Below are 114,782 nucleotides of genomic sequence, written 5' to 3'. Positions count from 1 at the left end.
AGAGCCGTTGTCGGGCAGAATGCAGGAGAAACTCGGTAAAGATTTATGCGTGTTGTTTGCCATTATTATTTTGGGAGAAACGAGGAAAACCAAAGAAGCTGCGGTCACTGTGGTTAGTTAAAGTTCACTGAACTGCTGCGAGTCTGACTGCAGCAAAGAACGTGGAACAGATCCTCACGCATGTGACTGTGGGATGGAGTCTATTTATGTCTCTGTAAGCATGAAATTATGAAATACATGCCATGGAGATGGTGCTGGTGAAGTCCTCGTCTGACCTGGTCAGCTATCGTTGGACTCTGTCTGGGAGTACAAAGTGAATTTGAACTTACTGCGGAACGTCGTGCTGCGGGGAGATGTGTATTGAAGGGGAAGTAGGTCACGCAATAAAGCAAAGAAACCACCCAGTATGTTACCAGGTAAGAGGGAAGGTGCTGTGAGCTTCTGTAATAATAGCTTACACACCTGGTAGGCGTAAGAGCACTTCACAAAGCATCTAGAAAAAAAATCACAAAAAAACCCACCCTGTTTTCTTTTGTACAGTCCAGATTTGAAATAAATTCTTATTAAGACTTTGATCCTTTCTGCAAAATTAAAAAAAAGTGTGTTTTGAGATTGTGAAAGAAGGGGAAAAAAAGATGCAGGAGAAATGGGCCATGTATAGTTTGCTTTTGCACTCATTAGGTGGTACCGACAGTGACCCGCATGGTACGAGGCTGCGGTGGGGAAGCAGCTGGTGCTGCCCTGAGTCTTCTGCTGGATCCTGCCTCGGCCGTGCCCTGCCCTGCTGCTGCTCCTTCCCAGGAGATGTGTCCCACCCGCCCTCGCTGGGACCATCCCTGGCACCAACTCTGCATCAGCTCCAGCGCCAAGCCTCCATCCCAGCCGCAAAGGTCCGTGATGTTCCCCACTCCAGCTGCTTAATTCCTCCTCCAGTACTCAAGGGTGGCTGTAGGTCTGTCCTAGGGCAGTGTCTCCATGTCCAGCACCTGTGTTTGGTGTAGCTGGCTGCTGTAGGGAGGCTCAGGCAGCTTCCTTGGCATCCAGAGCCAGTTGCCGGAGGGGAATGGGTGGGCTGTGCCCTGGGTTGCACTGGGTGGGTGCTGGTTGGGACACGCAGCAGCCTGTCTGCCTGCCTGTGCAGGCAGGTGGGAGGGGAACCAGAGCCTGTCCTGGGGACTGGGTGAAAAAGTCATTCAAGGAAGGAAGGCAAAAACATGGAGAGGAAAAAAAAGACCAGTGGAATCCTGAGTTTACTTCATAAACCATTTCGCGGAAGGGGCAATCAAACTCCCACCTTATTGCAGCGAGTGCCTGAGCAGACAGTCCTTCCAAAGGCAGGTGGTGGCCCTCTGTTTGTATGTAACGTCCCCAAAACTCCTGGAGCAGCCTGTGCCTTCGTCTCCTTCTATGTTCCTGTGTAATGTAACCTATAGAACATGGGTCACAACCCCGTGCCTGCTCCCTTTAGCCTATGTTTCTGTATCTCCCTAAGGATTAATCTGCTCCCAATCCTGATCTTTGGCAAGTTTGTGGGTTTTTTGTGCTAAGACTAAAAAAAATCAGGTGAAGTGGAAGGTGCAGCATCCCGCCGCAAGCCTTCTCTGGTACAGGAAGGGTTCGCGGTGGTAAGCTATGCCTGACGAGGTTTCAATCAGGAGCCCAGGCTGGCATGTTCCTGCTGCTCAAGAGCCAAAGAAATCCCCCAAGCCCCAAATTCAGCTCATTCCCCGGTGAAAATACGGTTGTGCCCTGTGCTGCACGGCTGGGCAGCTCTGTCAGCAGTGAAGTGTTGGTGACTGCTGTGGAAATTTTGGCTAGAGATGACTTTCACGTGGTTTTCCTATCAGCCTTGTGACGGTAAACAAAGAAAGGACTGGCACAGGAGAGTAGGAAGGCAAGAAAAACTAAACTATGTAAAGTTTCATTGATAGGATATTTGCTGTTGGAGAAAACCAGGAATTTATGCCCCACGTTAAGCTCATCGTGGTGTGCAACCCATTTTTGGGGTACTTAACAGAAATCAACATAGTCATAGGTCTGGACGTTCATTTTATTCTTCCCACTGGTTTTCAAGTGATGTTCTTACACTTTTCTCTGCCTCAGACAGGACTGAGAGGTTAAGGCTGCTCAGTGCCTTGTGCAACCCTCCTGCCCTTGAGACAAATCTCAACCCAGCTGAACCAGGGCGAGAGTTTGCCCGAGCTCGCAGCGAGCTCTCCGCAGGCACCGCTCCGTCTGCCTCCAGTCGGCGTTACGGCTGTGGGAGACTCGAGCCATGATTTATGTCCCACAAGGAAGTGCTGCATCATATATTCAGGGTAAGGTGCTGAGTATCGTTCAGTCTTGACAGCTGTGGGATTTAGAAGAAGTAATGCATCCAAGCTCCTTGGTTTCTTTTGGTTTATTGGTACTTACTCAGTAGCAGAAGTACACAAGGAAAATTACTGAGGCTTAGGTACGTATCTCTGGGTGGCCAACAGAAGTCCAGCTCCAAAAGAGCTCCTGTTGACTTGGATTTCAAAAAGATACAGTTAGGATCTATGTAAGAGCTTCAATGAGAAAAAAAAAAAAAAAAAACCACAAAAACCCACAAAAAAACCACTATAAACACCATGTAGATGTAGCACTTCAGGACATGGTTTAGTGGACATGGTGGTATTGGGTTGACGGTTGGACTTCATGATCTCAGAAGTCCTTTCCAACCTTACTGATTCTGTGATCCTAGGGAATGGATAATTTGGATGGTGACCTTTATCCCTTGAATTCTAGCACATGAGGTCTGTCTCAGTTGTGTTTTCTGCCTCATGGCAGGCTGGTTTCTGGAAACGTGATATTTCCAGGTATTTCAGCACTAACATTTAGATACTTGTCTCTCCTTACAAGTTTTCCTATTTGTGTTTGAACAGCAAACAGACTGTCAGTAAGACGTGGTTCGGGTGAACGCTCTCCATAAAAGACGATTACAAAAGCAAACAGAACACTCACTCCGGGTTCACAGTTGGGAAGTAGGAACAAAATGAGGCTTAAAGAGCGATGAGTCAATGCAGCGATGAAGTGCCTATTTATTGATAAATAAAGGCTGGCTGCCATCGCCTGCTTCGAAGCCCGCGTGCCCCCGAGGGGTTTGGAAAGTGATGATGCAAAGTGATGAGTCACAGTTTAGAACAATAGTTTCTTCATGCGAAATGACTCAGGATAAAAGAAAAACAGGTTTTTCGAGAAGTCGAAGCTTATGAAATTGCAAAAAGGAATAAAATAATAGGATGTCTTTAACTCTGCGTTGGAAGTACTCGGTCTTTTTCTGAAGAGTAAGGCAGTGGTGGTGGTGGATGTCTGAGACCAGTGGATTAGACCATGCCTGCTTTCGGTTAGCTTTCCACTTTCAGAGCATGCATGTAGGTAACTAGAGCAAAAAAAAAAAAGATGAATACTCTGTGCATGAGCATTAAATATGATGTATATGCCAGCGTGTCATATGACATTGAATTGTGGTCATATGTCTGCCTCATCCGCCCTATCCTCTCCTCTTTGTCCAATTTAAGGTAAAGGTTGGTCCTGTTGAGTGAAGAGCTCCCCATGAGGGCTGGCCCATGGGAGGGATGCTCGGGGTGGGACATGTCATGCTGCCATGGACCAAAGAGCCTCTCCCACCCACGACTAGAAGCTCTGCTAGGCACGGTGCTACACACATAACGTCTTCTCTGTTAAAGGTAGCCCCGTTTTCTCCAGCCAGGGTGGAATACGCTGCTCTGTAGTTTCTGTGGCCCCACAAATAGCCTTTTTAGGTATTCTGTCAAGTATTATTGCAGAAATTACCACCTTAGCAATCTGAATGCAAATATGTACAGGGTTTTTTTAAGGATTTAATTGCATCAGAACAGTTAGGTAAAGGCAAGGACGAGCTACGGTCTGTCAATAAAACTCCTGAAATCAGATTAATCCAGCAAGCCAAAAAACAAAGATTTATTTCCTTTCTTGTCCTACATGTATTCACACGATGGGTAGCGAATTTCTCCATACCTTCCCTCAACTCTTGAGGTGTCCTGCACCTCGTTGAGTTTATCTGAAGAAGGAGAAAGCTCCAGTCCTGCCCAGGGCTGCTGGCATCTCCCCACTACCAGTGGTTTTTATTCAGAGTTCAAATCCTCATTTCAGCCGGCTGTGCCCCCCCGGGAGGTTTCCTGCTCTCGCTGCTTTCCATCCATAGGTGGCAGCAGCCTTTAAAATCTTTAACCTCTCAGCATTGATGTTTTTTAGGTGCTCAGGGAGTTGTGCAACCATGGCCAGAACTTCGGTGCATGGAGCTGGTGTAAGAGGAGCGACTTATTTTCAAGGAAGAAAAGATCCTTTACAGCTGTTCGCTGAGTCACTCTATGGAAACAAATAGAAAGTCAAACTTGGGTGAGAAAGGGCACCTATTTTGGGCCAACACACCCTTGCAAAGAGCGGGGAATTTGCCTCATGAATTACCCAGGGAAAATAAGGTGGTTAACAGCTTTCCCTTGCAAAAGCACGGGGATGCAAGAAGTCGTGTTTGCGATGCAGATTTAAGTCACTTTGCTCAAATTTGCTTTTGTGTGTCTCTGCCTGCATCCAGGATCTATCCTCTCGGGACAGGGCTGGCTGCTCGTGCTCCAGCAGCACGTGGAGCAGGATCTGCTCCATGGTGATGATAACTCAGGGTCTCCATCTTGCTGCCCCCACCTCTGGTGGCATCGCAGCCACCACGGCTGCCGCGGGCTTGGCAGGGCCGTGAGCCAGTTCCCCCCCATCCCATCCCAAAGCCCCTTCTGAGGATGGAGCAGGTAAAGGATGGAGGTCAGAGTTTTCGGGTTTTGGTTGTGGGTACCCCCTGGCACCACTCGGCACATCCTGGGGACGCGGTGCCATGCACTGAGCGTGCTGCAGTGACGCTCTCTCTCCGGTTTGCCTTTTATTTTCCTGTGCACTGTGCCAGGCTCACCCAAACAAACGGGATCATGTTGACTAGGAACGGCCAAAAGCCGTGTCGGCTGCAGGCAGGAATGGGAAGTCAGCGGGCTCCGTGCGAGGTGGGGGGAGGATGGCACTTGTTTGGAGGAGGCAACGAGTCGCAGCTGCCTCCCGGGCTGATTTATCAGGAGTTCATTAAAGCGTGGCTGGGCCATGGGTGAGAACGCAAAGCTCGGTTACGGGTGCACGCCGCTGTGCGGGAGCAGCATCAGCCAAGGGTGGGGGAAACCCTCCATATAAATCATTATACTTCTGCAAAAATTAATAATTGCTTTAATTGAACGAGATATTCTCTGCCTGCTTGTTGGCTCACGGAGTGTTGCTGGAGGTACTCGCTCCGAAACCAGAAATGTGGCAGGATTTTTGACAGGCAGCAGAACAATCCTCAAGGAAACCTTGCAAGCTGTACGCAGCGCTTGTGAAAATTAAATCATAATAATAAAGTGGTCTTGAGAGCAGCATGTCTGTGCACGGAGAGCTCGGTGACTTGGCTGGAGGGGAGGCAGCGGTGATTTCACTCCACGGGGGTGCCACGCCAGTGCCACTGCTGGGACGTGGGGACCCGACGTCGGGACTCGAGGCTGCCCCGGGGTGTTATCCCGTGCTGCTGGGGAGCGGGATCTCTCCATCCCCACGGCCCCTGCTCCGTGGCAGAGCTCTGCGGTGAAGCACAGTCACTTGTTTACAGCCATCAGCTGGCATGGCAGGCAAAATTACCCCTATTTTGACACCTCTCAGAAGCTGGCAGAGATGAGTGACGGCTCTTCCAGGGGAGCAGCAGCTCAGGCTGCCGTTGACAGTTGCAGATGACAGGGATACGAGGGCTTAATTATTATATAATTAAGTGGAAGCGATCGTCTTATGTCTGTTTAGTGTCTGACATGAAATGAGCCGGTGATCTCGGTCTAGTTTGCAGTGGCCTTTGGTTGGAAAGCGCTGGCATGCGGGATGTGGATGGATGCTGGCATCCCGGGGTGGGGGAAAGGGGATCAGGGAGAGGGGTCCTGCCTGGGCAAGGGACTGTGCAGACACTGGGCTTCTGCAGTGTTCTGCACGGATTTGGGTGGCTTTTTCCCTTCCTCACTCCAGAAAATTCCCAAGGGATAATTTTTCATGTCAGATGGCTGCGAGAATAGCAGTTCTTCATCCATTGTAGCAGAAAAATGTGGATTTGTGCAGGACGCAGGGGTGTTGCTCTGCAGGCAGTGGCTGTCCTCAGAGCCAGGATCACTGCCGTCCTGCCTGGTCTGAGGTGGGAAGGTGGGGAAACCCTCATCCTCCATCCCATTCACTGGTCCCAAGAACCCAGCAGAAGGGCTCCCAGTACTCAGGAATAGCAGGAAAAAGCAAAAATATTTGGAAAAATCCACTATTCATACCACCGGTGTATACCCCAGCTTCTTGGTAGCCCTCCGAAATCATATTGCCTTGGAAGCAGAGTTCAGAGGATGGTCCCTGTCCAGGATGAGCAGCTGCCACGGGGGTGGACCCAACTGAGCCTTGGAGATGGCTCATGCCAGTTCATGACTGTAAAGGACATGAGTCAAGTCCTCTTTCTCTTCCCATGTGGAATAGGATTTTTAAATGTTAAATTCTAGTAATACAGTTTTTTCTATAAGATATTCAATAGATAGAAGGATATAGATGTAAGGAAGGATATAGATCTAAGGAAAAAATTCTTCCCTCTGAGGGTGGTGAGGCACTGGAACAGGTTGCCCAGAGAAGCTGTGGCTGCCCCATCCCTGGCAGTGTTCAAGGCCAGGTTGGGTGGGGCTTTGGGCAACCTGGTGTAGTGGAGGGTGTCCCTGCTTATGACAGGGGGGTTGGAACTGGATGATCTTTAAGGTCCCTTCCAACCCAAACCGTTCTGTGATATTCAGTGTAGTTGTGCCTGTAAGATACTCTTACAAGGCTAAAAATCCCTCTCAGGTAAATGCAGACGTTGGCACTCGTGGGACGCTCAGCTGTAATGTCCGAAAAGCTTCTGTGCCCGCAGGTGGGAGCTGGGTAAGGAAATGCTCTTTAATCTGGAGCTTCACCGCAGCTTTACTTTTTGGTGGTGGTTGATGCCATCCGGCCTCGTTCTGCTGTTTTTCTCTCAGCAAGAGCGGCGTAGGAAACGTTAGAACAGGTGTTGGGCCGTGTTTGTGTTCTGAAGGCATTTCACACTGCGGTTCACATCTGCGCTGGGAAAGCCAGAGAGAGGGATTGCGGGTTATTGGGGGAAATTTACAGTTTAAGCATCACATTTAACAGAAACCCCTTCTGCTCAGGCTTGGGCTATTACTGTGTTATTCCCAGCCTCCATCTGCGCCTGCTGCTCCGACGCGCCGAGTGCTGCGATTACTTCCAGAAGAAGTTCAGCCTCTTTTCGGAAGCACCCGTTTCCCTCTGGCTCCAGCCATCCGTCACTTTCATCCCAAAAAGATCTCCAAGTGCTTTTCGAGCTGTGTGACTCTGAGCTGGGGGATGTGGCAGCTCCCGGGGGGGCACCAGCTGCCGGGCAGCCAAAATGGGACGGATGCTCTTTCTCCCGTCAGGTGGGTTACGCTCAGTCTCTACAGCAGGTGCTGCTTTATGTTTATTTGCACAATTTCTCCGCATAAACCACCCGGGAGAGTGAGTGCCACGCAGCTGAGCAGCGTTTGTCTGTAAGGAGAGTTACTGCAAATATCAGTGCCTCCCCACCCTTCCCCTGCGGTTTGCTGCACCGTTTGCTGAAATAATGGTTAACGTGATGCTCGGGAAAGGTGCCGAAGGTGGGAGCTGCGGCCAAGCCCCTCGACGTGCCCAGCGGGCACCGCAGCGGGTGGTGTGACGGATTCTTCAGCTGCTCCTAGGCTATCCCAGGGGAGTGAAGCCGCTCCGCAGATGCTCAGCGGGATCCCCACGGCAGCTTCAAAGCAGCCCAGTGGCACTGCGCTTCCCAAAAATGCTTTTCCCAGTGCTGGGATGTCTGCCCGGAGGTGGCAGTGCCCGGGCTGGAGCAAGCACCGATTGGGTGTATGTACACCAGGAGCTTTGCCAGTGACCTTGCTGGGACCTCGTATTCCTGCAGAAAAGAGCAATTCCCAAAGGTCGCTCCTCCATGCACAGCCCTGTGTCCCTCTGGGTTGTTCCTGCTCCCGTTCATCCCAAAGGTGGCTGGGCTGGGCAAGCTGGACTGAGCTGGGCAAGTGCTACCTGCAGCAGGCTCAGTGTTTCTTTTTCTGAGGGTTTTATTTATTTATGGATTTATTTTGCCAGGTCCAACCCAGGTCCAGGTCCAACCCAGGTCCCACCCACCAGCTTGCTGGGTGATGATCCACCAGGACGGACTCATGGAGGAGCAGCGACGGCTCCGGTGTGCTCTGCAGTGTGATCGCCTGGCTGGAGTGCCACTTCGCCATCAGATGAGACTTGAGAAGTCATAAAATCATCGTGGTGACATCTTCACACTGTTTTTATCATAAAGCACAGAGCACTGTGTGCACAGAGCACGGGGAAGTTGGTGGTCCTCAGGCTGTGGCGATGCTGAGCATCCTGGTGTGCCTTAGGGATCCCTGTCCTCATCCCTGCCCCCATCCCTGCTGCTGGGGTGAGAAGGTGCCCAGCAGGACTGTGCTGCCAGCACAGAGCATGCGTGCAGCAGCGAGGGGAGACTTTTGAAGCAAAGCCCCTCTCCACCACATCAGACCCAACACAAACTGCCTGGGGAGCTGCACAGAGCTCGGGCAGGGGGGGAGATAAGCCCTGGTTTTTCTTTCTGAAGCCAGTTGGCCCAAATTGACTGCAGGGGGAAAAAAAAAGATTAAAAAAAGAAAAGCAGCCTTCTGAAGAGCAGCATCCTTTTGAGCAGAGCTGGTGGCTGTCGAAAGTGGCGGCGGGAGGAAGGAAGGAGGGGGCCGGATGCTGCTGGGAAGCCAAACAGGCTCATTTTGGCTGGTTCTCGAGCAGCATGTGGGCAGAGCACTGGGATCCCGGGGCTGGGGCTGACACCGGCTGTGCCATCCGGATGTGACTCACGCGTTTTGCGAGGAAGATGATGTTCTGGGCTCCACCGAGCGATGCCTTCCCCTCCCTCCCCTTCCCCAGGTGAAGGTGCCAAAACTGTTCCCAGGGGAGACGACAGCCCCAGGGAATGAAAAGGCAGAGGCTGAGCCCTCGCTGGGACAGGCAGCACCGCCGGCTCCTTGTCTCGGTTAGGAAGGAGATATTGTTTTCCCTGCCTTGATAATTTGGGGTCGTAATTGCACATGCTGGAGTGGGAGCCGGGCATCGCCCCGTGCTGCTGAGCTGCACTGAGCTGTGTCGGGACTCAGCCATGTGGTGCAGGCTGAGGAATTTGGGACAGTCGTTAGAGGAGCAGAGCTGGGGCTGGGTTGGCCACAGTGTTGTTTCAGTCCAGGGCTTTTCCTTTAGGTTTACATTTGATGGTGTCACAGGATGAAAAAGCAAATTCCTCTGTGGAGGAGCTGAGCCGGTCAGTCCTCTTGCTCCGATGGGGTCCAAGAGCATCCTAAAAGGAGCTGCAGCAGCCGCGGGAGGCCAGGCTGGGGAGCAGAGGGGTCTGATGGTCAGAGGTCTCGGATGGTGGGACAATGTCAGCCCACTGCAGCCCCCCTCCAACCTTCTGCTCCTGGGCACGGGTGCGAGCCTCCCCCGGGTTTCAGGGTTTCAGGTCCCCCCCTACCCTCCCACCATGAGTTTCGTTCTGACTTTCAGGTTGGGATGAGTCAAAATCTCAGAGCGATATATAGACAAAACTGCTGCCTGCAGATGGGTACCAACTTGAGGGAGCATCCTTGGGAGGAACAGCCCTGCACCGAGCACCACATCCCATGGTGGGGACACAGCCCCGGCCCCATGTGCCTTCCCAGGAAAGGCGAAGAGGCACAAAGTGAAGTGAAGGAGGTGGAGATGTTTTACCAAAAGATGTCTGCTCCTGCCACTATCTTCAGGGAGCTGCAAAAGCTCATTCAAGATGGGTTTAGTCAATGGCTGAGTCCGGGAGATGTTTCAGTCGCTGCTGGGAACTGGCTCCCAGGTCTTTCCTGCCATTCAGGCACGAGCTAATTCCTTGCTTATTTACCCCAGGGGTACAGCCCTTCATTTCCACGCAAGCCCCAGCCAGCAAACCTTTCCCCGAGCCTCAATTCCCTTTTTTCCAATTAATTCCTTTCACTGGTAAATACAGAAACAAAACACAAAGTGAGTTTGTAAACGCCCGGTGAGTTCAATGCTGCCATCCCCCAGCATCATGGCTCTTCTGCAGCAGCCAGCACACGCTGCCTTCAGACTGGGAAATCGGCCACAATGGGATTTTTGCGAAGGTCCAAGGATGTTTCCTTCTGGCTACCTGGCGGTGCTGCCCGTGGGCTCGCTCGGCCACGCGTTCGTTAGTGCAAGGTAGTTCTGTTTGCTGAAGCGGGCAGTGTTGTCCGCTTAATTGTAAGGAGATGGGAATCCTCAGCTGTGATGAAGATTTTAAGAAAGTTTCTCAAAAAAGCCAGTGAGCAGGGTCATAAGCTGATAAATGGCATCTTATGTGCTCCTGTTACAAAGCAGAGAGTTACACAGAGGTTAATAATTCACTCAGGATGTAAATTTACTCCTACTCTATGCAATCCACAAAAGCAGCCATGCCCAGGTACTCCCCGTGGATTAGCCATCCCAGGTGCTGGGAGTTTGGGAAAAGCCAGAATCCCCACTACAATGAGTGCACCAGGCACTGGCGCTGCACCCCTGCACCTTCCCTGTGCACGGTCCCGGAGGAGCCGGGCTTGGCTGACGGTGCGGACGGGGCTGTTCGTTGGTGATGAACTACCCCGAGGGTGACACGTTCTCCCGTCGGGAGCGTCGGCCTCTTCCTGCTGCACCCAGGAGGGAAAGCAGAGCCGCTGGCGGAAACCGGCATCGTTGGTGCTCAACAAAAAACAGAGAGGAAAGGGGAAAAAAAATACAGATCTACAGATTTATCCAGGTCATTTCCTCTGAAATGAAGGAACAAATGTTTTTCAGCATCTTGCCCAGGCTCTGTTTCAGTGTTGCCGACCACTGGGGCACCGGGCATTTCTGCCAGGAGCTGTGAACACTCCCATCCCACCCTTGAGCTTCCCAGCCGCTGCATACCCACTTCCAGGCCAAAAAAAAGCATCTTGGTGAAGTTTGCAGCCTCAAAAGTACATTCGATTTTGTTCTTAAGGCCCCTTAGCCAAAATTTGCCTTCTCTTTGAAGAAGTTCCAAGAAAACCACCATGAAAGTGGAGCAGTTTCCCATTCCCCTCCTGTTATGTACCACCAAACCCAAATGCAACCTTGCAAGCAGAGCTCCAAAGGGACATCTTGGCTCAGATCTTTTTGTATTTCCTGCTGGTTTGGTGTATTGTGCCCTGCATTTTGCAGGCTCTTTTCCAGCTTTCCTGCAGAGACACTGCCGAGACCCAGAGGGGAGGCAGGCAGGCAGGACCAGGGTGATAAAAACACCCAGAGTCAACCCTTTTTTTCCTTTGCAACTGCTGTACTTGTCATAGGGGAAACAATCCGTTATCTTTTCTCTGTGTGGAACAGCCCCGAATACTCGGTGCATATTTGCCTTCTGTTATTACAGATGCTGCAAAGGCAATAACTCTGAAATGTCACAGCTGCAGATTTGTATCGCGCAGATAAGATGGTGTGGTTAAATAAGGAGTCACTCAACATCTAAATATTAGGTCAAAGACAACAAAATCTGCAAGAACAAGATCAACACAGCATACAGTACCTGCGGGGTTCACATCCCTGCTCAACCTGGGAAACTTTGAATGGCCTGAGATAGATAAACTAATTTAACTGTCTTTTAAAGTGCTGGAAAGTCCGTAGAGCTCGACCAGGCTTGGAGAGGAGCTCGTTCTTCTGAGGTTTAGTGCTGATCTCGGTTCCTTGCTTTGCTCCCAGCAGCGTTGGGCAAGCTGCTGCCCCTGGTAGGGCCAGGAGGACCAGATTTGCCAAGTTTCAAAGCTCAGGTCATGTTTTCCAACCACAGAAGACAGCTGTGAGCCGGAGGCGACAGTGACATCTCCCTTGGTGTCAGGTGGGGCAGTTACTTCATCCTCACCCACTGTTTTCTAATGCTTGGGATGGAAAATACTGTACACGCCTGGCAGGTGGGCTGGTGGGATGTCGAGAGGTGGCTGTGGTTGCTGTTGGTGTGGAGGAGGCATGGCACAGCCACTCTCAGCTCCGCTGTGCCGTGCCATGCCATGCCGTGCCCACGCCGCTCCCAGCCCACGCTCCCAGAGCTTGACTATTTATAGTGCTGCTTCCTCCTGGGGTGTTTATGCCAGCTCTATAGCTGTTGTCTAGCACACACAGAAGACTATGGAGATGCTTGCAGGCTTCAGATCAGAAGAGTGACCAAAGTCCTCACAGCTCGGCACACATCTGCTTCTTGCCGTGCCGATAAATGGCAACGCTGCTGTCCGCACCCAACTGTGTGCCTCAGCATTCCCAAGCCTCAAAAATCCTGAAAAATCAGCCACGGGTGCCTTGTGTTGCTAGGGAAAAGCTGGTGCTGAGCAGGCGATGCTCAGGGCACAGGGCCGCGTGTCCCCGTTGTGCCGTGCAGCCATCCCGCTCGGCTCTGTGCCGCTCCGCAGCATCCTGGCTGCGTGGTGGATTTAAAAAGCGGATGGGGACCGGCTCGTTCCCCACTCTGCAGGGGGACAGGCCCACCCCCGGACTGGGTGCTGGTCTCTCTGGGTGTCGGGGACCCCTGTGTCTCCCAGGAGGATACCTGCCTCGGGCTGTCTTTGGGAACGCATGGCACAGGGACCGGCATCCTCGCTGCTAGGCTTTATCCCCCAAAGTTTAGTCATTTTAAAGCTGGAGCTGCAAAAATTGCCTATTTGCCTCTTTTAGAAACGCTTTATTGATCCTGCTTGCTTATTAAGGGCAGGAATTTATCCCCCGCCTGCCAGTCCCTCCGCGCAGCTCGAGTGTTACTTGTGGTATCCCGTACGACAAACACCTATTTTTAGCAGAGTGTTCTTGGAAGGGATGTCGGTACCTTGTTTTCCGCAGGGAATTCTCTCGTTTGCAGGGTGCCCAGCACTGCTCGGCACACTCCAGCCCACACAGGGGGATGCTCGGATGGGGGCAGAGCACGTGGAGGTCCAGACTGGCATGGGTGGCCCCCGTCCCTCGCTGGTGGCACCAGCATCCTAAACAAACCCCTCATCTCCCTCCTGAGGATCACTTTCCCCGGAGTTATGGCTGCAGATGTGTTGTTTTGCTTTTCGACCTGACTGCCTCCCAGGAAAAACTCCTTTTTATTGATCAGACCATTTCCAGCTCATTTCAGGGCTGCTAATGACCGTGCAGTAACAGCAATATTTTAATCTCTGTGTTTTCTCTCGGTGTTCAGTGTCAGCATTATAAAGTACCACTTAAAATATAAGCACAGGCAGTCAATTATTTTAATCTTTATTACATCTGAACGTACAGCAGCTACTCCTGAGCAAAACCACTGTGTCTGGTACTCAGCAGAGTGGTTTGGCTGGGAAATGCTGTCCCACCGCTTTGGGAGACTCCATCCCACCCCTGCTCATGTCAGCAGAGCCCGTGGACACCCCTAGGGCCCATTTCTGAGGGCAGCCACAGCACAGATGACACCCCTGGCATCCAACTCCTGATTTTGGAGGGGATCTATCCTACCTCCTTCTATAGTTCCTCTATAAATTGATTACTGTTTGCATGATTTATAGCCCTGTGCAGGCGATGTCCAGGATCAGCGCCTGTGGTACCTTCTCATGGGTGAGGGATGGATGCAGGCAAAGTTGTGGGCTCACCCTGTGCCCCCAAAACCGTGTGACTGGGGGCCGACCACCCCCCCACCGTGACGTTGTGGATGATCTCCAGCATATGGGGCCATCCAGGTGCAGGAAGGGCTGCCCACAAGCAAACCCAGCCCCATCTCATCCCTCCTACTTCCCCACGCTAATCCTCCACGGAAAAAAGGTGCCTGGTTAAACCCTGCACGTCGCACGAGCCTGTTTTTAGCTTGTGCATTAAATGACCAGGGAATGAGTTTGTCAAGTGGAGTTTGGGATGGGCGAGACGTCAAGGCAGAGCTTGTGAAACCCAGCTGGTTCAGCCAAGGTCGGCGTTGGGTTGGCTGGAGCGGGATTTTTCCCTTGTTTTGTGGCTTAGTCATAGGTTTGTTTATTTTTTTTTGAGTATTTTTTTCTTATTCATCTGTTGTAATCACAGCAGACACATCATTTCAGAGCCCTACATGGAAATTGAAGACCAAGGAACTATTTTGAGCACACAAAATGTCTCCCCTAAACGTATTAACTTTGGAAGAGTAAATATTAAATACACTCTCGTCGCATTAGAGGCGTTTATGCAGAAGTACAGCACCAGCGTTTTTAATGGTTAGGGGAAATTATGTTGTACCACCAGCACTTAATCAGCCACAATAAAACAAGATCTTACTGCAGTTCTTTCCGGATAAGTTGAAGGGAAATGAATTCATTTTTGCATCCGTTGCCAAGGATTTACTGACACTGGGGCATATTTGCCCCGTTAGTATTTATGGTGGCACTTGCAATCCTTAGGCAAAACATACAGGGAATAGCATAACATTTATTTTGCAATTAAACTGAAATGATTCTTCACCTGCTCACTCCAGATCGAGGCATTCAGCACCATCTGTGACGAGGCTACTATACGCAAACCCCAGGCAAGCAACACAACGAATGTGCTCTAAGTGCCTATAAATATAATTTTTTAATAAGAATGGCTTTTTGTAACTTTATTCCAGTGCTTGGAAAAAGAGCGGTGACCCTTGTGGCTGGTGGCTCGGAGACTGGTGGCTCTGGCCTGGTGATGATGATGGACAGTGGGGGTGCTGCCCGGGTTTGGGTACCCAGGGTTTGGGTCCTGTCCTTGTGGAGTTCCTCACTGCACCTCACTCCTGCAAAAGCCAACTGGTTGGGTTAGAAGGTGCTTTTCTAAAGAGGAGACGACTAGAAATATGGAGCCAAGCTATTGATGGTGAGTTGGTTTCGTCATCGTCTCGGTTATTGTCTCTAGTATGGGCTCTTTGGGAAAGGAGGGATGAACAGAGGCAATATAGTTTATATATATATATATATATATATATATATATAGATGCCCCATGTTTTCTTCTCTCTTTCTTTCTTTCCAGGCATTTGGGTTCCATTTCTGATGCTCATTCCCATGATACATCTAACCATCCCAAATATCTCTGGTCTAATACAGCTGCTAGGGGTTGGGATGCATCTTCCCAGGAGTTTCGCCAGCTCTCTCTTCCATGAGGCTCAGATATTTTGGAGACAACCTCCTTGCCGTTTTGTAAGGATGTTGCCCCATGTTTTCCTGCATCAGACCTCCCAGGCCTGGCCGTGCTGTGTCATCCCCCCTCAGATGTTTCAGGAGTACCCCAGGGCCAGGGGCATCGCCAGGACTTGAGAGGTAAATCAGGAGAACCAAAGGGATTTTCTCAAACCAGGAGCACGGCGGGCTGGTCTTGCTCCCTGCTCTATGAAATCAAACTCTTTAATATCTCCCTGCCTAGAACAGGTGAAAAACTTATTACAGAAGACAACTCTTGAACAGACTCTGGACAGACAGGCTCATGGATGATGCTGCGGGCATCACACCTGCGCTGTGAGGCTCCACAGACTGGCCAGGAGCTGGAGTTCATCACTGGGCGCCTCGAGAGCTGCAAGCAATAACACAGCCTGGTAATGAAAGCCTTAGTTTGCAATAAACTGATCCTTTGCTTTTTCATTTAAGAACAAAATAATGGCCATGGCAGTTTAAAGGTGGATTTCCTTCTCTTCTTCCCCCACCCCTCAGACTGACGGGTTTAATGCTGTCTCCACTGCACAGTGATTCCCTGATTCATCACTTTGGCAATAAATTGAACAGAGTATGTCCATTAAATACCTCATTTTCCTTCAGCAGCTTGGGCACTCGGTCAATTTTACAGAAAAAAAAAAAAAAAAGAGCCAGGAAATGCCAAAAGGTAAGACAAAAAAGCCAATGGCCAACGACTCCGTGATGACTAATTGCCCGTCCTGATGAAGCCATCGCACACTAATGGGTCTCACACCTCGTGGGGGGATGTTCCTGACACTCAGCCCCAGAAGGTGAAGTATTTGCTGAAACGAAGTGACACTCTTGCCTGTAGCCTCTGCTCCAGCCACACAAGCCCAGGGGCCATGAGTCCTATCAAGCGACAGTTTTTCAAGCTGACTGGCTGAGCCCACCACGCTTGCAAAACAAGATTTAAATCTCCATGAGCAAGGTGGTTACCCTGAATTACAGACCTTTCAGGCATGGGAAACTTTGTGAGCACCCTCTTGCATGGGCCCTCCCCTCCTGCTGCGACAAACGTCTCCGGCCGCGCTCCCCACGGGCTCGCTGTGGTCTGGCACTGGCAACGTCAATGGAAACGCAGCAGAAATTCTGAAATTTGCTGTTTACGGGCAAATTGGCTGCATCAGCAGGGCGGGACCAGCTCCACATCCCCCGCCTCCCCCAGATCTGCACCCCCTGGGATGCTCCAACGGGTCCTCTGGTCCCCGAGTACATCTGCTCTGTGTGACCTCGCTCACTACACCGACACGGAGGGACACAGAAAACACTGCTTTATTGACTGCATTTGCCAACACATTGAGGAATGCAAAGGGTTTTTCTTTCATAAGCAATGGGCCATGGTCCCAATGTGTATTAAAGCATACACTGTATCTAAACAGGATGAAAATAATGGCAGACAGAGCTATTCCAAGGCAACACAAATAGCATGCATAATACAGTCTCACACAGAACGAGTTTGGTAACATTATATTGCTTTAAGGATTAACTAACATGGAAAATGTACAAAAAGGAGAAATAGGTTTTTGCATTAATGAAAAATACATTTTTTCTCTACAAAGGAATTTCTAATACAAGAAAATAAATATTGCAACATAAGCCAAAAATAATTTAAAATTGCTCTTTTCAATATATTTTCAATAGTTCTCTTCTATATTAACAAATGGCACATCACGTTCTTTGAAACAAAGAAAACAGAAGGGTTTCTCCTCCTGCGACATTCATATCGTTTCCTGTAACTGATGTGAAGTGGGTCGGTTTTGAATGTGGAATGGCGCAAACTGCGGAGGGATTTCCTTAAAGAACAACCAAACCTCACGCCTGCCCTGCACCAGCACCCATCCTGCTCTCGTCTCCCAGATGTGTTTTGCACCCGGCTCCATGGGACGGCAGGCAGCCAACACCCCCCCCCCCCCCCAAAAAATTGGTGCAAGCAGGAAAAAAAGAAAAATTAAAAAATTTTAAAAAAGGGCGTGGGGAAAATGGGTGTGTGGAATCGGAGCAGCCTCGGGGCTGCGGTCGGCGTTGGGGCTGTGCGCCGTGATCAGGGCACGGGGCTATTTCCATCCTCTACTACATCGGCTGCTGCTTCTCCAAGGACACAGGTGCTCTTCCAGTGCAAATGTCGATTCCTGCAGTTTATACATCTTAAAAGACAACATTTCTCTACTAAAATAAACCCTTTTTTAAAAATCTTTTTTTTTCCTTTCTCTTCATTTCAAAATACATCTACAGTAACATCAAAAATATTTCCCTTGTGCATTTTTCTCTCCCCAACGCTGCGAGCCGACAGCGAGGATGCTTTTCTCCTCTCTATTCCCCCCACCCCATTCCTCTCCTGGGGTGTGACGTGCCCCACAACCCCCTTTTAGCTTCCTCCACCCAACCGCCGCCTCCCGATGGCAAAACGCGATGCCTGATGTTTCGGGAGTGTTTCCAACTGGTTTCTCGCCTGGTGCTGGTGGTGCTGGGTTGGTTGTTCTTTAAAGTCTCCCCCTCTTTGCTTTCCTGTACTGAGAAGACAAGTAGTGCAGAAGCTGATGAATGGAGCTGTGTACAGTGAAATTTGTGGATTGCTTTTTTTCTTTTTTAACCATAACTGAGTGAAGCACACGGAAGCAAGATTCATTAAAAGGCAGCATATTGATTATTGTTATGACTCTCATACTAGGATACTGTAGCTAAAGCTAGCAAGCCTGATAAGATAAACTAAGTCCTATTTACTGTATTTAACATTATCTGAACATACTGAGCCTTAATTAATGAGCAGATTTTCATTTCCAACCTCAATGGATTATGCTAATTTATAACAAAGGTGGTTCCCGTTTTGCTGATTTTCTAGTTTTTGGTTGGTTTTTTCTTTTTTTTTTTTTTTGTTTTTCCTTTTTTTTTTTTCCTGCTAATAACTTGTGTCACATTTTTCCCATCTGAGGAAGATTCCTCCCCAGGCACGGTCAGTGTCAGGCTCAGCCAGGGCTGGGTGCAGGCGCTCAGCATCCCACCCAACACCCCTGTATGCCTGGGATGAGCTCGGCTGTCCTCGCTTAGCTTTGCTGCATTTTTATCAATAATAAGGACTTTGGAAGGCTGATAAAAGATGATCTACTCTAAAACATCAATTGAAGGAGTCTCAGAGTTTCAAAAGAAAGCTCACAGTGAAATGAGCAAAAAGCATCGGAAATCAAAACGGCAGGATGCGGTCTCGGAGCAGCAGCATCCCTCGGAGCAAGCTTGGAACCTAACGCCACAGCAGTGTGTTATGAGTGTGTCTTTAGTCCTTTGTTGCTAAATAACTTCCAATTTTTTCATAATGACAAGTTTCCGGTTTCTGGCTGTGCTGCTTGACTGTCAAAATATTCTTTGGCATCCACAAAATTACTTGACTGATTGGTTTGACAATTGCAAGTTGGTTTTTTTTGTTTTGTGATGGGTTTAACCGGTTGCAGAAGTGTCCCAGGTTTGGTTGTGGTTTTTTTTTTTTTTAGTTTTTTTTTTAAAACCTTTTTTTTATTTTTAAAAAACAACAACAACAAAAGTTTCAGTGAATTCCTTTTTTTTTTTTTTTTTTTGTTCCCTGAGCTCACACTGGGGTCACTCCAATAAAACACGTAGCACGACTTAACTGTGACCTTTGAAGCCAAAACCGAAGTAATGGTGCAATTAAGTGCAAACATGGAAATTCGCCTGACTTGTAGGTAACATGGGCTTTTAAACAACATTTAAGGCTTATTGGGGACATTTTATGCATTAAATTATTGTAATATTTATAATGTCAGCTTCTGTGAATCACCCTCCCACAACAAGTCAACAGCTTGTAACCAGGATTTAAGGAATAAAAATTTAAAAAAAAAAAAAAAAAGGATGGGGAGGAATAAATTCACCATTTCTATTGTAGCGTTTAGTAGGAAAACAGAACGGTGAAGGCAAGCGTTTCCATTTCCCCTCGATGACAGCGTTTCGCTGTGCAAAGGGGATGTCAAAGGTGCCACCCCGGCACGGCGGGACCACGGCAGCCCTCGGAGAGCAGCACGGGCAGAAAAACTTTGCTCAGCCTCCCGGGTTAAACCAAGCCCGACTCCCCACGGTGTTTTCAAAGGATGCTTTTCTCCTCTATCCTGCCCCACGTCTCCGTTTTCCAGCTTGTCAACAGCCGACTGATTCACCTGAGTCAATCAGTTTTTCTAACGACCTCAACGGGCTCGACCCACGGAGCAGCGACGGGGAGAAATTTTGCATCCTTGGCCCCTGGACGGATCCCGACCAGATGGAAAGGTGAGGGGAAAAAACAATGGCCGAGGATATTTGTCTAAAAATAGAAACGTTAATGTTGCTCTTGTCCACCCCAAGCGCTTTCCTCCAACAAGCTTTTTGTGCTTTAGTCATTATTTATTTTAGTATCGCTTAGCTCGCTTCCTCGCATACGCCTGCCCGCACGCAGCCGGCCGCTACCGTACCCTCCGCTCGCTCCCTGGTCCGAGGGCAACCGTCCCGGGCAGAAACCTGCCCCTCGTTAAATAATGCCCATTAATTAAACTGTCATCCCTGCAGAAAGCGCGGGTACCGGCACCCTCCACCCTCTCGGCACCCTCGGCGTCGGTCCCTCCGGGCGCCGGCTCGCGTTCCCGGGAAGCGGGGTCTGGCAGGGAGCCGGGGAGGGACCACTACTGTCACGGTCATCGATGTTCGGTGAAGCTGAAGCTGTATCTCAGGTGTCTAGAGAAGAGAAGAGAAAAGACAACAGTGCCGAATTTCCAACTATATACACATATTAAAAATCCCCCTCGCTGTGATACCAGGCAGAAATTGGACATGGCAGTTGTAACTGGGTTGAGGCCTCGTCGAGCCGGCACGGTGGGGAGGAGTTAGGATGCCAGGATGCTCATCCTGACGATGTCCTCGCTGGCCGCATCCAGCTGGCCCCGCTGCGCCCGGCCGCCGCGGGACTCCCCGTCCGAGTCGCTCATCTCTGCGTCGGAGAAGTAGCCGTCCGTCTCGGCGTCGAAACGACGCAAGGGAGCTCCGCCGGCGCCGTCGGGCTTGGGGGGCTGCGACCTCCGAGTCCCTCGGCTCTCCTTTGGTAATTTGAACCGCACGACGGTTTTGGGGCTACCTACGGAGTCAGGCACTTTGGCCGCGGGGCTGGGCTCCGGCTGAGCACGGCACGGCGTCTCCTCCTCCTCCTCCTCCTCACCGACGCAGCCTCTCGCCCCGGCCGGGGGGTGAGGCTCGCCAGCTTTCGGGACAGAGCCCTTCTTGGCCGCCTTTTTCGCCTCGCCCATCCCTCTGCGGTCGGTGGGAAGCTTTGCCAGCCCTTTCTCCACCTTGCTCGGTCGGGAATCGGGAGCGAAGGGCTTGGCGGTGGCATCATCCGACAAGTCGCTGGCGTTGTTAGTCCAGGGCTCCGAGCTCTCCAGGTGGCTCCCGCCCACGGTGGGGGGGCTGCTCCTGGGCAGCTTTTTCTTAGAGTTCGTTCTCGTTTTGCTTTTCACTTTCTTGGTGGCCTCGCTCTGCTTGAACGGGGACCGGAGGGAATGGTCCATCATGAAGCTCAGCAAGGTCTCCTCATCCTGGAGGAGCTCCTCGGAGAGGCCGGGGGTGCTGTCCTCGTGGTGGGCGTTGTTGAGGGACCACTCGCTCATGGCCATGTTCTCGGCCGTGATCTGGACCGACTGCGCCAACCAGCTGTTGAAGAAGGTCCCATCGATGGGGAAGGAGGTTGACAAGCCTGGAAGAAACAAAAGTAAAAGACTGCCTGAGGAGCCAGGAACAGCCACGCTACCCTTTGACACCAGCACCGACTTCACCGAAACTCCCTGGGCACCACAGAAACGTTCAAAAGGTCAACCAAGACTCACCACATCAGGGCACAGAAGAGGGTTTACCCCAGCACCGGTGCTGAACTGGGGGTCCATCGAGGTCACAGCAGAACAACCCGAGTGATCCCCCACATCTGGCACTCCATGAACCTCCCTGTCTCTCTGCAGGGAAGAGGCCAATCCCCAACCCACCCCAGCACGGGCGGAAAACACGTTCCTGTGCACAGGCAGCAGGACCACCAACTCAAGCAACTGCCTCCAGAGCAGGACTTGTGCCCAGGCGAGGGGTGACAGATTCCCCCGGGAGCAGCTGCCGCCGTGCCACCACGTGCTGCCGAAACCCCAGACACCACCCAAGCCAGGATGGGCAGTGGGGTGGTGGGACCGGTACCAGATCTGTGTGCAAAGGCGGGGAGGGAGGGAAGTGGGTCTGAGAACATCTCCAAAGACTCGAGAGGTGTGAAAAGGAAGAAGAGGAGCAGAGATGACAGGCTGGAATGGAAAAAGCTGAAAAACTTCCTAATAATGATGTCTGAGAGCAAGGGTGAGCACTGTGGGCTGGGTCGGGTCTAATTCCCAACTGCAAAGGCACGTCGGTGCACGAGGACACGCGGTTTTAATCCCCCGAACAGACACCCATGGGTTCAACATCAGAGCTGGTTTTATGGATGGAGGAAAAATTAGGTTTGCTTTTTGATTTCAGGTGAGAGCTTTCCTCCCAAAGCAGTCACTCCAGCAGCGGAAGAGGGAACAAGCAGTGGCACAGGCATGGTGACTCATGTCCACAATGTTTGCTGGTCTCATTTTACAGCTTTGCAACACTCTCCCTTCTCCCTTCTCCCTTCTGGAGAAGACACCCCTCCCGCCCCGGCAGCAGCCCAATGCAGGGGAGGAGAACCAGGAGCAGGGATGAGTTTAGGGCACCGCGTGGTACCCAGGCACCGAGCAGCCCAAGCTCTTGCCCTCTTAGCAAGGGCACTGCCTTCCCCCAGCCCTTCTCTGGTGACTGCAGCCCCAAGTGATGCTTCAAGCTCTTTATGAAATCCAGGAGGTCACAAGACGCTGGTGAAGCTCTGGGTGAGCTGCCTCGTTTCCCTGGCTTGTGGAATTGCAGCTTTCTCAGAGATGCCTCAACCCTCCATCACTTGACAGAATTTGCCTAAGAAAATCCAAAATCTCTTTTGCAGAGAGCAGCACAGATAGGATGAGTGCAAAAGCCCCACTTCTAAAGGGGCTCCTGCCTAAAACCCAACAGCTTTGAGGGGAACAGAAAGCAGCAGTTGGGGCGAGCGATGGGCAAAGCAGAGCAAGGCAGGGTGGCCCAGATGCCCGGACCTCCCGCAGAAACTCTCTGTACCCCCCAAGTGGGTTTTATAGCACCCCTGGACTGTCCAAGAGCCCCACAGACTGGTGCACCCCTGCACCCGCAGAGCAGCTGAGCACATGCAAACTCATCACCTCCTGCCCCACATGCTGGCGGAGGTGACAGCGTCGGAGAAGCTGAACAAAACCCCGATTCTGCGTAAAAACCATACGCAGTTGTCAAGGATCTTGTCAAAAAAGACCTTTTCTGTTCTGTTTTTTTTTTCACTTTTCCTGCAGCCTCACCTGCTGCCGAGCAGCAGGTTGCAGCTGATGGGGAAGAGCCAGAGGTGGGTGAAGCCTCCACAGAGCCAGCCAGCATCTCCTCACCCCTGGACCAAATTCAAGAGATCAGCCATGCTTTGTGCCTGCCTCCTGGGTGCTCCCGGACTGCTGGCACAACCACTGTGACCGCAGGGTCCTGGACAGCAGATGCCATGAAAACGCACAGCACGTGTGCCGTATCCACCATCGGTGCTCAGCACAGAAGATACGGGGAGATCAGCCCTACTCCGGGGTGGGTAAGTCTGATTTTATCACCAGAAAGTGAAATCACTCTTCATCAGCAAATCACAGGTTTTGTAACACGTTCTCCCAATCCGGGTGCAAGCCCTGGGGCCGGGGGGGTTGGATTTTACACCCCTGCACTGCCGGGGACCACGTCTCCGATGTGATCTCTCCCGCAGGACCTCGGTGATTTGGGCCGCTGCCCACAAGGCAGAGATGGAAGAGGCTCTCATGGCTGTGGGTGTATCTCCACCACGGCCATGCAGGAGGGATCAGGGCTGGGACCCTTCACCCCGCTCCCCGAACCAGGGAGCCTCCAGTGGCACGGGTCAACTCTGCACCCATAAAACCAGACTTACCCAGTTGTCCCAAAACAGATTCGTTGACCGATTTCCTTTTCTCTTTCTTCTCGGGACTACTTTTTCTACCATCTCTTCCTTTCCTTCTCGGGTCACTTTTCTTACCCTTTGTCTTCTTCCCAGTTTGTTCTGGCATTTTTTAGAAAAAAAGGAAAACGCCATGTGAGACGAGGCATCAGGGATGCAAGTTCCCCTGGGGCACAACCCTGTGGTGGAGACCTGGACCAGACTCGCAAACAACTCCAAGCCAAAGGGAGAAGAGCAGGCTACTTTTTGGCCAACAGTAGGCTAAAGTCTCTAGAGCTTAAGAAAATCTGAATCCTGTAAGTTATATAAAAAAGAGGTTTGAGTCTTGGCCGTGAACTTAGCACGCCTGCAGGAGCAGTCCCACTGAAGGCAGGGGACTCACTGGAGACCCTACAGCCACCAATACGCCTTCGTGGATCGGAGCTTTGGGGTGAGCAGCAGCAGGAGCAACCCCAAACCCTGCTCAGCCACCTCCCAGGAGACCCGGGGACCTCCATACCCGGTGGTGCATCACCCGTCACCGACAAGAGCATCTGCTGGAGGGATTCAGCTACAAAGCCAGTTTGACAGCAACGGCACCAGCAGCGCTTTAAAGCAGACCTTGATTTGATTTGACCTTTCGACAACAGTAACTGCTCACACTCATGCTGTGCGGGGGTGAAAAAAAAGCTCTAAACCTCCAGCAGTGTATTGAATATCAATAAATGGAGTAGGAAAGATGACCACCATTGCCCACGGAAAGCCAGGGATATAACTCTTAGCTATGCAGAACATTCAGCTAAAAATCAATATTTCCTACATGGCTTTGAACTTCTGCTGGATTTATTCCTCCTGGGTAAATGGGACAAACACCCTATAAAAGTCTGACTTGTATCGCCAAGTAACGTACTCCAATGGTTTTTACTTACTCCGTTAGGTCATTCCCCTAAAGAAGTCCATGCTAGAACTTCTATTAATTTTCAGAGGGGCAGGGTATCGCCCTCAAATCAACATGCAAGTGGCTGATGGACTTCAGAGTCCAGCCCATAGGTTGAACCGAGAAGTTCAACCTTGCGCAGCTACCGGAGAAATGATTTTAAAAAACTTATCAGCTAATTATGTCAGCCAGCAGCAAACCTGCAAACGGCCTCAGCAGGGAAACTATGGACTGGATGGGTCAGAGAGAAAAACCTCTGAGCAGGGAGGCCATGGACTGGATGGATCAGGGGGAACAACCTCTGCTCTCCCCTTGTTGCAGCAGTGGAAATGTACTGGGCAAGCGAGGGAAGGGATTTCACGTTGCACCTGCCCGAGTCTGGATTAACAGAGGATTTACAGCCCTGGGGTTGCCAAGCCAGGAACCCCTCCTGGCCAACGGACCCGCTGGAAGAAAGAAAAGCAAAAAGCAAAATCGGTGTTCGCTACGTTCCTGCCAACTAACTGGAGAAACGCAGACACATATTTTACTTCGCTTACAAAATAAAAATCTCACTTTGTTTAGACAGCACAATGGGGCCAAAGAGAAACCCGAGCCCTACTTTTTGAAGAGGAACCTGTCAAAATAGTAGCTGTGTTGCAAAGCCAGACAGTGTTTGCTTTCCACGCCATGCAAGAAAAATAGAGGGGAGAGGTGGGTTCATTTTACACGGGCGGTTCTCACTGATTTTATTAAAAAAAAATCTCCTGCTTAAATGATCATTTGTCAGCGGGAAAAATAAACCCCTCCGGTTTTGAGTTTTACGCGGGAGCCATTCCAAAAAAAAAACTTGGTGCCAAAACCATCTTTGGAATAAGCCCAACAGATTTTCGACCGATGACTACCGAAACAGCAGTTAAAAACTGGCCTCATCCAGGCAAAATAACGCAGACTTTTTCCTTTCTCCAAGAAACACCAGGCAGGAGGAGCAGCCTGGTTGGGAGCTGTGCAGAGGGGATGCCACAAGAACCATCCCCCCCACTTTCAAACCAATGACCACTTCGTAATGATGCAAAATACAGCGATGAGTTACCCACAGCCTTGACCCACTGGGTGCTGAGCATCTTTGGCTCTAAGTATCGTCAACTGGCACGGAGCGGGCTTAGTGAACACGTGGGCGTCAGGAGCACTTGGTAGGATCAGGATCTATAACGTAACCCATGTTCAGGACGGGACAACTTGGAGCCAAAGCAGAAAATAAGCACCAAACCAGTTCCTGCAGCTCGGCTCCGTGCTCCTCCTTCACGCCACCCACCCCTCCGTGCCACGCTGCGGATGGCCCCGGTGCCCGCGCCCGCCGGTGGGCAGCACCTGGAGATCAGCGCGGGTTGTGTCCTGCATCAGGGAGGAGGCACGTACTGGTGCCGTGCTCTTACCTGCACCGTGACCGTCACGGCTAGCCGGGCCACCCTCTCCTCCCCCATTTGGAACCACAACTTATGGGCTGATGCTGCCTCCTGGCGAGGGAGCCCCTCCCAAGCTCAGGACACCCTATGCACCCATGCTGGGTCCCTCATGCTCCCCTGGCATGGGAAGGACCCAGGTGCCCAAACCACTTGGAGATCCCAGAACCAAGTTCCCAAAGCCGGGCCCTTTCCCTGGCAGCAGCAACTGGTGGGAGCCGGGTGCCAGGGGCAGAAACATGTTGCTCCAGCTCAACCAAACAGCCTGTCCCAGGAAGAGATGAGCAGCTCAGCTCAGACAGTTCAGAGCAGAAAACAAACTGGTCAACACCAACCGTTTGGGGCAGGAGAGAAGAACGTCTGCATCAAAACATATGAAGCAATTCCCTGGCACGGGTCCCCAGGGGCATTTCCAGCCGTCCAACAGCCCATTTGCGAGGGAGCTGAGCTCCAGAAGCCTTCCTGGCGAACTACCCTGCGCCCGCCCCCCGAGAGCTGCAAATCCTAAACCGTGTTCCACCAGCTGAACCGAAGAACATCACAAGGTCCCCAGCGATCCCCTCAAAACCCAGAGAGCCTGGTGTGTGGCATCTGCCTTCAGGATCTCAGTTTGCTGCTCTTGTATTTTAGCCACCCTGGCTCTCCTGGCCAGCAGCATCACTGCTGGGAGCATCACCCAGCACAAAGGTCCTGGGTGCCAGGGAATGGCTCTTGGGATGTGCAAGGAGTTGGTGGGAACTGCTGGGAACACCCTTTTGTGTGTGCCCAGGTTGGTGACCCTTATTGCTGGTTCAGTGAGGATGGACGGAGCAACACACAGCATCACTGATCAGTGTCACAAGGACTGAGATTTGCAGGACCCACATCTCCCTGGAGCACGCCCTGGGCTCCCTGCCCCATGTTGCCACCTGCCTCTGGCCATCGAGAAGAATTTTGCACAGGCTCCGAGTCACGAACATCTCAACGTACACATTTCTCAGCCTCCAAAACTTTCAGTCAAAGGGAACTTTTGTCAAGGAAAGCTCAGCCCAGCCGGTTCCTGAAGAAGCCCCGACCATGTGATGACTTCAAACACAACTCCAAAGCCACAAACACAACGACCGTGGGAAGAGCCTGCCAAAGCGCCAGATGCTGCTGCTGGAAAAACTGTTCTGCAGCCACGGGGTTTGGTCCATGCTGCCACCAGAGGGGAAGGAGGAGGGAGCAGGAGCTGTGTGCTCCGGCACCGCTTGTGCAAAAGGGAAAAAATATAGGACAGAAGGAAAGCAACTTTACTTCAGTTCCTCAACAAAAGGTGCCAGAGGCATTGTAGGCGGTAGGAGAGAGGTTTCCCACTAATAGGTGTGTGGAGCAAGGACCTGCAGCCGACCAGAGCTAAAGCAGCTGTAAGCAGTAACAGACATCCCACCAGCAGCTTCACCTTCCATTCCTGATAGAGCCAGAGGCATCTGCAAAGAGCCCAAAGCCAGGGCTGCCGACCCGGGCCAGGGAGCCGGCTGCCATGGATCAGCCCCATGCCTTGGATTTGCCGTCTCCCTCCAAACAGCTCCACCTCCTCGAAAGTCACCGAAACACTGCCTCGGCATCACCACCTAACCACACGCTCGGTCCTTCCGACCGATTCCCGTGGGGAGGAGGATCGAGAGGGATCTGTGAAAACAAGGAGCTCCGACACTCCGGTCACCCAGGGTATGGCTTTATTGCGTGTTTCCGAACAAAACCGGAGATGTGCAGAGTCAAATAGGAACCGTGCTTAAATAACACCGCAGGGGAGGGGGCAGCTCTGGGTTTGCTGGGATGGGGGGAGAGGCTTGGGCACGAGTCTTTGGCTTCAGAGGACGGCAGGGACAGCGCCGGCCAGAACAAGCTCCGGTAAGTGGTACTGACCTGGGTAAAGGTCCTTCTCAATAAGCTTCATCTGGAGATGGAAGATCTGCTCCTGGAGTTTACAAATGGTGTGTTTCATCTTCTCCCGTCTCGTCACCATATAACAGAGGTTTCTCACCTACAGAAACACAGGAAGCAGTGTCTGTTTTAGGCAGGGTCGACACGGGTCCCCGCAAGCTGTGCTGCTGCTTCTGCCGCCCAGGAAAACCGTCGCTTCCCGGGATTCAGTCCTCTTCATCTCACCATCACCCCTGCTGCACCAAACCTCCCACCAGGGCTCTTTGGCTGTGTCAGGACTAGAGGTGAGGACTCCTGACCCAAACTGCCTCATACACATGGGAATAACCATGCAGTGAATGATTCAAAGCCTAAATGCCTCTGTTCTGGCTCCAACAGCCTTTGTGGGGTGAGGAGGGCCAGTTGGCTTCTCCAGCATGTGCACTGGGCATACAAAAGCCGTAAGGAAGCGTGGTATCTCCAGGGATTGGGCTTTGCTTATTCCAACAGCACCTCTCTCTTGCAGCAGCAAAGCCCTGTAGACACCAGGGGCACCCCCCTTGGAAATCCCAAACATGGCTCCACCAGCCTCTGCCCCGGTACCAGCCCTCCCCACGCAGGGTGCTGCGTGTCGGGGAGTCGCTCTCCCTCCTGTCTTCTTCTGAACATAAAAAAACAGCGAGTTAATCTTTAACTGGAACCGCAGGCAGGGTTTGCACTTTGGCATCAATGCTTCTGAGGGCACGGATTCAGCCCCAATAACACGCAGGGAGTCAAACGAGGCCAAGTGTGCTGCTAATCTGCTCCGAAGAAGTCAGGATTAAGTTCCAGTACGTGTTGCAGCACATCCTTTAGCTCTGCTGTTGAGACACAGCAGCACACAAAGTGACCCAGACCCATGAAATGGGAACAGAGCCAGGAGAAACAGGGAAATTATTTTGGGATCTTACCCAGGTGCGGGCACGCAGGCTGTTTTAATCTCCTGTTAACTTTCACAGAACTAATGAAGAAGTTAACGTCTCTAAAGGATTCAGGAAGTCTCAGAAGGGAAAATGCCGTAAAAGGAGCATTATAATATAGTTATCCAAAGGCCCAGCAGACACATGGAGCCCACCGCATCCGTGTGAGCCCTTGGTCCAGCAGCTGCATTGCCCACGTGCCCTGTTGGCACCTGATATAGAAACCTGCACAAAGAAATGCCCAGTGCTAAGAGGCACTGCGGGCCCCTGGGCCAATATGCAGCGCTCAGCCACAAATCGCCCCTTTTGCAGGGAGGGAGAGACCCTCTTCCCGCAGCTGGCACAGGGAAGGGGCACAGCCGGGATGGAGGTGCCCATATGAGGCTGCCGATGAGCTGGATGCCAGAGCTGTACAAAACTCCCCGCTGCCCTAAAGCAAACGCCAGGAAGCACAGAAAATACAGCCAAATACCCAGGTGATGCTGGCCCAGGTCTGCAGCTCCCCTACCCCAAAATCCGACCCCTCTATATGGTTACTCACGCTTGCTCCACATCTCCCTGCAAATCCCTGATGCGTTTTGTCCCAGTACAAGAAATTTTATTATCCCAGTGGGGAGCATTAAATGCAAACAGCAAAGCACAAGGCATAAACGGCTCAGCAGTGGTTAAACCCTGCTCGTCACTCGAGGGGGTGCTGATAAGCCCCCCCAGCAGCCCCAGACGACGTGATACCCGCTGGCACCTGCCTTGCGCCGAATTCCGGCGCCACGCTCTCGGCCAGCCCCGCGGAGCGGTGTCACCACGGCTGCGGCCGGCAGCGAGGCTGTCGGAGGAAACGGAGGGGTTTGGCTGCCAAGACAGAAAACGCTAATGGCAGCTAACAGGATTTGACAGCGTTTACTCAGCTTCCTGCTGCTGTGGAAGGGGAAAACCGCCTGCAATATGGCAGGGAGGAGGCGGCCCGAGTGGAGGCAGTGGCAGTAACATCCACAGGTATGACCATGCTCATGCCTGACACTGATGTCTCTGATTCCTCCCCCTCCTCATCCTCAAACCCCTTTCTGCAGAGGAAGGCTGGGGTATTTCCAGGCTTGGGAGACTGTCTCTACGTGGTCAGGAGCCTTCGTGCCTCAGCATCACAGCAAGCCGAGACCTCGTCCCACACTTAAATGTCTGTCACCAAAGGCTGTGATGGCAGCAGGACAAGCATGACCATCCCCTAATAGCATCAGTCTTACAATTTAGAAACAGGTATACAGGAGAAAAAGCTGCTCTTTTATTTGCTGAATCGCCTAGCCATAAACATAAAGCAGCAAGCTATGCGCTGTCTGTTTTACTACGTTCTCTTTTTTTTTGTTCTGGATTGGAGAAAACATCAAACTAAAAATTTCTTTATGAGGAAAACAACCGCCTCTGGCAACCGGCACCTCAAAGTGTTTGGCAGTATCTCTTCTCTAGGATTTGATATTCCTGGAAGAAAACATTACTTGGGCTCTGCTTAGACACTGCTGGTATTTACACACACTTACACAGCTAAACACCACCCAGTGCTGCTTCCCCAAGCCAAGCTTAGATGCTGGTATGAAAGCCTGGAAACTATATTTTTTTCTTAAAGCTAATTTAAGCAATCAGTTTGGAAAAAGTTTTTAAAAAAAAAAAAAGGACAAAGAGAGTTTAAAAAGGCCAAAAATAAAACGGGGAAATCATATTAGGATTCTCAGGCAAAAGCTTTAATTTGCTGACACTGCGAAGTGCAGAAATGAGAGTGGGGAAGAGATGGCAGAGGGCAACGCCATCGTCCCGGGTCCCCCCTGCTTGTCCCTCCCCAACTCTTGCATCCAGATACCATTATCAGCCCCCAAATCGCAGCCACTTCTGCCAGATTAATTGCTGAAAACACTAAAATTGAATGCGATACCCTGCAGACACCCTCTGAAAGTCAACCCCCAAGGCTGCTTTTCTCTGACCCCTATTTGACGTGATCCCTCGCTGTCCCCAAGTGAATCGGGGCGGCTGTGAGCGGCGCCGACGGACCGGATCAGATACCCGGGATGCGCTGGCACCAACGGGATTTAAACCCGCATCACACGTCCCAGCGCCGGACTTTGATCCAGCCAGTGTTTATTGTTCCCCTTCTTGGAAGAAGAGCAAACAAACAGCTCTTCCAGGGCCAGGCAGGGAAACCTGGCAGGGAGTTGCTACGCAGAGGCTGAACGCTGATGGGGAACAACCCACGAAGCCCAGAGGCAACTCTGGAAAATGAGAAATCTGGTAAAACGCGTCGTTTTTGACACGAAGAAATCCAAGAGAAGCTGCTGTGCCATGTGTTTCAATTAGGCAGCTCCTGGAGCAAAGTGCTGTACCCAGAGATGCACAGTGGTTCAAGGCAGCCGGAAAGTCAAGCTGGGAGCAAGCGGAAGTGGAGGGAGGTGGAGCAGCCTGGTTTGGATTTACAATACAGAGACACAGATGAGGGGAAAAAAGTTGAGTTAAACTTGTCGCCCTCGGGTCCGGCAGCTGCAGCCCGTTGCCTACAGCTTGTGCTGGAGACCCATCAACGGTGGCACCAGCCCAAAGCAGAGACAGAAACGTGATGCAGCAAAGGCAGGAGGAGCAAAGGAGGGACAGACTGGCAGAGCAATGGCACTGATGTATGCAGGGATGAAGGCTGATACGCCACAGAGGACACCACTAGCTTGAAATCCAATTGCTTTTATAGAGGAGAAGGCTCTCAGGCTCCGAGACCCACACTGGGTACGGCAGCGTGGGACCAGGAGGGGCTGGTCCTGAGCTGAGACCCCACCGGGACATGAACACCCTGATTACCCACATGGGTTAAACGATGCTGCAGACCCACAGCAGCTTGGAGAGAGGGTTCAGGGACATGCAGGAGCAGCACCACTGCAGAGGCAGCGTCACCACCACTTCCACCTCCCGGTGAGCACCATGTCCCCTGCAGCACCCTCTGCCCCCTGCTCAGGACACTGTGGCACCACTGCCACCAGGTCAAAGCAATGCTCTTTTCCTGCTTTCCTCCTTCCTTGCCTGCTTCCAGTGACCCCTGAGCCCTTCCGTGGCTTTTGCACCCTGGATGGGCAGGCAGGCAGGGTCTGGGCAGGGGCTATGGATTCATCCCTCTGGCAGGAGCACAGGAGGCGGGGACCAGGCAGGGTTCAGGTTTTAAGCAGAGGAGGTAAGGGAGCTTGGCCCCTGCACGCTGGGCTTGGCAGCCCTTGCACAGCCCAGCTGTGCCCATGTGCCCCCCCCAGCAGTGGCACTACCGCACCTGTCCCCTCCCCTGGCCCATCTCCAGGTGCTGTGCTTCTTCCCCTCACTGCTTCTCACCTTCATCGCCCCTCCTCCTCCTCCAGCCTGCCCCTGCCCCATCCCCACTCCCTCCTGCTCCTTCCCTCCGCGTAGCCATGACAGCCAGATCTGCAGGCAGGCAGCTCGGTGCGGCAGCGAGCACAGCCCAGGGGGTCTCCAGCACCACTTTGGCACCGCTGCTCCACCGACGCTTGCTCTCCCCAAAAAAGCTGCCATGGATGTGGCTGCTCCCTCCCCCGTGCAAGGATGCTCCGTGCCGTGGGGAGCTGCGGGCACCTGCATCCTCCGGCTCCATCCTCCGGCATGACTCTGCCTCCACCGGTGGCTCCCCGAGGAGTCGACCCACTTTCGGCTGCGGCAGGGCAGGGAGCACCCGGCCCCACCGGCTTTGCAGCTCACTGCTGTCATTCCCCCGTCTGGGATCTTTAATGTAAGTAAATCAAGGAAGAGTTCCTGCGCCACGCTGCTGGAGAGCATCCGAGGGGCAGCACGGGATAATGCTGCGGTTTGGGAATACGAAGACAGGGTGGATACAAGCCATGGTACCACCCGCCTCCCCCCAACCCAGCCCTGCCCATGCGCCTCTCCCCGCACACATTTGCTCTTTTGAACCCCTGGCTGAGACCACAGCCAACTCATTTCATCAGTGTGTTTTGGCAGTGATGCCACACGCACGCCGAGCACCGTTATTCTTCTGAGCATCACTCTGGATGAAGGGACACAACTGACAGGGCAGTGGAACACGAGGGAACAGGGCTCGCTCTGTCTATAGGCACCAGCACACATTAAAGCAGCCCTGATGGAGCCTATGGGTACACCACTGAAGGAGAAGCTGTACTCACCCTCTCCAGGTCTTGCCTGAGGTGCATGAAGAGCTTCAAGCGTCGGTAGAGAACATCCTGTTCTTGCTGGGCCAGGTTGTCCACTTCATCCGTTTTTGGTGTCAGCAGCGGTTTGTTGGAATTTGCTTTCCTCTTCAGTTTCCAGTACTGGTAGACAAAATCCACCAGTGATTCGCTTAAGTCAAGGTTCTCTGCCACCTCTGAAGGCTTCACGAGTTCATAGAAGTCCTCCTCCAGCTGCTGGAGCTTCTGCTTCCGCAGCGTGACCTTCTCCAAGTCCAGCTGGGCTTGGTGGGGCTCTGTCCGTGCCTCCTCGGGCAACTTGGTGGCACCGGTGCTGTGCTCAAGGCAGAAGGACTTGAACTTCACTTCGTCGTTGTCTGCTAGAATAGTCCGCATGTCGAGGTTGTGGTCGAAGGCGCAGGTGACGTGGAACGCGGTGACACAGGCTGGCATGGAGCACTGTGGGGAGAAGGACAGGGCTTACGGCCAGGGCAAAGCACCAGCGGTGGTGGGGACGCTTACCAGCACAACGTGATCAGGAGGCTCGAGCTTGGCTTACGACAAAAACTGTGACACCCATCTGAGGGACACCACCTACCACGAAGTGATGGATGCTCCGCTACAGGTACTCCTTATGGAGGAACACCTGTGTTGTCCAAGTCTTATACAGCCATGAGCCGGACGCTCAAGCAGAAGAAACCCAGGGTTCACCAGGTGTCAGTGGGCACCTTCCCACCTTACCTGCTTTAATCCTTCTCTGTGACAGGCCCTGCTGATCTTTCACCTGCCATAAGCAGGAGCTTCCAATGGTTCTTCCAACAAGACATGTCAACAGCCATAGACAACGGCATGGGCCAACGGGACGCTCAGAGACTGTCAATGGATTTCTCCTGATGGAGAAATTTTCATCTGTATTTCACCCTTAAACTCCTCTTCTCTGTGACCACATCTAAAGCTAATGTGCCACTTTTATTGAAAGCATGCAGAGCATGCCAAGGTTTACGAGTGAACGCGGTATCTCAGAAGCAGCCAATGCTCCCGGAGCACGATGACTTTCTCCTCTAGAAATTACATAGCCTCTTCTGATTAGCTCCATTAAAAAAGGAAAAAAAAGGCAACTCAGCATATATCGAGCAACACATCATGAAATGAACTTTTTAGAACTGGTACAGTGGCTACACTGTTGTCAGACTTATATCAGATTAAATTTTTAACCATTTCCCTCACTTACCTCACATTTAAATCATTTTGGATCCCACAGGCAACCAACCTCAGCCTGGTTTCCTACAGAGGAACCCTCCTAACCGGCGCTGTGCCCATGTCCACGTCAGCACCTTCTCCTCCTCTACTCATTAACTAGTTTTTAATGGCTCAAAGTGTCAGGTAATTATTTCAACCATAACCCATAAGAAATCAGTCTACTCCAGCTACTAATGACCAGTTAAACTGCAATAATGAGACATTTTAAGAGGGCTATTACTGTAGGCACCATATTTCAGCGTTTGTAGAAGAATCGTTCTTCTGGGGGATGAAGACGCAGTTGTGGCCTGAAGGACCAGGCAGAGGCACGTGAAATTTCCTGGCTGTTGCTGACAAACCATCCGGGATGCCGCAGGGTTTTACTGGGGTTTTGCTGCACTTGAATTCTCCAAAAGGTAAAAAGGATAAAAAATATTCTGCTAGCAGTTGAGGAACAGAAGTTTCATGGCTTTTTATCTTCCTCCTGTCAGCCCTGAATTCCTGCTCAGTCACCCGGCGTGTGAACTTTCGACATCGCTGCTTTTAGAGATTTTTTCCTTGACTTTGTTTATGAATCTGCTGGTGCTTATGAAAGCGAGAGACTCGCGCGGCTGCCAGGGCCAAGAATAACGTAGGCAAGTGGTGTCCAAGTCCTCCACTTCCAGGACTCTCCAGGCCCTGCTCCAAAGCCTCCAAAACCAGTGGCAAGAGCTGGACGCAGCCCTGTTGCGGCCGAGCCCTGAGCTGCACCAGCATGGCTCTGCGCAGCGATGCCGGGCACTAACTCCTGCGGGCACCAAATGCAAGGAGATTATGAACTCCTGACATACTCCTAACATACTCCTGATTTACTCCTGACTTATTCCACTTTGGCTGTTCTGGTTTCACAGCTGGGAGTGCTTCCAACTACAGCATCCCTTTGTGCTGTTATGCACATAATATCTACGGTAGAGAAATCGGACACCGAGGACCCGCTGCCATCGGTGAACGACGCGAGCTGAGGAAAGCCCCGCAGCCGTGTCCCCTCCCTCCCGTGTCCCCTCCCTCCCGTTCGTGTCACCGGTGCCAGGAACGGCGTCAGCGAAACGGCCGTGGCTTCTGCCAGGACAACGTCCTGCCCATGGGAACGACCGTCGCTCCACCTTAGGAATAAAGCAAACGGAACGACACCCGCCCTGGATCTCTTCTCCGACAGATGGCAAGAAGGACTCGTCAGAAAATGTAAATAGAAAATAATTCGGGAGCTCGGCTTACAGGGCGACAAAGAAAGGTACCCGGTCGGCTGCAGCTACCCGGGGACCTTGCATAAACTGGCAATAAAAACGTATCGATCCATCCCGGATGAAGCCGCTCTTCGCAGGAGGGAGGGATCTGCCACGCAGAAAAAAACAGGCTCAGAAGACCGGCGCAGTCCCTAGGTCTGCTTCGTTATCAATCATGCTTCGTTATCCTACAGCACCTTTCATCCAAGGATTTCAGCACACTTTGCTTGTCCAGGCAAATCCGTTCCCAAACACGACTCCAAGAGAGAGGGTGAAAACTCCACCAGAGCTGAACGTGGGCTGTTAATTAGTCCTCAAACCGCTCCTACTGGGAAGAAACCGAGGGATGAGTTTACTTGCCAAGGAAATTCAAGCAGAAGTTCACCAGCTTCCAGCGGTGCTCCACCACAGTTTGGGGCCAGAGGGGAAGGAAGCAGCTCCTCCAACAGACCTGCGAGGGGAACTCGGGAAGGAAAAATTAATTACCGGTGCTGAACTCCGGCCAAGCCATCAGCCACGATGCTTCTGCATCCGTACAAAAACTACCATGTGATTCCCAGTGACCACAGATGGTCTGGATCCTGGAAGCACTTCTCAGCCGAAACAGGCAATTCCAGCATTGCGGACGTCTTGGAGGGTGCGGGGCCGAGGCAGAGGATGACTAAGGTCTTTTCCAACCTAGAAATCTATGAAATCTATGAAATCTATGACGGAGGAACTGCGCAGTGCACACGTGCTGCCCTTCCCCTGATGTCATCCCATGATGATGCCCCATCCCTGGAAGTGTTCAAGGCCAGGTTGGATGAGGCCTTGAGCAACCTGGTGTAGTGGAAGGTGTCCCTGCCCATGGCAGGGCAGTTGGAACTACACGTTCTTTGAGGTCCCTTCCAACCCAAACTGTTCTATGGTTCTATGTCATTCTGTACGTTTTCAGGGCTATAGACACAATGAGACGACAGCTCCAGAACCACCACACCAGTTATCCCAGTGGATGGAGATCAGTGGCACAAGCAGCTCCAGGGGAGCGGGCAGCAGCAGAGGAGCGATGATGAATGGGTGAGTGGTGGAGGACACTTCTGAGGGCTTTTTTTAAAAAAAAAAACAACAAAAAGAAAGCTGGAAGATGATGACAGCAAAAGACGGTGCCCTTTGGAGAAGCCTGCCAGCAACTAACAGAGAGCTGGCATTTTGCGCTGTGCTGGAAGGCCTTGGCGAGCTCTTCCAGTTGCTCTGACAAGCGAGGAGGGAGCTGGTGAGGAGGAAGCTGGGTCCCAAGCGAGCGTGGTCAGGACTTGGGCTGCACCAGAGCCCGGCTCCTGGCACTCTCTTTTCCATCTCTTGCAATGCAAACGAGAAAATTCCAGCTGGACGCTGAGCTCTCTTTGGCATCTCCTGATGTCTGACCACAGAAACCACCATGAAGTCATCATTTCCCCCAGACAGGAGCAGGAGGAAGGTGCCTCCAGGGCTGCATCCCTGCCCAGTGCCTGGGAGCTCTGGCTCGACTATGGCCATATCGTTACACCAGAGCACAGCTCTGCACCAGAAAGGGAAATAGTTACACAAAAGCAGCAAGGTCAGAGGCACGAAGAGCAGTGGAGAGCCCTTCCTCAGGCATCCCTGGGTGTGCTTCCCTTTTGATGGTCTAATTTGGCTGGGGAAAAACACCCCGATGCACTGAAGTGCCTACGCAAAAATATCTCACATCGGTCTGCATAACTGTGGTCGAGGTGGGTGTTTTCTTGAGCTGTGGTGCTGCCTCCGAGCATCCCTGTCCCCATCTGGGATGTCAGTCTTCCACTCCTCCGGTTTGCCTTCCGGATTTTGCCCACTGTTTTGGCAAAGCCTGGTTCTAACCCACCATTTGGGGAAAAAAAACCTCCTGGAAGCAACACCCCTCCTTCCCCAGCCCTGCTCCACCTGGAGCACCTGATTCCCGCTGCCAAGAATAAAAGCTTTAAGAGAAAACCCACCTCCTCCTTTCAGAGCTGGGTCATAAACCCGAAACGCTGACAAAGGTGGTTCAATTACACCTGTACAAACAGGCACTAATCAAAAATATGCTCCATAAACACAAGCTTTCAAAACAGGGCTCTGTACTGCTGATGAGTACGGAGCGTGTTTATTTATCCATGGGTGAACTCGCTGATTTACCCCATAAATCCTTAAATAAAGGCACTGCCTGCTTTTTTTTTTTTTCTCCCCTCCTTCTCCCCCTTCTCCTTGAAGCAAACCCATCCTGAGTGTGCGAGGGTGGCCTCGGTATCTCCTGAAGACTTATAAACCTTGAGCTGCTGGCACAGGAGACAATAAAGCTCCTGTTCCATCTCAGGTGACCTTTAATGCAAATCCGCCCAGTCCCAGGGATCTCGCAGCTCCCGTGCCGTGCCGGCGCTAAGAGGATGAAGCCTCAGAGAAGCTGAATTCTTTTTGATGCTGCCAAGCCTGCTTGCCTCCTTCCCTGCCCTTCCGTTCTTTGAAAGCAGTTGCCGTTATGACACAGTATCTCCATCTGGCAGGGTGAATAAGCAGATCCACCCAGAGCCATCAAAAAAGCGGTGAGTCAACGCTAGTGATTTAAAGAAGCATTGTGAGATTTCATTTCGAGCTAAGGGGATTGCTTTTAAATAGCTCCCTTCAAAGCACTAAACCCAAGGCAGTCGTACAAACGCAGCGGAACCTGCAGACCTCCTATTCCTCTCGCCCTCCCATTACCAGCTACTTCTGGTTCCCAGCAGTCACTGCTGCGTACGCCGACCTCCGAGGTGCAGCTCCTGTTGCTGTACAGGAGCTGATCAGTCAGGATTGGTACACCTTCAAAACTTCCTCCTGATTTTTCAAGTTTAATGGCTATTCCAACCCCCCCTGCATGCCAAAACTGCCTGGATGCCTGGTTTGCCAAGGAAAGCAACAGGCACTGGCACCAGCGAGCAGCAGATCCCCCAGCCCGTCCCCAGGGACCACTGGGACATTACACTGGCAGAGCAGGGGGAACCATCGGATGCAGACGAAGCTCTCCAGATGCTCTCACACCGAGTACGCTGCATTTTGGATGGAAGCTTCTGCTCTTTGCTCCTTGGGAAGGGAGATCATGGCCTGGGAAGCTCTGTCCCACTTTGGTAAGAGGAAAGCCCAGAGTGTCCTGCTTTCAGTCTGAAATGGGAGCATCTCTCCTCCCTCTTCAAAACACTGCTGCTGCAGGAGTGCAGGGCATCAGTTATCTGCAGCGGTTTGCTTAGAAACCAGGAGAAAATGTGGGAATGTAATATATCATAGTAAATACTCTATTTTCCAAGCCAGTAGGCTAGTGAGGACTACCTAATCCCGGGCTTTCCTCATATCCCCCCAACAGAAAGGCTTCCCAGCCAACCCCCACCAGTTTGGGAAATACTTGGGCTATGCATCTCAGGAGTATCTCACTCTTCTGGCAGCTACACCAAACCTTTCTGCTGGAGGTTCCTGATTTCAAACCAAGGTCATTTGCAGTCCCAGCAATTAGTGTCACTACAGCAACATCACCGTGCTATGCAAAGAAAGTTAATCTAGATTCCTAGCACTCGATACGTTAAATGATTGCAAACAACACCTGATGATGTCTGACGGGCGCTCGTGCTCCCTGTCATTACATTTACTCAGAGCAGGAATAAGCCTCAGCCAAATCGTGTCTGCCGACATCTCGAGACTCTCCGGTGGCTGTTACAGCACAACCCTGGAGGTCTGAGTCTCTTCGGTGCCGAGTTACGTACCTGAATGCATGTCCCAGTGCACTCCTTGCAGAGGCTGCAGGACAAAGCCCATCTGCTTGCTGGGATATGGGAGATCTTCGTAATGGGTTCCATTTTTTCAGGACATCCAATGCTAACCTGGTCACGACATAGAAGACAAGTTGTAAATTCTGGTTACCATCCCCAGTCTCCTAAAAGGGGGATGTCTGTGGCAGTCTGAACGAGGCATGGAATTTTCATTTGTTATTTTTCAAGGTCACTTGTAATTTGGAAAAAAAAAAAAAAAACAACACCCAAAACCCAGAAACAAATCTGGATTAAATGGAAGTAAAAAATTTATGTCAGCGTTTCCTCTGAACTAATTCCTCATCTCGATGTTGTTGTGTAACTCAAATGGGCACACGAGCTTAGCTTTACCCTGCCCAGGCAGGTTCTGTGAATGCCCCCCACCTCTGCGCCCCTGCACCCCACCTCTGTGTCCTCCCTTAACAGGGTGCCATGTGGCTGCTAATTAAACACACAGCCCGATGACCGACCAACAAGCCAAACCAGACCTGCTATTTAAACCATTAACGAACATCCCGGGCTGAGACCTGGAAACCAGGTCCGTGCCCACTCGTGTGGCGAGAGGTTGGAAAATGTCTTACTTCAGGTATCCATAAGGCACAGCTAACGTGGACCCATTTCGTCCCGCTCCGGGTGGGCTTCAGCGCTCCCCCTCTCTTGGGGCACAGCAGACACTTGGGCTGAACGCCGAGGGCGCAGGTCCGGCACAGCCAGCTCCCGATGGGGACCTTCAGGATGCCGTAACACGCCTGTGCAGACACCAGGGAGGCAGGTTAGTCCCAGCAGCCCGGGAAGAGCATCCTCCAGGACCTGCTCCTTCACTGCCGCCTTTATCATTCCTGCTGCCCTATCGCCACCGCAGCCGGGCATCGCCGCAACAAACAGCAGATGTAAAGCAGCTCCGCAATCACACACAGGCAGGTTAAGCTCTTCTTTCCTTGCTGCCTTCCTATTTTCACGTGGATACTTATGTCCTGGGCTTTAATTAAAAGCTAAGTATACTAATGTGCTGCGTGTGTATCATGCCGAGCATCCGCCTGGCTCTGGGTTGGGGTTAGGGGCAACCAGGATGCTCCATCAGAGTTCCCACCACCAGCAGCTCCACGGAACAGACACCTGCTCGCTCATCTCCTGCCCGTTTCTGAACAGCTACCAGAGCCACGACAGCTCGGAGAAGTAAGAAATGCCGTGCAGAGAAACCTCTGAGGTACCTGAGGGCTGGAAAGCCACAAGCCCACGATTTGAGAAAGGTGGCCAGGCTGGTTACACACCCAACGCAGCCTGAAGGGGAAGTGAGAATAACTACGGGAAGGTAAAAAGGGGAAACTGATAGTCATGAATCTAAATCAGAAGGGAGGAATCATAAAAGGACGGTAAATCTAAAGGATGATAAATCTAAAGGAGGGAAGGAGGCGTCTATGGCCAAGACAGCCAGAGCTAAAGGACTCAGGTCACCCACGGAGCTCCCCGACCGGCTGAGATAGCGCAGGACGCAGAGAATCCAAAGCGCTTCATAAATATTTCTCTTCTGTTCTTGGGGGCGAGCCAAATGATAAGCCATATCACCCCACGATGATGATAAAATACTTCCTACTTCGGCCGTAACTTATGGCTGTATTAAACCAGACGGTTTTTAAGCGGCAGGTCCCGATAACTCGCACTTGGAGGGTTTTCGGCGAGCGGCAGACGAGTGCCTCGGGCACCGACGCGGGGCTGCGTCACTGTTCTAATTGAGGCAATGTAATTAATTCTAGATCTGGCTGCTCTGATGTCCCCCCAGGAGGCAAGTGGGCAGCGCCAACAAGGACCCCCAGTGCTGCTGGTTGCAAATCGAGCCCAGGCATTTGTCAACTCCACTTCTTGAAGTTCACCCCCAAAAAAGAACAGTTTTTCATCCTGGTGCCGCAAGTCACTGTCACAAGTGACAGGGCTGGGGGGGTCACACAGGGGTAGAGGGGGCACGTGGAGATGCACCCGTGTGGGAAAAGCCTATCCTCAGTCTTTACTGGTCAGGAATGGACTTTATACCGTGACTCTAGGTTGCCTCAAAGCACAAATTGACTCTGATAGTGATTTCCGAGGGGAAAAAGCCACTTCATGGACAGATTATTGGGATAATAAGGAATTAAGGGAGGTAATATTATTGCTGCCAGTCTACATGGTTCAGAGAGACTTAACTGTGTGCTTCACAGCGCCTCCAAATCTGACAGATAAATCACTTCTGTAACAGTTTTATAAAACATGCGATTTAGTACCAGACAAAAATCAGCCTGGTACGTAGTACCAGGAGAATAAACTGGCAGACTGATCTCAAAATCCAGGGGAAAACAGGAATTATGACCAGATATGCATCTCCAGCAGAGAGAATGGGAATTTGGTAATGACAGGACCATGTTGTGGTGGCTGGAAGCTGGACGTGGATCATCCCTGTGTGAAAAGTGCGACGTTGGCACCATGAGAGTGATGAACCACAACGATGGGGCAGCGGGCAGGGGGCAGATTCCTCCTCGTTGAAAATTTTAGAATGAAGATTGTATGTGTTTTCCAAAAGCTACACTTCACAGGAATTAATTAATAGCAAGCCTCATGGCTTGTGTTACGCAGATGAGATGATTACGATACCTCCTGGCATCATAACCCACCAACGCGTGTCTGAGCACAACCCTGCCTCTGCCCCTTCCCGCTGGGATGCAGGAGGATGAGGCACCGCTCTGGCCGTGTCCCATGGGACCCCAAATACATGGAGCGGGTGGCAGCGGCACCTGGTTGCCCACAGGGAAGCACCATCCCCGGCAGGATGCAGACGCAGGGCTGGCAAAGGCACGGGGCAGGTTAGATTAAAAACACAATGCCATGCAACACCCCGTGCTGTGGCTCTGGACTTTGTGGCTTAGGGCATAAATCAGGGCAGAGATTAAACCAAGGGCAGCTTCCAGGCTGGCATCGGGCTTAGGGCTGGACTCTGCTCCCTGAAAACAATGGAAAACCTCCCCTTTCTTTCAACAGCCTGGCAATCCAGCCCGCTGCATCCCCTCTTGCAGCACCACTCTGCTCCCAGCACGGGGTCCACTGCTGAAAGCGGAGCCCACTGGGCTGCCACGGCCCGTGGTGGGCACAGCCGGGGTCCCTACGTCCCCACGGGAGCCCTGGGCACGCTGACCGCCTTCCCCCAAGCCCCTGCCTGCTGGCACTCATCAGCTCACAGCCCAACACTGCCACTTGGGCTTGTTAAAAAAAAAAAATCAAACCCAAGATGAAAAAAAAACCAATCCCAACCCTGAATCGTCCTGGTATTTTGTGGAATCTGATTCACTGATGGAAACCATTCAAAACGCCCACCTCCCGCAACTATAGATATCTCCAACGCTCTCCCACCTCCGGGAAGCGCTGATGGAAAAGCTGCCCAAAAGATGAGCAAATGGCTCTCTTCAGAGGAAAGAAAAAAAAACAACCCAAAACCCTTCACACAGAGGGTAAAGCCCAGGAGCTGCCACCGTCATCCCAGCACTGCCTGGTGCTTCCCCTCCAAGCACCACCAGCCAAAGCTCCCGCGTGGGACCCAGGAGACCCTGGCACGGCTGCCTTCTCCTTGTCAAACTTTCCCCAAGTGCAGGAGCCCTGAGACCATTCCCCAGCAAGGGCCTGAAGCACTTGCATTCAATTCTAAAAATAAAATTATTTTCCTCCAGGCAGCAAAATAAAGTGAAACCTTACACTCGTACAGGAGGGACAGAAACCCTGCGATGGGAGACAGCGCTAGTGGAGCTGGAAGGTCCTACTACCCCAGTACAACACTGTGGAGTGGGCTGGAGGTCATTGCAAACTCACCCCTCCAGCAAGTGCAGGGTGAGTGCAGACCCACAGACTCCCCAACCCACCAGCCAGTCCTGCACATGGTGCTGGTCACCCCTGGGTGCTAAAGGTCTCGTGGCTGCAGTTTAATAAAGAAAGATGGGGTAAAAAAAGGAGAATAAGCACATAAATGGAAGAGGAAGCATAAAATAAAATATCAGAGACCAGAGGATAAGGACAAGGGGGCAAAGCAAGCTCACCGGAAGCGGGTTTCAATCTCTGCTTGTGTATTTCTGCGGGCGTTTATGAAGGGTTAGGGCTGAGAAAGTAAGAAAAGCAAATTTGCTGTCTGCCAGCTGTCCAGGACCCCATCTGGCACCCTCGCTCCGCTGGAGACGTGCCAAGAATCTGCCAGGCATCCATCAGAAAAGCTGAAGAGGGGTCTATAGCCGCTCGGGGAAAGGGGATGGGAGGAAGGCAGAGGAGGGGACAGGAGCCACTCTCCCCCCGCGGCGGGGGCTCACCTGGTGCACGCAGACGTTGCACTTGTCGCAGAACACCATCTCGTTGCCGTCCTCCCCCTCCGGCGAGCGGCAGACGTCGCACACCACGTCCTCGTCGTACTCGATGCCCAAGCCCTCCTCCGTTTCGATGGCGATGTTCATGTTCTCGTAGCACATGGTCTCCAGCTCCTCCAGCACTCGCTCCAGGGTGATCTCATCCAGCTCGGGCTTTTCTGCAAGGCAGAAGGCAGAGGAGGACATTGATGCAGCTCCGGCACGGGAGCCCATCCGCCTTCAGGGAGCGCTTCTGCAAAGGGCTGAGCATTTTAAACTGCGACTCAAGAGGCGAATCCACGGCGACGGCAGGAGCGGCGATTCGGAAAACTCGGGATGCAGTTTGTGTTTCACAGACAGTAACAAAATATTGCTGCTGGCTGAGAGGAGAGGAACCCATTCAGCTGAAGCAACGCGGATAATTAGGTCTGACAGTTTAAATGTTCAAGGAGACAAGCTTTGCAGAGATGCTTTCTGCAGCGAGGGCTCAGACAAGCTTTGGAACACAAAGTCAATGCTTTAATTGTTAAGACTGGAAATTGACCCTTTTAAGGCCAATTAAATGGAACTGTAAAACGGAAGCCAAAGGCTGAAATTGAGGACAAATAAGGGGTTTTTCTTCCTGGTTGGGTTTAGTGGAACCAGACGGTCAGACCCGAGGCGGGCTCAGATCGGCTGGGTTGTGTTTTATCCTCCCCATATCCCAAGATCTTTAGTGGGAAGAAGTGGCAGAGGTTTCTCCAAAGTGAAAACCAGGAACACGAGGCCAATAACCAGAAAAGGCTTTTTCAGAGCAGCAACCTCCAGCAGTGGGATACCCGGCCACCGTTATGGAGCACGGATGCTGCTGCCAGGAGCTGGGCAGCACCGAAACGGTGCCACGCTGGATGGTGGAAAGAAAATATCCTAGTTATGAGCAGAGAGGGGGAAAAAAAGGCTTGAGGAAGTACTAATATGAAGCAGCTATTAATTAAATGTTCAGTGAGACATTTGCCATACTCGGCATCTCAAACCACAGCGTGACGTCCCTGTACCAGGCTGAGCTCTGGGGTCCTGACAGACCCCCGGGCCTGGGGAGGGACGGGGTGTGGGGTCCTGGGCAGCGCTCCCAGCCCCTCCGGCTGCACGATGCTGGCAGAGGCTGCACCTTCCCCTGACGGCCACGGACCGGCTGAAAAAACTCAGTCAAGGGGGAAAGCAACTCGTAGGCGAGCTCGGCAAGCGAACGCACCATTGTCTGCCTTTTTAAGCTCTTCCCCAACGTTTCGCGTTGGCACCGATCCCCTTGGCTTGACAAGTCTCTGCAAACATCTCGCCTGGCATTTCACATGTCTGTGTCGAGTCTGAGATACCATCTAAGACAGACAACACCGTTCCCCAGCGCGGCCCTTTCAAGCGCTGGGGCTGCTGTGCCGCAACATGCCACGGAACCTGACGGTACCTGTTTTATGACTGAGCCGCCCCGGCGATGGGCACGGGATCTCCGCAGAGCCCCGGGCTGGCACAGGCTGCCCAGGGGCTGCTGGGGCTCAGCACCCTGCACTGGCATGACCAGCCCCGCATCCCGGCACCAGGACGGAGCCACCAGCTTGCACTTGGCATCGCGCTGGTCGGATGCAACAGGGCAGGGAGCGGGTTAGACAAAGGCAGAGCGTTATTTTTGCCTTCCCAGTGTCCCAGTGTAAACACACCACCTGTGCTGCACTTGCTCGACGGAGAGCTGCAAGCCAGGACTTCACGGGAGCATTAAATCAGCTCTTGGTCAGCGTTTCAAATCATCTGTGACCATGATCCCAGGCACCAAAGTGACTCACTTTCTCCCAACATTCCAGGCTCTGCTCTCTCTGCTCTTCTGGAAAGTAAAATGACCATTAACGTGTTCCCAGTGCTTTTCCCCACGGACTTTTCAGAGCCACTCTGGGGAGGGGGCAGGCAGAGAGCTGGCAGCTGCAGGAAGTGCAAGGAAGGAAAGGGAGGGGGGTTTCCATAGGAATCATGACCTTGACCCACCCACAGGGTCGGCATCACGCTGGCATCGCCAGGATCACGTCGGCATCGCCACCATTCCCGTTTCACCCTGAGTGGAAAGAGCCGGCTCCCATCCCACCTCCCGCATTTTCCATCCTCAGCAATGCCCTGGTCTCACCAGCGTAACCCTGGGGAGAAAGACCCCGCTGATCCCAAAACTCTCGCACCGGAGAAGCCCAGCAAGCCGGCAGGGTTTCCTTATCAGCCAACGTGTGACGTAGTTATACTGTTACACCGAAAAATATAGATCTCCCCCTCCCTGCCTCCCTCCCTCCCGCGCAGACGTGTGCGCTCTCACACTCCATTTAGATGTAATTACATTAGAAATTCGTTTGCCAAGCACCATTCGGAATACCTCGGAGCTTATTGAATTGACAATTGCACTTGATGGGGATGAAGCGATTAATCGCTTATGAAACACTAAACAATGGGGCCTGGGGGTGAAGTGCTTTTTTTTTTTTTCCATTTGTGCTCTGTTTATCTCCTCCTGCATCATGTAAAGTTTGTGCTACTCAACTCCATTCATAAAATTGTCATGTTTTTGGCTGCAAAAACGCTATCTGTATTGATTGTGGCCAGCTAGATAGCAAAAACAAAAAACCACTCCACCAAAACGCTCTGTACACACACAAGTGACACCATTATTGTCCCTGGGGAAGGAAGAGCAAAGACCCAGATACTGATTTTGGCTACAATGGATGAATCCAGTGATCTCCAGAGAGTAAGTCACACCTGAGACCATCACAGGGACCGTGGACTCTACCTGCTGACCGAGAGAAAGGTATTTTCACCTGGTTAAGGTATGCCAAGGTCTTGCAGGAAAGATGGGGAGAAATCCAAGCTTTTCTGAGCTTCTGCAGAGAAGGGCAGTGTAGCTGCAAACTTCTCGACACTTTCTATCCGGAGGGACGTAGCCAGAAGTGAGAATTTAATCTCACACCAATATAATCACCAGTGATTTGGAACCATGGTCAAAACACTAATGCAGGAGTAAAAGGCTCCACTTTCCCTCACCCCTCCCAGGAGTCCACCCGTATCCTCTCCCCATTAACACTGAGCGCATTAACGATGACGGCTTTTGATGTGGCCACTCAGCATCCCTGGGACACTCCGACATCGCTCCGTGGTGGGACGGACCATCACCCGTCCCAGAGCAGGATGTGGGTGGGCAGCCCTGCCCAGCCAAAGGACACATTTCCTGGAGGAAAAGAGGGACTTTGCCTCGGGAATGGAGGAGGAGAAGAGGTGCCAGATGATGATGCACTGCAGGAGGTCTCCAGATCTGATTTGGGAAGAGGAAATGTGTAGGAATCCGGCCTTTGCTTGGAACTTTGCGCCCAGCAGAAAACTCTTCCCCGTCCATATCCCTGCTGTCGGAGTCTGCCACGATCCCTGCGGCTCCGCAGCCGCCCAGCATCCCTGTTATCCCTGGGGGGACCCTGAGGTGCCCACTCCGGCCCCATGCAACCCACCTCCCCCAAACTTCCGAGCAACCGCCCGTACGGCAGCTCAAACACAGAAGTTAAATATTTTTATCCCAAAGGAGCTGGGCTGGCACCGAAGCCACGGCACCAGGTCTGGGAGAACCACCAGGCACATTCCTTTCCACAACGCCGCTCTCCGTTATAATTATTTCTGTAATATCGTAATTTATGTGGCATGAAGGAGCAATATTCTTCTGCTAAATGAATTCTCAGCTACTCCTTATCGTGGTGTGAGCTGACTCACTGCGCGGGGAGGAAAGAAAAAAAAATAGCTGGAGAGCCACCTTTCACAAAACGGAGACCTATTTCTGACTAAACTGTGCTCCAGTAAAATCAATTTACTGAAACAATAAATCCTTTTACCCTGTGGAGGATACGTGGAGATAAAACAGCTCATGAACAAAGAGCCATCAGGAGTGCAGGCTGCGCCACTAGTTGATTCACAAGCTATAAACCTCGGAGTCTGTTTTTCTGGAAAAATATATAAACAAGCAAAATTACTGTTTTTTTTCTAAAAAAAAGGAAAAGCACTTGGGAGATGATGTAGGCTTGTCTCTTAGTATCTTTGAAAAACTGAGAGCAAAAGGACACCAGGTCCCTGATGGGACAAGGGGTGGTGGCACACAGCACGGGGACCATGGGCTCCTGAGATCCCCTTCCAACTCGGAGACCATCTCTCCAGCTCATCCACCTCAGCAGGCTTCAGACCTGCCTGCCTGGGTCTCTGCCTCTGCAAAGCCGTGCTGAGGATCCTTCCCACCTCGGAAGCTGGGAGAACGAAAGCAATCCAAAGGCAAAAAGCACCGGCTAAGTGCTAAAACTGAGTGTAGGCACCGCCGCGCAGAGGGACACTTCAGGAGAAACACAATTTGGCTCTGAATATGATCAGGAGCTGAGCACCCACACACTCAAGACACCCATGGGGACACCAGCCACCCCTGCCCAAGGCCGGGTGCTCACCCGGGCACGCCAGGTCCCGTCCGAAACACCCTTGCGAAGTCAGAGGATGACAGAGAACCCCCCAAACGCCGCACCGGGCTACCTGGGACTGCTCCAGCCACCTCCCACCCACCTGCCACAGGCACACAGTGCTGGGAGAGGCACCAGTTGTCCATCAATCTGCGATCAACGGGATTTAGAAAAAAACCCTGAACGCAAAGCGAGACCAGTGAAACAAAGAGCGACGCGCGAGCTGAGCATCCGCGGCGAAACTTCGGGATATTTCGGTACAACCACAGCCTGCTGTGTACTTAAAAGATTTACAGGAACCAATTATCAGCCTTTCTGCCACCCATCGGCATCAATTATTGCTCAAATTTTAAGATAATGACAAAATGTTTTAGAAGCCACTTTGTGAGCTGCTCGGCACTGACGGAGCCGTCCCGGAGCACTGCTGATGAAAGCTCCATCCAGTAGCTCCCATCCAGTTTCCAGTGACCATTGCTGGAAACTACCGTGATAACTGCGAGGAATTCATGGAAAGAGCAAAAGATGACATGACATAAAAACTGATTGTGCTGAAAAATGTGGAGGCAAAACGTCTAGTGTCTCACGCTGATCTCCAACCCTGCTAATCTACACCTTAAAACATAATCTACACACGATTAATATATTAATCTATACATTACTCCACACACGCCTTTCCTGCAATATCTGTTTCTAAAAGGAGTTAAATAAGCTCAGCTTTCCCTTCCAGAGGCTCACGGTGTTTTCAGCCCTGCCAACAACTTAAGGAACTGCCACCTGAAAATATTTCTGGATTTCCTTGCTTAAAGATAAGCTTAAAGGCCTGGATTATTTAAGCCTGAATTATTCTTCTTCTTCATCCTTCCCTTCCCTCCAGCCTCCCCGTGCTGCGGCACCCCAGCAAACTGCTGCATCCCACCCGGGCAGGGGCACCACGGCTCCCGCTGCTCCAGGAGCACCCCGGTCAGCGTTGGTGGAGCTGGTCACAGGGGGATGATGCTGTTTACCCAGGAGAAGGGCAGCAGCCCTGCAGACCCACCAAGACCCCCACTGTCCTACAGCCCTGTGGACCTTCCAAGACTCCCACCACGAGCATGGCACCTGTCCACGGGCTGCTCCGGTGCATCTTCCTCCCATTGCCACCCACGGCGTTAATCCCCATCAACGGCGAGGTCATCGAGAACAGCTTCCAGCCCCACATCTATTCCCAGGAGACTTCTACGCTGTTCATCGGTACCTCTAGTAAATACATCTCTTGCTTGTGATATACCACCCAGTAGTGGAGGATTTGCCAGTTCATCTGTCCCGGCACTGAATCCGTCTGCTGCTGAAACAAGCTTATGATCACGAGCTACGTGTGGATGTTTGTTGTGGGCTGCAGTGCAGACGCGATATGAAACAGCTCCAAACTGGCAGGATTTCTTCAAAACAAGAAAAAAAAATGAAATCCAAACAAACAGACCCTGAATTATTAATGAGCTAAGCTTTCCCAAGCAGGGCGAGCCGGGGTGCGGGGGCATGGCAGGGAAGAGGGTGCAGGGGTCCCCTTATGGCTGCAGGCTGGGGGGGAGACACTTGAAAGTGGGAAGCTGGGCTGGTGGTTAAAGGAAATGGATCCCACTACAAAAAGGCCAGACCTCCACACATCCTCCCACCCGCCGGGGCTGAGGAGCATCCCCATGAGGGCATTGCAGCCCCGGGATCCCCCGCACCGGGGGGCAGCGGTCCCCGTCGCAGGGTCGATGCACCAGCACGGAATGGGGCTGCACCTCTGCTGCCATCACAGCACAGGGGGAAATCGCACCTAAAAGTCCTTAAAATTAATGGAAGAGCTTCAAACAACAGCTACTGGGGTGGCTCTGCGCAGCAGATGGAGCCTGGCTGCGTTCAACGGCAGCCTCTGCTCCACTGAGCACACCTTCCCCGGGTTACTCCACCGACTTCGGTTTACTCCACATCTACTTGACCACTCTCACCTCCGCCGAGGGAGGTATCATCTCATTAGTACACAGACATATCTCAAGTATGCAGTGATGAATTCCCCCCGGAGCTTCAAAAGCAATAAATGTGACCTTTGCATGTTCCTGCCATAAAATACCAGGAACACCTCCAGCTCCCAAGATAGAAGCTGTGGTGGGCATATGTGAGCAGCATACACCATATGGATTAAGTCAAGGGAATACTTAGAAACTTCGACTCAGCCTTCAGCAAAATTGATTGCGGCAACGTTTTTAGCAATTTCTTCGAGGATTTTCCGTGTGTTTATGAAGTGCCCATCACCGCAAACGGATCTTTCAGCCTAAGTCTTTGAAGTCTCTCTAGCCCTGCTCCTACAATAGCTTCGGATTTAGTGGAGATCACAAAATGCTGCATAAAATGTTAATATAAAAATGAAGACTTACGGCGTGGCTCCTCTCTAAAAGGAAAGCCCTGTGCTGCCTGGAGCGGCACGTACATAAATCTGGTTCGAGGTTTCATTCAGGCTCCTCCAGACTCACTTTTTTTTTACTATCTCATATTGCAGCAGCACCAAATAAAACATTTAGGAATGCTTAAATATTGACTTCATCCCTAGCGCACAGAAGTTCTTTAAACAGTCCATTTCTACTGAGTACAGCAACAGCTACTGAGGCATCTTGCTGGGGGGTTTAAAACTATTTAAAGCTGTTTTACGTGAAAAACTTTTGCTTTTAGCAACTCTGCCTAACTGAGAGAGGAGCCGGTGGAGCACAGAGCGCTGGAGCTATCTGCAGGTTTATCTGATCTCGGTGATAAAATTCCATCCCTGGGGTGACCTAAAAAGGACTGGAAAAGGCATGTGCTACGTGGATCAACGCCGCCGCGCTAAGCGAGATGGATGATCTCATAGGTGTTTTCCAGCCCTCCTCCCCGCGGCTCCTCAAGCGCCAGTCAGAGATCAGGCTCCTTCTTTGTCATTAAATATTTCGGGAATGACATATTGTGGCCCCAGACTGCCCAGTGACAACAGCTCAGCTAAACACCCAGGAGGAATTTAAACTTCTGCATATCTCTTGATGCTGGGAGATAACTCCTGAACGGGAGGAGAGGCTGCAATTCTCCAGTTAAGTCACGTTAATGATCTCAGAGATTAGCAAAGTTGGTTTGGAAATGTCTGTAGGTCGAGGGCTTCCGTGAGAAAGCACTTTTTATATGGACTGCCTTCCGACCCACCCCCCAGGCAGGCGGCGACCTGGGCACCCAAATCCCACCCCACCTGCACGGCTTCTCCCATATGGGAAGCAGACAGAGCGGAGCTCAGGATGTGACCAGCGACAGATACACTGCGACGGTTTTCCTCTATGTGCACCCAAACCCCATCACTTCCAGGGGCAGGAAAATGCATCCCCCCCACGGAAGCCCATTGCCGGCGCAGCCCTGATGCCCCCCAGCCTCTGGGTCCGGTCCTCCAGGAGCGCCAGGCACCACCGGCACGGGTGATGCGACCGCGGTCCCGCAGCCAGGAGTGCCAGCACCCATCCTGCTCCCTACCTGCCGGACCCCTGGCTCACTGCGGCACCGGGGACGGGTTATTAATCAATGCCACGTGTTTTCCCTTTCAAGTCACTGGAAAAAATGCACTAGCCCTCGCCCTGCGAGGGAAGTCGGCAGGGCTGGGGGATGGAGTGAGATACCAGAATCCTTGGAGCTGAAGCCATACCCGCAGAGGATTTCACATGCCAGAGGCTGGTTTTCAAAGCTGCTCTCTCCCCAGCATATTTAAGGCTCAGGCAGTAATTACAGCGCTCTTCCAGCAACAGAAATGGGCTGGAGACTCAGCTGATGGACAGAGATGCTCTCTGTGTAACCACTGCTGAAATCCCCTGCGCTCGTTATGAGCATCCAGAGCCGGTTGCGGCAGGACGGCTCAGAGGCTTCGCCAGAAACCGTGGTCCCATCCAGCCTGGTGCTGTACAAACACTGCCTAAGGACCGTCCTCGAAAAAAGTGATAAATGACAAAGAGCTGGAGGAAGAAAAACGCAGCTTGTTCGAAACTGCACCGAGGGTGAGCGGCAAAGCACCGCCTGTACCCCACCGCCTGTATCCCAGCGTCGGGTGCGGCTGTGCTCGCGGGGATGCTGCGATGCTGCCCACCCAAGGTGCCTGCAAGGAGCGGGGCGACCGGTGGTACGTGGCCCTGGTGATGCCCAAGCTCCTCTCCCAAACTCAACACACTCCCAAGGCAGCGCCCATTGCCTTATGAAATACGTACAAAGGGGAAGTGGAAACGGAGACAACCCTTCTCTGGAGGCCAGAGACACTTCTGAGGGCCACCCAGCTCTGGAGACGGTGAGGGAAATGCAGCAGGAGATACAGGGTAAGCACGGTGGAGTCGGAAGGACGTCCAGTGTGGTACAAACTGGTTTCTTGGTGCAGAAACAGCAGCTGTGCAATGTTAGGAAGGGTGGATCCTCTGAAAGGTACTTGAGGAGGATTGAGCCACTCAACTTTGCCCAGGAGCACCCTCTGCTCTGCCCAAGGTCTTGACTGTAGCTGACAGTATCTCAAAACCTGGGTGTGCTAACAACAGAGCTGAGGCTGCTAATATAGGACCAGTTAATGAGGGCAAAGTTTCTGCAATTTGCTAGTGATCATAGAATCACAGAATGGTTTGGGTTGGAAGGGACCTTAAAGATCATCCAGTTCCAACCCCCCTGCCATGGGCAGGGACACCTTCCACTACACCAGGTTGCTCAAAGCCCCATCCAACCTGGCCTTGAACACTTCCAGGGATGGGGCAGCCACTTCTCTGGGCAACCTGTGCCAGTGCCTCATCATCCTCAGAGGGAAGAATTTCTTCCTTAGATCTAATCCAAATCTCCCCTCTTTCAGTTTAAAGCCATTGCCCCTTGTCCTGTCACTACACGTCCTTGTCCAAAGCCCCCCTCCAGCTTTCTTGTAGCCCCTTTAGGTACTGGAAGGCTGCTGGAAGGTCTCCCCAGAGCCTTCTCTTCTCCAGGCTGAACAGCCCCAACTCTATCAGTCTGTCTTCATAGCAGGGCTCCAGCCCTCAGATCATCTTCGTGGCCTCCTCTGGACCCGTTCCAGCAGCTCCATGTCCTTCTTGTGTTGGGGTCCCCAGAGCACTGAAGGAGGGGTCTCACAAGAGTGGAGCAGAGGAGGAGGGTCCCCTCCCCTGACCTGCTGGCCACGCTAGTGGTATTATGGGCTCCACAACATTTAGATTACAGGAAATCCAGTATACAGGATACATATAATAGATAATTAGCCAAAATCTAAAAGCAGCCTCTACAACTTTCTCGAGGTCCCAGAGATCGTGGTAACAAAACTTAGTTGTAAATCATGAGCACATCAGAAGAAGGGAGATCTTCTGCAACCAAGACCAGCCAATGTGGTGGCCAAATTCTGATCGTGTTTATGCCCCGTGCGAGCTCCCTGAACTAAATCTTACTGCGATCTTAGTGAATCTCGCCGCAGCTCTTATCCAGCAGCCTGTGAGACTCAGCACCACCTTCCTGTTCCGCAGCACATGATCCCAACTGCTCAACCACTCGATGACATACTTTGTCCCACCCTCGAAAGACTTTTGCAACGGGGAGTAATTCTTCATGTAGGCACGCTTCAGCTTTCACTGACCTCACAATGTGAATGTTTTATTGTGTTGTTATTCTTAATTCTTACCTGTACAGCAGCAGCCACACCACAGCAACCCCGACCTAACAAGGACTGGAAAATCCCTCCTCAGTCTGGCAGGAGTACACACCCACGTGTCTGTGCCAACAAATCTGCCCAGCAGACCGTGAGAAGCACTAGTGCCAATGGTCAAATTCCAAGTCCAGGTACTTGCACTCAACCGAAACGCACTAATGGATGTTAAGAATGTGCAGTGACGTAAGAGCAGTGATGCAGGCAGTGTTATGGTGGGATATTTAGAGACACCTGGGAAAGGAGAGACAACCCAGGAGCAGCATTTCTGAGAATTATACATTTTGACTAGGAAATCTTCTTTCCTCTGTCTCCATCTGCCCAGTTGGCTACCATTGGAGAAATGTTGGAGAAATGCTTTCAGATCTGGCCAGTCAAACGAAGAAGAAACAGGCTCAACACACCCATCCCGACCAACACCTCCTCCTGCAGTACAGATGCTGCAGGGATCAGTACGGGAGATGGTGATGGTCATGCAACCAGAGCGCGGTCATGAGTGCTCTGGATCTATCGGTTTCTTCCCTCTGAAGGTGGTGAGGTAGTGGAACAGGTTTTCCAGAGAAGTTGTGGCTGCCCCATCCCTGGAAGTGTTCAAGGCCTCGTTGGATGAGGCTTTGAGCAACCTGATCTAGTGGAAGGTGTCCCTGTCCATGGCAGGGGGGTTGGAACTAGATGATCTTTAAGTCCTTTCCAATCCAAACCATTCCATGATTCTGTGATCCTGCAAACCAGACCCCTGCTCCCTGGGGCACACTGCACTGTTCCTACCATCACCTGGATTGCCCCGTTCTTCTTGCACCATGTCCCAAAAGCCCTACATGAGCGAGAAGCATTGAGATACACCCAAGATCCTGCACTGCAGCAATCCACACGATCTCTTTTGAAGAGCCTTAGTGAAGACTTCTTCTTCAATGCCTTTTGTTCCATGCAATTACTGAAAAAGCCTGAATGCCCACTCTGAGATGCCCAGGCAAGGAGAAAAACAACCGCAATACTCACCCATCTCCTTGAGCTCCATATTGACAAGTTCCAACCAGCAAGCATCGAGCTCGTCCAGGTCATAGCGGCTCACTCCTTGCAAGTAAGTCCTCGTAGCTTCCGAAATCTCGGAGCCAGGCAGGCTACTCGGTGAAACCTGGGAAGGCGAGTTCTCCAGCTGCGGTATGATCCTGGAAAAAAAGAAGGAGATGTTGAGAAAGAGCTACAACTTGCAAAAGTATCCCCTTTCTTGCCATGGAGAGTGCGACCATGCCGTGTACAAACCCGACTCTTAAGAACAAAAGCAAAATCAGCAAAATCAAAGGGGTTTTGTGCACTCAATGTTGTCTCCTATGCCTCGGATGCTCTGAGGACCAGAACTCAGCACCTTCCCAGAGACTGGTCTGGGCATCTTATGTGATGGTTTGAGTCGGGCTGCATCGAAACAAGCTGATTTTCAGAAGACGCTGAGCACAGCCTGGCTGCCAGCTCCCCTTCCCAGAACTTCAAATCTGCAGTTTGTGCTCTTCCCAGTGTCCCAGAAAAAGCAGCGTGGGCAGGTGGCAATGCGGCGACATGGCTCCGGCATCGTGCCCGCTGCTGAGGGCCAGCGTGCATCCCACCGCAGCGTGGCTCCGGCTCCCACTGGGCTGCCTTCCCACACAGCCCCACGACCACCAGCCTCAGGCTGCCAACAGGAGGGGAAGGAGCAGCCTGGGAACCAGGAATTTGGTTTTTGACCTGTGCCTCCACTTGCCTCAATCTATTCTTCCCTGCAGACCGGTGGCCTAACACCAATCCCTTCAGAAATAAAACCAGTACTGGGAAAGCACCGAGCATGCGGCTCTGCGCTGGGCTCTCCGCAGGAACACCCAATTCCCCCGCACACCATGCGAAATTAAGCCATTTTCCCATTTTGCCTGGCTCCTTTCTTCCTCCTCATCTTGCGTTACTACCAGCCTGGTGGCAGCATCTTCCTACGTATTTGGATTCTCCAGTCAAATAACTCAACCTATGGCTGCAGCCACCAGCTTCAACCTCATGTTGTCCCCTCTGATGTTAGAGGGTCTTTTCTCCCCATGGGAGACGCTCACGCAGGAACACCACGTCAGGGCAGAAACAGCCTGTTTGGGAGAAATACATTATCCTGCCTGTGAAAACGGGAAATTTGATGTGGAAAGCACATGCCAGCACAGGACCAGGGCCGTTAAACAGCGATGCGCTTGCCCAGGAGCCAGTGGTCCTACTGGAGAGGAGGGACCGTGACACCAACCCATCCCCACTCCATGGCCGCAAAGGGGCATCCCACATCCCCAAAAAGGCAGGATGCACCCGAGCTATGGGATAAACCTGTGGACAGGGCTACGGCAAGGGCTTCTGCTCACCACACTGCCGACCCAGCTCCTCGCACGCCGCGGGCAGGACGGTGGCACGCAGGCGCTGGCTTTGGCACCACCACGTGCTCTGTGCCCGCTGAACGTGAGTCGTTGCTCAGCGGGTGAATCCAAGTGCCACGCTCTGTCCTAGTTACATTCAGAAACATGAGCTTGGCCAGTGCCTTCTCGCCGCCGTGCCCTGTCCGCAGAGCTCAGCGGGAGCAGAGGTGTCTGCCCAGTCTCTCCAGAGGTCTCCCAGGACTGGAGGCAGCCCCAGCTCTGCCAGTGCTTTCCCTCTCGCCCAGCCCAGGACCTGACTGCTGGAATGATGAGTTATAGTTTGGTGACCAGAAGACGTTCAGCTTCACGTGCTGCCCTCTCCCCAGGCGGTCTTGGCCGAGTTCTCCGCTTCCAGCCCCACTGCACCAGTGAACTAATGGGCTCGTGCTGAGAGCTGGTCCCAGCATGGGTCTGTGGCAGCTTTCCTCTACCTACAGCAATAGTTTTCCCATTCATCTATGGAAATTAACTCTTTACGTGAGAAAAATGAGGTCCAATGGATACAACAGTCCAAATACTGGTAGTTAACAGTGACTCCTCCAGCCACTAACTCCTCAGAAACAACTACTGCTGATTTACCAGGGCACAACAGAGATCAGACCCTAATCCCGAGCCGCTCAGACAAGATGCCCGACCCACTCCGTGCAGGCACCCACTCCCCAGGGCATCACTCTCAGGCAGAGCCACCCCTGATTTAAAACACCCTCCACCCATGCCCCTGCGACTGAGCCCCACGCTGCGGCTGCAGGATGCCTCCAGCGTGCCATAGACTTCAGTGCCGCACTGGCAGGCTCGGCAACGGAGAACATCCCACGGCGGACTGCGGGATTTGTTCCGAGCGCTCTCTAATCGCAGCCGCAGGGATGGGGAGAGGAGCTGCCTCATCTGCTGCAGAGTCCCTGCACAGAGAGCGAACAGGCGCTGGCTGTCAGCTCCTCTGCCTCTTCTTGGCAACTCTGCAGCAATATGCACGACACTTGCCATGCACACGTCAACGGTGTCATGCCTAATGACATGCAAGCAGAGGACGAGTTGGAAATGAGAAGCAGCCGGTGGTGCCAGCTGACAGATCCCTGCAAAGTTGGGAGCTGGAGCTCGCTGCAGTATTTGCACAGCTCACGTTTCCTCCCCAAAATATCACCTCCTGGCGCAAATGTCAACACAGAGAGACGCTGCAAAGAAACAAACAAGCAAACGGCAACCCACCGCAGCACGCCAGCCCCTTCCAAGCAGCTTCTCGAAGCGAAGCCTGAGGATCCAGACCTCCTCTTGCACCAGCACCAACTGGGAAGCCCGTTGGTCCCCGCAAGACTTTTATCTGCCTTCTGTCCTGATATGTGACTTAACGTCAGAGCATCAAGTGCCTCGTGCTCCGTGATGTGTCCGGGGCAAAGCCATCGTGTCCATCACGTAACCGGCTGAACCGTGGTACCAGATGCTCCAAGGTCTGTGAGCATCAAGGGAAGAAATTTGGGCAGAGCTGCCCTCGGGAACAGGATCCTACCTGCCTTGCCCAAGGTTGGGAAGGAAATCTGCGGCAGGCCAGGAAAACGAACCTGGAGTTTCTCCAGCTCCAGAGACATAGTTTAATTGCTGTCCTCTGCAGTCACAACCGTTGGAGGAATTTCCAGAGTCACCAGCGGGAGAGGCAATAATTTGATTGCTTGGAGAGGGAAACATGAAGAAAGGGTTCTTCTTGCCTCTTTGGCCTTACTTTCCTCACCAGTAATCAAAAACAGGGATGTGCCCCAATGCCCCGAGGACATCTCCAAATCCCAGCTCAGGATCTGAAAACAACCCCATGAAAAGACAGCTCTCAGAGAGTCCCCAGATTTTAAAACGAGCTCACTGTAATCTAGGACAGGGCTTGGGGACTCAGTAACATCTGTATTTAACGCAGACAGCAGTGATAACACTGGAACAATGCCTGCTCTGATCAGGCTTCAGGACTCTCATCTAAGAAGCTCCCAACTCCCCAAAATATAGAGGAGCTGCTGGCGCAACGTTGGTCCAAAGTCTGACCCTCTCCTTCCCACGAGCCCAGGTCCAGCATGGCTTTGCACAGCGCCAGGTCCCAGGCGGACCCACAGTGCTCCTGCAGGAGAAAGCCTCAAAATCGAGAAAAAAAAAAATCAATCAGTCAACTGTGATGAGCATTCCTCTTGGAAAAAGCTGCCTGAGCAGGCAGGAGGACGTCTCAGGTTCAGGCATTGGTGATCCCACAGGAATCAACCCTCCTTTCTTATTTCTAGTCTTGCTTTCTAGTTTTCCTCTCCTATTGCAGCCTCAGGCGTGGTGGGGAAGATGCAGGACTTCTTACCTGCTTCAGGATGGCCAGACACTGCCCGCAGTGCGGGATGTGGGTGATAAGGTGCCCACTGCTGTTGCTGAGGCCGTGGTGGGCAGTAGGTGCCCGGAGGAGTTTGGCAATACACAGAGACACGCTCAAGGAGATGGTTTTCTAAAGACTAGTGAAAATACCTGTTCCTCACCCTCGGTGAGAGCTGGCAGTGCAGTCGTGCTGTGCCCTGGCATCTGCCTTGGCCTGGGAGAGTGCCCGCACACCCTCCTGCTGACGGCACCAATGTAGCCGCCCAGGTGCTCCATTGATTTTTCCTTTCTCGGAGAGAAAGCAAGAGTCAAGCTCTTAATTACCTCAATTACGAGTTTTCCCATTTCCCTTTATCTGTATTGAAGAGCTTCTGTTGGCTTGCTCAGAAAATTCTCTCCTTTTCAAAAAAAGCAGAAGTAAACTGCTCTCGTGAGACCCCCCTGCAGTGCTGCGTTCAGCTCTGGGGACAACAACACAAGAAGGACATGGAGCTGTTGGAGCGGGTCCAGAGGAGGTCATGAAGATGATCCGAGGGCAGGAGCACCTCTGCTATGGAGACAGGCTGAGAGAGTTGGGGCTGTTCAGCCTGGAGAAGAGAACGCTCCAGGGAGACCTTCCAGCACCTAAAGGGGCTACAAGAAAGCTGGAGGGGGGCTTTTGACAAGTGACAGGACAAGGGGCAATGGCTTTAAACTGAAGAGGGGAGATTTCGATTAGAGATAAGGAAGAAATTCTTCCCTCTGAGGGTGGTGAGGCACTGACACAGGTTGGCCAGAGAAGTTGTGGCTGCCCCATCCCTGGAAGTGTTCAAGGCCAGGTTGGATGAGGCTTTGGGCAACCTGGTGTAGTGGAAGGTGTCCCTGCCCATGGCAGGGGGGTTGGAACTGGATGATCTTTAAGGTCCCTTCCAACCCAAACCATTCTGTGATTCTATGATCATGGAGGCAAAGCCTCTGCCAAGTGCTGAACCACTTGCAGAAGCTCAATTATGCTGGAGGAGCATTTGCTCCTTTATTTATCCAGGCAGCCAGAGACATGGCATTTAAAAAAAATAAATCTGTATCAATCAAGGGTTTCTTTAAATGAAGGGCTGAAAATTAGGATCAGCTTGAAAAGCACAACAAACCTGAGGCCATTAGTCTGAAAGTGGGTATTAAGGGCACTTGAGGAAAACGAGTAAGTGGACCCCAACACTCTTGAGGATCACATCTATCCCTGGAGAAGATTACGTGGCAATAAAATATACACAGCAAATTCCCATGGTTAATCATCTCTGTAAACTGAATGCTTCGCTTGGCTGAAGGGAGAAGGCATTTTTTTCTATATGCTCCCTTTTAATATACGAGATAGAAATAATTTATCTTGTGCAGTGCTTCTCCTCTGAAAATACTTAATTTTATTACGAGGAAGGCTTTAGTCAGTCATCTTTTCTTTACCTACGTTCCAGTCTAAATTAGTCTTGTCCAGTGCCCATAAATAAATCAGCTTAGGAAAGTCAGTGGAAAGATAACCCTGCCAGCAACCTTCAGCAGACGCTGATACTGTTCTTACCGCCAGCTCCGCTCGCCGGGGAATTCTCCTGCGGCACACGATGACTTTAAAAAGGCCATTTAAAGGGATGATTTTCATTTTCTGTTTTTTAAAATAGTATCTAGCAGGCCATTCAGACCAGATGCCCAATCTTCTTATAAACTTAAGCTAATAGATTTTATATGTGCTATTGCTCCTCAATAGTGGAGCGGAATTTAACACGTTAATAAAAGAGCCTGGTGGCACAAGGGTGAAGGACACGGCTGCAGACGGTGGTGGACGGTCAGGGTAAGGAGCTGCAATCCACAAACAAGGTTTTGTGACCCTCGGTGTACCCTGGCCCAGCTCTACTGATCGTGTTACACCGACTTACTCCACTTTTATGGCTTCTAGTAAAGTCTGTAAAACCATGAGCCAAAAACTATATTCCCAAAGCTGGGTTAAAGAAGAAAGGGAATGCCAAGAAGATATTGAATAGTTTAAGTTTTAAATTAACTGGCCTGATGTTTAGACCAGTATGTAAGCTGGCTAGATGAGTCTAAAAGCATCGTTAGGATGCATGTCTCGGTGCTAACGGGTGCCTGTGCACTTCACCACTCCAGTCCTCGACTGGAGATGCTCCAGGTAACATCAGGAGGACGTCAGCCACCAGCACAGGGTGCTCGAGAGCCCACAGCCCTGTGGGCAACCCTGCTCTCCTCCCTGGCACAAGCCACTGGCAGGAGATCTGAAACCAGAGACCCAGCACCCTGCGGGAGGGACCACTGGGACCTGGCACCTTCCAATACGTCCTCCTGCGTGACGGACCAGAGAAAGGGCTGGAGGCACCTGGTCCCGGGGAGGACAGCGGTGACACGGCGTGTCCAGGCAGGCCACTGGCACCAAACACTTTCATTGGAAAACAAACAAGAACCTCAGCAGAATCAAAGCCCTGTGTTCAGTGGGCACTGCTGGGACCACTTTGTTCAGAAGAGTAAGAATTTGCAGTTTTTTCTTGTTGGCTGTCAGAGTCAAAACCCCTCAAGATTTGGCAACAGCCTTTGTGAATCCACAAAAATTCATATGGATGTAACAGAGCTCAGTCCAGGGGTCAAAGGTTGGTCCAAGAAGGGGAACATGCGGTGGCTGTCCGGTCTGGTGGCCTGGTCTGCCACACTCTGCTTTGTGCCATTCGTAGGCTGCCCTGTAACAAGCACATTTCTGGCAAAAAAAGGTGACAGAGGTAACATAACATCAGCCCTTCCTGTGTACATCCATGCTCACACAAGCAGCCCAGAGAAACCCTGTGGTTCACCACCACCAAGGCCGATGGGCACAATGGCTGGCTGGGCTGGCACTACCCTCTGGTGTAACTTAAACCGTTAGCAAACTGCTTGTCCCAAAAACCTACGCAGGTGCTGAACCCTTGGTTCGGCTCTGAAGCTCTCGTTTGGCTTCTTGCTGCTGTTTGAGGGGAACAAAGCAGCTGGATTTGGCTCCAGGAGGATCCACCAAGCTCCTGTAACAGGAGCACCCATGCCCAGAAGGCATCCCCTGACCCCACGGACTCCAGCGTCCAGGCTCAGCCCCGTGAAGGTCCCTTTGTGCTCCCCAAGCGGCACCCGGGATGCTCAGGAAGGGGTTAATGCTGCTTGCAGCAGTGTCCTGCCCTCCGGGTACCAGCAGCCAGTGAGTGTGGCTGCGGGTGACGTAATGCCTGGGTGGCTGCGCAGGCTGCACACCCCATCCCTCCTGCGCTGGAGATGCGTCAGGGACCCCAGGATGTACTGGGGACCCCAGGATGTGTTATGGACCCTGGGATGTGCCAGGGACCCCGGGGATGTACCGGGGACCCCGGCATCCTCCGCCAAGCAGGGACCAGCCCAGGACAGAATGGCTCAGCTGCACCCAGCATCCCTTTAGCTGTTGTTTTTTCCAGCTGAACCCCAGACACTCGGTGCTTTCCAAGTAGCGAATAATAAAAATGATCATTACCAGCTTTTAAAAACCCCTCGGCGATGGGGAGGGTACAGCCACCGGTGCTGTGCAGCTCCGCAGGGTGCAGCCCCGGCACCGTGCACACGTCTCGGCTCGGAAACTCCTTCTGGCTCCAGGACTGGCCAGAGTCTCGCTGTTTGGGTTTGGAAATCCCCCCGTGACAATCCCATTTCTGTGCAAAACACAGGCAGGTTCTGGAAGTTTTACAGAAATGCAGCTGAAGGTCCACACTGCAATTAACAGGTGCAGTAAGAAAAAAGCACCGTTTTCCCCTCCCCATCTAAAATCTCCTCCGGTAACAGCTTGTAACCAGAATGAGCCCTTCCAGGCCTCTGGAATAATGTAATCCTCTAGGGAGAAAGTGATTCACTCTTCTTTGATGTGTTAAAAAGAGGAAAACAAGTGAACAGGAGGCACTAAACAGCCATCTTGTTAAACCCAGACAGCTTTTCCAATTCCGGAGCTGTTTATCACCATATAAAAAGCCTGATCCTCAGCAGACTCGATGAAGACCAGAGCATCCATGTCCCCGTCTTTCTCACGTTTATACTCCAGCCTAAATCTCCCCGAGATTTAGCTCAACAAATGAATTATTCAAGTCTAAATTCTGATTCAGTGCCCAGAAAATAATTTCAATGCGGACGGGAGAAGGGACCTGGGTAACCAAGCGCCCAGGTGCAGCGCTGGGATGTTGCAGAGCAGCATCCAGCTTCCCGAGGCGGAGGAGAGACCGGGCACCATGTCACAGCGGGGCTCACCCGCACAACTCCCGTGCAACAAGGAAAACCACGGCTGCACAGCCAGGCAGCAGTTTGCTGGTGGGCTGGTTGGAACAACAGAACGCAGATGTTTTTCTGGTTGACTAGACAAAAGCAGCGCCTGGGCAGAGAGCAAAACACACACGCATAATTTCTGACGCTGTGCAAGGATTCGTATTTCTTTCCTCCTCTCCCCTCTGTGCTGTTCAGCCCGAACAGCAGCATCGAAGGCAGCAGGAGGGGGCTCTGACCCGCTGCTCTTCTGGCTCCGAAACCCAACAAAACACAGCGGCTCTCAACCGAGGATGCTCAGGGAACATCTGCTCCACTGGACAAGCAGGGCAGAGCCAGTGCCAGCACCCATGGGTGCTTCTCCCAGAGCCCTGCTGACCTATCAGGTGGCCCTGCAGAGCCCTGTGCCACATGCCAACCTCCTCCAAGCCCAGCCAGCAGGTCACTAGTACTCTGCTCATTTCCATTTAAGCAATATATATCTTGGAACTGCTACTAGGGAAGCCAGGGAGACTTGAGTGTATGTTTTCTGGATATAAAAAGATGAAAAACGCTTCTTTGTGTAACTTAAGCCAAGCTACTAATGTTAAAGCATCTGGATTTAATGATCTCAGCCAGATAATGTTTCCACAATTATTTCAGCAACACAAACAGCTCCACTGTATTTCTATCCACCTACGCACGGGGAGCAGAGGCTACGAGCGATGGCAGCAGCTCTGCACCTGCTGTGGTCTGAGCCGGGGCTGCGAGCACGAGCCACGGCAGGTCCGGAACTGGCCAAATCCCCCCGACCCTGCTGCTAACGGAGCTGAGCATCAGAAAGCTCAAAATACAGACAAGGGCACAAAGACAACTATTCCTGCGACCAGCACGGTGCCATCACATGCGTCTCCTTACAGAAAACCAACCCAAGGAAAGCAAAGCTTTGAGGAATTTGAAAAGGCAGCACCCAGCCTTTTTTAATGGGTTTTGAACCACGGCACCAGCGCTGAACCCTGAAAGGCAGGAGAAGAGTTTTGACGCCGAGTCATGTGAAGCAGCACACAGCCCATCCCACAAAACCAGGAGGGATCCGTCTGCGTCCTGCAGCACCCACAAACTGCTACAGCAGCTGCGCTCGTTTGGGTGCATTTTCCAGATCTTCTTCAAGTGCATTGAAGAAAACCCACCAACCAGTTCCTCTCCAGCTCACCACGGTGCTGGGCACATGGTAACGCTCACTTCCCAGCAATGCAGGCTTCACCTAAATTCCACAGATTATCCACAGTGGCAGCAAGAACTGAGTAGCTATTCCTGCTGCTGGGCTGTCCTGGTTCTCCCACCACTCTGAAGAGCACTTAAGAGTAATAGTTTCTTGTCCTGTTCAACGGGGACATGAGCTGCACTGAATCACTACGAAGTGATTTAATTACTGCTGCGGTTGCGAGCAGCAGCGATCAGATCTGCTACGGTTTGCCTGACTAGACACTAAATCCATGGTTCTGGATGGAGAGCGGAGTGATGGAGCGAGATGCGGAGGCTCCTGAGGCTGCACCGAGCCCCAGCCCGCCCCGAGCGCCGCAAACCTCGTTACCGAGCAGTGGGAACCAAGCCCACTCGTTCCATCATTTACTGCTGAAAACCACTTGACTTTCTGTGTGCCTGATCCAGTATAAACCACGGGCATCACCGGGAAGATCAGCAAATATTTAAAATAAAAGTCCGAGTGGTTGGGTGCTGGGTAAGAACGGGCTGGATTAACATGTTTCCCGTCGCAAACCGACAAAAGTGAGGACTTGCTGAAAGCCCAGAGGAGAACCTGTTGAGCAGATTGCAAACCAGAAACGACTACAAGTAACAGAGAAAACCAGACTTATTCCTTTGCAAAGCACTCCCAGCACGGGGCCCGAGCTAACAACCCTCGGCAGTGCCGGTACCACCTTTCATGCTGCCCAGACCCCCCGAACCACCGAACCGCAGCTGCTGTCGAGGCCACACACCTCATCCTGAACCAGATACCTAAAGACCTGCAGGGCAGACCACCCCGCAAACCCATCCCTCCCCACCGCCTGAGGGGCCACGGGCTGCCCGAGCAGATCCCACCGGACACCTCCCTTTCCCAGCGGCAGGGCTGTGGAGGGAACTCATTGATGTTACATCCTGGGGGTTTTTCACTGCCCTGCATCAGTGCCGCTGGCCAGACCGTCCTCACCACGGCCTGGCATCACCCCAGGGGTCCCTGGCAGCGCACGGAACAGACAGCGAGCTTTCCTCTTCCCGCGCTCCCACATCCCGGGGCTTGTGATCCGAACATTGAGGCCTAGGGCAGTTGGGATTTTTATTTCTTTTGATCAAAGCAGAGTGTCAGATCTTGAAAGGGAAGTGTATATCTATTTCTGAAGCGTAGCAGAATCTGGGCATATTTTAGGGCAGGCAGCCACAGAATGGGGGTAACTGACCCAAGAAATAGCCCTCTGTAAAATCGCCAGCGTGCCATCTGCGAGCCCCAAACTCACACATTTTTCATGATGAGCTGGAGGGAAGGAGAAAAAAAAAAAAGAAAAAAAGGATCATGTTAAAAAAAAAAAAAAGCTCTGCTGCAAAAAATACACAAACTGCTGCAGAATCCTGCCTGCCCCTTCTGCAGCAAAGCCCAAGGGAAGCTGCTGATGAGTCAACAGCCAGGCTGCGCCGCCGACCGAGGCAAGGAAGTCCAATCCCAACACTCGAGAACAAAGTGTGCTGGTTCATCCAGTACATGCTGAGAACGAAGCCTCGGAAAGCCGTCCCCGGGCTGGGAGCCGCGCTGCTGCAAGGATACAGCCTGGCCGCCGGCCAGGGCTCCCGCTGCCCGCGGAGGCAGAGGGAGAGGCGAAGTCCAGGCACTGCCGGGCCGTTCGCATCGTGCCACCCCGCTGCCAGGCCAGCCTGGCCGCGGCTCCTCGGTGCCACCGCGCTCCACGCCGTGGCCCATGTCACTCCCGGCGTTGTTTTCTCCCTGCGCTGGAATTGCTTCCTCCCTGCACTGGGTGTTCTGGATGCAGCGTCCAGCCCTGCTGGGATGAGCCACGGTGTCTGCTCACCGGAAGCAGAGGGGGAGGAGGGCAAGGGCATGTCCCAGTCTGACATTCATCACTGGTGCACCAGTTACTTCCCCTCCCTGCCCGGTACATTCATCTCGTGCTCCGTGTCCCTCCTCTCGCTCCCTTTTGCAATGGCATCGCAAAACCACGACAGGAACATCCCTGTCAACAACTCTGCACCCTCGCAAAGAGCTGCTGGACCTCCTGGAGATGCTGGGGCAACGCCTTATGGGACTGAAGTCCACTAAAGAGCAACACAGCTGGAAGGAGACGGAATGCTGGGTAGCTCCACATCACGATCCGGGCACAGCCAGCCCCGCGCCTGCACCAGCCCGACACGTGCCCAGCAGCACAGCAAGGAGCTGCTTTACCTGCCTGTGTGGCTGTCAGAGGAGGGAGACCACAGGAGACCCAAGGGAGGAGGACAGGACAGTGACATTGGCACCGTGCCGACACAGCAGACGGCATTTGCGCTGGTGCCACCGCCATCGCCCAGTCGGTACTCGCAGAGGTTGCGCCCTCCCATTGCCACCGCGCTGTTTTCTGCTAAAACAGGGCCACAGCAGCGATGCAAGGATAGATCTGCAACGCCAAGAAGATCTGGGAAGCCTGCCAGCAAGGAGCAGCCTTCCTGCTCGTCCTCCCACTGTGCGCAAATTCACAGGAAACAGAATCTACAGCACATACTAATGTGGCTTAATGCGAGATCCAAGAGCCACCTCTCGATCCTCCCCGCATCCCTGTCAGCCTGGAGAAGGAGCCGCGTGCCAAAAATGTTAAATCATTAAATAAAGGAGGAATTAAAACCTATACAGGTGCATAAAATCCCACGTAGGTGCTGCTGCTTTACGGAGGGATGCTCTGCCGAGCCAGCTCAACGCACCGCCGTGCATGGCACCGGCATCGCCGCCGGTGGGTAGGGACAAGCCCAGGCCGGGTCCCTGCACACCCGCTCTGCAAAAGGGGCTTCACAGCCTCCCATGAGCATCCATGGCAAACCTGCAAGGCCCACTTTCCTCTTGGGTGCATCACAGTGTGACTCTGCGAAGACAAAGCTCATCCAAAGCTTCTCTCTCTCATTTACAAGAGGAGTGGTACCCACAGCCCCGATGCTCCGAGACCGTTGCAACAACTCTTCCTGCTGATTTACCTGGCTTAATCCTTTAACTCAAACCACACTGAGATGGTCCATGCTGATTGCATCCAGCACCCAACTGTGCCCCCACACCAGACTGGGATCTCATATCTGGCTCTACCACTGACTCACGGTGGAAATCTCTGTGCCTCAGTTTACCCAATTGTAAAATAACTGTAGAGCTCGCACAGGGGCTGTAAGGCTCGTCTGGTTCTGGAAAGTCAAAGGAGATGCTTTGGCCATGGGCTCTAACAGAGGTGGGATGTAGTGTCACCTCTGGGATGTAGTGTCACTAGTGAGACGTAGCGCCATCGCCACCCACATCCCAGAACGGATAACCCGGACACGCACGGGCAGAGGATGCCAACCTGCTGCTCGCTGCCTGTCGGAAGGGAAACTCGCCTCGATTCCTCATTCCCCTGCTCTCATCCGACTGCAAGCAGCTTTTCTCGCCACGCTCGGGCCCTTCAAGCTCTAGGTGATTCTCAGGCACAGCACCGTACAAAATAAAACCCTTTTCAGCAGCGATGAGCCAGAAACGATTGCGGCGAGGAAACAGCTGATCCCCTGCGCTGCCTGATAACCCCAGAGCACGGGTGGCCAGTGGCAGTGCCCGCACCTCCCGGGACACCGAGCCAAGAGACACGGCACCTCTTCCCCCACCGCTTTCCTCGCCACTGCCCTGCGACTTGTGCTCCCCTAGGAAGGACCTGGGGCTTTAAGGTGGATCTCAGCGGAGGCATTTTGAGACAGCTGCTTTCTGGGGAAAGCATTCCTTAAAATACAGCTCTTTCCTTCTGCCTCACCCCCAGCTTTTGACATTTCAAGAGCTCCAGAAAAATAAAACGTTTCAAAAAAAAATCTAATTTTCAGCTTCGGAGGCACAAAACCCAGAGGCGAGGAGGAAGAGCTGGTTTCCAAGCGCCCAGGCAGGAGATGAAAAGAGCAGCAGCGGCGGCTGCTCGGAGGCGAGAGCCACCTCCGGGGTGGGAAGCGACTCTCACACCCTCCGTGGCAAAACCCGCTCCGTGCCCATTGCTCAGCCCAGGAACCGGAGCCCCGGGGCTGCAGGACGAGGGGCTGAGTTTTATTTTGCAGGCAGTGCCCGTCTGCTCTCCAGCTCCCGGGGCTGGAGGGACATCTCCCCTGCCTCCCTCTAGGAATTTCACATGGAAATGGCTGTCAGGAGTGACAACAGGTCCCACTGAGGCACCTGCTCACTGCTGCCGGGATGGAGACAGGGGCAAATTAAAGCAATTAAACCAGAGAGGTAAACGGAGCTGTAAGGCCTTTCAGCGCTGCTCTCTTTAGGCAGATGAAATAGAGAACAACGAAATGGTTTGGGTTGGAAGGGACCTCAAAGATCATCCAGTTCCAACCCTCTGCCATGGGCAGGGACACCTTCCACTACTCCAGGTTGCTCAAAGCCTCATCCAACCTGGCCTTGAACACTTCCAGGGATAGGGCAGCCACAACTTCTCTGGGCAACCTGTTCCAGTGCCTCACCACCCTCAGAGGGAAGAATTTCTTCCTTAGATCTAATCCAAATCTGCCCTCTTTCAGTTTAAAGCCATTGCCCCGTGTCCTGTCACTACACACTCTTGTCAAAAGTCCCTCTCCAGCTTTCTTGTAGGCCCTTTAGGTACCGGAAGGCTGCTGGAAGGTCTCCCTGGAGCCTTCTCTTCTCCAGGCTGAACAATCCCAACTCTCTCAATCTGTCTCTATAGGAAATACAGTCATCTCTTGTGAAAAAATACTTGACATTTCTCCAAAGGAGGGCAAGCTGCGCGAGGGAGCTCTTTAGTCTTCACCTGTCCCCGACAGTCCAAACGCTGCTCTCTCCATCCCCGACTCTCGCATCGGTGACCCAAGTGGAACACGGGGAGGGCAGGGATGCTGTCGGAGGCAGAACTGCTCGGGAGCAGCACGCTTGTCTCTGTGGTGCCTTCTGGTGTGCGTGTGGAGAGATGCTGTCCTGATTAACAAAGAATCCGGCAGCATTACTGCTTGTCCCCCCGGGACGTGCATCATGGCCACAAACCAGGTGCGACCATTAACGCTGCTGTGAAACGCGCTCCTCATTCCGCTCACATCACACCAGCGAAGGCCAAGGATCCTGAACAAGCTGAAGTCCAAGGACAAAGCACTCTGGGTCACGTTCGATGTCCTGCCAGCAAAGAGGGACGGTTCAGACAGAGGAGACATGATGCTGGACAGACAGACAGAGCAACAAGAGAGGAAAGACCTCCGAGGAAGCAAAGGCTGTGGGCAAACAGCACGATGTCACGGCAGCCTGGGAAGAGCAGCACGGGATGAGCCGGGCATGTCACAAGCTGGAGAGGCTGCAGAAATCCACCTGGGATTAGCTGATGGAGCCACTAATGAGCATCTTCGAGAGGTCATGGAGAACAGGTCAGATTTCAGAAGACCAGAAGAAGACATACATTATCTGCCTTTAAAAATAAAACTCAGGGAAAACCACTGAAGCACATAAATAAGGAATCTGTACGAATGCATGCAGTAAATAACACGGGATAAGAACCATCCAGCATGGGCTGGCACCTCCATGGTGGGTGGACAGGAGAGGAGCACATGGGACCCATCATGACTTCACAAGGCTTCAAGGCTGCCCATCAGGAGCTGCTGGCTGGTGTCCGTGGGCCGTGCCGAGACCTCTGCGAGGCCAGGCTCCTCGCGCAGACACGGGGTACACCTGCTCGGTCTGCTGAGCTTAACTCCAACGAAGGGGAAGCCACGAACCCAGTAGAGAGCAAGACTTCAACCCAAAACTGTGTTGAGAAATTGAAGGAAGAGCTGGAAGTGTTGCAAGAGGCAATTCATCAAGGATTACGGAACAGCACCCAGCTTGAGAATTATCAAACGAGCAAAACAACCCCAAGAATTAGGGAATTCTTCACAGGAGGATCTGACGGTGGAAGTGAAACCCAAGCTCCATGTAAGCAGGCAGCACCAGGCTGTGGTGGGGTGTCTGATGTCCCCTCCAAAGCCCGTGGGCATGTCCCAGTGGTGACACGGGCAAAACTAGGGGAAGCCTGGAAGATGTTGACAAAAACGTTCACAACTCCAGCAAACACCTTTGATGGAAGCTGAAAATGAACAGATCTGTTCAGTCCAGAGGAGAGAGGACTGAGGAGGCACGATAGTAGTCAAAAAAAACATGAAAGATATCAGGAAAGAGCTGATACCAGAGCGGGACAGGGTGGGACGGGGAGCTGGGGGGTGACGTGCACCAGGCTTTAGGAGCATCCCTGCGCGGGAACAGGCAGCACTGGCAGAGCTGCCCCCGGGACCCCCACAAACGAGGGCTTGGAGAAAAGCAGCGGGGCACATCCGCAGCCTGCCCCGTGCCCAGCACCCTGGCTCAGAGGCTGGGGTGCCAAACCCCAGCCGACGGCAGGCCGGGAAGCGGCGTGGCGGGCAGCCTGGCAGCCCGCTGCTCAGGCTGGTTTACACGGGCACTGCCAGCCCAGGCAGCGCCAAGAGATCACTTTTCAGCTGGAAATAGCACCGGCGCGAGCCCTCAGCTGGGGAGCAGAGCACTTGCGAGCCCAGACTGCGGTCAGCTCTCAAAGACAACTAAAAAAGATATTCCACACACAGGGCTTTTTTTCCCCCCTCTCGTTTTTTTTTTTTTCCTGGATTTTTTTTTTTTTTCCCAAGGATTAAATCAACTCAACAGCCCCCTTTACAACTTCCCCTTTTGATGTGTTCAGACTCATTAAAGTTTTATTTTTTTCTCTGTTTTTCCCCAGGGGACGAGGGCGAGCGCACACAAAAGTTTCGAGCGCACACAAAAGTTTCGTTCCGAAGCGAAGCGGGGTCGGCAGCTGCAGCGGCAGCTGCTCCGGCTGTGGGACATGTGGAGCCTCCACCAGGCTTCCCACCGTGCCCGAACCCCAAACCCCCCGGCAACACGCCTCCTCCCGCAGCCCTGGCATCACGCCGGCACGACGCTTTCGCGGGACGCGCGAGCCACGAGGTGAGCGGGGCGAGAGCTGCCAAGCTCCTGCAAACCCGGCGAGTTTTTGGGTCTGACCCCACAAGTTTTGGGGTCCCTTCCCAATCCGCCCGGCTCCCCCCACCGGCAGCATCAGCCTTTCCCCAGCGGCTTCAGCCATCACCCTGGGATAACCCCCGGCGCACGACGAACGGGTAGCAGCTCCCCCACGTTTCTTTTCCACCCGAGCAGCTGTTTAAGTGTCTATTTTAAAACTCAGTTCCCTATTTTAAAACAGCTAACGAGACACCGATCTAGGCCGATAGACCTTGTCTCTACAAGGTCTGGGAGATGCTCGTCTATTGGCTGGGCTCCTCCTTCCCAAGCCCCGAATCTCGGCATGCCTGTCACGTTTCCAACACGCACAAACAGCTTACGTGGTAAAGAGGGAAGTTTTTAATCTAAGGGCCAACTCCTGCTTCCCTGCTGTGAAACACCGGCGGCACAGCCACGTGTTTCTAGATGGAGATGCATCAAGCAGCCAGGCAGGGGATGACGTTCTGGGTGGTTTTCTGTTGGTATTTTTTAATCCTCCCTTTGATTTTAGCAGGTCTTTTTTTAAAATTCCCCACCCAAGAGCAAACAAGGAGCTGGCTTGACTGGCACAGCTCCTTGCTGCTGCCTGAGAGAAGTCAGGCACGCATGGAGGGGGACTTTCAGAAAGCCACTGCCCATGGCAGAATGCGGCAGGAGTTCCCCATGCACCTCTGGGCAAGCCCAGCATCCCTGCATCCCTTTTACGTGCTCTCCGAGACGGTGCGCACCCCATCAAAGCAGTGGGGACCCCACGGAGAGGAACTCACAGAGGGGATCAGGCAGAGGGGACCCCACTCACTGACCTGACCACAGGCTCGGGGATGGCCTCGGCACTCGCTGGCACCTGGACACCCTTCTCCCACTCCTGCCTCCAGGGATCGGCCAGAACGTAGTACTCGTCGGGGCTCAGCTGGAAGGAGTCGGGGATCTTCATGGCTGTTATCAGATCCGTACGGAAAACCTGCAGCGGAAAAAAAAACCACATCCAAGAGGCAGGGTGAAGGGGTCTGGCAGAGGCTGGGTGCACGCGTGCCCGGGGAGAGTGCCCGAGGGAGCCCGTCCCCAAGGGACGGGGCAGCAGGTGCCTGTGGCCCCAACGGTACAGCTTCAGGGTGTCATTTTAGGGCAACTCCAGGGTGAGGTTTGGGCAGCAGAACCAGGTGCACAGGCCAAGCACCGCTGAGAGCCCAAGTCCCCACAGCTGCAGCCCCTCCGAGGCTCCCCAGCCCAGAAGACATGAAATCCAGTCCCAGGGTGCAAGCTCGGCCAAGACACGGGCTGAAAATTAGTATTAAACTAAAGAAACAACAGGCTGCTTTGTCGTAGGGGATCCATGTTTTTAACAACCACAGGAACATGCACTCTGAACGCCACGGGATGTACAGCAACTGGGCTGCCCTCGTTCAGCCCCGCCGGTGGAGATGGTGTTCTTGACATGAATGAAGCTGTGGGAAACGGAGCCACCTCATCGCCCTGAGCGTCCTTCGTGTCCTCATCGCGTCACCTCGCTGCCCCGAGCACCTTTGTGTCCCCATCACATCACCTTGCTGCCCCGAGCACCTTTGTGTCCCCATCACATCACCTCGCTGCCCTGAGCACCTTCGTGTTCCCATCACATCACCTTGCTGCCCCGAGCACCTTCGTGTCCCCATCGTGTCACTTCGCTGCCCTGAGCGAGGACAGCTGAAAGTACAAGGTGCCCCATCAGGATTTGATTATCCCACCGGCAAGTGCATCCCAAGGAGCAAAAGGCACAATAAAGGCAGGGTGGGTTCCACCACAGCTGGAAAATATCCAACTACGTGGTGATCTCGGTGCCCACTTACACATCCACAGTCAAACACGCAGAGATTCCTCCTGACCCAACAAACCCCCGGTGAGATTGACACTGGAGCTGCTTGCTCTATGAGAACCCTCCAGCCCCTTGGAGAGGGAACAGGCTCCTTCTCCATCTCACTTCTGGCCCTGCAGAGTCTTCCCTCAACATGTGACAATGAAAAAATCATTCCCCAAAAATCCCTCACGGTAAACAAGGTTTTCCTTCCAGAGGGTTGCCTGACAGCAACGACTTGAGCAATCCTGCCTCTTGCAGTATAAAAATAAATTGTAAATGGAAATGGATGATTTCTCCTCTCTACCATCTGCTGTTAGCTGAAATAATAACGGACGGTGCCAGCAATCATGCCTGGACACCACCTCGCTCCATCCACTCAATCCCTGCTCCTCCTGCGGGCCCGGGGCGGATCAGGTGTTCTCTTCAGACGCCGTTTAATCTGTTTGCAGAGCCTATTCTCCAAAGGAGCACTGCTTTGTCAGAACCACAATAAATGACACGACACGGTTTTACACCTTCGATACAAAGATAACGCACTTTGGAGAGTATTTGGGAAACCAAATCGGCTGAGATGCAGGAAACTAGTCATTAACTAAGACCACTGAGACCAGTATTTAGGTCAGTTTGTTTAATCCTCTGAGTCTCAGCTGCTAACCCAATTAGAGTTAAATACAATACATAAACAACCCTTTCTATGTTGGGACCTCTCTAAATCAAACTGGTACTTTCCTTTCGATGCATCTGTTTGGAGACATTTTTGACTGAATCTATATAAACCTGATTTGAGTTGGCCAGACACAGTCTCAGCACATCCTTCAATAAACATAATTAACAGCCTACACATTACAGTCAGAATTAAGCTCAGCTTGAGAAAGATCAGGTTCCTTTAAGTCTCTGTGTGCTACAAATGCACAGTTAGGATGCCACAGTAACCTTTTACTGTGTGCCGGTGTAAGAAATTAAAAAAAAAAAAAAAGAAGAAAAAATTCAGATAAATATTAATCAAACATGAGAAGGGCCAGGTGAGGTGTCACAGCCCTTCCAGTGCCGTGTGTCTGTGCATCAAAACAAGCAAAGCAACCGCGCTGTAGCTCGTTCCCTAAAATACAGTGTACAAATACACCCTGTTCCTGACGCCCCTGCAGTGCCAGGGTCACAACTTGGGTATCTCCGTTACCCATTTTCAGTGCCCACCTCCAAGGAGGACAACGCAAACCCGAGCGAGCCGCCCCACCAAGGACCACTCTGCTTTGGTGGACGAGATGCTCCCCAGTGCCTGGACCACGCGCGGTTCAGGGCAGCGTCGGGGGCCAGTGCACTGCAGCACATCTACACTGCTCCGTTGGCAAAACTCTTGCAATAAAACACTATTTTGGAGACACTCACTCTCGAGATTCATGGCCAAAGTTCAGTAGGAACAGTTTCCAAAGGTGCTGGGCACCCAATAGGTTTTCAAAATTCCTCGAACTGGACCCTGCTGACATGTAAGCACCCTCCACCCCCGCCTCTGCCAACTCAGTTGCCTCCTGAGGACACTCCCTTTGAGGCCACAGGGTGCAGGACCACAGCATCACTCTTTCATGGCAAGCAAACACAGACAATTCCTCCAGGAAGCTGCCCAGCATGGTGCTGGCAGTGCAACCCCCAGAAAGGTCCAGCCACATCATTAACCTGCCCTGAGGTCTCCCCCTCCCCAGGGCGCTGGCACCCACCGCAGCAGTGCCCTTTCCAGAGCCTTACCCCAAACAAGGATCCCCACTTTCTGTTGCAAAGACGGCGCCAGGCAACAGCCCGAGAGGTGGTGGGCCCCATGGCTCCAAGGTAACACCAGGGTGGGTGGCCACGGCACGCTTATGTCAACGCTTGGCCCATCACCTTCCTCCTGCCGATGAAGAAGGAGACAAAGGATCCTGCATGGACATGCCCCGTGTCATGCGACCAGCCCGGGAAGGAGCTGGCAGCGCTTCTGGGGAGCTGCAGTCCCTCCTCAAGGGCTGGAAATAAACCAGCTCCATGTGATCCTTGTGTTGGAAACTAAACACATTTCGTTTTGCTTATAGTTATTACGTAGATCATTTCCTTGGTGCTCTCAGCTGTTTGCCAGGGTGGTGGTTTCGGTGGTCCAGGCGCCCCGGCAGCATCCCATGGGCACCTGGTCGTGCATCCCACGCCGCTCACCGCCATCCTGAACCCGCAGGACCAGCCTCACCGATGCTTCATGACATCCTCAGCGATGCAAAACCCTCCGGCAAACCGCCGTGCAAAACTCACAGCCTCCGCATTGGAGAACGCGCCGATGGGATCAGCCCTCGGAATAATTTCCCCCCTCTGCATGGTGCGGATCCCAGGCTCGTGTTTTCCTGCATAAAGTCTTCCCCAAATTCATCCCTTCTGGCTTTTCAGCTCACATCGGCGTAGAAGCTTCGTTTTAATTTTAAGCCAAATAAGCACGATTGTTATCTATTTCCCTGAAGACGATAAGGCACATGGCAGGCTGGATTTGCAATCTCAGAACTCCATTTGTTTAGTCCTTCTTGGAAAACAGCTAAGCTCGCCCATCCAGCGGCAGCAGGCACGCCCGCACTTCATCACAGCCATGCCTCTGCCTTTTCACGAAGAACTGGAAAGGCTCAAATTATTAACTATCAAAGCAGAACACTTTAGAAATGATAGAACGGCGCAGAAATTGTAAAGGAAAGCAGATCAGTTGTCTGGAAATCTCCCAACTGCTAATACGCTCAAATTGTAATCTAAATGTCTTTTTGTTTTGAATTGTCTGGGATTAGGGTTGGGAAAAGACTCAATTATTCTACTCAAACTCTTCTGAATTATTTATGAAAACCAAATAAAGGATAAATTGGGCACTGATGAACCGAGGACCTGGCGGCGAAGTGAAAGTTGGGTACCAGAAAACAAGCAATTTTCCCTCAATAGGAGTGTTTACTGTTTCTCCCCGTCCGCAGGAGCCGACAAATTGTCTCCGAGGCTCGGCTGCCCCGCTCCCCTCGCCACCGCCGCCGCCCCGGCCAGGCTCCGTCCTCCCTTCCAGCCTGGCAGCGAGATCCAGCTTATTGCCTATCGATCTGCCGGCAACGGGGACGGCCAAACCAAGACGTTAACTTTATTACCTCCGCTTGCTCGGGATCCTCAGTCAAGTTTCGGGGATGCTCGGAGACGCATGGCACCCGTGCCCCACTGCCAGCCTCGCCCTTCGCTAGCCTCAGCTTTAAAGACGGGGGGAAAGAAAATGAAATTGCAAAACCCTGAGATATTTTTGCCTTCGTACAGGGATCGGGGTTGGCGTGCTCGTGCAGCCTCAGAGCTTGGAAGGCCCACGGAGAAAACATCCCTCCCAGTATCTGCTGATCCCACAGCGGCATGGGTGAGCAAGGAGGAGCATTTCACAGCGGGGTATGGCACGGAAAAGGCAAAATGAAGGGAGATGCCCAACGCTGCCCTGGGAGCTGCAGCAGGGAGGCAAATCCGGTAGCTGCTGCCAGGGCTGCACGTCTCGCTCCCATCGCTGGCCTTGGCACCCACGGCACCACCAGCCCTGCACCCAGCACCAGCCCCACTGCACCCACCACTGCCCTCTCATGCTGCCTGCAGAGCAACGGACGATAGGATGCAAAACGCAGGTGTCTGTGGATCTCAAAGTGATGGATGAAGAGTAAGAATTGGCAAAACCACTCCTGAAGACACCATTCCTCAGCACAAGCGTATCCCAGGAGGCAGCTGCAGCAAACCATCACGTACCACACGAAAGCTGCAACTGATGCAGCAGCTGCCTTCACCTCCTCTGCCACCGCCGATCCCAAAGGAGCCCATCAGCTTCGCATCTCGGCTCCCCATCCACGTCGCCCACACAAGAGGAGACAGGTTCATTCCCAACGGGATCACACTGACCTCATGTTACAGACCAGGCTCTACTGAAGCAACCGGAGCAGGACACCGATCTTGTCCCAGGAGCTCGGGCCACCAGCACAGAGGTCCTGCTGCTCCAGCTGTCCCATCAGCCATGTGGAGGAGCTGTCTGACCACACGCACGCTCCCGTCCAGATCTCTTTGTGTAGGAAACAACTTCTGGGTAACTACTGATCCCTGGAGTGAAGAACTACTGGGTAGTCACAGACTCGAGCTCACCCCTCCTGTCCCAGCACCACCACTGCTGTTCCTGCAGATCCAACTGCTCTGGGTCAGCTCCATTTCCAAGGTCTGCAAGCTTTTAAGATACCCCTGGCACTCACATCTCACTGGCCAGGCAAACCTGTAGTACGATCTCTGCTATTTCCCCATCCTTTCAGCCCACCAGTTTGCGGTGGTGGGCTGCTTGCCTGCCCTGGACAGCCCATCCCAGCAGTTCAGGAACGTGAAAAGTCACCAGGATACCAAAGCCATTGCGATCCCCAATGATACATCAATTATTTTTTGCTATTTCTGTAATTTGCTGTTGTGAAGCAAACACTGTATTGATTTTATCTCTCAAAAATGAAAAAGTCATTCCCCCGAGCTAATTAAATGTAACACATCTCCTGATTTTTCACATCCTGACGCTGTGCTCTGCTCCAGCCTGGCGTGGGAAGGATGTTCCCATGGTTATGGCAGTGACCTGCAAGGCAGGGGCTGGATTCAGCCCCTCCACCTCGCTGAGATCCGTTGTTCCCCCCAGCAACACAGTCACTCTCTGCAACCCCGAGGTGGCTCCTGGGCTCCCACGGGAGCTTCTGCATGGACCAGCACCAATTTGTCCAGTGCTTGGACAACCTCAGAGAGAAACACCCAGCCCCGGGAGGAGACGGCAGTGCCTCGCTGCGACGGGCGCACCGCCACGCAGCAGGAACCCTTAGCAAAGGATTCCCAGGCAGGGCTGCTTTCCAACAGTGTTCCTTCTCCTCCTCCGTGGCCATCCAGCCCCTCTCCGAGCCTCTCCACCACCTTTCTGCGCAACCCTCGTATCGATTTCCAGGTTCTCTGACTCACTCACAAACCCCTCTAATTAAGTGGCCCGGCAATCTCTCCGCCGTTCCGCTCCCACTTTCCGGGCTCTGTCAAGGACTCGGCTTTTCAAGTGACTCCACTGTAGGTCCAAATTGTTCATTATCCCCTTAACCCCAAATACTGACCCGAAAACACCGAATTCAGATTCCGCGGTAACGACTTTCCGCTCGTACGAAACCAGCTCCTGGGCAGGTGCCAAAAAGCCGTTACGTGTTTGGGGCTTTAAATTGGAACGAAAAGAAACTCATCTCGTGCTGGTTTTGATCAGCTTTTAAAACTGCAGCCAGCCCAGGGAGCACCGGGCAGGATCCGGCATGGACGATCGCACCCGGTGAGGTGGCACAGCCTCGGCGTCACCCGCTACGGGGATGCAGCTGGTGCCACCAGCTCCGGGCACCTGCTGCAAACCAGCCTGGGTGAAAACCGGCTCCGAAGAGAAAAGGCGGCTCGGCCAAACGCAGCCAGGCTCCAGCAGGCCGGGTGCCCGTGCACCAGGCTTTCCAAGCCAGCAGGAATTGTGTTACACATTTTCCCTGCGTTTCCACCCGGCTGACCTTGGGGATTTCAGACCTCGCTCTTGGGGCAGGGGGACAAGCTCCGACCCTGCTCCCAGTCCCAGGATGGGACGCGGATTTTGTTTAGATAAATAAATGTTTGTATTCCCAAAGTTTTAGCAAAAATAAAGTGCTCCACAATGCAAAGAAGTGGGATGATAAGAGAAATGAAGCCCAGCGTTCAAAACCTGGGAGCTGGAAAGCACAAGGCGCTCGCCAGCACCAGGGCGGGCAGGAGAGGTGGGAAGGGACTGGCCACAGCCCGCACCCCAAATCTCACATTTCATTGTATTCCCTCCTATAATCATCCCCGGTTGCCCTCGCATCCGCCGTAGCCGTGTGGGATCTCACGGATGACCTCTCCGTAGCGAGCACAGCCGGCGCGGCACCACGAGCATCACTTCGGAGAACCGGCAACAACTCACCGCGCAAAGGACGTCCAAGTGCTTTCTGACACCGAGATAACAGGTTTTCTTTAGGTTTTGGTTCAATCCTCTTTTTTTCCCCTCTGACTGCAGTCCTGGCAGCCATGTCCCACATACCCCCCCCCACCATAACCCCCTTCCTCCATCCACACCGGGACCAGGGGAGTCTCCGGCTGCCTCGTTTGCAGGGCTCCCTCCTCGTTTCCAGCCAGCACTATTAGCCCTTCACTCTCTCAAGCATAAAATTGTTTGTTGTAGCTCATGAGTCACAAGGATTTTTAGAGAAAGAGAAAACAACAGGAACAATGGGAGCCCTGGGAATAGTTTTTGGTTGTACAAACTGTCTTGGTATCAGCGTGAGCCGGCACCTCTGCAGGCACAGCCCTGGGCTGCCCAGCCCCGCTCCCCTCCCACCCCCCCCCCAGCCCTATTTCCCTGTCATTACATCCCATTTTTCCAGCCTTTTCTGAAACGAGTCGAGCGGCGATATTCGGTAGCAAGGCCCCGAAACGCAGCAATGCCTGGTGTGCGTTTGTAAGCGGTGATATTATCTGCCCGTGGGGAAAAAAAATCCTTACTTTCATGTTCATTTGGGAGCCAGCCCGCTATCTCTTCATCTAGTCTTGTTTCCTCTCGAAACGCTGAATGTTAAAGATTCAATGAACAACAGAATTTAAAATAGGAACAAGAAGCATTTTTGTCTGGCCCCTCTCAGCGTTCAGAAGACAATGGTATTAATCTGTTACCCCAACGCCAGCTTGGGAAAAGTGACAAAGCCACCGCAGTCAAACCTTTCAACACAGACGGATTTTCTCCTCATCCAGCCCAGTAAAAGCATGTCCAGTCTTGCTCGGCCACGCTCATAAAAGCCCTTCTTCAAGCACAGAGAGCCCAGGGACTAAATTCACATTGCACTAGGCCATTATATACCCATGGCAGGGAAAAAAAACAGGATCTAACACACCAAGAATTACTTTTTTAGGAGGGAAGCAATGAGGATGTTTGTTTAAAGGGTTAAATCCTTGTAAAGAGATATCAAAAGACATCTTTGGAAACGCGGAAATCATATCTAAACAAAGCCAAGTAGAAAATAACGTAGATTGTATAAGTTTGTGGTTTCCCTTTCATCTCGGACCCTGCCTGCAGCTGTGGTCCCCTCGCCTCCAGAAGGTTGGGGTCGAAGGAGATGGGTGATATGGATGTTGGGTGAGACGGGCAGCAGCCGCGGAGGAGAGCCGAGACCACGCAGGGCTCTTCGGCTTGGCAAAGGGACGGCGGGAGGGGTGCCAGGCAGGTGGTTTGCACAAAAAAGCAGTTGGGTTTTTTTCCCCCCCCAATACACTGCAGCAGCGCAGCTCGTTGCAGGGTAGGGTTTCGGATCCCGACTCATTCGGGAGCTAATGACTAACGCAGCGGCCACGGCAGCGGCTCGGAGGCAGCATCCGAGGGAGCCCCAGGCGCCAACGGCTGGGAGCTGACGGACACAACCGGTGACTATCATCACACACTTGTTCTTATATTCTCTCCTTAGACACTGACAACCGTTCCCAGTCAGAAGCCGGAGGGAGGGCTCGATCACTGCCGTCTAACCAGTGAGCTCGCGCTCAGATCCCGCAGCCCTACAGCCGGGGGCAGGACTGCGCTTAACGCGCCACTGGCAGGAGCAGAAATCCACACTCCAGGCACATCTTATTCCCCGCTGCAGGTTCACCAGCCAAGACAAGGAGGACTCCAGCGAGCAGCCCCTCCCTCCAGCTCCTGGAGCACGGAGCACGACCAGCATCTCCTCGCAGGGCTGCTCAGCCGCCGGTGCCCAGGGACGGGCACCGGCCACCACGCTCCGTTTGAGGCCAGGTTCAGAGGCAAACAAGCTCTAACGAGATTAATTAAAATGACCAGATCGGTAGAGACTGCTATCACCGTAGACGCAAGAAGCCGCTGGCAGCTGCCCGTCTCCATCTCCATGGAAGGAGATGCCCTGTGCCCACGGCACCATCGGCATCACGCCGGGGCTCTGCCCTGAGGTCTCTGGTGCCCAGGCATGGGGCAGGGGAGGACAACTGTCGCCTCTGCAAGGGAGACAGCCAAGACGGAGGCCTGGTGCCTGGGACACGTCAGGAAAGAGCCCGGGCAGAGCCCCGTGACAGGCACAGATAAATATAATCACCCTCCCTGGCAATGGCCCCCATCGCGGATGTTTACAAACAGCTCAGTACTTTTCCATGTTAAGAAGCTTGTTTTTCCAGATGCCTTGTATTGGGTGGTTTTTAATGTGTGTAGTTAATCCCTTCTCAGAGTCTTTCATAATAAACATCACCCCCTGACCTGGCTAATAACTATGTAACACTAATGCTTTTGAATTTTTTATCTCCCACTCGGGTTGTCGGGGGGAATGAAGACGGCAGCTCGCAGAGAAACGCGGACATGACTTTGAGAGGGGCAGGAGAGCTCAGCGGTTCCCTCCCCTCACCCCCCCAACCCGTCCTCCAGTGCCACCATCCCTCGGAACATGCCCAGACCCTCTGCACTCGGACGGCAGCTCAGCTCTTGATAAAGGTACGAGCCACACGTAAAGCTGGAGTTTGAGTTACCGTTTGAAAAGGCTTGTCCAGCCCCAAAATGTCTGGGGCAGACTGCTTGGGAGCGTCCAACATCTGATAAGACATTCACCATGCTCTCCGTGTCCCTCTCCCGTGATTTCCATCCTCAATGAGATGGAAAGCAAAGAGAACAGCACTTCAGTATTTCATGTGAAGGAGGTTTGACGGTGGTGTGGTTTATGTTCTACACTCCCAGTACTTGCGTCAGCAGGATCCGTTGCCCATCCCGGTCCATGCCTTAAATCCTCCAGGGCTCTTGCAAGAAATGCCCCGGGACGTGCCAAACCCTGCACAGATGACAGGCAGTAGATCCAGAGCATGGACCAGACAGGTCCAAGAGCAGAAGTTGGGTCACTCGTGGAAAAGCACAGCAGATGCTGTCACAGAGGACATCCATAAACCAGTGCTCACTGGAGTGACCTCCAAACCATTTCCATGCCCCGCTACAGGTCTCAGACCTGCTGTGCAGGACAACCCTGTGTCCAATCCCAGGGACAGTCCACACTCTCCTGACCGCTGTTTCACCTGGAGCTGGATCCAAGCTGACCCGGATGCCAGCAGCCGTGGGGGAGACAGATGCAGGGTAAGGGGAGTAAAGCTGAGATCTGGACCAGTCCCATCCGCTCAGGTTCCCACCACACTGCTGTAAAAGACAGTCTGTCAGCTTGAGCATCCTGGCTAAACTCCAACTTGAGTAATCACACACGGCCTTCCCCAGTTCCCCTGGAGTTTCAGTTCAGATATGCCACCGGGGTTCACTTTCTGTCCCAACTGTTGCGAGGCTGGGCACTGTTAAGCTTTTGCTCCACTGAGTTTGTTCCAGAGCTACATTTCACTGAGAACCATCCTCTGGCCATAACGCAGCGTGAAGCAGAGGGATGAGCCTGGCCTCCACGGTCCCACATCGGATGTCTCCCTGGGTGCCATGGACTAAGATCCAGTTTTCACTCCAGATGTTGTAAAGCAGCAAAACTGGCACCTGGATCTGCGCATCCTTCACAAAGTGCAGAAGCATTTTCACTCGGAGTCTTGGCTTGGACTTATATCCAGTAACTTCATTAGCAGCCAGGTCAACTCCTAGCTGGCTGATGAAGCTAATTCATATTAAAGACAAAAGTGCGTCTGTACCAGTGATGAAGAGAGATTTCCTGACGCAGGCTCTTTCAGAGGAGGATTTTAGTGGGCAGCAGCGGGGTGGCACAGGTGGCACTGCCGGTCACACGTGAGTCACATCCTCGGACATCTAGCCAGGTCCGACACAGGACTCGTGAAGGCACCTACATGGTTAATCTGATGCTCTTACGGACGTGTTGGACACAAGGATGGGTAGTTGTGGCAGAGAGGGGTTAACGGTGTCCCAGGAAGAAGAGATGCCCTAAACGCTTCACTTTTTCAATGTCGGATTCAGGTCACAAAACACACCCCACACCCATTTCGAGAGACATCTCTAACCAAAAAATGACATTCCCAGCCCCAACGCGCAACTGTCTGACCACCCTGTCAGCAGTCAGTGACATCTGCACCCCTAGTTCTTTGCTCTGTGGAACGTTTCCAATTATCCCAGCCGGCAGCAACAGCTTTTCAACCCCTCTCTTTACCCAAGGCACAAATAACTCGGACTTTTTAAGTCTCCATCCACTGCCAACACGTTAAATATATCAATGTAAATCTGTCACAGCAATAAGAACTATACGTAGCTGTAATTCAGGCAGCGACCGCAGGAAAACCTCAAAATTTCTACTCAGCTTGATGTAAAGGGAGGATGCATCCTTGGATGGATGCCCATGGAGGATGCTCAAGGAGGATGCCCGCAGCAGGGGGGGTGGAACTAGATGATCTTTAAGGTCCCTTCCAACCCAAACCATTCTACGATTCAATGATGTTAGAAAAGTTTGTGCTCACTGGGGGCCACAGCCTCAGGTGAGGCGTTACACGGAGTCTTGGGAAGGAATTTGCAGCCTGCAAGCAGGCACTAGCTGTGCCAGCTTCACCTGCTTCTAAACTTAGCTCTGTTTGACTCCAGACCCTGGTCCAGAGGAAAGGGAATGTGAGAACAATGTTCCTCTGGCTTTGCTCACGCTGCTCTTGAAATGAAGATGACCACCGCTAAACACTGCAGTTGCTACAACAGCAGCTCATGCCTCGTATAGTTTCCATGTCTAGTGGAAACGTATCCGAGGCACGTAAGGGAAAACAGGGCACAGCATCGGCCCTTCCAGCACGGTCCTCAGGAAACGCAGCTCCTCCCGAGCCGGTCCCAGACCCTGCACTGCAGAGCTGGCAGGGGCAAGCGGGGCAATGCCCTCGGGGTGGGCAGTGCTGCCCGTACTGGCCAGGACTGTGAGAACCCTGCCACAAGGTCAGGCACCAACGGCCTCGGCTTAATGCCCTTGAGCCTCGTGACACAAGGAGACCAACACAACATAATCTCCAGCTCAGCTGTGCTGTCTCTCATTTCACAGCTCTCTGTACCTCCCACTTATTCACCAGGAGGAGCCTCCATGCCACCGAGCCACCCTTCCCTGGCATCAGTGGTACGACCTGTGCCATCAACTAAAGGGCACCCAGCTGGGCACCCAAACCTGGGAACCTCAGTGTGTAGCTATCTCGGTAGTGTAGGACCTCCCAGTCCCACCAAACTCAATCTCTTCCCGCTGGCATCAAGAGGGATGGAGTGGGCACAAGGACCCTCCACCCTTCGTCCAAGACGCCCACTGGGTACTTCTGCCTCAGCAGAGCTGAGCACGACATTGGCACTGCAGGTGGGAGCTGTGGCTCTGCACCATGGGCTCTGGCTTCTTGAAGGATGTCCTGTCCTGGCACCCACCACCCACAGCCAGACAGGGCACACTGGTCGCCACCACGTCTTGGCAAGTACAGCCCCGGGGGAAAACTCCTTTGGCAAAAGCCTAAAAGCTCACGCATACCTCAGAGGGCTTCTTTTCCTTCTGCCGTGACCAGGTGGATTTGGTATTTGGAATTTTGGAGCATCTGGAGGCGGACGTGGTGTGACCTGCAACGAGGCAAAAAGAGACAGGTCAGCTAGAGAGACCAAGTTTTACCCATGTCTTTGTCGCCAGCCCCACTGTCACTACTACAGCCTCAGCCAATGCTCTGGGTCAACACTAAGAGGTGACAATACCCTGACATGGCATTATTTCTGTGCACATCTCAGGGTACTTCACCAAAACAAACCGACGTCACTTTCCTGCTGCTAAAGAGGATGAAACAGACTTCTGAAATTTCAAAAAGCTGTTGTCCAATGCAGACATCAGAATTGCAAACCCAAAGCCATGAGTAAGAACAGCTTCTAGGAGGGAATGAGCCAGGGCTAGCACTCCTGGAGTCAGGAATTAAGGAGATAAGACTAAAAATTTTCCAACAAGGATGCTTAAAGACAAGCAGCTGAACTGCTCGAGGACTTCAGATCCCATGAATAAAAAACATTGACTAAATTGGACAAAATTCCTCTGCCTGTGCCAGGACTGGTAAGTTCCACACCTGTGTGCAGTTCAGCATCTAATGGGAACCAGGCAGCAGGACACACAGAGCAAAGGCACTTTACAGTTTTCAGTAGTAAGAGAGTATTTGCTCCGAGATTTGGGATCACTTTACTCTGGGAGCGTTATGAACGGACTCTCATCATCCTGCCTGGAGCACTATCATCACCACCGCGAGCACCTCCACAAGGCAACAGCAGCTGAAGCCTGAAATGTGCTGGGACCATTATGTTATTAATCTTTATTTCCAACCCATAGGTGTTACTATCGCTACTACTACCAGTCAAAAAAAAAAAAAAAAAAAAGGAAAGAAAAGCTGCATGTATTTGGTAATAATAAACTAATTACTGAAATCTTTTTATGATAATGATAATGGTTGGGTCTTCTGTATAGCAGGATCACTTCAGATCCCACTATATAAAAATGATTTGTTGGGGGTACACCAAATTAACTATTGATAGGCCTATTTAACACTGATTTTATCCTTGGATGGCTGAACTGGAAGAAACAACACTGTGCACATAAGCAAATTCCAAGCACAACAGATCTGTAGATGCAAGGACTTCAGAGGGGGCTCTGGGCTTGTATGAGGGCTGTCCCCAGTGCAGTACCAGCACAGTGGGAAATGTCCCTGATGAGCCCAGCTAAATCTCATCTGCCTGTTTCTGCTCACAGGGGAAGAGGCACCAGTTCACCTCGCACTGTTTAACTGATAAACCCACTTTCTTGTGTTTCATACTGATTTGAATGCATCGCTTTCCAAAGGACAACTGTTATTCTGACTGCAGCTTGATGTCATCAAAGTGGGCTCCACAGAAACGCATTTTTTTCTTTGGTCATTCCAGTACGTAACAGGACTGCGTCGGCAAAGCCCACGGCAGACATCCCTACGCCGCAGCCGCCGGGAAACGCTGCTTTACTCGCCGAGCGGCTCCAGGCGTCGCAGCAGCAGCAGATCCACAGTTTACACTGAGATTGAGTCCCCCATTTCCACCTTGCCCTCTCCTCTCAAGCTACCACGTGGTGTTACAACTACGTAGCCTTAGATAATGTGCCACCACCATCCTTTCCCGGCGGAGGCATAAAAAAGAAGATCACTTTGTTTACAATTATCCTGCAGGAGGGCGTTTGTCAACAGCTTAGATATCACCTGCAGCATAAATATCCAAGCCCAACAGAGATAAGGCTGTGTTGTTTAATACCATGATTAAAGATGCCTTACCCCCGAACGGCAGAGGAGCCAGCTAGTGCAGCTCCGCTCCGTAAGCCTTTGAGCATCTGGGGATTAGGAGACGGGAAGTTTGGAGCACAGCTTCCAAAACAAACCCCTTTCTGATAGAGATGTTTTATTTTATGAGAAGCGAGCGGTGTTGACAGAGCTTGAAGCACTTTCCATAGGCACAGCTCAGACCCCAGACCCCCCCCGAGGGCTCCAGCAGGACGGGGGTCCCCTCCGGCAGCCAAACAGCAGGTTCCCGTCGGCTGCAGCCGTGCAAACTCCGCTCACGCTGACAATTTTTTTGGCTAAAGCTGTGGGAACGGCAGCCAAACGCAGCAAGATCAGCCTTTCCATAACCCCCTGTAATCTCCCCATCATCCTGTTAGGAAAAGGCCCAGAAGTTTAGTGTCTTTAGCAAAGTCCCTCTCGTTCTCGAATATCCAGCAGCCAGATCCTGTAAAGTGTGGAGAGCAAATTCCCAGCACGGCCCAGATGAAATTACTGTGACATTCGTAAGAAACCAAGAGCAACTAGTAGGAAACTCCAGAGCCCAGACGAGGGATTAGAGTAAGTGCCTCGAGGGTACCGCACACTGCGGTATGTCTGCAGTGGGTGAAGCCCTGGAATAAGTGGGAGAGGAAAGTGCTCTATTTATAGCCAAAATCCAGCACATTCGCACATGTTTATTGTTGAGCACATGCTTCTGTGCTTTCCTGAACGAGGATGAAGTGAGGTAGATGTCGAAAAGCAAGCGTGGGCTTGTAAGCTTTGCTGGCTCGAGCCTTATCCCTTTTCCCACATCACTCTGCAGCCTGCAAGAGGGGAACAAGGCGGCTCTGATTCTACCCTGACTCCAGCAGAAACTTCCCTATCCCCCAGGAAAACTCAGTCAAGAGCTAACTGGTCTCAGGCTGCAGCTCCCAGGAAAGGACAACTTGTCTACAAAGGGTGTTTGCTTCGGTAGCAGATTTGCAATCAGCAGCAGCAGCTCTCCCTCACCCGGACTCCTCCCGTGAGGCTGTTTAAATTGGTATCAGCTTGTTGCTGCATTTCTGACAAACCCAGCCCGGTGCACGATTCATCGTGCAGAGACTTCCCAGTAAATGCAGTTTCCTCCACTCTTTGCAAAGTAATTATTCAAGTGTTTTCCCTGCTGGAGGTGAATCGCTTAGTTATCTCGCTCAAAGCCTTGAATTAAAGGTCTTACTGTCAGTGGTGTCTGAATTATCACTGCTGATCGAGTACTTGCGTCGTTTTTCTTCCATCTGTAACAAAAGAAATTGAACAGTTACACTTAATGCCCAGGAAACTCATCTCAGCACCAAAATCACTGTTATCTCCGAATATCTGCACACACCCATGTTACCTCAGCACCAGCCTGGAAACAGACAACGACCCAGGGGCTTAAAAAAAAGAAGAAAACAATCCTCACAGGGCTTTTTAAAAAACTTGAAGGGTGTCAGTGTCTCTCTACCAGTTTTCCCCACTCCTAGAAGGTACAGCGAGTACAGTTGGATTGCTCAGCTTCGCACGGCAATTTGCCTATGCAGAATTCACAACCGAGCGGCCATCCCTCTGCCAGAGCATCACCACCCGTGGATGCCCCGCCACGGACCCTGGTGCTGCTGGATGGGACAAAAGACATCCCGTACACCACCAAAAGACATCACACGAGCCACCAAAAAGCATCATCCCGTGAACCACCAAAAGACATCATCCCGTGGACCACCAAAAGACATCATCCCGTGGACCACCAAAAGACATCATCCCGTGGACCACCAAAAGACATCATCCCGTGGACCACCTGTTTGGGCTGCAAATTCGAGCAGCGAACAGACAGAAGAATGGAAACCGTGTGTATTCTCAGGATGTCTGCCTGGGGAAGTCCGAGCATCGCGGTGCTGGAGAGGACCCCTGTGTACAACCAGCCTGGGGTTTTACCTTCTGACTCATCTTCCCACTCAGGCGCTATCTACTTCTTTTAAGACTTGGGGTGTATCTGTCACACAGCCAGCGGGCACTAGCCAAGCCTGAAGCACGTTTCCCATCACCCAGAGCTGCTCTGCCCGCTCAGGCACAGCCGTGCAGCCCCCTGGCAGCACCACCAGCACCGCAGCTCCCAGGAGGGGTGAGCAAGTGGCTTCTGCATAGGTGCTGCGACTTCTCCATTCTCTCTGAGATAGAACCACGGTGGTGGGTACCACCACACCGATTAAGAGGACAGGAGACCCGTTTCAAGCTCAGCTGCTGATTTGCTTTGTGACTTTGAACAAGCCACAGAAACTGCTTGAAATCAGCGGGTTCTCCTGAACTCGTCCCTTAGGAACTGAAAGTCAACTACCTGTACCAGTAGACGCTTTCAAAAAAAAAAAAAAAGAAAAAAGAAAAAAGCTGTTTTAACTTTTGAAGACCTCAGTTTACCCATGTGGCTGGTGGCTGATCAATGTGAGCCCCGATACAGGACTTTGGGAGCTCTGGATGGGAAGTGCTCCCCATGGATGGGACAACTGCCCAACAGGCTATGAGTTAAAACACACCAGCAGGCAACAATGTTAATCTCGAGGAAATCTTCCTACTACTTTCTGAGATGTTTTGGAAGAATCTAAGGGTGTTAACATGGCATACACACTAGTGCTTCCGCAAATAGTAAGCGGGAATGATCATAAAACACTGGATTTGTGTGGTTTGGTCGCAGCAGGTACTAGCAGCACGCAGACTGGATAGCAGGCTAGAGAATGCCACTTCGCCCCAAACAACAGGAAAAGTCCCACATAAGCACACAAAACCCAAAACACAAAATACAAAAGCTTGTATTTTACAATGGATGTGCTATGTTTTATCACACCATTATCAGGGATAATACTACGAAGTATCATAAACGTTTTAACTACCAGTGTTGTGGTAAGGCACTGCCCTGTCAAAACACGATTAAAAATGTTCCTCGAGAAAATGGCAATATCAATACTTTCCCCCAAGCGATTCAAGAGGAAACAGATGTTATTAAACCAGCCTTCTTCCAAGCAGCATTAGATTTTGCTTGGGGAAAACGATATTGAAGGCAGCTCTAACTGCAGTTTACTTACTTTTAGTGGAAATTCTACCTGAACCTTTTAAACCAGTTCCTACTGGTCTGAAGTGGCAAAAAGGCTTTTGGAGCACAAAGCTGGAGCTGTGCTTTTACTGATTCTGGAGTTCCTATCACAGAGATTAAATAACCCAAAGTCAATGGGGAAAAGAAACACCCGAACGCTACCGATACCCGGTGGGATTCCCAGTGTTTCCCATCTTTGCCTTTACAGCAAGACGGTGTTGTTGACATCGCTCTCCTTCCAAGAGAGGGGAAAAAGGTATACGGTTAATGCACAGCACAGGTGTCAGGATGCTAGGACCGGTTTTGGCTCTGATACATATGTGAGAAGATGCACTGATCATCCCTTTAATTGAACTTGGCCCCTGCATCCTGCTTCTGACCTGCTCCTACCTACACAACACGCTTTTACACGCTCACTATGTAACAGTATGAACTCATATTCACACAGAGAAGTGGCTCAAATTGCAGGTAAAATAGTGGCCCTACTTCAGTAAATCAGTTTGCCACTGTTTGGCAGGATCCGAGACAGCATCCTCTGAACGGAATTGCACTAAATCGCCCCGAACAAAATTCTGGCTTGAGCAAAATGTGGACATGTCCGAAAACAGCAGCACTGAATGGCAACCACCGCCTGGGCAGGGGATGGCACACGACAGCCCATAGGGCTGAAGGAAGGAAAATTTGGGGTCAAAACCACAGAGCTCAAACAGATCTTTTCAGAAAATGGTTAACTTCCAGGCAGTGCTAAGAAGAAGCTGTTTTCTGAGGGACCCATCTTCCTGAGCAGCCAAACAGTAGTAAACAACACGGTACTTAAGAGAGGAATTTACTGTAGAAGAAAGGTAATTGGGCCATTTCCCCATCTGGAGCACAGGGTTATAAAGTCTGATGGTAGCTGGGGGAGCCATCGGCTCCCGACATGCCTCCAGCACCCGGCTCCAGGGGACCCGTCACCCACATCCCTCGCACTCCCTGGGCCCCGACAAGCCTCGCTGGGAGCAACCTTTCAGGAGCAATTCAGTTGGTGTACTACTAAGCATTTTAAAGTCTCCATAAAATACGGTGTCTACTCCAAAATTAATCCTTTGTTTACATTAGAAGCTAATTTCACCTTTAACTGACCCACTCCCCGCATGGCATCATTATTAAAGTCATAAACAAATACCAAAAAAATTTGTAATACTTTGAAAAGGTCACCGTTAGGTCAAACTTGGCCCAAAATCGAGCTTTTACAGAGCCAGAAACCAAGAGAAAGGTTTCTATGTATGCTCGCTTAAAAAATTCAAACAGAAACAGATGTGGGTTTCTTTTCTAAACAAATGAACATCCCCCTGAAGTGTCTGCAACCCGAATCCACAGGCATGGCCCTGCCTAAGGCCGGGAAAGCCGAAAACAGAACTGCTTGCAAACACACACATGTTCAGCATCGCCTTTGTTCAAGCTGAGAAAGGCAGATAAATGCTAAACCGAGGAAGATGATGGCCCTCCATCAGCCTAAACAAATGTAAATCAGTAGGGTCTTGGCCAAAGGAGCCGCAGGACTGGTGGTAAAATTGAAATGATGGCCTCAGGCTGCCCGCTCCTGCCTCGCAGCAGAGAAGGGCTGGAGAAGAGCTTTTGGAGATGTCATTTTAGGCAGCCCATGCTACCTGGGAGGACTGAGGGCAGCAGCGTTCTTCAGTGCACCCAGACTGTGAGCTCCTGTCCCACCTGGGCATTCCTTGCTCCATGCGAACTCCCATACACGCTACACCAACACGCTTCATCTAGCCTTTCGGCCACCAAACAACCGCTTCCGAGGAATTCCTCGCCCTCTGCGAAGTCCTCCAGAATCCCTGTGCTCTGGGGAATCCCAGTTCCCTGCAAACATCAAGTCCACGTGGGATATGGAGCTCCCGGTGGCATCACAGCCCCGTGCGCAGGGGCTGGTTGCAAGAATGAACCATTCTGGGTTGTAGCAAGCGAACCAGAGAAATTCCTACGTGCCTGTGCACACAGGGAACGGGCACAGAAACCTGCTGAAGTTGCAGTAAAACAACAACAACAAAAAAAAACAAAACCGAAGTATTTGGTCATCACCTCTTCCCAGCGCTCATCCGCACGCTAAGGGATGCCCCGCGCCCGGTCCCCCCGGCGCCGTCACCTCTGCCGCCGTGACAGCGGAGCAACACCGGCTGCACCGTGCGCGCTGTTTGCGAGCTGCAATGAGACTGCAGAAAAACCACTTCCCTGTTTGCTCCTCCGGCACAGAAATAGGAACACAAACAGAACATAGTGCCCCCAGCGGCACGCGCTCCGCTCCGGCCAGCCCCGACCCCCGCTCCCACGGACACCCCCCGCCGCTCCCAGGGACCCCCCTGCTCCCGGGGACACCCCGTCCCATCGTCCCTGCGGGTGACAGGGAGCCAAGGAGCAGCTCATCCACGCTTCCCCTCCGCATTAACTATTTCCTTCTGTCCAGGAACAGGAGCAGGTTGTTAGAAAATATCAGGAGAAGGGTGGAGGGCTGGGAGGTCCCAGTTTTTACACCCCAGGAGGGTTCTCCTCGTCCGGTTGCCTTGTCTCATTAACAATTTTGGCTCCGAGAGAGCAGGAGCATCCCCCGACGCAGGCGCAGCCCCAATTTCACAATAACAGCAGAACCAAACTTTTTCACCCAAGGATGCGCGTCGACTGTGCCAACGCACCGCCGGCAAATCCTGGGGCACAGCCTTCCCATCTCAGGGCAAGCCCTGCTGCTCCCTTCCTAACCTCCCTGGTATCCCTACGAGGTGTAAAGGCAGCAGGGCACGATCCTGGTACCCAGGAACACCCATTTTTTTGGGCAGCCGGAGCCTGCCCCTGCCCGCCGGGGCTCGCCTGCCCCTCCGCCTCCTCCACCGCCTGCTGTCAGCTCCAACATCTTCAGCAAAAACTCAGCTGCCCAGGTGAAGGGAGAGCCATTCCTCCTCTCCACTGCAGCTCCGCTTGCAGTCTTGGCTCCCTGGGGCAAAATTTAATCTCATTTGAATTTAAAACAAAACAAGCCCTCGTTTACTTCCTGTGCTTTGCCTTCTTCCACATCAAGAAGGGGATTTTTTTTTTTCTTTACTACTCACATTTATAACTTTGCTTGCTTCTTCTAACTTGTTACCCTCTAATTATCCTTTTTTTTTTTTTTTTTTCCTTCAGCAAGCCCAGACAGAGCACAGGTAATCAGAAAGGTTACTGCGGGCACTCGGGGCCACCCCTGCCCTCAGGCAGGAGGGAGCGGGCAGGAACCCAGGGCATGGGGCAGGGAGCCAGGACACCGGGCAAGGGACCCTGGGCACAGGGCAGGGACCCAGGGCACAGGGCAGGGACCCAGGGCACGGCTGCTCCATCCTGCAGGTCTCTGAGCATCCGCAACTCACAGGAAAATCAACAGGAGTTATGGACACCCCGATCTTTGTATCAAACACCCAGAAAAAGGCAAAGACCAGACCCTGTTTTAAACACCTCAGTTTGAAGACCACTTCTCCACCAACTTTCAGAACTTGGTGTCCAACACTATCAGCAGCCACCAATACTTGGAAGGAATTGCATCTCCCTGCCCACAGACCTAACGCGTGCCCTCCCATCTTTCGCTCTGAGCCTTCATTTTTGGACATCAGCCTCAATTTTCCTAGGAAAAACAAATTTAACCTTTGATTTAACCTTTCTGCAAGCTATTTTTACTTCTCTCTCAAGCTTATTTTAACCTCAGTAGCCAATAAATGCTTAAAGGTCAAACACCATTCCTAAGAGCCGGAGCTCCTCACCCCTGGGAGAAAGCCTGAGATCATTGATTTTTATTTATTTATTTTTTTGCCCTCAAGCAAAATCCCCTCTTAGAAATGTCCCAGTGGCAGGAAAGTCTACGCTCAAACCCGTAAATAAACAATTTTCACTGGGGGTGCTGAGAGAAGGAGCTGGGAATTTTCCCTGGAAATGCCATCCTTTCCTTCCCACTCAAAAAGCGCTCAGGATGTACAGGTATGAAGATATATACATGTATTTTAAAATTTATTAGTGTTTTTTTTTTCTTTTCTCCTCGAGCTTGACAATTCAGCATCCCCCCTACCTTCGCAAGCACTTCCCAACTTCCAGGTCGCTGCCTTCAACCCCGAAGCGGAGGCGGGGGGCAGGTAAGACACCCAGTCGGGTCATGGAGGGATGTTTTCGGGCTTGGGGGGTGCAAGGGGGGGGCGGCTACTCCAGCCCCCCCCCCATCACCGAACCCCCCAGGCCCGCCAAGCGGGAGACCCAGCGGCTCGGTGGTGGAAGGCGGCGGGGAAAGCCCCGAAGCCCGGCGGTGGGGAGGGAGGGCAGGCGGGAGCCGACAGCCGCCACGCCCCCGGGCACCGCCATCCCGGCTCCGCGCCCGCGGGCCCACCGCTCCTCAGCCCTAAAGCTGCCTCCGCGGCCGCGGAAACCCCGGAGCACACCCCCCCGCCCCATCCCAGTAACCGCACATCGCCGCGGTGCGCGCCCCCCCCCCCCCCCCCCCCCCCCCCCCCCCCCCCCCCCCCCGCTTCCCCCCCCCGCCCCGGGTGCGGGGCAGCCTCTGCCGCAGTCATTAATTTAGGAAATCAAAAAAAGCGAAGCAGCGGAGCCGACCCTTTAAAAAGTTCTTGTTTACATTCCCGCTGCCTTCCCTCGTACACTTTAAAAACAAGAGTGACCAACATGCGCAATCCACCCCTGGAAATGCTGCACATCCCCCGCCTCGCAGCCGGGGGGGGAGGTGAGCAGGGGAGGAGGGAGGGGGGAAAAAAAATAAATAAAAAAATAATAAATACATACAAGCAAAGCAGGGGGAGCTGCAAAATAACCATCCGCTGCAAAATAAGCCCATTCCCGACGCCAGCCCCGCCGAGCCTTTACCTTTGCCAGGAGAGTGTCCTCCAAGAGTTGAGGCTGTCTCTCGGGTTACGGGCGGGGAGGAGGCGGGGGGCGGGGGATGCTCCCGCAGTCCCCGGCCGGGAGAGCCCCCTCGCCGGCTCAATCCGGTGTCATTGCCGGGGCCGCGCCGGCCGGGCCCTCCTTAGGAGCGGCCGCCCGGTAACTCCATGGATGCGGCCCCGCTCCCAGCCGAGATGGCCGCTCCGCGGCGGCCGGGCGAGCCCTGCCCGCCTGTTTCTCTTTCTTTTTTACCCCGCACTTCCTCCGGCTCTCCGCGCCCCGCCGCCGCTCGGGCTCCGGCAGGGAGGCGGGGAAGCGACTTTCGGAGCGGGGACGGATAATGGTGGCGGCGCTTCCCCACGCGCGCACACACACACACACACACACACCCCCCCGCCGCCGCCACCCGCTCCAAATCTTCAATTTCTTCCCCTCCTGCGCCTTCTTCCTTCCCCAGGCGCAGCGGCAGGGCCAGGTGCGGCCAGCGCCGGTCCCATCCCGGGCCGCGCCGCCGCCGCCCGCCCGCCCCGCTCCTCACCCCCCCGCCGGCCGCCGGGGCCCCATGGCGCTGCCCGGAGCCCCAGCGCCGCACGCCCGGAGCCCGCTGGCCCCGCAGGCGTCCCGCCGGCTGCGCTGGCCCTTGCACACGCACACACACTTACGCACACTCACACTCTTTCCCTCCTCTTCCTCCCCCCCCCCCACCCCGGCCCCGCTCCGCTCCCCCTCTCCGCGCTGTGCACAGGCGTAGACGGAGCCGCTTCTGCAACCTTAAAAAAAAAAAAAAAAAAAAAAAGCTTATACTTAAAAAAAAAAAAAAAAAAAAGCTTTTGGCGCCATATTAATGACGTACTTAAAATTTGCCATTTCTCCTGCGTCAAAAAGACGGTTCTTGCCCATCGCGGAGCGGGCGGGGGCCGCGGTGCGGAGCCGCTTCACCCTCCCTCCCCCCCGCGTAGCAAACTTCCGCGGCCGCGGGGAGGGCGGCCGGGGTGGGAACTGCCGGGGAGGGCCGCGGTGCTTCCGCGCTGCTCCGCGGGCAGGGCTGCGCGGGCCGCGCCGGCACACGCGGCCGCGCTGGAGGCGCCCAGCGCCCGCGGAGGGACGAGTAGCGGCTGGGGTGGAGATGCGGCTGCAGCAGCAAAGCCCCGCGGGTGGGGGTGTGTGTGTCGTGTCCCCCCCAAAAAAACTTCGCAGAGTTTCCGCGGAGAGGAGCGGAGCCGCTGCCGCCTCCCCCGCCCCCCCCCGGGGTGACCCCGCCATGTGCTCCCCAAAGGGATGCTCTGGGCTCTGTGTGGCTCAGGGCTGCCCACGGGCAGCTCTTTCCCAGGGATTAGAAACAGCAACAGGGTGGCTGTCGAGATAGAAACACTTCCTTAAATTAAAATAATACTGATGGGATGGAGCGGTCTGTACCACGTACATCTTTCCAAACTCTTGGAGGCCCTACAGTAAAACAAATCGCAGAAGTTGTCTTGCACCGTTTCAAACCATTGCTGCAGAGGATTAAAATTCATATTAAAGATGGTCTTTCCATCACAATCTGCCATCATCTCAAATTTATTAAGCTGGTCAGCTCTAAAACGGTGAGATACCGGTTGTTAAAAACCATTGGGACCACAGCTGGAACTACCACAGCTACGGTGGTCAGATGGTCCTCAGTAGACATCCCTGTCTGGCTCCTTGTAATTTGCCAAACTTGAATGAATTAGGCTGCAACTTTCTGCCTTGGCAGCCTATACTGGATGTTTTCCAAATGCTCTAGGTCCTTTGGCTCTTCCAAGGATGAAAGCAGAGGAGAGGAGAGGAGTATTGCTTTGGTCATTCTTAGGCTTGCTGTGGTTTTTTGGACTGTTAACTCTGGAAATAGGGTCTTGAAATTTGGCATGAGGCAGCCTTTTATGGTCTTTCAGATAAACCCACCCAAATTAGTCACTTTATTGGGCTCTGAAGAAGAGCAGCTCACAGCACATGGCAAAAACCCTGCCTGCTTCTGGCTGCTGAAATCTCTCAAGATGCTGCTCTTGGGTCACCTGCTGCCCCAGGTGCTCAGAGCCCACTCAGCAGCCCCCCAGGGAAGAGGAAACTTCAGCCCCTAGTTAAAAACAGCCTTTCCTGGTAGCACAAGAGCAGGGGACATGTGAGCACAGCCCCTTTCTGTCGGTCCCTGTCAGCCCCACATACCTTGGCGGGTGCTGGCCCCGTTGCTCCAGCACCCAGCAGCATTCACTGCCAGGGCTTCACCTCTGGGTTCCACCTCATCTATGTGCACAGGGTGCCTTAAGGGATATTTTGAAGGTCACTGTGTTACCTGGTCAGAATGTCAGAAATGTCCAAAGCGAGGCATTCCATACCAATTCATGGAGACTTTCTTGTCCATGCCTATTCTAATGTAGCTCTTAATGACATTGTCGCAATCTGTTTTCCACATGATACCTGCACGCCATGGACCTGCTCCGTAAGTCAAAAGGAAACAAATTTTGGACAGATCCTCATCTTATCTACAGAACCAAAAGCCACCCATGGAGCAATGTGAGGGCTGCGAGACATGGACACAGTCTGAGTGCGAGGACAGGATAAAACTGTCCTGAGGAAGAGGATGCTCTCCTTGCCCTTGCCACAGGCTTCATAATGCTAACAAAGTCATTAAACCAAACTTTGGGATGCTGACGGTTGTGTTGTCCACGTTGTGGGTGCGTAGCTTGAAACCTTTAGCCCGAATTGCTGACATCCATCAGAGTACAGCTGGAAGCAGCGGGTGCTGTGCTTGCACGTATGAAGTGCTGTATCACGTTAAACACTCCAAAAAAGCAGACATTGCACTTCTCAGATGGAGTGCTCTGAATTAGTCAAAACTGACCTTAATCCACCCATGTGTCACCCTGACCCATCTTCGTAACGGGTGTGTGTTTGGGGAGGATTAATGAAGGTGCTGAAGCACTGATGCAGCGTAGTGAAAAGTACCGTAGAAAAAGACACGAGAAAATTAATAATTCTGTCTTCAGAGAAGCCTGCCAACATCCCTGCTGTGGTCTTGTGCACCCCTACAAGACTCTTCTGGCTATTTCTCCAGGATGTCTGGTCAACACCTCTACAGAAGGTCACACCACCTCAAAATTCACGTATGCACATGGGTTCCCCGGTGCAGACGGGTTGCACGCAGCAGGTCCACAGCACCCCTGGGCTCAACCCAACTGCGTTTTTGCCATCCAGAAGGTGAGCACCTCATTCTGCTTTGAAAACCGTGCACAGGAATATTAGAGCTGTATTTTCTATTGCTGCAAAATCCAAAAGTGGTCAGATATGTGAAAAATGTGCTGAGCTAAGGCTCAGGATCATGCGCAGAACAATAGGAACAAGCCCCTCACTAACCATCTCATGCACTGCACGCCACAGTGATGCAGAAGAAAAACAGTATGTGATCATGCAATGAAAATCTTGGCCTGCTTCAACAAAAGGGCGTAGATTAAGTTGTGCTGGCAACAAGAGTTCGGACACTTCTGCATTTTGAGTACTTTCCTGGGCAGTAGCGATCACACGCTTAACAGATTTTTGGCTACCCTATATGCACATTTATACAAAACTTGCATACAAATGTATATATGTAACACGTACGTATAAAACACACAGAGGTAACACCTGATGGATGGCTCTACAGAAAGGTCATGTATATGATATATATGATACTCAGTTTACATAGTATGACATTTATGCAACACTTATGACGAGCTCTGACAGGGTGTTGTCAGCTGGCATTCGCTAAGAGAAGAAATAAATCTAATAATAAAAGCAAAACAAAAAGCATTCTGGAAGAAATAATACTGCACAAATCCTCTAAAAGGACAGAATTGTCTACACAACAAAGGCTCGGCTGATTGATGCTAAAATAAGCAGTTATGCAACAAGTAAGAAATACGATCTCCAGGGAAGAAACCAGCATCATTTTCCTTTCATCTTCATTCACCGGTGCTTATTTTTGCATTTTGAAAAGAAAAATATAGGCAACCTTTCAATGATGAGCACGTAAGTAGAATTGACAGATGGTTTTAAGTGAAGGATGGAGTCTTTATGAGCTTGGTACGAGTTTCGCAGAGTTAAACCCCATCGCTGAACACGAGTCCCCCAAAGTGCCACAGAGCTATTGCTTCCACTGCCCGTGCCCCGGGGCTGCCACGCTTTGGGGGAGCGCAGTGCTGGCACAACTAGCTGGGAATACGTCGATTTTAGGGGTGAACTGGCCCACCCTAGAGCCATGATTGCAAACCTGTTAAAGCAACTTCAGGAGAACAAGCGTATAAAATAGTTCATCTCCCAACACTTTGGTTTAATAGAACCTTCTCGACTTAAAACCAGTGAAAATCTCAGTGCAGATAGATCTCATGGGAGAGGAAAAGGAAAAGCCAGTTGCCTTGTCGTCATCAAATTTGATTACTGAGGTGCATTAGCACCAGATAGGACAGGTCCGAGGGAGCGTGAGTGGTCCTCAACTATAATGAAAATTCAATGTCGTTTTGAAAACCCTTAGAAACATCTGTTTAGTAACGTTGGCTGGTGAGAAGCTGGGAGGAAAGCTCAGCTCCCTCAGCCTGTGTCTGCAGTGATGCACACCTAGCCCTCAGGCTGGGTGCTGGAGGACCACCACCGGGCAGGGAGATGCTCTGATGACAGCTCATGGAGATCTCAGATGCACCACACAACTTGAAAGCAGTGCAGGAGACACATGGCTGCTAATTTACTGCCTTAGATACCCTTTTCTGAGGCCTCTGATAGCCAGAAGTCATCAAAATAGCCTCATGGCTACTTCAGTTTCTACCCAGGACCAGAGCAGTACACAGCCATTCCAGGAGAGGAGCGCAAAGATGATGAAAATCTTCTTGCATCCATATCCCAGGTAGAGATGTGAAATATCCCAGCTATAGTCAGGATATTTAGTTTTTAATGAAATTTGTGTTAATTTGGAGAGCAGTGAGCAGATGCAGTAGAAGGAAAAAGAACCAGCTCGGTTCTAAATTACAATAATAATCACTCTCATCTTCGAGAACGACCTACTACATAAAGATCAAGGGAGAGATGGCTGCTATGGTCATTATATAAACTAATCCTTTTCTTTCTCATTCATTCTGCATAATTCTTTTCCTCTCTGAAGCTAAGGAAAAATACTATACTTACAGGAGAAGAAAATTTGATTTGGCACATCAGCGGATAGTGAGATTTTGTTTGCAGTCTCAATTACCTTCAGTAGCTAGAAATTGGGTATCGAAATAAACTGTAAACAAAAAAAATAGCTATAGCATTACAAACATCCATCCCTTGATGGATAGCTCAAAAATCCTCTATGTTCTAGCAACAGCTGCTTTAATATCTTTCAAAGAAATGGCAGCCTCTCTCTGTCTGAAGGGATTACCTTTAAGGAATGCATCCGTAAGTGGTTTTGTGCAAAGATGCTCACGTTCTTGTGGGGTTCGTGCACAGATTTTTTTTCTGCCAAATTTCAAGGTTCCTTTTTTTGTTGGTTCCTCTGTTTTCTGTAAGTTCACTTCTATTGCAAAGCACATCTAATACGTCACATTTCATGCAGTCTCTAGACTGGAAGAACTGGGGCTTTTGTAGGGCGCTTGAGGGTAGATTTGGGGAAGTAAGGACCACCAGTGGTCAGCTGAACAGCTTCAGTGCTGCTCCTGTGACCTGTTGTAGCTCCTCCTGCTTTGGACAGATCCTTGGGAATCACAACAGACTCCCCTGCAACACATTTCCCCACTTTTATTCCTTTGCTCCCTTTTTGTTGGCATTTCAAACTTTCCACATTAGATGTGGTGATGAGATAACATGGCTCTGAGTTTCACGTAAAGACATTTAACTGCTGTGGGCAAACTCTGCAGTTCTGATTGATGGATGATGACAACAGAAGTAGATTTAGAATAGCTCAATTGAAAGGGACCTACAAGGATCATCTAGTTCAACTAGTTGAACTTCTCTCCCTCATGAAAAGCTATCCCAAAGGCAGGACATGCCATTGCAAACCTCTGTCCTGCCCATTCCCACCCCACAACCCAGGGAAGGATCCATCTAGGTGTAACAGCTGTTGTGTTTTACTCCTCTGAGCAGGCCAAGAGGGTTTTTCTCCTGCATCTGCCCTGGCTTGGGAGGGATGTTAACAGCCAGGTGCCAGCCAGTGGGTGTCTTCCTACCTGCAGATCCCACCACAGAACATGCAATTACTCTCCCAATTAAAAAACAAAACCAAACAAAACCAAACCAACAAAAAAAGAAAGACATTAAAGATCTGAGTCACAATCCAATGCGCCATTTGAGTGAACGGTACATATGCTAAACAATACATGCATCAAGGCTGCATTAATCCATATTTTATATGGATTCCCTCTAGACATTCAGTTTATAACCAAGTTGGCTATTTCCCCTGTATTTCTCTGGAGTTGGAGGGTGTGAAAAAGACATTTCCATTTCATTGACTAAGTTCCCAAGGGGAGAGTTTATGAAAGTGCAAGTGCATAATTTACTGCCTGACAGGATAAAGATGGTATCTGGTTTTAAAAAAATAGTGCGCCCTGAAAAACAAAATTGCTAGAACAGACATTTGTTTTCTCCAAGTACCATATTTTAGAAGCATTTAATTTAGCTTAGAAGCACTGTTAAAAATATATGCATTGTAAATTGCAGCTGTATAACGTGATATTTATCAGATAATGTCACTGAATAGTCTCCTGTTGCAATATAAATGCCAAGGCATTTATAGAAAATAAATGTTGAAGTAGAGAGCTTTCTTTTCAAAGTGGAAAACCATTATCTCATCCAAAAGTCATAAATAAAATGATGAGGGTTTGCTTACAGGGTTGGTTTTAACCATAGCGGGGGCTGACATGGACACTCCATGGCTTGAGCGATATTCCCAAGCAGCGAACTCAGCCTGGATGCAGCGAGTGGAGAGGGAGGCACATGGGACATGCAACTGGTGACAATGGTTCAGAAGGACCTAAGAGTAGCCAGAAGGACAAATCAGCTGCTAATGCATTTGAGGAAAAGAAAGATGGAAAGTGAGGGATTTCTTGAGCTTCTTCACACAATATTTATTTCAAGAAAACTCATCAGGTTTGGTTACAGCCAGGACCCGGTACAATATGCCACACCACCAGCTTTTGAAAAGGGTGCCTGAAACTGGCTCAGAAAGCCACGTTTGGTCGCCTAAATGCATGATCTGATTTTCAGAGGATGGAGCACCTGGCAGTTCTTATCCATTTCTTCAGGGTTTGGATCAAGTTGTGCCTGTGCAGCACTATTTATTAGCATAATGTACAAAAGGCTGTGAGAGAGGGACGGTAAATAAGATTTTGGATCCAAGCTCACCTTCTGCTCCTGTGAAACGTGAAGATGTTGATCTAGTCTTTTCATCCCCTGTTAAAATGGGTCTAAAATGAAGCTCATGCTGCCCTTCATGCAGGTCAATGAAGTGCTCTGCTGAGCCACGTAGGCAGCTGGGTCCCATCTCATGTCCTTTTTGCACCGCAGACAAATTTTGTCAGTTATCCTGGGTTTGATGCAGCCTGATAAGCCACATTTTATGGGATTTGTAATTTTCAAATCATTTTAGGCTGCATAGTTAGGAGCAAAGTCTGCCTGTACATCTGGGAAAGCTGCAGCCATAACATTTATTGCATTGTGTCTATAAAGCCAGAACAGTCACCCTACAGTCCATGGGCACGCAGTCATCAGTGCCAGGGCGGGAAAATGAGGGCATCTGGATTTTGGTCACAAATCAGACACTTTTCTGGTTAACAGTGGAAGCCAGAGTGGGTTTACCACCCTCACATGCCTCCAAAGCAGCCACTGAATCTGCCTTAGCTGAGAGCTTGAGCACTGTTCTTCCAAGAGAAGGAATAGGATTCCTGTGGCACTCTCCTGGCTTCATGAATTTATCCTTTTGTGGTTCTGCTCCTCTTTTAGCCACTTCTTGGATGGCTCATGCAGTATATCGTCTGCTTCTTCCTCCTATTTTCTCCCCCTGCTACCCACTGCATTTTTCTTTGGACAATCCAGCCCACTGATCAATGATCACATTCATGCCAAATCGCTGGTTATCCGCCTTTCCACGCTCACTCATCTCTCTCCGTTGCAGAGCACGCTTCAGTCTGCCCTGCAGCATCACGCCCGGGCGATACAGTCAAAACAGAGACTGGATGTGCTGAGCTGAGCCGAATCCCTCCTCCTTCTCACCCAACATCGTCCATCCACTCTCCCAGTCAGAGGAGCAACGCACACCCGGCACGGCTCAGCTGGTACGTTGTTAAAAGCACTTTATATGATGAATGATATGATGAATGCTGGAAATGTGTCTAAAATAACTTTGACATACAAGAAGTGGCTGGATGAATGGATGGACAGCTGATTCACTGGCTCATTGACCAGGGGAGTATAACACCAGCAAGACAGGTTTCTGGGCCACATTCAAAAGAAAATACTTCAGCACTGGTAGCTCCTTGCAGAGGGAATCCCACCCTGAGCATCACCCTTCTGCGAGCATGGAGGACCTCGAGGCTGCACCGTATTTGTAAAATGTCATAACAACAAGAGCGTGAAGACTCATTAAATCATTGAGTTTGTCAGCTCCTGGGATAGGATTACAGTCCCTCTGCAGAGAATGTACCAGCTATTGATTTGATTTTACCTTTGCCCTTTGAAAACAGGCCACTCTTGACTAGTGCTGAGGCTGCTGAGCAGCCCCGTGTCCCTCAGCCGTTTTCTGGTAAGCTCCACAGATGACAAAACCATGAAAGCAACAATTCCTGCACGCCAGGACTGTAACACATTGTACATGCAACACGTACCCCCTTTATAGCGGTGATATCTTCAAACCAGTCATACCTGGCAGCAGAAGTTTAACATTAATGACTGCCTTATTATGGATGGAAAAACCTTTCAGAGCTAACGAGCAGAAACGAGACCACTTCACTCCTACCTGGGGAGGTGACTCCACGGTCAGGACCGACACTTGGAGCAGAGCTGTAGTGATGCTTGCTTTAGCACAGCAAACCCAAAGAGTTGGTCTGGCAGGCTCCGCTGCCTTCGGAGCCAAGACCTGAGGGCTTGAAGGGTCTCAACCGTTGCCCACCCAACAGCAGGGAGGAGACAGTTACCGATGGCACAGCCATCAACCCAGATGCATCACCCTTCCCTGCAACACGAGCTGGGACTGCGGTCCCAGGGGAAGCCTCGCTCTGCCCAGCCGCGATGCAGGGACGGCTGCTGAGGTGTGAAAGGAGGGGTTTCACCTTGATTTTATCTTGACAGCCAGGATGAAACAGGACCCAATGAGTTACACGTGTAATTTCCAAGCTAGTCCCACAGGGCAGAAGGAGCAGGTAAGCCGGGGAGGGTGTGCATCCCAGCTGGAGCGTGCCCGGCACCTGAGGTGGTGGCATCTGCCCTGGCATACCTGGGGAGCGGCACACCACAAGCCTGGCTGCTGGCGGGAAAATAAACAAATACAGTGAGACACAAAGGCAAGCAGCATATGATGGGGACAGGTACTTATGCAAATAGACTGTTAACACCCAGCCAGACAGAGCTGATAAGCCTCCTAGGCCAGCTGGAGGCTTCTTCATCCTGCTGGGGGGAGGAGGAGGAGGACAGCTTTAAGATAACAATAGACAAACCAAAAAGCAAGAGCAAGACAACTCTGGGAGGGTTGCAGAGCTTTGGTACCTACATGCTGTACCTGGCCATGATGGCATGTCACTGTGCTGCTGCAAACCAGCCAGGACCACCATGCTCTGCTCTGCTTCCAGAAGCATCCTCCCATGCCAGTGCAGGTTGGTGCATGCCATGGTGCCCGTCACCAATACCTCCTCTAGGTGGTGGGTGCCTGCACATATCTCCCTGCACACCCCCAGCAGCAAGGTAATCGATCATACAGCAAAGTTTCTCAGATTTGTGAGGCTGCAGCAGAGGGGTGCAGGGGAGCTGCCTTCCCCCAGTCTTGTACCATCCCTATAACTCTCCCCTGCACACCCCACCACTGACCAACCCCCTCCAGGAGCATAAATGAGGGGCAAGTTATCCTTCTGCAATGCTGCTGGGGATCCCCCAGGAAGCTTCATATCTGGCCTGGCTGGGCTGCTGATAATCAGATAGAGGGGGTTTAAAATAATCAAGCCTAAGCAGCTGAAATCCAAACTGGAATAGGTAATGGGGTCAGAAAACAAACCCTGCAGCCAGGGCACAGCTGGAGGGTCTGCAGGGCCAATGGACAGGGCACCACACACACATTTGGGGCAGGCTGAGCCAGTGTTTCTTCAAGGACGCTGCCCAAAAACCAGTCTCCCACGTCCCACGCTTTTCTAGCACTGGGAAACCTGTGTGAAAGACCCCATGTATCTCACATAGAGCCCCAAGACCCAGGCAGCTCCCTCCCCCTCACTGCATCCATCACAAGTCTGAATCACAGGAGAAAGGATTTTGCTGCCCCAGAGCTCCATCATCTCCAGGGCTCCAGTCCCAGCACCACCAGCAGTTCAGAGGATGCAAGACACCTGGAGCATCACCATACACAGGCTCCTGGTCCCCCATCAGCTCTGCCAACACCTTCACCTGCCTTACCTACAGACAGGTAAGAGGAGACAGAAGCACTGAGGAAAGGGGGGATTGCTAAATTTAGGGAATATTTGTTTCATCCACCACTCAGATTTTTCCAGCTCATGTTACTGAAGTGATGCTCCAATGGTGTGAAGCCAAAGTTTGCCCTTCCTGTGGTACTCCCTTAGGAAAAAATATTACTGCAATGTAAAACTGAAAATTGAAACAGGCTAGCGATTCACCAGAGAAAATGCCTCTCCCTTTCCCCTATTCAGTGAGGCAGAGATGAATATTGTGAGGTTTGAAAGAAAAACTGGAAAAGCCTTTAATTAGTCCCTGGAGGCTAGACTATGCCAGATATGGACAGGATTTCTCCTCTGTCTCCTTTTTGGAGCAAGAACATGCTGCTGTCTTCCTGCTGCAGTTCTTTCCAGGGGATTCTCTAGTCCCCAGAGGAGGATCTAAAGCTTTTTTTGGGGAGAGGGTGGCTGCCAGGGAAGCCTCGCTGCTGTCCCAAGGCAGCAAGGAGACCAGGAGCCCCTCTCCAGCATTTCCCAGATCAGCACAGACTTTTGGAAGCTCCTACCTGCTGGGAGGAAACTTTCCAAGTTCAAGGTCAGGTTTGTTTGTCTTCCACCCTGACAGACACAAACTGTTATGCAATATTCAGGAAGTCACTTTTATCAGACTCGATTCAATTTATAAGATTAAGAGCATGGAAAAACAAATACTAGTGCTGGATGGAAAGTGCTGGCACTAGCCAGGCCAACACTTTGTTTGGACAAGGATTGTTAACAGGGTATCTCTTATTCCCACCAGTCAGTAGGGGCAGGATACAAAATGTGCTGCTTTTTAGAAGGGGTTGATGATTATGAGAAATTAACCCTTGCTTAGAGAGAGCAGAAACCATAGCAAAGGTTTTTGGAGAGCAATTTCTGGGGTTGCTGCTGCAGGAACAGCTCCAGCTTGGGAGCATCCCATGGTGTAAAGCCAGGGCTTGACCTCCAGCAGAAGATTGCAGCTGCGTTGCCAGCAGTACCTGTGCTGGCTGGATTTGCTTGGCTATAGCTACCTTAGCATCAGGCCCATTGCTGCAATACAGGCAAAGGCTTTGCTCACTGAAAACCCAACTTGCAAAGTACTGGGTAAAATATAGAGCATGTGCAATTTTCACAGGGAGTGACAGCAGTTGGCACAGCCAGGTGACCTTGTTCAGAAAACACACTGGAAAAACACACTGGAGAAAAATCTGAACTTGCAGAGGGAAAACAGTATCCAGTAAGAACCCAGGCTGGCCCTACATCTGATCTGCAAGTCCTGAAGTCTTTAAAGAAGAAAAGCACCAGGAACTGCAACAGAGAAGCATCCATCATCCGTCCCAAGGAGTGGATGCCCATGCCAGGGATCACATCAGCCACAGTCCAGAAGACATATCTGCCTTCTCGACACTTTTTCCAATCAAGGCTCTTACAAAGTTTCAATAGTCACCGCTGTTGAGACTAGTTCAGAGCAGTGCTTTCTGTTGATACAGGAAAAAAATTGGAAATTTAGTTGCCAGCAACATGAACTCCCTTAATTCAGTATCACGTATTTGTATACAGATATTACACAGAGAAAGTTAAAAAGTAGTAATAAGGAGCTGTGGCGTTTGAGAATAGCTAAGGGAGAGCCTGAGGTTTGAAAGAAAACTATTAGCAATAGCAGATTTGCAAGTTCAGCTATGGGAAGGACCACAAAATCTGAGCACATGCTATATATCTTCCTTTTATTGACTGCTTGTGGGGAGCTGCGTTTCTTGCTGAAGTCGGGAGCTGCAGACTGCACTCTGTTGATTCTGATTACAGAGCAGTGGTAATTAAACCTCTGGAGCATTAAGTTAGCATTTTAACCAAATGCCTGCGTTTTATCATGATGGGAAATTGAGAGCAAGATTCAGATTTTCACAGTAAATAAAAACTGTTGGCTGTTTCACAGATAATCCGTTTCCTCAGCTTATATATGAGAAAATCCTCCTGTACAGTTTCTTCTTCCCTTTTGCAAATGCACACACTCCTTGAGGAAGCTCAGCAGCAGCACTGCCAGCTCCTGCACACTGTTCAGCCTGTAAATTTATAATTATTATTCGTAATGTGCCTCCTTAATAACACTCTTAATCCAGGGACCAGTAAGAAAACAGAAGCACACACAATTTTGCTCCAGTGGTATAGTCAGGAATAACCCAGCACCCAGGTTCACAGTTTGTCCATCAGCTGTGTCCCACCACCTGGCTCTGAAGTCATGGTCTTACCCACAAGGTGCAAATGTAATTTATTCTTAGACTCAGTTCTGTGATGACAACCACCGCTCTGCATCACTGCACTCCTCTAGCTTAGGAATTGGGCAAAACACAGCCATTTCAGGTCACACAGATACAGACTAACCATCTGATGGTGGTTATTTTCACTGTGTACCACCCTGAGCCCACTCCAACGAGCAACCAAAACAGATGAATCCCTTAAATTCACTATTTTATTGCAATTAACAGCAATATTTTGCTGGAGTAAGACTGAGATACTGAGCAGCACTAGCAAAAGGCTGCAAGGCTGCAGCGTGCGCTGGCTCCGTTTGGTGCAGGCAGCGGCGTTAAGTGCTTCGAGAGATCAGTTATTCTGATAATCAAACAGTTGCTTGTGCAGAGGATTGGGCTCAGTCGCTTTCAAAGCACAGCCGTTGCCACAGAGGCTTTCATCCTTCGCTTTCGGAGTAAAGTGCATCCTCCCTGCCCGGAGCAGCAACAGGTTTACCACAAAATACTTGCAGCATTTGATGTCTGCAGAGGCAGATATTACTCACCCAAGTTGCTTCTTATGCAAATGCAGTAGTGTGGCTGGGATAGCAGGGTGAGGAGTCCCAGAATCGAGGGCTGCTGGAGATGCTCATCCATGTGTGCTATCAGAGTCCAAAGTAAAGACCAGCTGCAGGACTCGTTTGGGGCTGTGTTTCTCAGCAGATGGTCTTCCTGCAGACCTGAGGGTTGACTTGCCACATTAGAGCATTGGGAGTTGGTGGGTACCAGAGTCTAAGGCTGCATCGCTTCACCTCCACCGCTGTCGTCATCATCATCACTTCACCTCCGCCACCATGGTCATTCACTCTGCCTCCAGCTGTCTGTTGAGTGGAGAAAACGTCTGTCTCAGCACATCCATGGACAGACAGAGACTCCTGCAAAGCCTTGGGAGAGCTCCTGTCTGAGTTGCCTTGGACAGAGCTGTTGGGAGGAGATTCCTGGAGCACACAGGCATCGGCTGGGCCACACGAGCCCAGACGTGATCCGGAGTGTCACCTCCTGGAGATCCTCCCCAGCAGCGACACCAGCAGCACAGCTCCTCGCTATCCCCTTCCCCATCCGCGGTTTGGGAACTCTTGTGGAAACCCAGGCAAACTCGGAGCCAAAGTGGTGATGAAGATTTGAAAGGCAATCACTGCTGGTGTGGTTGAGAGTTAAAATAGAGAAAGATGCTTCCAATTTGAAGAGGATTACAAAAGTGACTTTTTTTAAGAAATCAGTGTTTCCTCTTGAAAGTGTTAATTATTCTATTATTCACATCTAATAAAGGAAATTCAAACTAAAGGACATATTGCTACTGATGTCTCTGGATCCAGGGTTTCACACCTCCTTTTTCCATCATACCATACTGGGATATGATGCTCTCCAAGCCTAAGTGGTTGTACCTACAGATATAAATCCCCCACTCATATCAGCTGTTCAACATTCTTTGTACTCCAACATGAACCAAAAAAAAAATCAGTATAAAAAGAATTTTTTTTTTTCCAATCAAGCAAATGAAGGAAAACAAATCTACTACTTAACATTTCTAGATGTAAATATTTGAGGTGGGAGAAAGAAATAGCTGATTGTCTTCTGCGTTGGATGGGATATATAAAAGTGTCTTCTTTGAAAGACTCATGTAGGCATTATTCCACATTCTGACATTAAGGAAAACGTTACTTGATTGCATCTTTTCTCAGGAATGGGTCAACTGGTCTGGTGGTTTGGAAAAATACAAGTAAGCATCTATTTTTTTAATTATTATTCTTTTTTCCACAGACCGCTGCCATTTTTTGATTTGAGTGATGGCCAGAGTTAGAAAGTATAAAACACCACAAGACAATTTTCTCAGAGTATTTTTCTGCTGTTGGGAATAGCAGAAGAAACATTGTTTGCATGAAGTTGGAGGCAGATGATGAAGAATCAGACTGACTGAATAGCCAGGATACCCCCCGCAGTCACCTACGTTTTGTGACACTGGGTGAGTTACCAGAATCGGTAATGATACAAAATAAAGATCCATTAATCAAAAAATAAACTGGAAAAATACTCAAGTAACTCAAAAATACTGCAACAGCTCTGATCACTGCTTTCCACCCCTCCTGGTAAGCCAGGTGTAGGCTCTCCTCCCTCTTTTCCCCCTTTCTTTCTCCCCCAGGTGATACCTCCATCCTCCCACTCACTCAGGCCACAGTCTCATCCTCCATACACACAAACTGGATTTCTTTGGAATCATGTCTCAAGCTTGCTCTTTTTAACATCTCTAAACCTCTTCTTTATTTAAAAAAATAAAGAATTCTTCTCCCAGCCTCCCTCCTCTTCTATCAGTTATTGTAATCTTCAGTTTTAACAGCTGCCCTCAAGACCACATCAACTCACAATCATACCAGCCCTTCGTTTACATAATTTACAAGCTTCTTGCCTTCTCCTCTTTAGTCCTGTTACCTCTCCCCATCTCCTCTTACCTTGCTGAACCAATAACCTCCCTCCCATCCAGCCACCCCATAACCTTCACCCCACCAGCCTCCATAGCCTGTCAGCTCCATCCCTAAGCACAGATTCCCTTTCTCCCCAGCTTTCTTTTAAGCCTGGGAAAACCTTCCTGATAAAATCTCAACAGCCACTCCTTTCTCCTCCTTCAAAACTATCCTTACAACTCACTTCTGCCAAAAAATCCTACGAAACACAGCCTTGGCTATAGCTGGGCAACTGATGAACTGAGATTTTTCTTCCCTCCTTTCCTTGCTCCCTACCTCTACTCTCAGCTAAGCATTAGCCAAACCAAATTACACTACCAAAGAAGAGTCCTTGCCTTATGCATATATTTTTTTAAAAATTTTATTTTGTATGCTGTATCCCCATGGTTATTAGTGCCTGCAGAACACAAGACCCTCAGGGCAGAAATTGCCTTTTTTTTCCCCTTCCTGCTTTTGCAAAGCACCTAGCACAGCTGTGGCTCAATTCCCTGTACGTGCTCCCAAAATATAAACGTGTACCTATAACAGCCCATTCCCTGGAGGACAGGTACAGCAGAGCTGGGAACCACCAGCAAGCTGCAATTGTCACTGGCACAGAATGGGAGGGCAAAGAGAGACCAGACTAATTGGACAGGAGTGAACTAGGAGAGCCCAGAGCACTGAAACTGTTGGTACTGGGTGTGGGATCAAGTGACCACCGTCCCTTCCCAGAGCTCCTGTATTTCTGTGCTCCAGCCCATCACAAAGCTTCCAGACCAGTAAGTGTCCCACTCTCCCTATACTTAAAGCAAACTTTGTTTTCAGCAAGAAACGGTGTTTTCAGCCATCACTTCTAAGCCAACCCCATATTACAACAGCTAAAATGTCAGAGCTAATTAAGAAGAGGAAGCCGCGCACAAACCGGCCAAGATGTGCATCTGCCACCGAAAAGAAAGCGCCGATTTTCTCCAGCCCTCGCCAGGAGCCGGCGCAGGCAGCAAGCCTTCCCCTCGCAGCAGATTGCTCCCTGGCAATTTGGTCAACCCTGAATTATGGGCTGGAGCACTGACTTCCCTTGTGGTTGCAAAAAAAAAAAAAAAAGAAAGGCTTTAAAAAAACCATGATTTTAAACGATGCCCAGGGGTATATTTAAAGAAGAGCCAGCCAAATTCCACCCTGCCTGCTGGAGCACCGTTGGGCTCCGGTGGGGTTGCACAGCAGATAAGGGAGCACAGCCCTTGGCCAATTAGTTTTAACCATCATTATATAATATTGATGTCATATTGAACACGCACATATATATTCTGGCACAGCGACTGAAACTACATTGATTTATTAAGTTGATAGCACGCACGGGTGCCAAGCTACCAGGTAATTGATCAGCTGCCTGGGCTGAACTTCAGCGTGTAATTTCCAGCACAATTTGACTGATCAGCAATACCATAATTGGTTGCAAATGTCCTTCCTTCCATTTGTTTTGTTAAGTGGCTTTTTCATTAACCCAGCAGAGCCAAGTAAATAACTATGACTTTACTATTGGACTGAAGGCAGAGAATGGTGGAGAACTGGATACAGACTGGGACAGGATTGTGAGATATTGTCAAACCAGCACTTTTTATACATTTTCTGTTTCACTGCATTTAGGGTCCTGGTTGCTTCAGAAGAGGCCTTTTAGCAAAAGGGATGTGGCCAACGCTACGCTCAGTAAACGACAAATTTATTGTATTTACACTCCCAAATGTCCTAAGTCAGTAGGTTTACTATGCCAAGCCTTGATGTCTCTACTTAGAATATGGTCCTGAGACAGAATCGTAGAATGGTTTGGGTTGGAAGGGACCTTCAAGATCCCATTAGTTCCAACCCCCTGCCATGGGCAGGGACATCTTCCACTAGATCAGGTGACTCAAAGCCTCATCCAACCTGGCCTTGAACACTTCCAGGGATGGGGCAGCCATAGCTTATCTGGGCAACCTGCTCCAGTGCATCACCACCCTCATTGTAACAAATGTCTTCCTCAGAGCTCATCGAAATCTCCCCTCTTTCAGTCCCTGCTAAGAGAGGAAACCAAGTCCCCAGGAACAGGCTCTGTAGGGCAGCATCCAGGCATCTGGATGAGCTGGAAAACTCAAAACTGGATACAGAGGCTTTAAGGGAGGTGGCACCTCCCTCCTCCAACACACCCTAACACCGAAACCTGAGCTGAACCAGTTGGTGGATCTCACCTTGAGAGCCTCACCCCAGCTCAGACCCACCACTGCAGCCCTGCCCTTCTACAGGACCACACGGACTGTGCCTTGCTGGTTTAAAGACCAAGAAGCATCAGAAACATTTTGAGGCTACATAAGTTGCAAGGTTCCTGAAAATACTGACTCAAGCATTGTCATCTGTGAGCGAGTGCAATGATTTGAACAGGAGAAGGGTAGAAGCATGCTGCTGTGGCACCAGGCTATCCCATAAAATAGCTCTGCACTTCACTGCATTCAGTGCCATTTCTGATTTCCAACAGGTACATAAAACATTGTTTCTGGGTGGGTAATTCCTCAGTACGTGCTTTTTAACGCTCTTTCCATCTCTTCTTTTATCCCATTCTACCGATGCCAGCCCGTTTCTGGCTGTACTCTCAACGTTTGTAACCGTGTTAGACCCAAGGATGAACAGTGGTTATCTGGTGACTTCACAGCAATGAAACATTATTACAGACCTTTCACACTGAGTCACCACGATGCATTATAGGAGCAAAAGTAATAAAAAAATAATGTCAAAAAGAATAAAGGCATGGAGTTAGGAGAGAAGAACTAATCCATTATTTTCAACTATTTTCAGCAGTTTAGGACTTTATACCTTCAATACTTTTCATCCACTGGACACTGCCAAAAAAAGCCATTGTTTTTCTCCTCTTAGCTCCCTGAAAATACCTGACAACGACTTACTCCAGTGTGAATAAAATTAAAGGCTAAGCTACTTAACCAATGTGTGTTCTTTGAACTATCCCATTTAAATCTCCAGGATACCAGCATGTTGCAAACAGGCTCACTTCATTAGCTGATTCTTATACCAAGCCACAGAAGAAAGCAGGGTGGAAGTGTTCAATACCTTTCATTATTTTATTTTTTTTTTTTTTAAAGCTTCTTCTGTTGCAGGCTTCGAAGGGCTCTGGACTGCAGCAACGCAGACCCGCAGGGCTGCCTGGAGCACAAGCCCTGCAGCAGCAGCTCTGGGAATAAGGGTTTGGCTGAACGGTGGTGGACAAGGCATTGCTCCCTGCCCGTTCAGGGCATACATGGCACAGGGTTGAGGTTTGTGATTTTGTACACGCTTTGTAGAGAGTTTAGCATAGCCATTACTCAGCAAATAACCAAAAGAAACAAGCATGTAATTGTTTTTTTCAGACAGTTGTAAATTATTAGCATTTACTATGCCCTGGTGCATGTACAACCCAAGAAAAAACAGCCTTCTTGTAAAGGCCTGTCCTGCAACTTCTGCTCGGAGCATTTACTCCTGTTAGTGGGGTCATAGATACCATCACCATTATTAATGTGATTAAGCAGCAGGCCCTCTCCCTCCATTTTTAATTTTGAAAGTGCTCTTCAGTGCCTGGATCATGCCAGGCCCCCACCTGCCTCCCATCCTCTTCCATCCCAACACAGCTGCACAGCAGCTCCTTCCCACATCACTGACTACACCTGTCCCTTCAAACTGCTGGTTCTGAAGCCCAAATCCCAGCTTCACAGGAGCACCACCTCCCCAAAATCTAGGACAGTGCTGCTGGCAATTAAAGATTGCAATAAATCTGCCCTGACCGATGGGAAGGGATGCATTAATTGAGCCTTGAATGTTTTCACCCCGAGCTTTTCATGGGGAAGGAGGTCGGGGTGGCTTGCAGTGGTTCCAGAAGTTCGACAAGAGAGGGAACCACGCACCAGCTTTCAATGATCCGTCAAGGGCAGCGGCTGCTTTTTGGCAGGAGCCTCTGCTGAAGCACCAGCGAGCATCTCTGCCACTCCAGCACTGCACTAGTGCCAGTGACTAAGCAGTTTCTATAAATCAAGCTGCAGCAGAGTTCAGAAGCCTAATAATAATCCAAAGATGTAAAATAATAATACTACATTAGTTTTAATGTTAAGAAGGTCACAGATAAGTGTAATAGGCATTCTGATGTTGAGACTTGTAGCTTGGTTTCGCATAATTTTAGCGCTCCATTTGATGTCTAGTCTTAGAGCATTAGAAACTGGAATTAAACAACACAATTAAAACACAGCAAAGCTGTAATCTGATCTTATTTTCTACTTCTAGCCCTGCTGCTTCACCTTTTCCTCCGAGCCCTTCACCTCTTACGTGTCAGAAGGATTTGCCATCGCCTACTTGGGCTTTGGTACCAGTTTGCCTGCCGAGACATCAGCGGTGCTCCTGCTCCCTGTTCCCACTCTATTTGGCATCCAGGGCCACCAGCACAGCGGGACACCCATGGCAGGGCTGTGAACTGGGGGTGTGTGGGTGCAGACGTCCTCCTGGTACCATAAACATCCAAAGTTTTTGCACAACGCATCCGAAACGCCTGACAGCACCTCTGCAGCACCTGGCACAGGACAAGCCCTGCTTATTCCATTTACTGTAACTCTCTCATTATTACTTTGTTTATATTAGTACAACTTAATCTGACTAATTACCATCATGAACTGCAGCACATTAAGACCCTGGCTATAAAGGGCTATTGTACTGCACTAAATGTAATCCTTCTTAAAACGTCCTGTGCTCGTACCTACCAATTTTCCAAGATTACATCTGTGTCACACGTCGACACCGAAGGCTTTGCAGACCTTTGATGTCCATGTGCTGAAGCAAACTTCTCCAAAGCAGGCACAGCTTTATGCTGCCAGCTCTTTCAGGGCAGGAACAGTTTGTTACACATATGTTCAGTGCCAAGCAGTACCAGGCACCGTGGCTGGAAGTAACAGACATTCCCAAAGTAAGATTAATGAAAGCCTTATGAAACACCATCTCCATATCGCCACTGCCTTGGTTTTATCTGGGGAAGCCATTTCCTGGGAGCTTCCAGCCCAATCTCAAGTGCAGCATGGTTCAGGACGAGGCAAACTGTCCTTGACAGAGCTGAAGCTTCAGCTCTGGGTGTTTGTCAGGGATGGGGGGGACCAGGGCCAAGCACAGCTCTGGTCCAGCTCAGCCCAGCACTGTTCACATTAGCCAAAATTCTTCTTGATGGCACAAAAACACAAGTGCTTCGGTGATGTTCAAGCTGTGCGATGGCCCACTGCACAGAATCAAAGGAAGGGAGGCATCTCTGGATGCATAAAAACACCCCACAGCAGTAGTATATCCACCAGCTTAGGGAAGGATTCCTGTATCAACACCAGTCCTTTACCCAACTGTCATCCTTTACTGCTTGCAGACACCATGCATCATCCCAAAG

General features: G+C 51.5%; 1 protein-coding gene across 2 annotated transcripts; it reads right to left on the bottom strand.

Moving 5' to 3' along the window:
* Positions 1-19,978: 19,978 nt before the first annotated feature.
* JADE2 (jade family PHD finger 2) lies at positions 19,979-94,017 on the bottom strand. Of its 2 annotated transcripts, XM_086621464.1 has the most exons (12): positions 93,986-94,017; positions 87,218-87,275; positions 84,219-84,304; positions 71,684-71,841; positions 54,606-54,775; positions 43,410-43,621; positions 39,675-39,842; positions 39,049-39,165; positions 32,799-33,260; positions 27,674-27,791; positions 23,402-23,530; positions 19,979-21,082 (listed from the first exon to the last, which is right to left on the bottom strand). In XM_086621464.1, exons 2-12 carry the CDS (start codon positions 87,273-87,275, stop codon positions 20,220-20,222), a joined length of 2,541 nt encoding a protein of 846 aa, XP_086477590.1. In that variant the 5' UTR covers positions 93,986-94,017; the 3' UTR covers positions 19,979-20,219. The 2 variants fall into 2 exon arrangements, with proteins under 2 accessions (XP_086477590.1, XP_086477591.1); XM_086621465.1 differs by lacking the exon at positions 23,402-23,530.
* Between the last annotated feature and the right edge of the window lie 20,765 nt (positions 94,018-114,782).

The sequence above is a fragment of the Tauraco erythrolophus genome, chromosome 16 (genome assembly GCF_009769465.1).
Source record: "Tauraco erythrolophus isolate bTauEry1 chromosome 16, bTauEry1.pri, whole genome shotgun sequence".
Taxonomy (NCBI): domain Eukaryota; kingdom Metazoa; phylum Chordata; class Aves; order Musophagiformes; family Musophagidae; genus Tauraco; species Tauraco erythrolophus.
This window is presented reverse-complemented; position numbering and strand designations above follow the sequence as displayed.

Excerpts from the sequence above, each read along its gene's own strand:
- JADE2 (XM_086621464.1), bottom strand. The coding sequence starts at position 87,275 with ATGGAAGAAAAACGACGCAAGTACTCGATCAGCAGTGATAATTCAGAC. Across the intron at positions 39,843-43,409 it reads GCAACGTCTGCGTGCACCAG|GCGTGTTACGGCATCCTGAA; the intron begins GTGAGCCCCCGC and ends GTGTCTGCACAG. Across the intron at positions 21,083-23,401 it reads ATCTGTTTTGGGACAACTGG|GCTTGTCAACCTCCTTCCCC; the intron begins GTAAGTCTGGTT and ends TGTTTCTTCCAG.